The sequence below is a fragment of the Camellia sinensis genome, chromosome 8 (genome assembly GCF_055761805.1).
Source record: "Camellia sinensis isolate YWXY chromosome 8, ASM5576180v1, whole genome shotgun sequence".
NCBI classification, from domain to species: Eukaryota; Viridiplantae; Streptophyta; class Magnoliopsida; order Ericales; family Theaceae; genus Camellia; species Camellia sinensis.
The window spans coordinates 171,965,566-172,082,200 of record NC_138968.1 but is presented as its reverse complement, the minus strand read 5'-3'; the positions used below and the strand labels follow the sequence as shown (position 1 = coordinate 172,082,200).

Sequence of the window (116,635 nt, the reverse complement as noted above, 5' to 3'; positions counted from 1 at the left end):
CTTCCCCCCTTATATTTGAATTTGAAATGTGAGCAACCGTTGAAGCCACGTCACTGTACGTCTCTTTGTTGATCTGCTACTACTCAGATCTTATAACAACCAATATTAATTGCCACGTGTATGGTCAGGATCGAAGACCTACCTGGTCTCCCCATATTACCCTCACGTTGCCACGCGTTGGATTGTTACTGGCTTAGTACAAAATGTGTAGCCAACATTACCCCCCGCACTAATATACCCAAGACTTGGTGATATTAGTGGATCAGAGTCCCTTTTCCCACGTCTTAGAACGTGCATGGGTTTTGTATCTTCCCAGAAATGCAACTGTCACACACCATCTGTATTAATACTCTCATCTTGATCCTTAAGCACTTTCACTGTCTTATTATTCGAACAGACTGATACATTTCATGGCCAAATTAATTCTTTCTTCCAATGATGAGGCATACGAAGAGTCATATGTCGATGCTATTCCTCGTCGAAAGCATGCATTTATTAGCCACCTTTACCCACCTTTCTATATTCAGGTCATGGATGCCTTTACAGATTACCGACCTTTGGATTACGAACACATTGCTCTTAATCCTTTGATTCAGAAGGCTAAAATCAAAGACATAAGAATTTTCCCTTCTGACCTACCTTTACAGTTCGAACAATCTGCTCTCAAACCTCTGATTCGTAAAATTACAAATATGGATTTGAACAACTCTTCTTCGCAAATTTCTATATGGGATAAAGTTGCAGCTGCTTCCTCTTCTGGCTCTACTGGAAGTTTTGACTGGACAAACTGGTCAGTACCTGAGACTCCTGATTTAAGGGAGCGAATCAACCATCATTTTGTTGAGTTCACTGACCCTTTAGAGTTTCCCTCCTATGCTCGAAGTTCAGTTGTTTATCCTTACGTGCCTATTGACCATCGGCGTAGTCTGGAGGAGAATCTTCTTGTAGCATGGTATACATCTTCCATGCCTACAAAGATAGTGCACACTGCCCCACGCCCAGAAGAAGCACAAGGGTATAACCCATCATTCTTAGCCCAGAAGGCAAAGCTCCGTTCTTCTGACTGGCTTGATTATATTAATGCCTTTGTTCCTTCTGCCCCCGTATCATCCCCGGAAACAAAAGCGTCCACATCTTCTTCTTCGTCCCCCGAAGTTAAAGTATGCACACCTTCTCCCCCACCAATTCCTTCCTGGACAGAGAAACTAAAGATTGCCCTATTCATGGAGAAAGTCTTTCCCCCTTATAAACCTCCACCCCCTCCTACCTCAGCTGAGCGGAAACAAGCTCTACTCCTGCTTGCAGCCTTTTCTCACTTGCCTTTCAATGTACTCGAGGATGAAGTCCCTCTCACAAACCTTCAATGGGCTTGTGATATTCTGACTAGGGGTCATGTCCTTAATCCCCTTGCTCAGGCAGAACTTCACATGTTTCTAGACCAACTTCCATTACTCCTTCACTGGCATCGTAATTCTATGGCTACTACACAATCGTTGGACCAGCTTTCGTCCCTTCGAATTCATACTCAATACGAAGCAGAGAACTTTATGGAAGAATTCAATGATTTCAAGAATAAAGACTCTGCCTATTGGGATGAATTAGACATTGATGAATTGGAACAAGGGTTAAGAGAAGTGGCCTTCGAAATAAAGGCTGAAGAGCTCTATTATGAAGTGAGAGCACATCAACTCATGCAGCCGATGGTAGAAAATTTAGAAGATAGAATAAGGAAAGAACAAAAGTTCATTGACCATTGTTGGACCAAATTTCATGATCTTGTTATTTATTCCATTCCTTATTTTTATGAACTCGAGTTCATACCGAGATAGGGTCAGCTGATGTAATCACTCTGATCTTAATATGAACAAAATTTGTCTTTGTTTGACTCTGTCTTCATTTGTATTTTTACTTGTGTTTTAAAAGTCAACTCTGAACTTCGAACAATTTCATCCTTTAAATTTGGACTTAATTGTTTTAAATAAAACACTAAATAAGCCAATCGTAACCTTTCCAATTTGTGGAGTTGAGTTTTGGCTGATTTTCAATTGGAAACAGTGCTTCGAATCTAACAATCTTACATTCAAACCCTGTTTCGACCACAGCCAATATCTAGTCATTGTCATCGTTGCTTTTGATGTTTCGAACACCAAATCCCATCCTTAAAGAAACTCAAGTTTTGCTTCGAAGGACATTACCTTTGTAAAAAAACTCAGGTTTTGCTTCGAATGACATTACCTGTGTTAAAGAAACTCAAGTTTTGCTTCGAAGGACATTATCTTTGTTAAAAAAAAAACTCCAAAAACAGATCTTTAAGCCTTTTTTAAAATACTCGAGTATTTTTATTTCCTGGGTAGGGCAACCTACTTCGAAGCTGGCTTCTCTGTTTTCGAAGCCGTTTGACTCGGCTTCGAAGCAAAATATCTTATTTCGAAGCTAGTCTTAATCAGCCGGGCTTTGTTTTCCCTCCAAAAGCATCAATGTTGAAGGAAGCTTTTGTACTCGTACTTTTAATACTTAACAGCTCATGTAATATATTTTCAAATACGAGGGCTTTAAAAACCCTTTTGTTTTGCGTTCTGAAATCACTTGCTCTTCTAATCGCACAAACCCCTTTTATTACCAATCGTCGACTTCTCTCCACTTCCTTTCCTGAAGAAAAACATTCCGTCAATGGCTTCTCCTTCAGTATCAATCGTAGAGCGTATGAGCCCATCTGTGGCCCTGAAGAGAATTATTGACGCGGAATGCGAAAAGTACAAAGCTGGGGAGAAGAGCGCTATTGATGGACGCATCTTTGTCCCTCGTCGTCATGTGCAGTCAGACTATGTGCTCGGGCCCATATTCAAAGAAGTCCTCGCTGAACTCCCAGCCCTGTATCCCCGACTGGAAAACCAATGTCTTCTTTATGAAGGTGGTCTTGACTGGAGGAACTGGAAGACGAATCGCCCCCACCGATGCTGGCCAACGGTGAGACCAGAGTGGCAAGAGTGGTATGATCGGGTTATTCCTGCTAGGACCCTGGACCTTCAAGAACTCTGCCTTCTCGATGCTCTCAGACTGTCTAGGGTAACTATTTCAGAAGACCCTTTCCTTGTTCCCGCTGCTCTATGTTTTTGGAACCCTGTCTTTAACTTTTTCCAATTTAGATGTGGGATGATGGCCCCTACTGTTCTTGATATTTGCCATTTATTGGGGCTATCTCCTATTGGCACTCCTTTTGGACCAGATTATCCTGATTTAGCAGTCCCTTTCTCTCTCCCCTCCCTTAACTCATCTTATAGTGATTTTGCTAGGGCTGAGAATAAAAGACAGGGCCCTGTGACTGATAGGGAATTTTTTCCTTTCTTATTGTATTGGCTTTGTAAATTCCTTTTTTGCACTTCCTCTCAGAGAATTATGCCTGAATTTGCCCCTCTTGCCAAAGCCTTTGTTTTACAGAAAAATGTGGCCTTAGCCCCACATGTTCTAGGGCATGTATATAGAGTCTGCTCCCTTTTTTGTGAGAAACCCTTAGATGCTAATCAAGGGGGGCCATTCTGGATCCTTCAGTTTTGGCTTTTCGCCTATTTTACCGAATTACAATCCAAATGCCTTAAATTTTTCAAGCCAAACCCTCTTACCCATGGCATGAGGATAGCCAATGCTTCACTTTACCCTTCTACCTTTGCTTTTTACTTCTCTTTCTTCCATCAGCTTCCAGCCTCCCTTCCTACTTACCGCTTTCGTCCCTTCGAACCTTCCATAGGTCCATCTTGGTTGAGGAATTTTCTAAGTAACCAGTCCTGTACTTCACTTGCTCACCAGGATATATGGGCTTCCATTCTGATTCCCAGAGAGCTGTTTATTGGGACTTTAAACCCAAAGGCATATAAATGTATTGCTGAACCTTACTGTCCAGCGCAGTTTGCTAGACAATTTGGCCTTTCACAAGGGTCCCAATACCCCTTTGTAGCAACACAAACCTCAGCCTCACCAGAAGGGACTTGAAAGTTCGGAAATCAAGGCTAGAAGAGGCAACTTTGAAATTTATAGATGACTTGGCCAACTTTGAATTCACCCCTTTCATTCCTCAAGGTACCGTGTTGAAGAGGTACCAAAACTGGTGGGTGAGTAACATGGAGATTTATCTGGCCATTCCACCTCTAAGCCTACTAACAGTGTTAGATGTGACCAAGCCCAAAGAAACCGGGGAGGTCACTTCTTCCACTGTTTCAGAATTGGCACATGCTGCTCCTGCTGCTTCAATTCCTCCCAGAGTCACTCGAGCTGCCTCGAAGAAAGGTATAGCCATCAAGACAATAGAGGAAGAACATCCTAAAGCCATGATTGTCTTTGAAAGAGCTGAGAAGAGGCGGCAGCAACAGTTTCTGAGAGATGAACCTGCTGCTGCTGACACACTACAAAGGGAAACTGTAAGACGACAACAGACTGCCAGAGCTTACACCCTTCACAGTTCCCCCATTATCGCCGATACTTCTGGAGCAGGTAATTTTATGCTTTTTGCGATTTTTTCCTTTGTTAGCCTTTGGTATCAAGGTTTGACATTGCTTTATATTTCTTCCTCATGCAGCAGCAACTTCTGAGCTCATCTTTCCGATACCTCTCTCAGTTTCATTCGAAGCAGATCAGACGCAGGATGTAGGGACTACTCAGACCATACTTCCATTTTCGGGGTTTAGATTTTCTACACTTTTCCTGAGACCAAGCATTCCTATACCTTTTCCTCTTGGTTTAGCTCCCTATCTTTCTCGCTTGACTCTTGACTTTCCCCAATCTACTTCTTTACGGAGTCTTGCTCCTCTCTCCCTTTCCAAGGAGGCTCCAAGTGCTACCTTGTCTTTGATGAGTGCTGACAGCTCTCCAATTCGTGACTCACCATCTTTACCTAGCTCCAGCCCTCCTTCTCTTGATTCATTGGTGACCAGGACCATAGAGACCATCAAAGATGTTCCATCCATTTCTCCTGTTGCTATGCAATCTTCTGTGTCTCCCAAGGCAACTCTTTCTGCTCCCCTCATGTCTACTGATGAAATTGATATTTTTGAAGCAAGATTAGCTAGCCTTTTTGACATCACTTCTACTTCTCCGTCATTCGATGAGGAGACTGAGCCATTAGTTTTAGCTGATTCTTTGCTGGAAATCTTTGAGAGCTCTCCTTCCTCCAGCAGCCAACCTTCTGTGCCTTCGATAGACTTGGACACCTGTCTAGACCTGCTAATTTCTTTTTCGAGGATTCCCTTCGAGGCTCTACAAAGGCCTATAATAAAAAACGGGTTTCTTCAATGCTGCAAACTTGCTGAGCAGTCTGGTATGGATGTCTCTAACCATCTATCTCAGGCAGCAGCTACCATTGAGTTTTACATCAGCATTTGTCACGCTGCTAAGGCCGCAGATGAGAAATTGGTCAGAGATCAAAGTTTTGTTTCTCAAGTGCATACTGAAGTATCAATGCTTAAGGAACAACACTCCTCTGCCTCTCACTTCCGAACTCAATTGCTGGAGAGGAAAGCTCAACTTGAAGAAGAGCTTTCTGCAGTGAATCAAGCCTTACTCCGAACTGACCTCAAACTGCAAATCACCAATCAAGGACTGGCTGATCACAAAAAAGATATGACTGCAGCTATTCAACTGTTTGCATCATTTACTCACAGGAAATCTGTTGTACAAAAACAGCTAAAACATTGTAATGATTTTTTGGCCAACTTATGGCACAATGTACTTGACTCTTTATAAAGCATTTCCTTGTTTATGTTCTTGTACTTACTGTTTATTTTATTCCCTGTGTTTCCCAAATAGTTGGAAAATAAGGTTTTAAATATCTACCATTAATCTTTTTGGGATGCACAAGACCACTCAGATCTTTCAAATGGTATGCCCCAAAAGGCAAAACTCTATGAATTTCATATGGTCCTTCCCAGTTAGGTGACCATTTGCCAAATCTATGGCTTGTAATCCCTACTGGGAGTATTGTCTTCCACACCAAATCACCTTCATCAAAGCCAATGTGTTTGACTTTCTTGTTATAATTTTTGGCTGCTTTCTTCTTCTGAAAGAGAATGCTGTTTAATGCCAAAATTCTAGCTTCATCTATATCTTCTATTTCCAAGCACATACTTTGATAGTACTGCTCAGGATCCAACAGGTCTTGGCATCTTACCCTTAAGGATTTAACATTAATCTCCACTGGTAATACTGCATCATGCCCATAAACTAAAGCATAAGGAGTGACTCCTGTGCTTGACCTTGGAGAAGTTCTATAAGCCCACAATACATCTAACAATAAGTTGTGCCAATCTCTTGGATTATCTTCCACAACTTTTTGTATTCCCTTTTTTAAGGACTTGTTAGATGACTCAGCTTGACCATTGGCTTGTGCGTAGTATGGAGTGGAATTCACAAGGCTAATCCCGAACTCAGCCACAAAAGACTTCACCATTTTCCCATCAAAAACAGTCCCATTATCGACCGTTATCGTTTGTGGGATGCCAAACCTATGGATCAAATCTTTAATGAACCCAATAACCTCCGTCTGATCTACAGCTTTATATGGTTTGGCCTCGACCCATTTGGTGAAATAATCAGTTGCCACCAAAATAAAACAATGATGCTTCGAAGAAGGGGGGTGTATTTTCCCCATCATATCCATGGCCCATCCTCTAAATGGCCAAGGCTTTACTACTGCGTGTAGATCAGTTATGGACACATGCCTTATTATACCATGCTTTTACATGCCTGGCAGCCCGTTGCATATTCTATGCAATCTTTAAGGATAGTCGGCCAATAATAGGAATGTCTTCGAAGCAGCCACCTCATTTTTACACCAGGCTGATGTGCACCACAGATACCTTCGTGAACTTCAGCCATAGCTATTAATGCTTCTTTTGGCCCTAAACATTCTAACAATAGACCATCTCCCCCTCTTTTGTAGAGGTCATTGTTGTATATGATATATTGCATAGATTGCAATTTAATTCTTCTACTGGCTTTCGAAGATGGGCCAGCCAAGTATTGTATTATTGGATGTCTCCAATCCTGTTCCTGCAAATCATTATAATTGATTTCTAGAACCATGTTCCTCTTACTTAGAGGTGGTATAGGTTTTTGGTATGTCATTTGGCTTACATCCCAATGGGTACCATCTTTACTCTTGAAAATTGAGAGAGCAAATGTAATGCGACAACATAATATGGCAGCATACTTATACTTTGACACTTGAAAATCCCTTTTACTTGATTAACAACCAATTGGGAATCTCCAAATATATCCACTGCATGTACTTGTAATCCAATAAGAATTTCCAATCCTACTATCAAAGCTTCATACTCAGCTTGATTATTAGAACAAGCAATTTCATCTATTCTGAAACCATGTGTGGTCTCTATTCCTTGTGGTGACTTAATTACTATACCAATTCCAATTAGGCCATTGGCTTTCGACCCATCAAACCACATTCGCCATGGCTCGACACTAGCTATACTGAGTTCCATTATTTCTTGATTCTCTGTTTGAGATGGATGGTCTGCCAAAAAATTGGCTAACACTTGTCCTTTCACTGCTCTTTGGGGCACGTATTCTAAGTGAAATTCTGACAGAGCTAATACCCATTTGTCAATTCTTCCCCTCAACATAGGTCTAGATAACATGTATTTAACCAAATCTGTGGTTGCAATTACCAAGACAGTTGTAGGCAAAAGGTAATATCTTAATTTCATTACAGCAAAGTACAGTGCAAGGCAAAGCTTTTCTACAGCTGAATATTTACATTCGCAAGAATTTAAAAACCTACTAAGGTAATAAACAGCTTGCTCCTTGCCTTCCTCATTGTCTTGGACCAAGAAAGCTCCCAATGAGTCTTCTGCTGCGGCTATGTACAGCTTTAAAGGCTTAACGCCATTTGGTGGCATCAGTACTGGAGGATTGGCCAAGTAGGCTTTGATTCCATCGAAAGCACTTTGATGCTCCGTTGTCCATACAAATTCCTCTTCATCTTTCAGCCTTAATAAAGAAGAAAAAATTTTAGTTTTCCCTGCAGTGTTAGAAATGAATCTTCGAAGAAAATTAACCTGACCAAGGAACTTTTGTAATTCTTTCTTACTTGATGGAGGTCTGGCTTCAATGATGGCTTTGGCTTTATTCTGGTCGATCTGTATTCCTTTCTTGTGTACTACATAGCCTAGGAAGTTTCCAGATGATACGCCAAAAGCACACTTAAGAGGATTAAGCTTCAATTTGAACCTTCTCATTCTTTCAAAGGCTGCCTCTAGGTGAAACAAATGCTCCTCCATAGATTGGGATTTAACCACAATGTCATCAATATAACATTCCAAATACCTACCAATAAGGTCATGAAAGATAGTGTTCATAGCCCTCTAATATGTGGCCCCAGCATTCTTCAGGCCAAACGGCATTTTAACCCATTCGAAGGTCCCAATATTCCCAGGGCACCTAAATGCTGTCTTGTGAACATCTTCCTCCGCAATGCAGATTTGGTTATAGCCTGAGTGTCCATCCATCATTGATAAAATGTGATGTCCTGCCGAGCTATCTACCAACAAATCTACTATAGGCATAGGATATTCATCTTTTGGAGTTGCCAGATTTAAGTTTCTAAAATCAATGCATACTCTCATTTTGCCATTTTTCTTGACTACAGGTACAATATTAGATAGCCACTCAACATACCTGGCTGTTCTGATAAAGCCTGCCTTAAGTAGTCTAAGAATTTCTTCCTTGACTTTCTGGATCACCTCTGAACCCATTCTTCTTGGTTTTTGTTTGTATGGCTTGAAGTTAGGCTTCATGGGAAGCCTATGTTCCACTAATGTCCTATCCAATCCTGGTAGTTCATTGTATGACCATGCAAAACAATCTTTATATCTTCTTAGAATAACCAACAACTGGTCCTTATCGGGAGAACTCAACCGAGCACTTATATAAATGGGTTGTTGTACAGAATCTTCCCCCAAATTTATTTCTTCTAAGGGGTCTTGTATCTGAGTACCTACTGGAACCCCTTCTTTGATCTTCTCTGACTCCGCAGGAATCTCCTTGCTGTGTTTTGCTTCCAGGCTCTTTGATTCCTCCTCTTTATTTTCCTCCTCATGGACAAAATCTGTCCAAAAGGATTCTTTTTCCTGTATCTCTTGGACCTTTGTTTCTATGTCCAATGCACAGTATTTATCAAGAGTTAAAACTCTGGCTTGTTGCTTCTCCCGCTTGCAGCCAATCATCATGACCTCTTTCTCCTGCTCTCGAACTTTCTGGACTATTGACTTTATATCCAATATTGAAAATTTGATTAAAGCTAAAGGCCTGGCTTCTGGTGCTTCATCTTGCTGCCTATAACCAGGCATCATTGTCATCTTTAACCTCTAATTCTTCACCAGCACTCTCCTGGACTAAATGCTTCAGGCGTGCTACTTCCTCATCAGCCGTTTCTTCGGCTGAACCATCGAATTCCATCAGTATACTGAGCGGTGCCACACCGTCAATATACAACTTGGCTTCTGCGAAATCAGCACAGGCTACAAAAGGTTGAGGATCTGCATTAATTTCCTCCGTCCTCCCATTGCCTAGAGCTATTATCATTTTTTGATGCAGAGAGGAAGGCACGCATTTATTAGTGTAGATCCAATCTCTACCAAGTAAGGCATTGTACTTTGCATTGCTATCGATGACGAAAAACGCCGTCATGCAATCCTTGGTTCCCACACTGAGATTGATGGGTAGAATCCCCTGGGCCATCTGCTTGTCTCCAGCAAAACCAGCGATGGTTGTACTGGTTGGGATCAACCTGGGATTCCTCTTCCCTAATTTCTTCAAAGAAGATTTTGGTAATAAGTTCACCGCCGCTCCATTATCCACCAAGACTTGGTTTAACTGAACTCCATCGAAGAAGGCCTTAATGTACAAAGGCTTAACATGCTGCGTCATGGAATTCGAGGGATATTCAAATGGATACGAGAGGTTAATGCTTACCACTTCCTCGCTCTCATATTCAGCTTTCATCGGGGTAACCATTTCGAAATTATCTTGCACCATACTTGCTTGTGAATCTTCACTACAAATCTGAATTGGATCAGCTTCCTGCCCCTCTTGATTCTCATCTCCAGCTTGGAATTCCTGTGGTAGTATGTGTACCATGTTCACTGATACTGGGGGAAATGAGCCAAACTAGATGGTTGGCTGTACCTGTTTCCCCTCTTGGTCACTTTGGTCGACTTCCTCAGAAACATCCTGCATGATGCATTCTGGTATCTCATTACTAACGGGTCCCTTCGAATGGTTTTCCTCAGCTGGCTTTTCAACCAGAAATGTTTGCTCAGCCATAAAGGCTTCGAACATTTCTTCTTCCACCATTTCTTTCTTCTGGCTTACGCCAACATCTTCTTCCATTTCGCTACCACTCTCCATCAAAGCTTTCTCTAACCCTGTTAGACTTTCCTTCTCTCTGGCCTTGAGTTCAGAATGAACCTTGACCAACTGTTCTCTGCTGCGATCCACCTCGTTTTGTGTAACTGGCTTTGAACTATGGTCTGACTTTCGATTCTTCTTTTCTCCAGTCTGGATCATCGAAGAACTCTCTCCACTTTCTTTCAGGTCTCTCTGGTATTGGGTGTACCTGCGCTGAATTTTTCTCCTTTGTGATCTGGAAATAACGGGGACCATATCTGGTTCCCTCGTTCTTGGGTGTTTCAGCAATACCCAGTTGTTGGGAGCCACCAAAGGAGGCTTAACCATCCTACTTTGATTTCCAAAATTCCTTTGGGAAAGCATTTCCCTGGGTTTGTTTTGCATCACAAACCAATCTGGGACTCCAGGTACCCACGAACTTACTGACCCAGACGTTGAACCACCTCTTTCTTCTTTCGAGGTCACCTTCGAAGCTGGTTGTGAAGACAATTGTTTGGTCCTGTCTCCAAGCTTTAAGCCTGATTCAGGTTCTTGGTGATGGTGATCATTTTCTGTCCTTCGTGAAGCTGGTCCAAGGGGCCAATTCCTAGCTTTGATACCAAAACCTGACCTCTTTTCCAACCTTCTTTCAAAATGACCACTCTCCAACCTGTAATAGTTAGGACATCTGGACTCATAGAAAGGCCTCTTACCTTTAGCATACATTCTATCAACTGCAGGTTCAACCACTAATGGCTGCTGTCTGACATTAGCCGGATACGGCCTTTTGTTATAAGCATTGGTTGGTTTGGGACGCCTCTGCACATCCCTGTAATACTGCTTCCCATCGATTGGAAGGCCCTTCAACCACTTATAACTCAGTCTACACCTGGGACACATTCGTTGCATCACGGCTGCTTCTAGGGAATCATCATCCAGTGCTTCTTCATCAGAGTCTTCCTTCTAACGTGGGAACTCTCGTCCCATGGCTGGTGGACTTCTAAGGTCTTTTTTGGTTGCTGTCTGGTTGGCCACATGCATCTGTACATTGACTTCCTCCAATTCTTTTAGAGACAAGTTCTGAAAGTCTGACATAATGACATTGGCTGCCACCTCTCCAATTTCTGGAAATGGATTGCTATCGATCCCCATGGCTTTTTCAGCTTTGGCTGGGAACTTCAAACTCCCCTTCCAAATTTGTTCTTGGATCCTGTCTCGAAAAACAACACAGTTTTTAGTCGAGTGAGACCAAGAATTATGCCATTTGCAATATATTTTTCCTTTAAGTTCATCAAGAGATGGAATTTTAACACCCTTTGGTAACTTAAGGAAGTTGGCCGCAAGCAAATGATCAAAAATGTCATCTGCCTTAGTTAAGTCGAAAGAATATTTCCTGTGGAGATCTTTCTTTTTAAACTGCTGGTCAATTGTTGTATCTTTATGGATTAATGCTTCACAGATCATAGGCTCTTTTCCCACAATCTCTGCTGCATCAATCTCATAATTAGGATCTTTGTAGTATGTCCTATATGATGCATTATTTCGATCCTGTTCCTCTTCTAGTAATGCTTCATATCTAGATACTTTATAAGTCAGTTCCACTAAATCTCTGAACTCTGTTGAATCAAACTTCTTTCGAAGCTTGAACTCTAGGCCATTTTGGGCCAATCTTACAAATTTAGTTTCTGGCAAGATTACTCTACATTTATTTCGAGCCCTCTTAAATCTGGAAATAAACTGAGTGGCCTTCTCTTTAGGCCTTTGACTTAATCTGGCCAAGTCTGCCATGGAAACTTCTGGCTCCGATTGGAAAAACTGGGCATGAAATGCCTCTTCCATTTGCTGCCAAGTCTGGATGGAGCCAGGTGGAAGGTTAATATACCATACGAATGCTCCTCCGGTTAGAGAATTTGGGAATAGTCTCAACTTTATATAGTCATGATTGGTAAATTCACCACATTGAGCGGCAAACCTAGCAATATGTTCTACTGTGGATTGGTTTCCGTTCCCATGAAAGAGGACAAAATCTGGTATCCTGAAACCTCTTGGATATTCATGTACCCTATCGACCCATTCTAGGTATGGTTTTCTATACACAGGGGTCTGGACCCCCCGAGCCATTGGTCCACACAACTCCCTAACTATCTCAGTGATCTGGTCCCTAGGGACCATATTTTGCGCTTGCTGAACCACCATTGGGGGAACGAACATAGGATTTGGTGGACAACCTTGTGCTTGTGGTCCTCTTGGTCCATAAGGTGGTACATTTGGGACTGGCTGTCCCTGTGGTAGAGGATGCTGTTGGGGGTGTAGGTAACCTCTTTGAGTCTGTCCTGCGAAAGGTCCCACGAAAGGTGCTGGAACGGGTGTTGTATCCCTTCCACTTGTGGGAAAACCTTCCAACCCCCCGGGTATAAATTCGAATACAGGATTATTGTACCCCCTGGTACCAGGTATGGCTTCGAATGTGGGATTTGGAATCATTCTTATGCCATTTTCTTGTACCGGGCCAGATCCACCAATCTGCATGGCTTCACTATTGAACATTGAGGCATTCTGGCCTGCTACAGGCCTCGAAATGGGTTCGTACCAAGACTGAGGTGGTAATCTTTCATGAACCTGATTACTAGTTTGACCATTAGAATGTCCATTAGCTTGCATAGGCTTTTTATCTCTAGCCAATCTTTGCTGAGGGATATTCACCTCCTCTATGTGTCTTACATTCATTGGTTGGTGGTTATTCATTCGATCCAAAAAGGATACTGCCCACCTTTCCATTGTGTTTATTAATTGCTGTCCCATGGCATCTACCAAGCCGCCCCACGGATTGACTGGCTGAGTATATGGGACACTGGATGGTCCAATTCCTTGGTCTCGTCCACTATTACGAACAAATGGTATTTGCTCTGAGGTATTGGTCTGTTCGACCATGGGTTCCAATAGGATAGGAGTTTCCACAGGATGTGTTATCACATTATCCTCTGGATTGGATGTCTCCACTTCTCCTTCCACGCCTTCTTTCAAACGTTCATTTTCTCCTTGTCTCCTACGTCTAGCCATTTTTTTTTAAAAAGGTCCCACTAGGCGTGCCAAAAATATATGTTGGCTTTTTTGGCTTTCGAAGGTTACTCTCGTAATTATGAGCGTGCCAACAAGGATCAATCAGTCCTTACAGAATTGCCAAACAATTATTCAGACGATTGTGTTATGGTTCTTTCGGCCTCAATAAAGAAGACTTTTACTGATGGCTTACTGGTAATTAAACTTCAGAAAATCTGAACATAAGAACAGTTAACTAAACTGGAGTATTTCATTAGTATAAAAGAACTTACAATGATCTCAGTTCCGTAGAGAATTACAGCGGCAATATACTTGACAACTACTCCTACAAATGAAGTGCAGCGCAGAAACTAAAAATACAGGAATATAAAGGACAGGAAATAACACTGGAATATGTAAAGTGATTCTTTAGATTTTTCTCTCTCTTTTCTCTGAAGTCCTTCCTGCTATTTATACTCTCCGAAGATAACCATCGAATTGTACTTCAAACCGTCGAACTGCTCCTCCGTAGTTGCTGATCATGCTACCTTATAAGTAGTCCCACTACGCCTTCACTTGCAGTTAGGCTTCCCCCCTTATATTTGAATTTGAAATGTGAGCAACCGTTGAAGCCACGTCACTGTACGTCTCTCTGTTGATCTGCTACTACTCAGATCTTATAACAACCAATATTAATTGTCACGTGTATGGTCAGGATCGAAGACCTACCTGGTCTCCCCATATTACCCTCACTTTGCCACGCGTTGGATTGTTACTGGCTTAGTACAAAATGTGTAGCCAACAATTTTATTTTATTTTTATTTATTTGAATTACACACGCATAACATGTGACAACCACTAGTATATATATATTGTTGGAGAATATATATATTGTTGGAGAAGTAATCATCATGATCAAGATTTGTGCTGATTGCATCTTTAAAATGGACGCTTTATTCCTTTACAGAGGTCTTGGAAAAAATATGTATTTGAAGCATTATAATGAAAGTGTCCCTATTGTTCATGATTATTACCTGTAAAGGGTCCATTTTAAGGTCTAGAAATATATTATTTTAGTAATTTTTTTGATTTTTATAAAAAAATAAAAAAATAATCTGATAATTTATAATAATTTATTAACTTTTTGATTAAAATATTTAGTCCCAAAATAAGCCCTAAATATGTATTAATAACTCCAACAAGTAATATATACATATATATATATATATATTAATTTCTATCAAAATAAAATATGTAAGTCAACTATGGATTGATACCAAAATGAATATCTGTTTTCACATGATTCATGTTATCATGAGTAAAAGAAGCTTTTGCTGCCTAATTGTGTGTTCCATAGCTACTATCTTTTTTCCAGAAAAATATAAGTCCTGCTGGTGCTATAAATTCTCAACCTCCACACAAATGGGAAGTAATAGCAGGACAGGTGGTGGAGAATATATGGAGACAGCTAAGACTCTTTCACATTCAAATTCACACTTTCTGTCTTGGCTTTTTGATTGGTTTTTATCTACTTCAAACCTGGCTTTCCCGCTGGCATTTTTATACTAACAAACACGTCACTATTCATAAGCCAAAAACTCGGAGCTCCAACTCTGCTACTCAGTGGGTTGACTCCGAATTCATCTGGGTAGAAACATGTCAAAGATCTAAAACTTTATCAACACTTTACATGTGGATAAGATGAGATAGTGTTGTTTAGTTATTCCTTTAAGGCCATGTTTGTTTGGGCGGACTGGATTAGTATTCCCATGACTAATAGTCTTAGGACTACGAATTCGTTGGATTATGTATCCTATCTTAACTAATAGTCAAGTTTAAAATAATTATTCAATTGTTTAACCAAACATCGGATTAACAATTTTATTAGACTATTAGTCTAATCCCAACCTCATGTCCACCCAAACAAACATGGCCTAAATGTTTTTCCCTTATGTTCATATTAGAGGGGAGACAACAATTTCAGAGATGTTTTATCTTATTAGTCGGCTATTGTGTTTGGTTTTGTTTCTCTAATTTTAAAAACAAAATTAGCATAAATTAGTTTGATGAAAATAAGTATCATAAAAGGAGAGTGACGCACTATTATCTCAGATTTGTAGGGATTTATTGTGTATTTCTTTAAATCTCAATAGTGGTTAATATAATTTACCCAAAAAAAAAACTGCCAAAACAAAAGCAATAAAAAAGAAATTTAAAAAAAAAATTCAAAAGAATTTTTTAAAAAAAATCAAACAAACATTAATTTGATAAGCTAATGAATGAATCTGCTAGAACAGTCTCCAATTATTGGGTTGTCACCTGCTTCTGCGTCAAAATATTGGATAATTATTGGTACTTTCACAGCATTATGTAATATTACTTATATAATGATCTAAATTAATAATATAATAAAAAAATTTACAGACAAAATATGATAACTCACTTTGTGTGTTAAATAGTTAAAAGACCAAGGATGACCCATTTAATGTGATTTGAGATTTTCTCATTCAGTGAAACACCACTTATGCTATGTTTGATAGGGGATTTGGGAAGGGATGGGAAAAACGAAAGAGAAAAAAATATGTGAAACTAGATAAAATATAGATATATTTTATTCACATTTTACCTATATTTTTCATTTATCTTTCCAAATCTTTCCTCCAACCCCCAATCAAAAACAGCATTAAGGAATAATTTTTCCAAAAAATAAGCCTATTGACAAAATGAAAAAATGTTTGAGACACTAAAAAATACAATTTCATTCACAATGATATAACGGGATATGTGTCAACTTTTAATTTGTTACACACTTAATGATGGTGGATCCACCTCTCATACCACATCAATAAATTTATAAATATAATATGTGAGTCTCTAATATTCCTCGAACTAATTAAAAAAAAAAAAACCATTACTCGAATATAACGAGTCAACTCAGACCACCAAGAGTTGCATGAGATGTTGTTCCTTTCATACTATCCCGAGTGATTTCAACATGTGCCTATAAAATATGAGCTCTCACTTTCATCATGCTAAATCTGAGAAGGGTACGCGTGTGACATGAGAAGGTAGGTACTTTTTCCCGAGTCAGAACATAAGGGGTGACTCAAATGTCAACAAATGTGTGCGTATGACAGACAGACACACAGACAAACAGTTAGCTATTATTACTACGTTCATTTAACAACAATAATTCATACGACAATGCTACGTAGTTCAAATTTTATGACTCAGAAGTAGCTTAAATAGTCAAAACAACGTCGTTTTGAGCACAGAACAACATAAAAATGGCCAAAACGACGTCGTTTTGATCATTTGAGCCACTTTTAAGCTACAAAATTTGAGCTACGAGACATTTTCCTAATTCATATTACTTAAAAAAATAAAAAATAAAAAATCACTAATAACATTAATGTATTAAAAAAAAAAAAAAAAACACGACATAAGCAGTAGACGCTCACCGTCACATCATTAATTATGCTATTAGAACATCACTTTTAGTACTCTTAACAATTTTTGTTCATTTAAAATATATAATCAAATCATCAATGATGAAAAGCGCACACTCATTCTCTCTCTCTCTCTCTCTCTCTCTCTCTCTTTCTCACTTGGAACATGCCGTCTTCTTCGCCTACCACCCTCCTCTTTTTCATTCATATCTTCTTCTTACTTTCTTACTTTCACATTTCAGATCAGTTCAAGATCCACAGTTCTGAATGATTTGGCCCTGTTTTCCCATTCTGTGAAGCTCAGAATGATTTGATTTTCTTGGGTTGTTTTGGGTTTTGATGGGTGTGGTTGAGGACAGCGTCAAAGAATGGTAACTTGGGTGATGAAGTTTTAAGTGTCTGGACCTCACACACTGAATAATCTAGCAATCTTTCAAGCAATCCTCCCACATTAAGTGATTCTTGAATCAGGTATTATATTCGTTGTTTTAATCAGAAATTTCACTGTTAATTGTTCAACTACGAAATTTCAAGCATTTCATTGAATTTATCACTTGAATTTAACTGCTAATGGTGAAAATTTTCCATTAACAAAGAAATTTATGGTGTTCATGTACTTCAATTGACCATAAATTTGCAGACTTTTCATGCAAAGTGATTAACGTGGTGGTTTACATAAGCGCACCGACAATCTGTTTCTTTTCATTTATTTCTAAAATCTATTTGTTGAATCTCTCTTGACGGATAATTATTTATGTTTCACAATTAATTAGTACTTCAACTTGTGTTATGAAAAAAGGGAAGTTCAAACTGAATTGAGGTCTCTGGTTCTCTGCTCCAAACAACAGAGCCAGGGTTTTGAATATCTACTGATGCTTATACATATTGGAATTTTGAACTTTCGACGACCCATACTGTCTGATATTGATAGATATATGATTATCACCGATACCTATACATATCCATCAATACTACTATTTCCAACTATGAGCATAACTAAACTCACCCTCAATTTACTTATTACCACTTGCAGAATTTAAATGGGCAATGCTCGGGTTCTGCCATTCTACATCACAGTATGTGTGGTCGCGTTCGTTATCTCCAAAATAATTATAGCAGTGCTTCTCTATCGCCGATGGCAAAGAAAGCACATGATTGTTCAAGACAGTTTAACTGGTACAGTTTCACGTCTAATTCAAAATTTTCTGTGTTTAAGCAATAAAAGGGAAGAACATGCTAATTGTGCTTTAATGGAAAAACACAGGAGGAAAGCTAGTCATGTTTAGATCATCAACAATGAAGTCTCTAAAATACGATACATTCTTAAAGAAGATCATGAAACTGAGCAACAAGGACATTATTGGATCAGGAGGCTACGGTACAGTTTATCAAATGTCGATAAATGACTCCACAGCCTTCGCAGTGAAGAGACTTAACAGGGGAAGCGCAGAGAGGGACAAGGGTTTCGAGAGAGAGTTGGAGGCAATGGGAGATATTAAGCATCGGAATATTGTTACTCTTCATGGATATTACACTGCCCCTCACTATAATCTTCTAATCTATGAGCTAATGCCTAAAGGAAATTTAGCCACATTGCTCCATGGTAAGCTTCATATCTTAAATCCTTGGCATGTGATGTGAGTTTTAGTTTTCGTCGCCATTGACTGGCTAAAAAAAATCACTTTCCTATGAGGGTGAGTTTTAAGAGAGATACTGATGCAGGGAAGTCAATGGACAAGAAGGCTCTAGATTGGCCTACGAGATACAAAATATCATTAGGTGTGGCAAGGGGAATATCATACCTTCATCATGATTGCATCCCTCACATAATCCATAGAGATATTAAGTCGAGCAACATACTGCTAGATAAAGGCATGGAGGCTCGGGTGTCTGATTTCGGATTAGCCACACTGATGGCACCGGATAAGACACATGTTTCGACACTAATTGCAGGGACTTTTGGATACTTAGCTCCTGGTATGGTCTACTGAGCTTATAAACAGCTAGCGTTGTCAACATTGTGTTTGGTTGTTCATAGATTCGTGTTATCCTTTTTTCTGCAGAGTATTTTGATACAGGAAAAGCTACAGCAAAAGGGGATGTTTATAGCTTTGGTGTTGTTTTACTTGAACTACTAACAGGAAAGAAACCAACAGATGAGGCATTTACTGAGGAGGGTACTAAGCTTGTCACATGGGTAAGCTTTAAACTTTGTCTCCATTTGAATAATTAAAAAAAAAAAAAAATTTATTGGCACTAAGAGGTTTTTTAATTTTTTGTATTTTGTGGTTCTTTATGTTTTAACAGGTGAAAGCTGTAGTTGAAGAGAAGAGGGAAGAGCTTGTAGTTGACAGTAGCTTAGAGTGTTGTCCAGCTGATGAAATTAAGCATGTATTCAACATTGCTATGATGTGCCTTGAGTCAGAGCCATCCAAAAGACCTACCATGACTGAGGCTGTTAAGTTGCTTGAGCAGATAAAATCAGACAAAGTTGTAACAGACTCTTGATCTTTACTAAATACAACTTCCATTTTCCAAGCCAAACATGGTTATTTCATTCATTGATACATTTGTCCTTTCAAGCGTAAGTTATTACAAATAAGGGTAATTTAATTATGTATATCGTCAATAGATGCAACATAACATGCAGCAACTCGCATAATGAAGAAAATCTCACAATGACTAACAGATTAGCGCATGGTAGAGGAGGACGTGTATGAAGGAGAAAATTGAGAAGTAATGTGTAATCACATTTACTTGAGCATTGTTGCCAAGCCATTTGAAACTGAAGTTTTCAAGGAAGGAGACACTGGATCACTTCCAAAAAACACATCAAACAGAGCCATCATGACGTTCATTGACTCAATTGTGGCATCCACAGCAGAAGGCAAACCATCAGATGAAACAGAAACCTAGAGGAACACAACTGCGACTTAGTTAGGTTCCAAAACTCAAAATAAGAGCAAAAAAAATTCCCCTTGCTCCCTCCCTCCTCCCCCATCAAACGGATACTTACAAGCATTTTGGTTGGGTCCAGCCAAGTCAAAAACATGATAGTTCCTTTCTTGAGAGGCCGCCCTAGGAAGATGCTACGAAATGTGGAGAGAGCCGATTCATCAACAGGAGTGGGTGACTTGATTCTTGGTGAGATGGCATCATCCAAGGCATCCCAGAAGGTTTTACCATCAACAGCTCTTACCAGAACAATTTGTAGTGATTTCTCCAGTGGAGCTGCAATTCATAAAACTTTCAATTAGCATCCTCAAATTCACTCTTTATCCAGCAAGTGGACATGTAAACCTTGTCATGGTTAATTACACTGAAAAATTGCACCAAACAAATATGAATCATCTTGTATCTCTTGAGCTGACTGTCCTTTCCAAGCATCTAATGTGCTTAAAATAGATTGGTTCACATATAGTCCTGCAGCATAGACCTTAACACCGATAATTGCAAAAACTTTCTCCCTGTATCCTGAAAATATTGCATACCAATTACCAAGTCTTAAAAGCAACAGGAAGCAGTACAAGTGATATAGTTTGAAAAATATGGCAGTAAGGTTAATTTTTCTTGAACTTTTTTTTTCCCCACCCTGAAATTAAAGCAACTGACCCGTTCCAAGTAATGATAATGGGCTTGAGCAACCTGGGAGTCTTAATAATGTCTGAAATTTCACATTGGTGGAAGGTTCTTCTCTGTAGTCTGGACTTCCAACTACTGCCATGATTCCGAAAGAGAAGATGTTAGATATTCTATACAAGTGCATCAAATGAAAGCATGTGATTATACATGCTTTCACTGCTTTGCTACTTTCTTTGTTTTAAGTTCAAATCTCTTGTCAGTTTGCAAAACTTGCAGAGGTTGCCATAAGTGGCCTTGTGGGATTGTAGTGAAATTTTAGTTTGCATTGGCTATAACATTTGTGCTATGTTCTATCCAAATTTAAAATAGCCAAATTGATAAAATTAACACCACCCACTACGAAGAAGATAATGTAATAAGCTGTCATATGGCTCAACTGTGTAAAAGTGATCCTTCCTTTCTAATGAACTCATCTAGAATTGTGGTTTCTATCTTCAAGTTTCCAGTTTTTTTTTTTCTTCCCCTGGGTTGTTCTTGTCGTAATTGCCTAACATACTTCTGAAGTCCCTGTATTCTGAATTTCTTTATTTCTTTTACCAATTTTTTAGAATTTCACTAGCTTTCCCGAAAATTCTAATCCCAATTTTTAGCAGACCTAAAAGAAATTTTACTAAAATATGAAATTTTCTTATCTGTCTTTGCAAGGCTGTGATTTCATCTCACAATTAAGCATAAATTTGGTGAACACAAATCATCAAGGTTCGGACAATTTCATACATCACACTATGAAGGCCAAATCCAATGGTTAAGGGTCTAACACTCCCATCAGAAATATTAATATGCCAAACTGGGAAAGCTAAGCTGCAAATTCCCAACCACTCGTAAGTCATAAGCCTATATACCCTAAACCTAACTGAGCTAAACTGTACATTCCTCAACAATTCAATGAATTGTGTACAAAATTTCTCAGATGAATAAAAAAATGAAAAAAAAAAAAAAACCCCTAGATGGAAGTGATTTTTTCCATCAACATTTTCACAGCCTTGAATTTGAATTTCAGCATGAACCCTTTCCAGTAAGATGCAATTAGATGAAAAGATATATATACACAAGCGATAATGTGGACAGTTGCAAAGAATTGAAACAATTTTACCTGAAGAAGAAGAAGAAGAAGCTTTGGGTGAGAAGTGGGTGTGGAAACTCAAGTCCTGGGGAGAGAAGTGATGGGAAAATGTGGATAAGAGAGGGAAAGTGGGAGACTTGTGCAGTAGTGGTAGAAGGTCTTGTGGAATTCCTCTAGGAAAACAGGGTCTGGGGTTGGAATTCCAGGAAGTAGAGGTGGAAATGGAAATGGTGTATGATGATGGGAGCCAAATTAGTGTGGAAGTAGCCACAGACCAAAGCATTTTTTTTGAATTTCTAATGCTATAAGTTTTCACAAAATGAATTTCAAAACACAGTGGAATGGATGATTGAAACACTGAGCAAAATGGGTAAATAAATGGGTGGGTCCAAACCTCAGCTACTCATCAACATATTGTTAATCCATGGGATGGGTTTGATATCAGAGTTATGAGAGTAGCTAGGGTGTTGGTGGGTGGCGCTGGTTTAGATTGTGTGTGAGTGTTGATTTTGTTTACCCATTTTAAAAATAAATAAAGACTTTTTTTTCTTCAAAAATCTACTTAAATTCATGATTTAAATATCAGAAAGTTTATATATATGTACTTTATAATTACAGAAGAAAATTACATAATTTCATACTTTCTGAGTCTCAATTAAAAAAGATACAAAAAAGTCATAACCCAAATTTTAAAATAATGTCATAATTAAAAAAGAAATTAGCCATAATTGAAAAAAAAAATGAAAGACTTTTATGCACAACCCACATTCATAACCAAAACATATATACATACGTCATATACACATGACATCCGGGCTAGAGACCAAATCCCTTCAACATAATTGTACAGTCGGAAAATCTTATTCATCTATTACAAAACAGAGACAAAAGGGTGAATCTGAAACACCCTAAAACAGCCTTTACTTGAACTGACTTGGAACCTCAAAGTGAGGCACAATGGTTAGCTTGACAAAACAAGAGCTTAACTTGACGCTCCTAGCTCCGGTCCGGTGCTTGGACACCAACAAACATATATAAACAGTGAGCTAAAACCTAGTGAATAATAAATGCGTAAAGGGGTTAAGAATGAATGTCCTTTCACTAATTAAAACAGTCATTTGCATTAGTAAATCAGTTCTTCAATCAGTGGCTCATATTTCATGCCATATCAGTCATTTAGAATTCATAACAGTCATACGTGGTACGTCCAATAGTAAAACAGTACAGTAGATCTTAATAGACCGAACAGTCGGTTGATGGCCATCAAAACAGTAAATAGTAGTAGTTCCAAACATTGGAACTGACAGAGATCTCTGTAACAGTAGTAGTAACAGTAACAGTAAGTTGCTATGGGTGCCACGAGTACAGTTTATAAATAGGACAAACATTCATTCCATAAACAATATCATTTCAGAAAGCAGTACAGTCAATTGTTCAGAAATAATTATAATTGAACGTATCTTTACAACATTATTACTCACAGAGTACTGGGCTACAAACAGGCTAGTCAGCATCCTCGGGTGCCAACCCTACACAGTTGCAGAACGAACAAACATTAAGTTACACACTTGGGCTTAACGACTTAGCCCCTAATTGGCTTGGTGTGGTTCTACAACAATATCCTTATTAAGATGCCTTAAACATGGCCTAGGAATGCCTAGGATGGAATGGGGATACAAAAATGTACTTTAAAACACTTTTCAAATTTTGCTAAAAACAGGGGTCTCGCTTGAGCGTGGCTTTCTACGCTCGAGTGGATTGCTTGCACGTTTTTCACGCTCGATGTACGCTCGACCCACGATCGAGCGTGAGACTCAAACCCTCGGTCGAGCACAGATTACCTCGCTCGAGCAGACTGCAAATCACATGAACTTCTGGGCATATGCGTTTCACGTTAGAGCGTGACTATCTACGCTCGAACGGAAGTGCATGTACTCAGAGTGTACGCTCGAGCGTGAAGTCCTCCGCTCTAGCGTGGATCAAAAATCTGGAATTTCCAGATTAATCTACAAGCACAAAACTCAACATTTAAAGCTTCAAACTCGATTCTTTTGGGCTAATTTTCTGGAAAACACTTAGAAACCCATAATACAACATGTTTCAAAGATCATTTTATAAAATCAAGCCCAAAGGTTTGCCAATTGAACACTAATTTCAAAGAAACTTTCATAAACTATGTAAGAACATAACATGCATGAGTTCTTATGAATTCCAATGCTCCAAAACATGGTCAAATGCAAGATTGAGCTCAAAATCATGGTGGATTCATGGACCACAACTAAAATGTGAACATGCATGTGAGGATTTCATGAAAACAACCTCAAAATTCTATGATTTGGACATGCATGCGCGAAGTCACTCTCAAAACAACACTTTAAATTAATTATTGACTCAAATCACTAATTTACCATGAACCATGCATGTGACAACTCAAATTCATAATTAAGAGGGTGAATTTCCTACCTTAGGTCTTGAATTCCAAGTATGTTGGCTCAATTTTGCAAATCCTCTTCAATTCCTCTAATTCTCCAAGTTAATCTCTAGATGAAACAATTTTCTCCTACTCTCCCTCTCTATCACGGTTTGACCTAGAAAGTGGCTGAAGAATGGTGTATCAAAATGTATGAATTAAGCCTCAAAGATGCTATTGAAAGTGGCCCACTAATGGCAATCATGTAAATAACCCTAGTTAAAGTAATTTAACATTATTTATTCTAATTCAATCATTCCAAATCAAATTTTAATTAAACCTATCATAAAATCATGTAAATCCTAATTAGCATATAACACTAACCAATTTCTGGTTCGGTCGCCGATAAGGCTTTCAATTTGCAATTCGAAGTCAAAACATGAACAGATCATTAAATGACAAACAAATAGAAATGCAATTAAAGCAACACACTCATACAAACAGGTTAGGATTTCATTCTAATCAATTACTTATCATGCTCAATCACAGTTTAACACTAATCAGAGGTGAGGGTTGTCACAGTCTTCCCTCCTTAAAAGAGTTTGGTCCTCCAAACTCGGATTACCTTCATTTTGGAAGAACACTGGGTTCAGGGGGAACAATTCAAGATATCTTTTCATCATATCGTCTTCTCTTTCCCAAGTGGTATAAATGCCACCATGGTTTTGCCAATCCACTTTCACTAATGGAATTTCTTTATTTCTCAACTTCTTAATTCGTCGGTTTACGATCTAGATAGGCTGCTCTTTATAAGTGTAGTCATCACTTGGCACTACACGGGTAAGCTTAATAACATGGAAGGCATCCCGAAGATAATCCCTCAACATTGAAATATGAAAGACATTATACATATGCTCCATTTCAGGAGGAAGCGCTACTTGGTACGCCACTGGATTAATCTTTTCAATGATTTCATACGGCCCAACATATCTCGATGCTAGCTTGCCTTTAGCCCCAAAACGAGTCTATCCTTTCATTGGTGTTACTTTAACAAAAACATGATCACCCACTTCATATTCCATGTCTCGCCTTCGTACATCCGCATAATTTTTCTATCGGCTTTGTGCGGTTTTCAATCTTTGTTGAATCAGTTTCACCTTTTATGTAGTTTCATGTACAATCTCGGGCCCAAGCAAAGGCCCGTCTCCAACTTCTGCCCAGTAAATAGGAGATCGGCATTTTCTGCCAAATAAAGCCTCGAAAGGCGCCATACCAATGCTCGAGTGAAAACTGTTGTTGTAGGCGAATTCAGCTAAAGGTAAATGACTTTCCCAATTTCCTTGGAAATCCAGAACACACATACGCAATAAGTCTTCAAGAGTCTGGATGGTTCTTTTAGATTGGCCATCTGTTTGAGGATGGTATTCAATACTCAGTCTCAATTCGGTACCCAATGCTGTTTGCAGACTTTGCCAAAATCTCGATGTAAACTTCAAGTCCTTATCAGAAACAATGGATACAAGCACTCCATGTAATCTGAAAATCTCATCAATATAAATTGTAGCCAATTTGTCCGCATTATAAATTGTTTTGATAGGTAAGAAGTGAGCAAATTTAGTCAATCGATCAACAATAACCCAAATTGAATCCATACCTTTACTCGAGTGAGGTAATCCAATGATGAAATCCATAGTAATATGTTCTCATTTCCACTCCAGTATTGGTAAGGGCTGAAGTAGGCCTGTGGGTCGTTGATGTTCAGCTTTGACTTGTTGGCAATGTAGGCATTTCGATACAAACTCGGTGATTTCTTTCTTCATCCCCGGCCACCAGAAGTTAAGTTTCAAGTCTTGGTACATTTTTGTATTTCCTGGATGGATGAAAAGTTTTGAATTGTGGCCTTCTTGCAAAATTCGTCTTTTCAGTTAGGAATCATTCGGTACACACAACCTTTCCTGAAATTTCAATACCTTGTTTTCAAATTTAAAGTCCGGCCTTAGTTTGGATTCCCGTTCATCAATGACCTTCTTCAAAAAGTCATCTAGGTGTTGTTTGTCTTTAATCTCTTTAATAAGTGCCGGTTGAGCAGAAATAGCAGCCAATGTCCCACCTTGTTCTCGTAGAACAATCTCAACTTCGAATTTCTCAAGATCACACAACAGTTCTTTCTGTCCGGTGAGTAAACAGGCCAAATTCCCAATTGATTTCCGACTAAGCACATCAGCAACGGTGTTAGCTTTCTCTGGGTGGTACAAAATTTGCAAGTCATAGTCTTTTATCAGTTTTAACCATCTCCGCTGTTTCATGTTCAACTATTTCTGTGTAAAGAAGTATTTCAAACTCTTGTGGTTTGTGTACACCTCACATGTTGCCCCATATAGGTAGTGACGCCAAATTTTCAACGCGAATACTACTGCAGCAAGTTCTAAGTCATGTGTTGGGTAATTCTTTTCGTGTGGTCTCAGTTGTCGGGAAGCATACGCAATAACTTTACCATTCTGTATTAACACACATCCCAAATCCTTATAGGAAGCATCACTAAAAATAGTAAATCCATTCGTACTTGAGGGTAGGGTAAGAATCGGTGCAGTCACAAGTCGAGTCTTTAATTCTTGGAAAGTTGATTCTCTCTGATCGGTCCAGTCAAATGATATCCCCTTTTTGAGTCAATTGAGTCAATGGTAGAGCAATTTTGGAGAAATCTTTCACAAACCTTCTATAGTACCCGGCTAAACCCAAGAAACTTCGAACTTCAGTAACATTAGTTAGTCTGGACCAATTCACCACTGCTTCAATCTTCTATGGGTCAACTAAGATGTCATCCTTACTAATCACATGCCCCAAAAACATCACACTTTGCTAGTTTTGCATACAGTTTCTGTTCTCTTAAGGTCTGTAAAGCAATTCTCAAATGACGTTCATGTTCTTCCTTACTCTTGGAATAAATCAAAATGTTATCTATAAAAACAACCACAAATTCATCGAGGAGTGGTTTGAAAATTCTGTTAATAAGGTTCATAAATGCATCAGGCGCATTAGTAACTCCGAAAGGCATAACAAGAAATTCATAATATCCATACCTCGTTCGAAAGGCAGTCTTTTCAATATCCCCTGTTTTGACTTTTAGCTGGTGATATCCGGATCTAAGGTCAATTTTGGAGAAAACCTGAGCGCCTTGCAACTAGTCAAATAAATCATCAATACAAGGCAATGGGCATTTGTTTTTCACGATTACATTGTTCAATTCACAGTAGTCAATACAAAGTCTTAATGAGCCGTTTTTTTTTTCACAAATAAAACTGGCATGCCCCATGGTGAAGTACTGGTATAGACACCCCATTTTTTACCGACCTTAAGACTCAGACGTCATCGATTGAGCGCTCAGTGATAGTGCATGTTGCGCTCGTTTCGAGGTTTCGGAGTTTTGTCTAAGAGCCTTGCCTCCGGGCCTCTGAACTCTTTGTGCTTTGGCTCAGTTTGTCAACCGCATCTTGTTTTCTCTTCCCGGAGGGAGGGAGAGGTCTTGTAGACCATCTCTTTGTGGTCGTAGACCATTTTTCGTGGTCGTAGGCCACTTTTTCCGTTTGGAGACTAATTTCTGATTTTTGGAGCCTTCGGTCGCGCACCTTGTCTCGAGACCGCTTAACATTCTCTGTTTGGCATGATTTTTGAACCATGCCTTGTTGCCTCTGCCTAGAGGAATACTGTGGTCCGGGAGACCACTTTTGTGGTCGTATACTACTTTTGATGCCCGTAGACTAGTTTTCGAGGCTTTCGGCCGCGTTCTTTGCCTCCCGATCTCTCGTCTTGCATCCGTTTTGGTTTGTTTTTTGTACAAACCTTGTTTTCCTTGTTTGGAAGGTGGTACAAGGGTGGGAGACCAGTTTTTCCCCTTGGAGACCAATTTTCCTCCTGCCAGCCAGTTTTCTAGTGTGATAATTGGCTTTCTTGGTCTTTGGGCCACCTTTTCTGGTTGGCAACCATACCACCACCTTGCTTTCAATGTGTAGACTTCTCCCACCTATGGCCAACCAGTTTTTGTTTTGGAAGACCACTTCAAGTGATCGCCCAACCACTTTAAGTAGCTGGCCGACCACTTCAAGTAGTCGGCTGCTTTTTGTCACCTTTTTGGAGATATTTTCCTCCAACTGGAGGGCACTGAAGCCATCCTCCATACACGTGTATGGAGGGATGGCCTTGAACCTTAGCTTCCTTGAGAAGCTTTAGCTTTTGTTCTCTATAAGAGGGAGGCTCCTCCTCCCTCCTCTAGGTTCAGAAAATTGGCTTGAGAGTTATACATATAGCTTTGTCTCTATATTGCTCTTATTCTTTATTTTTGTGCCTTAAAGTGTCATTTTGTCTTACTTTAACACACAAACACACACTCCGACACCATCTTTTTGTTGCTGAGGTGCTTAGGAGCTGGTTTTAATGTTCTTAGGTTGGTTTGAGCTTGAAAAACCTGCTGGAGTTGAAGCTTTAAAGGTGGTCTTCAAGGGTGAGTTTCTAACCCTTAAATCTCCCATTTTTGCTTAAGCTTTTAGCCTTATTTGCATGCTAATTTAAGCTTAACTTTCTACTACAAAGAGTTCTGTTTTTCAGTCTTTGTGAAGTTTGTTTAAGGTCACTTTTGCATTAGGGGTTGTCTACCCCCTCTTAGGCCTTGTTAGGCCTTGTTTTGAGCCATTCATCTAGGCTCTTGTTATAGCCTTTGCATGACCTTTCTACCACTGAAATCCAAAGAATTTTCAGTGGTGGAAAGGTGGTTTTGAGGTCCCTAATAGGAGAGGGTCATCCCCTCTCCTTGTGTTTTGTATACTTGTTTTATATGCCTCATGTTTGAGCATGCTTATTAAACTTGTGTTGGCTTGTTCTTAGCATGTATTTGGGGTTATTTCAGCATGCCTCAGATCTGTTTTGACTTGGTTTGGTCATTCCATGCATGCCTTATACACTTGTAGTGTAAATCTTACAAACTAGTTTTGTGTGCCTCATGTTTGAGCATGTCTTTCTAGCTTGTTTTGGAGCCATCTCAGTAGATTTTTGGTGTTTTTTTAACATACCTTAGATCTTTTTTGGGTTGGTTTAGTTGGCTCTTGCATGCCTTTTACACTTGTAATGTAAATTTCATAAACTAGTCTTGTATGCTTCATGAAGTAGCATGTCTTTCTAGCTTATGTTGAGTCCATTTCAGCATGTTTTTGGTGTTGTTTTACCATGTCATACATTGTTAAGGTTTGGTTTGGTTGGCCTTTGCCTGCTCCATACACTTGTAGTGCATTTCCATGATTTAGCCTAACATGCATCATGTTTTAACATGTCATTTTAGCATGATTTTGGCTTAACTTCAAGAAGTTTTTATCCATGTTTTAGCATGTTCTAGCTCTGATTCAGGTTGTTTTGGCCATGCATGACTTTCTTTGTATAGTCATAGCTCAATCTAGCTTATTAGCTTTGTGCACCAAGTCCACTAGCATGCTTTACTTGGACTATTTGAATGATTTGGCATCATTTATTATGTGATTTCAGTCCATGTTTCATGCTCATGTACTTGCATTTATCACTCATTCAATGCGTTGGAGGGTTTGCCCCTTTATGCCTTAACATGAGTCATTGCGTATGCCTTCATGCCTTAGCTTGCGAGCCATCATTTCAATGTGTTTTTGGGGTTATTTTTCCGTGATATAACTTTGATTTTTGTTAGTTAAGTCATTCCATGCTTGGTCTTAATAGGTGTAGTGTAAACTAGCTTATTTGCCTTGCATTCATCATGTCTTATGCCCTTCATGCTAGCTTATTTTAGCTTCCTTTCTTGCATGTTTTAAACTCATTTTGACATGTTCTAGGACTGTTTTGGGTTGCCTTAATCACATGCTTCATGTTTTGCATAGTTGTAGTACAAGTGCTCTTGCTAGCTTCAAGCTTTGAGCGCCATAGCATGCTTCATTTGTGTTGTGTATATGATTTGGCATCACTTAACATGTTATTTCAGAGTCTTTAGCATTGCCATGTTCCCACTTCATTCACCCTTTGAGTGCCTCTAAGGGTTGTGCATTTGTTGCTTTGTTTATGGCTTAGCTTGTATGCTTGCATGCCTAGGTCTTTGGGCCTTTATCTCAGCATGTTTTGGTCTTTGTTTTGACCAACTTGAGCTCTGTCCATGATTGGTTCAATCATTTGTGCCATGTATTGCATGCCCCTTTGTGTAGTCCATTTAATGACTTTGTGCCTTAGGACCTCTTGCATGCTTTACTTGTGTTGTTTAAATGATTTGGTATCATTTCACACTTGATTTCAGAGCCTTTAGTGTTGTCACACTTCCATGTTTATCGCTTCTTTATCATGCTTGAGAGTTGTGTTCTTAGGCCTAGTTGATAGGCCATTGCATGGAGTATGCTTGCCTTGCCTTTTTGTGCCTTTGTTTTGGTGTTATGGCCACTGATTTGGGCATGACTGAGGTCTATCCATTTTGGTTTAAGTCCATTGAGCATTGTGTATGTCATGTTACATCGCATCGTGCATGTTATATTATTGTTTGCATTGTGCATGCCATGTTCTTGATTCGCATTGTGTATGCCATAATCATGTTACATTGAGTATGCCATGTTAGTCATTACATTGTGTATGCCATGTAGCTCATTCGCATTGTGTATGCTAGTATGTCAATTGTATATTGTTGTATGCTTGTCCCTTGCATGTTTGCATTCTTAAGTCATATTGCATATTTGCATGCTTGTGTTGCATTACATTTTGCATGCTCCATGTTTCATAGCATTGTGCATGCCATGCTTGTTTTGCATTTGTGTTTGGAATAGGTGATAGTCCAAACACGGGAAGCGAGGGACGTTTCATACTTGAAGTGATGAAACGTGCCTCAATTCTTGGTCGCCGACGCTCTTGATCATACATGATAGAGTTTTAGGCCTTATGTGTTTACTTGTGCATTCATTTTCATATTGAATTGTGCGACTTCGCCTCTCGACCATCATGCATTGAAATGCGCGATTGATGGCCCGAGGGTCGAGAACCACACTCCCTTGAGCTTATGAAATGATAGGGAGGATGGTTGTGCATACATATCTTGCAAATACATAGTCATGCCCTTTCTTGCTCTCTGTTGCAGAAAACTGGAGTTTAACAGCAACAACTGGTCGGCCAGCCAAAAAAACTAACTAGCCAACCACTTTTTCTGGTTTACAGTAGCAAAAGTGGTCCGCCAGTGGCTGGAGAGAGCAACAACTGGTCGGCCACCCTCCCACAGGCCCCCAGGATGTGTTTGAAGCTTTCTGGAGCTTGGTGCAAGTTTCTGAGAACAGTTGCAAACAGAGGCAAGTCGGGGAATCGCGTTGGATTTCCTAACGAAGCGACCGGGCATGCATAAACTCCTCGCCTCGAGGCTCTTGCTTTATTGTTTTCCTTAGCTGCCATGCTTAGATAGTTAGATTATGCTTTGTTTTGTACTTAGATAGTTAATGCGTTTAACTATTCAATCTGTTTTGTAATAGTTAGTTAACTACGATTAGTTAATTAGCTTCGTTGTGATGTAATAATTAGTTTAATTAGCTTAGATTAGCTAGTTAGCTATTCGGTCCCTCCGTCGAGGGGACCAATTATTGTTATAAGCGTGCGTGTGTGTGATGCATGTCTTCCAACCCCCATTTCTTTCTCTCTTTTACTTAACCGCTTACGATGGTTAGTTTTAGGGCATATTTCATTTAGCATACCTTATGCTTGCATGCGTGGATCTATTCATCTGTTTTGCATGCACCAAGCTTAGCGCATCATACAAATCAGTATTGTATTTCAATACATTTACTTAAATACATGTTCAACAACATGTTAACAAATCGCATTTCACATGACATTCTAGAATAGCCGAGCCTATTTTAGCTGCATTTTCGCATGTGTTGCATTAGCCATCTTAACATGAACTAGGATCATGCATGATTTCTAACTAGTTCTTTGTTTTGGCTTGAAGTACACTGTGAGTGTTTACGCTTTAGCATACTACATGTGTGTTATTGTTGCCATGCAAGCATGCTTGCCATGAGGCTAACTGCTTATTTGATATAACTGCATGAATACCTGTGGGTGAAGGTTGGATTGCTTGAATTGGAATAATTCATCAAATACCCGATTTAGCCTACTTGCGAGTAGCAAATTTCGAATCATTTTAACAAACGAACGTGCAATGTTTTGTTCCAAATTAGGCGATCTAGTCTATACTTGTATGTTGTGCGCATCACGTAGTAAGATTAGCTAATTAATCGGAATAAGAACACATGTGTTTTCAAAAACAAGATATCATGCTTCGTAAAGGCCGATCTTTTGATCGGGCGAGCGGGGGTGCTCATTGCATGACCTTCCCTTCTCGTACCCAAGTTCCCGAGCCGAGGCAACTTTAGTGATGACGGACACGTGGCCTTAGGCACGAGTCAGGATTTCCTAAATTCTCCAAAAATAAAATATTTAGGTAGCGACTCTGTATTTGGTAAAGCAGTCCATGTTTGACACTTCTTTATAAAAATTAGTTTTTCAAAATGATTTGCCGAATTTGGACTCTTTGGTGATTTATCAATCTCACATTGCACTTTGTGAGATCAGATTAAGAACCGTAACATTGAGTCCGAACTGTAGTAGCTAGAGAGCAAACGAATTCCGCGCCTTTCGCAAGCACATAGAGCTCGGGAGCCCTCGGGCGGGTCTACAACTGGGCCTAATGAACTTCTTATCCAATAATTCTTGAAGTTGAATTTTCAATTCTTTCAATTCAGTAGGTGTCATTCTGTATGGAGCTTTAGAAACTGACTGTGTACCCGATAACACTTCAATAGTGAACTCGATCTCCCTATCAATCAAATTCCCTGGCAAGTCATCTAGAAAAGCATCTGGGAATTCTCTAACTATAGGAATACTGTCCACATTAGTTTTAGTATCAACCGGTACAGTCAATATGCAACATAAATACCCTTTACAACCCTTTTTAATTAATTTAAAAGCCTTCATGGACGAAATCAGATATGGGGGGGTACTACACCAACTCCGTTAAATACAACTTCAGGCAATCCAGGTGGAAAAAAAATAACTTGTTTCGTTACACAATCTATGGAAGCATGATATTTCGTTAACCAGTCCATTCCCAAAATCACATCGAAATGATCAATATTCAAATGTAGTAAATCAATATACAAAAGTGCATCCCCAATAACAATCTCACATGCAGGATACACATAAGCAGAAGCCATGGATCCCCCAGTAGGTGAAGATACAGCTAACAAAGAGTTCATGGGTTCTAGTGGTCTATTTAATTTTCGTGAAAAAGCATGCGAGACAAATGAATGTGTAGACCTCGAATCAATCAGAATATAAGCATTTTGGGCACAGATTGAGAGTATACCTGACACAACTGTCTCGGTGTTCTGCACGTCTCCCAATACAAGTGCAAACACCCGGCCTTGCCTTAAAGGCTCCTTTCCAATGGCTTTGGGATTGGGTTTCGGTGTAACAGTAGATGCTATGGCACTAGCTGTAGCCTTACTATTGCCATGAGACATGGAAGGGCAATCTTTGACCATGTGGCCTACCTTGCCACACCTGTAACAAGCACCAGAAATTTTGTAGCAAACCCCCTTATGTCTTTTTCTGCATTCGGAGCATGGTGGTATGGAACCATTTCCCTGACTAAAGCTGCTTGTTGACCCTGTATTCTGCTTTTTATTTAATGAGTGATTTCGGCCCTTTTTGAAATTGAAGCCTCGTCTCTTACCCTGCCATTCGGTTATTAGTGTCTTAGCTTGTTGCAATGCAGTAACATTTGCCTCGGCCATAATTGTTCGGTCAAGGACATCCATATATTTAAGTAATTTCATAACATTGATTCGATCAAGTATTTCTACATTAAGCCCGCCTTCAAATTTTTTGGCCTTTTTGTAATCAGTATCAACCATGTGTGGTGCATATCGGGCGAGTTTAGTGAACTTAGATTCATATTCTGCTACTGACATGGTACCTTGTTTCAACTGTTCAAATTCAATTACCTTGCGGTCTCGGACTCACTGGGAAAAGTATTTTTCAAAGAAGGATTCTTTAAATTGAGCCCAAGTCATAGCATTGTTGGTGTCACGGACGAGCATCCACCACCGTCTGGCCTCTTCTTGTAAAGTAAAGGTAGCCAGTAATACCTTGTGTGCCTCCGAACAAGGAAACACTTCGAACAATTTTTCAGTTTCTAGAACCCATGCTTCGACGTTTAATGGTTCAATGCCTCCTTAGAATGATGGTGGTTTCATTTTGATGAACTTCTGTGTCAAAGCAATTACATCATCATGAACATTCGGTTCGGGTTATACTAGAGGAGGTGGGGGCTATTGATTCTGTTGTTGTCTTAGGGCCTCAGTTAACAGTTCAACCGTTCTTTCTAACCTTGCCATTCTTGCCTCAGATGATTCAGATTCATCGGCATTTCTTGCATTCTCCATTTCACTATATGCAATACAGTAATAATAAACATAGGAAGTTGCTTACTTAAGCACATTAGCACACATATTCGTATCATGGCCACACACACTTTCCCATGCTCATGCAATGCCCTAATTACTTTTCCAGGACATCCTATAGCTCATTTGGACACGTGTGTGCGGTATAACTCGTGCTCTGATACCACTCTGTCATGACTCAAACCCGCCTCTATGGGTTTAGTATCGTAACCGGCCAGTAATCCGTGATTACCGAAGGCCTGTTTAACAGTAACAACAATAGTACAGAGTAAGGGGATGGCGGAAGCCAAACAGTAAATAAAAGATGTCCAATGAGCTGTGAAAACCTGAATGCAAAAAAAACTTTTATGCACAAGCCACATTCATAACCAAAACATATATACATACGTCATATACACATGACATCCGGGCTAGGGACCAAATCCCTTCAACATAACTGTACAGTCGGAAAGTCTTATTCATCTATTACAAAATAGAGATAAAAGGGTGAATCTGAAACACCCTAAAACAGCCTTGGCTTGAACGGACTTGGAACCTCGAAGTGAGGCACAATGGTTGGCTTGACAAAACAAGAGCTTAACTTGACGCTCCTAGCTCCGATCTGGTGCCTGGACACCTACATACATATATAAACAATGAGCTAAAGCCCAGTGAATAACGAATGCGTAAAGGGGTTAAGAATGAATGTCCTTTCATTAATTAAAACAGTCATTTGCATCAGTAAATCAGTTATTCAAAAAGTGGCTCATATTTCATGCCATATCAGTCATTTAGAATTCATAACAGTCATACGTGGTACATCCAATAGCAAAACAGTACAGTAGGTCTTAATAGACCGAACAGTCGGTTGATGGCCATCAAAACAGTAAACAGTAGTAGTTCCAAACATTGAAACTAACAGAGATCTCTGTAACAGTAGCAGTAACAGTAACAGTAACAGTAACAATAAGTTACTATGGGTGCCACGAGTACAGTTTACAAATAGGACAAACATTCATTCCGCAAACAATATCATTTCAGAAAGTAATACAGTCAATTGTTTAGAAATAATTATAATTGAACGTATCTTTACAACATTGTTACTCACAGAGTACTAGGTTACAGACAGGCTAGTCAGCGTCCTCGGGTGCCAACCTTACACAGTTGCAGAACGAACACACACTAAGTTACACGCTTGGGATTAACGACTTAGCCCCTAATTGGCTTGGTGTGGTTCTACAACAATATCCTCATTAAGATGCCTTAAACATGGCCTAGGAATGCCTAGGATGGAATGAGGATGCAAAAATGAATTTTAAAACACTTTTCAAATTTTGCTGAAAACAGGGGTCTTGCTTGAGCGTGGCTTTCTACGCTCGAGCGGACATGCAGACAAAGAAGCTCCGCTCGAGCGTGACTTCCCTCGCTCGAGCGGACTGCAAACTCATGAAAAAGTGCTGGTTGCACGTTTTTCACGCTCGATGGACGCTCGACCCACGATTGAGCGTGAGACTCAGACCCTCGCTCGAGCGCAGATTACCTCGCTCGAGCGGACTGCAAATCACATGAACTTCTGGGCATATGCATTTCACGCTCGAGCGTGACTATCTACGCTCGAGCGGAAGTGCATGTACTCAGAGTGTACGCTCGAGCGTGAAGTCCTCTGCTCGAGCGTAGATCAAAAATCTAGAATTTCTAGATTGATCTACAAGTACAAAACTCAACCTTTAAAGCTTTAAACTCGATTCTTTTGGGCTAATTTTCTGAAAAACACTTAGAAACCCATAATACAACATGTTTCAAAGATCATTTTATAAAATTAAGCCCAAAGGTTTGCCAATTGAACACTAATTTCAAAGAAACTTTCATGAACTATGTAAGAACATAACATACATGAGTTCTTATGAACTCCAATGCTCCAAAACATGGTCAAATGCAAGATTGAGCTCAAAATCATGGTGGATTCATGGACCACAACTAAAATGTGAACATGCATGTGAGGATTTCATGAAAACAACCTCAAAATTTTATGATATGGGCATGCATGCGTGAAATCACTTTCAAAACAACACTTTAAATTAATTCTTGACTCAAATCACTAATTTATCATGAACCATGCATGTGACAACTCAAATTCATAATTAAGAGGGTGAATTTCCTACCTTAGGTCTTGAATTCCAAGTATGTTGGCTCAATTTTGCAAATCCTCTTCAATTCCTCTAATTCTCCAAGTTAATCTCTAGATTAAACAATTTTCTCCTACTCTCCCTCTCTCTCACGGTTTGGCCTAGAAAGTGGCTGAAGAATGGTGTATCAAAATGTATGAATTAAGCCTCAAAGATGCTATTGAAAGTGGCCCACTAATGGCAATCATGTAAATAACCCTAGTTAAAGTAATTTAACATTATTTATTCTAATTCAATCATTCCAAATCAAATTTTAATTAAACCTATCATAAAATCATGTAAATCCTAATTAGCATATAATACTAATCAATTTCTGGTTCGGTCGATAAGGCCTTCAATTTGCAATTCGAAGTCAAAACATGAACATATCATTAAATGACAAACGGATAGAAATACAATTAAAGCACCACACTCATACAAACATATTAGAATTTCATTCTAATTAATTACTTATCATGCTCAATCACAGTTTAACACTAATCAAAGGTGAGGGTTGTCACACCTCCAGCACTCTCAGTGGGTGCTGATTGGCTGAATTTTTTTTTTTTTTTTCACCAATGACCAACCTCCACATGTGTGTGGGGGGGTGAAATGGGGGTCTCAATCAGATTTCATCACATAATAAATACCACAGCCAATATGCAAAAATTACTATTTTATTATATTTCTTACTTCAATTTTTGTTTACTTTAATTTTAATTTTGTTCACTTAATAAATAAATTTTGCATTGCTCTCCCAGTATGTCAATATCAACTACACTACAATCACAACTATTGTTGTTGTTATTTGTTGCAATTTATTATAAATTAAAAGCACCTCTCACATAATTTTTAAAAATTAATTTTTTTCAACTTATTAAAATTATTTTTGCTTATAAGAAACAAATAGAAGTTGTGTCAATAATCTATCACATACTCTCACAATACAAAAATCATAAACAACTTAGATAAATTTCGCCAAACAGACACACGGTAGGGGAGTAATACTCTATAGTGTTACTATATTTTTTATCAATGGGGAAATAATATTTTGTAACTTTTGCTTTGAATTTTGTAGCCATTGTTTTATAATTTTACAAATCAAAGTTTATCAAAAGATACATTACATAACAGATCTCAAGTATGTGTGTGGCCTCATTTCCATAGCAAGTTCGGAGCCCATTAGTGTGCTTTGTTGATAGAGCAATGTGCTGATGATATTGGGAGAAATAAATGGAAGTCCTTTACTGAGATGTGCAAAAGGGCAAAAAAAAAAGTACCACCACTTTTACTTTACACCAATCTACTTAGATCAATTCACATGGGCCTCACTCTTTTATTTTCTGCAAAAAAATAAAAAAATAAAAAAAACCTGTTAAGCATGGTGTGTTTACTTTGTATACTCCAATAAATTTACAATGCGAAAGTGCTTGATAGATAATTAACAATATAAAAGTCCAATAATAATACAATAATCACAACCTCAACCCACATAAAATAAATATTAAAAAAAATATCACAATAAAAAGGAAAGAATGAAATCAAGAAAAAACCTATTAGAAGAAATATAATTAATATGTATCGGTAATAAAAAAAAAAATCTTACTTAAAAGTTTCTTTAGGACACGAAAAAACATTTCTCACTAATTTTAAAATATTTTTTATTTTTAAAATATTTATTATATTTTCAAAAGCACTTTTTATATAAATTATAATACTAAACAATACCCAATAACAATTATTATTATCATTTGCCTAATAAAAATCAACTTTTGTAACCTCTTAATTACGATTACTTGGGCTTGGTTAAATAGTTGTATTTACTTTTGTTGAAGAAAAAATAAATAAAGTGAAATAATGAGACAATAAAAGTTGAACAATGAAAAGGTTCACAACTGCCAAGGACAGCCAGTTAAAGAGCAGATAGAGAAAGTCAAGAGAGAGAGTCACATCAGTTTGATGAAATCTTAATCAGCTCCTTTACCTTTTTCCCCAATCGAGTCCACACATAACGGCTCAGCAGTAAATATAGCCGTTATCCCCTTAGCTATACCCTGCCCTTTCCTCTCACTGACTTCAAAATCCACCAACCTTTCCTCTCATATAAAAACGACCCAAACTCCAAACCCAAACCCAAAAACAATCACTTCTCTCACTCCTTTTCCCCCAAAGCACACAGTACTTCACAGATATTCACCACAATGGTTAAATCAACAGCAACAGTAGCAGCAGCTTTCCCTCTTTTTCTCCTCCTCTTGTCCTCCATTTCAGGTACCCATTTCAGTACCTGAAAAAAGGTGCTTCTGTAATTACTGCATTTGCACTGTTGTTTTTTCATGTACTTTGATTGGTTAATTACCAATGTAATTTTCTTGTTCAACTATCATTGTCATGCTTTTTGATCTTTAGTTCTGAACTGGGTTTTCTGAAATTCACTTTTTCTAAACATCCAATTAGTGTAATTTGCTTTCAATCTAAAATAAAAAATTAGTGTAATTTGCTTTAAAAGGGTCTGGTTTTCTTACTTCTTAATTGGGCTCCCTTTCCTTCAATTGCTAACTTTCATAGTTTCCACGAGTTCGAGAAGGGCCCCCGGGCCCATATAGGCCCAACAGCAATCTTCAATCTATTTTTGAACTGAGGGAAACTCTTCCCGTCCTTTAGACTATACTTGAATAGCAATCCTGATTTTCTATCAGTTTGTTTAATCTTGAACTATAATTTTGTATGTTTTTTATGTTTAGATATCATTGATCAGTTTTTTTATATATGTATTTTTTCTCATTTCTTTTCCAACACAACTAATTGACCGCCTTACAATTTTTTGCAGTTGGAACTCTAAAATTGGTGAATGGACAGGTACTTTTTCAAATTCCTCAAATTAGACTCCCCTGCTCTAGCAAAAAGTATAAAGAATGTGATTAGATCTAAATGATTTTGCCTAAATTTTTCAAATTGAATTGCAGAAAACTTGGTGTGTAGCGAAGCCATCTTCCGGCGACTCAACTCTTTTGGAGAACATCAATTATGCGTGCTCGCAAGTCGACTGCAGAATTCTGCAAAAAGGTTGCCCCTGCTTCTCCCCAGACAATCTGATCAACCATGCTTCCATAGTAATGAATCTCTACTATCAGTGTAAGGGAAGGAACAAATGGAACTGTGATTTCAAGAACTCTGCTCTCATCACCATGACTGATCCAAGTAAGTCACGCACAGTAATTTTACAACTCAGATTATTGTGCTATTATTTGCAGTTTGTAGTACTTTCTATGTACTAAAATAACTTCTCTTCTTTTTTTTTTTTCTTTTTTTCCTTTTTTTTTTTTTTCAGGTTATGGAAACTGTGTGTATGAGTAGTGATTTGTGAAAGATTTATGTGTGATTCCAAAGGCCTGTGGTGCATTTTTGGTTTTTTTTCCTAATATATAGCTTGTAATTTTGGACCTCATGCCAATTTTTGTGGGTTATAAGTTTATTGCTGCAGCGCGACAGAGCAAAATTGCAATTTATCCAAATTCTTAGTTGTGTTTGGATAAATAATTTGAGTCGGAATTTGTGGAGACAAATGAAGAAGATAGGGAAAACTGACTGCAATACTAGCTAAATTTTGTACACTTTTTTTCCTTTCCTTTTATTTTTCTTTCACAATTCCCTCATCAATTCCAAGTATGTCCTTAAATTCTTCTCCTTTTTATATATATATTTATAGCAATCAAACAGATAGAATGCCACTGAAGTATTATTTTTTTGGCAGATCAAATTTTTATGATTGAGCATATTGGTTAAATAGGTTGTGACATTCCTTTCCAAAGTACCAAAAGAAAAAAAAAAAAAAAAAACAGTTGTCACATATAATTTTTTTTTTTTTTTTGGTGCAAATATCTAAGATGTCCTACAAAATTATAATTAGGGCAAAAAGATGAGACTCCTTTGTCCGTATTTATTTAAGCATTTCAAATAAGCTAAAAAAAATTATAATAAAATTTCACTTTTTTTGGCCAAATAACTGAAAAAATTAAATAAATTATAATCTAAAACTATAACCAAACACCATTAATTAATTTTTTTTGGCCAAATAACTAAAAAAATTAAATAAATTATAATCTAAAACTATAACCAAACACCATTAATTAATTTTTTTAATCAAATAAATTAACTTACAAAGTAAGACCAACTTACAAAGCAAGACCATAATCAAGACAGTCATCTTATGATGGATAATCCTACGTTTTAAAATAAAATGAAATAAAAGGTTGTCTAAGTATAGAGCGAGAGAGCAAAACTTCTCTTTTTAGGAGATTTTCAGCGGTGATCTAGCAATATTCCAATGGCACTCCGATAATTCCCTTTACACTTCTAAAGTATATATTTTACACTATAGATTTTCGACACCAACAATGATTTCATTCTCTCTCAAGCCTTCTCTCATATGATCATATCATTGAGGGTGTATTTCCTTCTCATTTATGACATCTAGCAGTGCCTGAAATTCAATGGCGACAGGCTTTCCAAATCACGTCTTTGAAAAGATCGGTGATCTTCCTTGGATCATAGCTATTTTTTTTTTTTTTTTGGTTAGAATGACCTTTTGGGGTCTTATTTGAATAAGTTGTTGTTTCTTAATATAAATATTTCTCATATTCTAAAATAAAAATAAAAAAGGTTATATTTTGTTTTGCTCTCTACATGGTATGGCACCCTACATTGCAATTGTACTTTTGTGAATGATTAAGGTTTGGTTTCGAAATAGGTTATTTTAGTAATTTTTTAAATTCTTTTAGTTAAAATATAAGATGAAAAAAGTAATTTTTAATTTAAGATTGAAAAATTTACCCATAAATCCTATTTTGTGAAAAATTGAACCCTTTAGTCCTAAGTTTTTTTATGCACCATTTAGTCCCCTTTTATTTGGTAATGTTGCTTAGTTAATTTTGGGCATTTTGTAGTTTACAATAATACCCTTTGTGGGATTCTTTTTTCCTAATTTTTTTTTTGGGGGGGGGGGGGGGTTCGGTGTGTTGGTTGGGGGATTTGGTAATGTTAACGTGTGCAAGGGTTTTGTTTCACGTTCGGAGGGGAGTGGTGGATGTTCATTGGGTTGTTCCATTGGTTCAAAGTTTCAACTAATTTTTTCAGTCACCCTCATTGTACTGTAACAGGTGAGTAGTTTTTTGGTGTGTTTTTGCATGTGTATATGTCATTGCCCATGTGTATATGTCGTTTTCTGGTTGTCTCGTTGTATTTTTGATTGGTGTGTTTGTGTGGTTATTTTCTGCATTGTTCAACTGATCACATGGCTTCATTGTGGGTAATGGTAACATCCACGTATGCACTGTTGCGTTGATTTGGTTAGTTTCGTGCAATGTTGTTGATGTTATTTGATTTTCAATTTTTTTATTTGGGTGCTTTCACTACCAATGTTTGTTGTTTTTTGGATTTTTGAATTGTTTCAATGTGTATGGTATTTTTTAGGGGGGTGAAGTATGGGTGTGTTGTATATCTCATGGATGTTACGGGCTAATTTAGTACACTATTTTGCAAAATCAACAGCGAATCACTACTGTGTAATGTCAAATGTCATTTTTTTATTCATTCATTGTCGTGTATGTGTTATCGGCCTAATGGTTCAATTATGGGTTGCATGACAAGTATGGATGATGTGTTGTTGTTGTTGTACACTTTTAGGCAAACAAATGTTGTTGTTTGGTTGCATCATGCGATGACATTCGCACAATTGGTCGATGATATTTGTGGGAAGCTCAACAACTTGGTATGGGATGCGGTGTATATGTTGTGGGATGTCCCCGGGTATAAGAAGGTTGACAGTGATGACGATATCTGAAACTTGTTGTGCCTTGCGAAGTCATTTGGGCTGAACCATTTCGATGTTTTTATTCAGATCCGGGAAGCTTCGGTGTGTGGTAATTACAGGGGTGCATATTGCAATGAAGATGAGAATTCGAATATTGGTAATCGGACGTTCGAGATGGACGATTAGATGGATCTGTTACCAAATATTGCCCTAATAAATCAAAGACGTTCTTGTCTGCTCAATGGGCATTCGGGATTACCCATGTTGGACAATGTTTCGTCGGTGGTGCTAATGAATTTCGGGAAATATTATGCAAGTATGCCGTGGAACACGGGTTTCAATTCAAGTATGTGAAAAATGATTCAATTCGCATTACAGTAGTGTGTAAGTTTGCAGAGTCCACAACATGCACATGGTCGGTGCATGCGAGGGTGTTGCCATCGAATGGGATTTTATGCATTAAGAAGTTGGATAGTCTACACAATTGTGGAGCTGCTGTACAAACACATAGAAACCCATGTACGGGGTCCGATTTGGTTTCAAGTGTTGTCGCAGATCAAGTGCATGATCAGCCATTGACGCGTCCTACGGACATTGTGTTTGATTTGAAATATGACTATGGGTTAGATATTAGTTACGGGGTTACATGGTTAGGGGTTGAGAAAGCGATGGATGAAGTCTATAGAGATCACGCTATGTCGTTCGACCAACTGAGGTGGTATAGTGATTCCGTTTTGGAAAAGAACCCAAACAGTTACATTAACCTTGAATTTCACCAACAAACTAGGAGATTTGTTCGGTATTTTATATCATTCTGTGCATGTATAGATGGGTTCAATCATTGTCGGCCGTTACTTTTTTTTGGATGAGACGTTTTTGAAAGGCAGATTCAAGGGGAATTTGCTAGCTGTTACCGCAAAGGACGGCAATAAAGGTGACGTATCAAAATTTTTTCCTTATTTTGTAATCGAAAAATAATTTAACATTTCCGTTCCGATTCTATTTTATGAATCCTTTATACATATATGTACTGCACGTAGGATTTCAAATGCGCTAACATTTTGCATTCCCATGATGTGTACTCCAAATATGGTTGGTCCACTGTTTTTTACAAGGTTGTTTCCGGTGGCCTTCGCAATTGTTGACTCTGAAAATCAACAAAATTGGGAGTGATTTTTACGGAATCTTAAAGAAGTCGTGGGTGACAGGCGTACGTTAACATTCGTATCTGATCGTCAAGCGGGTCTTTTGTAATCTATGCCAATTATTTTCCCTTCGGCACATTACGCATTTTGCTTGCTACATCTTCAAATGAATTTGAGAGACCGAATGAAATATGTTAACGTATCGCACAAAGTTAGGTTGATGCGCAAGCTTCGAGAATGTGCTTATGTGCCTACTATACCATATTTTAATCAGAAAATAGAGGTGTTAAAAGAGTCTAGCCCGGCTGTGATTGAAACTTTTTGAAAGACTTGCATCCATCCCACTGGGCTAACGTGTACTTCATGTAAGTTTGATTGTACCCGGTCCGCGTAGTAGTTTAATGGGTTCATTTTTTTCGATTCATTTTATACATTAAAATGCTAGCAGTTGGATTTTTTTTTTGGGAATTTGGGGTGAATTTTCCTATACCTTTTCGGGGGCAACGTTACGGTGAGATGTGGTTGAGAGCAGCTGAATCATTTAATAACTGGATACGGGAGGCCCGTCATCTTCCAATTACTAGGTTGGTCGATATGGTTAGGGGTCAAATAATGGAACAAATGGCAGAGCGTAGAGTCAAGTCAAGGAAATGGACCGGCGTATTATACCTGAAAATGGAGAAAAAATTGGTCACGGCGTATAATGACAGTAGGGCTTGGAGTGTTAGCCAAGCTAATGACAATGTTTACGAGGTGCACTCTCAACCATCTATTTTGGTTAATGTGACAAGGCGATCATATTCACGTTTCCAGTGGCAGCTGAATGGGTTCCCGTGTTCCCATGCTGTTGTCACTTTTTGTAATAGTGGACAGAATATATACGATTTTATTGAAAGGTACTATCATATTAACGAATTCCAACCTTCATATAGCGGAACAATATATCCAATTTCAACTGTTGAGAAGTCGGCATTTTTGCCCAATGATTTTATGATTGAACCGCTAAAGGTGAAGCGTCCGCCTGGCAAGCCCAAACGTAAGCGAATTCTATCGAAGGATGAGGTTATGCAACGGATTCGTTGTGGTCAATGTGGAAAAATTGGCAACCACAATAGGAAGACATGTAAGGAACCGATTTAGTCATGTTATAACATGCTTATTTTCTGTTCAGATTGTGGGTTCGTTCCCAATTCATTGCAACTTCGTACAGTTTTTCTTTCACAACATTTTTTACCATCAATTTAAACGCAGACATCATAATGCTTTTATGACGTGATAAATAAATATGATGTGGAATGTGAGTTTGTTTTCACATTTTATCATATTGTCTCAAATGCATGGTGCCCTACCACCTCTCATTATATTTAACGGTTGCATTAACCCTTTCACAAAAACATTGCTCAGTTTCACAAATACAAGTGCTCGTAATTTTGTCACCCCACGCCGATTGAAGTAACATAACCCACATTAGCCACACCATTTTTGTTGCTTACTAATAGTTTGGATGTGTGATGTGTATGTGATGTTATATGCAATTTTAATGCATTAATATCAAGTACAAATTTTTTTGGTTGTTTGTGGTGCATTTGAGATCACATGGTATGTACATGTATTATATAGTGTAATACTCCCACAACCGATAACACCATCATCAAAGTAACAATTTCAATGTTTTTGAAATAAATTTTGCCAACACAGATTTCTACACATTTGAAAACACAAACTTGACAATTTCAGATTAACATCCTACATTATAATTTCAGAGTTCACCACCATCCCCTTTCTAACCACAATGCCCACAATGCGAAACTCATGAACACAATAATACGTATGCTTGAATGATCATACATTACGTTATGCACATATACAATTAAGAAACACAATATGAACGATGTTACTTCCAAGAACGACCCTGTTCACGTCGTCCACTTCAAACACTCAAATAGATTCAACTATATATTAAAACCTAACCACTCTACGAATGCATTAATTACTACACAATCAATAAACTGTTTCCAACAGCAACATAGTCAAATTAATATTGTCCCCTAACACCATACCCATATGTCCAAATCACATGAATCCTGAATGTGTATTCGACTAATGCACGTTTAAAATACCCAACAACTATTTTTCCCATTTCAAACCATTATGTGCCCTGCACAAAACCTCAACGATACGCATTGCATATCAACAATTCAACCCCACGAAGGCTACCAAAAACACTAAACAACCAACTTATTCTAATAAAAGCAACATTAACAACAAAAACAACACAGTCAAATAAACATTGTCACCCAACACCATACACAAATGTTCAAATCATAAGCATCCTCAATACGTAGTCGACTAATGCACGTTTGAAATACACACCAACTATTTTCCTATTCAAAACCATTATCTGCTATAGGCATATAATTAACGATACATATTAAACATCAATGATGCAACCGCACAAACGCAAACAAACAAATCAACCAACAATGTTATCCAAATAAAAAGGCCCTAACATGGCTTTCAAAACATTATCAAAAAACAAATTTACATATGATAATCATTCCCCATATCGTACCCAATATCGTCATAAAACCAAACTTAACATTCCACAAACACACGCACACTATCACTTTCAAACAAAAACAACAAATCCAAACACTAATCAGTTGCCCACTCAGACACAGTAACATCATTCCCATTATACGAAAACACTCTTCTTTTCAACATTCAGAACAACAACAACAACATTACATCCGCACACTATTGTAATCATTATCAAACAAAACAACTTTACAAATCAAAAATTGACAATAACGCATTTCATACCTCCATTCCTTACTGTCATTTTCAGACGTCCCCCCCACGTAACACCGACTTCTAATTCGCAGTAAACCTTATTGCAATCGCAGTCCGACGTCAACGTTTACGAGGCCTTTTCGCTTCAACCACAATGTCTTCACAATGAACGTCACTGTGACAACATTGACGAACATTCAAATTAGGGTTCCCATAATGTATGGTTACCTTGCCCCAAATATATCCGCCCTTTCCACTTTCGGATGTAGGTTTTCTTTTTAAAACCCCAAATCTTTCATTCAATTCAACCTCACCACCGCCCAAGAAGGAACTAGTAATGCAACACCATAGGGAACTAATGTCTTATTTCCGTAATTTGACAGAGTGTTAAATGACGAAGCTTGCGCATTAATGTTACCACTCACGAGTGCAATGTATATGCCCTCAATGGTCAATTTTCTTATAATAGGACCTTTCGGTCTACTAAAAAATTTTTAGGACTAAATAGTGTATAAGTTCATAATTTGGGATTTATTGATGCATCACTCTTTAAGATTCTTGATATTAAGGTTTTATAAGATAAATGATATGTAATATTTTCATAGTAGTTGGGGTCTCTCAACATTTTCATAGAGAAATTTCAGCACAGAGAAATTTCACAAAGTAATGAGTTGAAATTTCTCTAATAATAATATTATTGAGGGACCTTAACTAATAATAAAAAATATATTGGATGTTTTACTAATTTTTTAATAAAAGAAATTAGCATGTTTAGGATGATTTTTTTAACTTTTTACAAAAAAAAAAAAGGTATAAAAAGTAAGAAAGATATGGAATTTTTAACTTTTGGGCTCCGTTTGGGACGAAAAAAGTTGGGTTTTTTTGGCTAAAATAGTCACAAAAAATAAAATAGATTTGTTAGTCCAATAAAACAAAATATCACATCCAACCCATAATAATTACATTATTTCTCTCACAAAAAGTCAAAAAAAAAAAAAAGAAGCCAAAAGCCAAAAGCCCTTCACAAACTAGACTTTTGAATCCTAGATTAAAATAACTTAAAAAAAAAAAAAAATTCAACCCACTTTCCAAACAAACCCTTAGTATAGTTTTAAATTTTTTAATTTTTGAGTGACTTTTTAAATAAAAAATTATTATTCTATTCAAATAAATGATAATTGTTATTACATTCTGCGACGAGCTTATCACCATACGATCATTGATCGTCATCCCATGAATTGAATTTTTTTTTTTTTCATTGATTGCAGTTATTAGAGCTCAATTTTTGTTTATTTATTTTTATCAAACTAGTTTTTAGTTTTTCTTTTTTGGATAGTTTATAGTTGTTGTTGTTGTTTTTTTGTTTTGTTTTGTTTTTTTTTTTTTTAGGGGGGGGGGGGAAGCCGGTTTTATTTTTTTGGCCTGTAATAAAAAAAAGCAGTTAGCTTATTAGTTAAAAAATTATTTTACTACAAAAATCTTAATACATTTGGCAAATATATTTTTTAAAAGGAAAAAAAAATGTTAAGCCATCGTTTGGCAAAATAGATTTTTTGCCTCAATAAAATAAAACATTACATCCAACCCATAATCATTACATTTTTTCTCTCACAAAAATAAAAAAATCAAAAAACTCATTATAAATGAAACTTTTTAATCACATATTAAAATAATCAAAAAGCTCTAAATCCCACTAATATAACACTCCTACTATATCTTAATGACGTGGAAGAGAGAGAAAATAGAGAGATAAAGAGAAAAGTGTGGGTCTGTTACTTTACATGGTTCATTCCATATCATTAGGCGTGAATTGGTGGTGCCAAACTAGTACTTCCAAACATTTTTTTTAAAAAAAACAGTCACTTTTGTTACTCTAAAAATGATTTAAAAAGTTAAAAAATTAGAAATCTATTAAACAAACTAATATTTCTAACATTAGTTTTTTTTTTTAAAAAAACTTATTTTTAACTAATACAATAACCTTTTAGCTAATTTATCAAAGAAGGTACAATTGGAAATGAATGTTGTAATTTGTAGTTGAAAGTTCCCAGTGCTTGATTGGATTGGAGAAAGAACACAAATAATGTCGGTTGGCTGGTTCATTTGCGGTCCCGTTAGCATTATGGTTAACAAGATAAAATAATTATTTTATACATTTTTTAAAAATTTTAAATAATAATTATTCCATAAATTTATGGAAATAACATTAATGTATTCCATCAATTTTCCAAAAAAATAAATGATAATCATTCATGTTCTATCAATGACATTCACGTCAAATATGTAAAGATATGAAATTTTAGTTTTTTTTTTTAGTTAAATATAGTCAAAATGTCTACAAAAAGAGAAAATTATTTATATGGTCGAAAAATTTAAAAATTGTTTATAAAGAAAAGTCAAATGTCTTTATAATTTAGGATTTTCGATACAATTAAAAAAAAAATGTTTTTAAACACATTAAATTTTTTTCATGTCACAAAAGTTTTAAAAAATCAAGAATAATCAAATGATAACATCGCTGTAATTTGATTTACAATATAAAAATTGATAATCACAATTAAAGGTTGTTTTGGACACTAACTATTTTAGTTATTTTTTAATTTTTTACGAAAATATATACAAATTAGCAAAGAAAAGTGCTAACCCTTTAATAGTGATTTTTTTTTTTTTTTTTTGACTAAAAAAACTTGGATATGAGGTGGATGGTATCCTAGCATTTCATTGTGACGTCATGATTAAAGTTTGTTTCAATTTTATTTTAATGATTTGAACCGTTCATGTTATAGAATTCGTCGAGTGTATCATCTATATAAAAAATGAGATTAATTGGACATGCATAATCCCATAATTAAACCATTATTGTTTTTAAAAAAATATTAAAATATGAGATTAATTGGACATGCATAATCCCATAATTAGACCATTATTGTTTTTAAAAAAATATTAAAATTATGCTAAATGTGATCTTATTATGAGATACAGATGTGTAATTGACTTTTTTTTTTTTATATATATATAATCTACTTAACAAATTTTATAATATAAATCGTTTAATTTATCAAAATAAATTTAAAAAATGACCCCACAAACTCACATGTGCTCTAACTAGTTCATGAAATAAATTCGGAGCGTTAGATACAGCACCTGAGTTTCAGTTCCGAAAAAACTAGTTCGCAAACTTGTCCTACAAGTAGATTTATCCAAAAATAAAATTTAGAAGAAGGCCATTTCTTTGAAAGAATTATTATCACGTCACTATATTTTTAATTAATCATAAATTAATAAATATTTTTATATTTTTTAATTATTTAATATAAAATTATAGTATATCTTCTATCAATACCAATGCATAAAAAAAATCACGTCACATTGCCTGACCAACCAGTAACTCCTCATTTCTTTGCCCTTTCTTTGAATTTTTTTGTCCTTATCACCAGGGAGACCCTTTACAGTCCTTTGGCCTAATTTGAAAATTTGCTTAAAATTTTAATTTTGACTTCTAATTTATTTTAAATTACATTATCTTTTCATATATATATATATATATATATTTAAAAAAAATAAAAAAATTAACTTTTAGCCAACCCTTTAAAAGCAACTTTTCTCTCAACAACCTGACTGTCCTTGTTTTTGAAAAAACAAAAACTGTGATTATTATATTATATAAAGACAATTGAAACATATGTATGTGGTCTTCTTGGAACCACTCAATACCCATGTACTTGTTATTAACTACACCCATTGAAATTCAACTTCTCTTTCTCTCTCTGAAGACAACAGCTTCTCAGATTAGAACCCAGATCAAATATTCATTGTTATTTGAAGTTTACTTTGTTACTCTCTCACTTCTCAATCTCTGTTTGATTATTTTCTTGGCGGGTTTTTACTGAAATGGGAAATTAAGCAAATTTCTGAGTTGGGTTTTTTCATTTGAGAGAAAAAAATTTGGGTTTTTTTTATACCTGGGATTACTTAAGATGATGCTAATGACACGCTATAATCTCGAGTTTGGTCGAACTGGGTTGGATTTGGTTTCTTGTGGGTGCTCTTCCAATGCTTCGTTTGAACAATTGACGGTGAAAACCTATGCAAAGGGGGTTCACAGGGGTTTTAAAAGAGGCTATGTGGCTCGGAAATTGGCCTGTTGTCGGAGCGGCATTGCTCGGTGTCGTGTTTTCTCTACAATGACTCCGGAGACTATGCTGAATGGTACTTTATTTTTCTTTTTTTAGTTATGCATAATTTGATTTTGTTTTTTATTTCAAAATCTCTGTTTATATGTAGTTTTATCTTACTCTTTCTTTTTGAAATTCTACTTTTTGGAATTTAACTTTTTTTTGGTAGTATAGTTATTACATTTTAACATATTAGTTTTTCAAAATTATTATTTGGTAGTACATTTTTTTAAAAATATCAATTTTCTGAATTGTATTTTTTTTGTATTGTTAATAAATTTAAAAGAATGACAAAATAGAAAATTTATATTATTTTAATCATTGATTCTTGAATAGGAGCTAATATTTTGAGATAATGAAAATTGAAATAAGAGACTAATATTTTAAGATAGGGAAATATCAAATTTGAGTCTAAGCCATTGAAATTGTAGTACTAATTTGTTATGGACCCAAAATAGGGGTTGTATCAGGTCCTCCACCAGTGTTGGACGTGAAGAGAGTTTCTAGAAGCCCTATTTCATTGACAAATATGTTTCAACTGGTTGCTGATGACCTCCAAACATTGAACAAAAATCTACAATCAGTGAGTACCTCTCTGAAAATTTTGATATTGGATTGTATGCTATAAGATGTTCTTATATTCTTTCCTTCAGAAAATCATCATGGTGAAGATTTGTACTTTTAGACTTATTGCTTGAAAACCTATTAAGATTGTTTGGCCATGTGTGCTGAAGAGAATAAGTGCTCGAGAGAGGAAGAGTGGCGTGGTCCACATTGAGTATGTTGTAAGAGGGAGGGGAGAACCAAAATTGACATAGCTCGAGGTAGTGAGGGAAGACATTTTAGAGTCATATTTAGTTAATGGATGCATAGCTCGAGTTGGTGAGGAAAGACATTTTAGAATAATATTTAAGGGATATTCTTCTGAGTGGAATGGAAAAAGAAGATTATTATTCCCGCCCCAATAGTTCAGAAAATGCTTTGTCCAATTCATGGGGTTGTCTTTAACTTTGATATGTTTTTATTAGTTACTTAGTTTGTTAGGCACCATTGGTTGTGGTTTCTGAAGCTACTTTTAGTAGCAAGAAGAGAATTTTATTTGCCATATGTTTTTTTTTTGTTTTGTTTTTTTTTTTTGGTGCAATGGAAAAAATTAAAGCAACAGCTAACTAGGAAATCTCCAGTCAGGAGCATCTAGAGCCAATAATGGCCTAATTTGAGCCAGCGGTTCCATAAAAATCTGAAGCTCCATGGATACTTTATGAGCCTCATGAGCAAGAAAATCTGCACATTGATTTGCCTCACGAGGTCCATGGGATATATGACACATCCAGTTCCACCCCAGAATTTGACAGATTTGAGCCACTAAGTTGTATTCTGCATGTCCCTCAGTTGGATGTTGTATCAGCGACACCGCCCCAAGAGAGTCTATTTCCAAAATAATCAATCGAAAACCCCATTCCCAAGCTAACAACAGCCCTTGCCATATGGCCCACAGCTCCATAGCTATAGCACTCGCCCATCCCATTCTTCTGGAAAATCCTCTAATCCAAAGCCCATGACTGTCTCGAATTAATCCACCAATGCCCGCACAACCTGGATTGCCAGCTGAAGACCCATCAGTATTTATCTTCACGAAATGGCCCATCGGTGGTGCCATATTTTGGGATGAAAATTTGCTGAAATTCTATGTAATTATGATGTCCACTGAAGCTTGATAAAGTATGTGTATAGTAGTCTTAACAGTTTGTGCCCTCAGCTGTGGTGGTAATTATAGAAGCGGTGGAACAATTTTGGCTATTGGGGTGCGTTGTTATTTAGTATTAGAGTGACAATTGTAAGATGGTTGTGGTGACTTGCCAGTTGCTATCAGACAGCAAGGAAGAGGTAACTGAAACTAGACAGCAGTAGGAGCAGAAATGTTCATATTTATTATTTTATTTTATTTTTAATTCCTATCATGGTGGCCGACTATTATATATGATAATGGTGTGTTCTAATGATTTTATAATTCCTTGCTGAACTCTTATTCAAGCGTTAACATTGTCCAAAATAAAGGTTCGTAATTTTTGTTCATGACATAACAGATTTGGAAACATCTACATTCAGAATGAAATAAGTAGAAAAGTCCAATTTGCGTTATCTTTCACAGTTGATCAGACTATTTTCATTGATTTGATTACCATTTTTCATTGATTTGATCAGACCTCTGATTGAAATATAATGCGTGTTTGTTGCCTTCAAAGCTTTGTGTTAATGAAAATTGATATGCAATTGCTCCATATGTTGCATCACTGATTAGAATTATCTTGGCATCTAGAGATGTGATTCAACCAAAATATATTTTCGTAGATGCGCATCAATTCAGATAATGGGAGTAGTTGATTCTTATTAGCTTAGCTAAGCTAAACAAGCTGCCTTTGAGTTAAATATCTCCTCTTTGATTCAAAATCAATCATAAGATTTCTTTTTTGTTTGGTTGCCATTATCATTGTAGTTGAGGTCCTATATGTGCATGAAATTCGAAGAAATGTCTTAATGTCAATTTCAGTTGCTTTACTACTATAAATTGAATTTCATCACCAATATCTTATTCTTCTGCACACAACCACTTACCTTTTATCAACTTCAGATACTTGGATTGACATGTTATCTGAAATACAAGTCTGGCTTCCCATTGTCTATCTATATGCTTCTCTTCTGATGAAAAATTTCTGCTAGATTGTTGGTGCAGAAAACCCAGTTTTGATGTCTGCCGCTGAACAGATCTTTTCTGCCGGTGGGAAGAGGATGAGGCCGGCTTTGGTGTTCCTAGTGTCTAGAGCCACTGCAGAAATTGTAGGCTTGAAGTGAGAGTGTGCAATTTTCTTTGTTAAAATATTCTCTCTGAGATGTTAGATAATATATAAATTTTTTATTCAACACTATTTGTTACCAGGGAACTTACTAAAGAACATAGACGCTTGGCAGAGATTATTGAGATGATCCATACTGCAAGCTTAATTCATGATGATGTATTAGACGAGAGTGACTTGCGAAGAGGTAGGCCTTTAATATTCTGGTGCTCGCTGATTAATAAAAAATGAAGAGTACAGTGATTGGCAATTGCATAGATGCTTTGTTACTTTTTTTCAAAAAAATTGAGCAGCTTCATATATTAGGATGTCTCTTTCAACCATTAAAATGAATAAACTACCTAGATGCTTCAAACACACCTTGGAATGCACTCTCTTCATCTCTTACATGTTGCTGCCTATTTGCAGGAAAGGAAACTGTTCACCAACTCTATGGTACTAGAGTGGCAGTCCTTGCTGGCGACTTCATGTTTGCTCAGTCATCATGGTACCTAGCCAATCTTGAAAACCTTGAAGTCATAAAGCTCATCAGCCAGGTATGCATCATAAGCTTTTGGAACACCTTTTTGTTCATAAATTATAAACTTTGGAAAACAGAAACAAAAACGAAGGTTATCAAAATTTGCTATACTGGCATATTATGGCAGGTTATCAAAGATTTTGCTAGTGGTGAAATAAAGCAGGCATCAAGTTTGTTCGACTGCAACGTTGAACTTGACGAGTATTTGATCAAGAGCTACTACAAAACAGCTTCCTTAATTGCCGCTAGTGCCAAAGGAGCTGCCATTTTTAGTGGGGTTGATAGAGGTGTTACTGAGCAAATGTATCAATATGGTAAGAATCTTGGTCTATCTTTCCAAGTTGTTGATGACATATTGGATTTCACACAATCAGCGGAGCAGCTGGGGAAGCCAGCTGGCAGTGACCTGGCAAAAGGGAACCTGACTGCACCGGTAATTTTTGCACTAGAGAAAGGACTGAAACTGAGAGAACTCATCGATTCCGAATTCTCTGAGACTGGTTCGCTTGGTGAGGCCATTGAATTAGTTAAGAGTTGTGGGGGGATCGAGAGAGCCCAAGATCTAGCAAGAGAGAAAGCTGATCTTGCAATCCAAAACCTTCAGTGTCTTCCTCAGAGCACGTTTCGATTTGCACTTGAGGGAATGGTGAAGTATAATCTAGAGCGGATTGCTTAGATATGGAAAACATCTAAAGTAGAAGATAATTATGTTTGAAGTCGAAGCCATTCTTGACAAGAATTTGTTTAAGCATTCAAGGTGAGGAGCTTAAAGCTGCTTGTGATTCGGCACATATACAACCTTCTCAAAATAACATTATTCAATGATTGTTGTACACTAGCGATGTCTGAGTTAACAAATAATATCGAGCAATACTATTTTCTCGGGCTTATAGATCAATAAATTTTGAGTTCCATATTGGCAGCTTATGAATTTGTTTATCATTTGTGGATGTTTCAGTTTATATGCTGCTTCTTGTTAGTTTTCAGGATAACAGTTGGTTTTTTTTGTACATGGAAGAGGCCTGATGATGAATTTATTCATATATATGTTGTGTGTTAAATTTTATTGTTAGGCAATGGTTAAATTGTCAAGAGTAACATATTGTTCTTTTAGTGCATGAGCATGAAGACGCTAGATGAGCTTGACACATTGTCTGGAATTCAAAAAGCTATGTTCTCAGATATAAGACGGCGAACTGCAGATCTTTCAATTTCAGTCTTGTGGACTGGGTGGTCTGCTAATCAAGTGGCTCACAGGGTGGTTTCAGCATTGCAGAAGTGTTCCCTACTTCCCGTCTGCTCTGGTGCCGTTCCTCCTAGCTGCTGATGCTTTGATTTCTGTCTTGAAGTCTTCTACTCTTTCCTGTGGTTAAAAAAAGGATCAGATGAATGTATGCTGGCGTAAAATTTCACTTGTCAGGAGATTAGTAAGATGTCACTGATGTCACTGTTTGGAGCTTTTTTGTTTGTTTGTTTGTTTTTAAAAGAGATAAAATCAACTAAAAAAAAAAAAAAATGTTGGCGGAAGTGCTTCGACAAATTTCTTTTTTTTAAAAAAAAAAAAAAGATTTATAACAAAATGAAGTATTGTGAAAGTGATTGAGTTCCCCCTGAGAGATCAGACCACCTCTCCTCCCTCTTCCTTTCCTCTGCCCACCACCCCACTACAATAAACTATAACCTCCCTTCCTTCAAACACATGGAATAGGAACACTTTACAAAGCCAATCCCCAAAAAAAAAGAAAAGAAAACAACGTAGTTGATCCTTTATGTCAGGTAGGTACTTCCACAATTATGGTTGTGTGAATATATATAGAGATTCAACTCAAATATTCGTTTAGGTGAAAAAAATTCAAACTCAACTTTATGTTTAAGTTTAATTTATTTATATTAAGTTAATTTTAACTAACTGGACATGAATCAAACTCTAATAAATTTTTTTATGTACACCTATATTAAATTTAATAGGTAAAATATGATTTTAATAAAATTAAAAATTATTTTTTTACAAGAGTAAAACTCTATCCCTTTAAAAGTTTATTTAAATTTTTTCCTATTTTGTTTTATTTTATTTTTTAGGGTGTGTGTTCATGTTTGTGTTCAATATAAGCTCCCTCACAGGCAACCAAACCGCCAGAGAGTCGCAGCCTTGGCATCAAACCATACACATTCACAGAGAGAGACAGAGAGAGAGATGAGATTGCTAGGTTACTTAGGGCAATGGAGGAACGTAGCGAAAGAGGCAGTGGATCGATCCATGATCGTGGCAAAGTTCCTCTGCTTGCTTCACGTCACCAACAACTACCTCTGTTCCCCAACCCTCGTATGTATTCTAATTCCCCCTGATTTTCCCACCTATTTTCTCGTTAAAATCTTATCAATCAATCGGGACAAACTGAAATTATTCTCTGTGTCTCAGGTTTACGGTCCTAGTATGCTCCCGACCCTGAATCTGACCGGCGACGTGGTTTTAGCCGAATATTTGTCGACCCGGTTCGGCAAGGTGGGACTCGGAGATGTCATCCTTGTTCGGTCCCCTGAAAACCCTACGAGGATTGTCACCAAGCGCATTGTGGGCATGGAAGGCGATACAGTTACTTTCTTGGTGGACCCCATGAACAGTGATCGTTCTCACATCCTGGTGGTATGCAAATTGTTCTTTTTCGCTAAACCTCAATTGGGTTTTTCCATTTTATATTGTATACTAATTGCTAGTTTGTTTGTTTTGTTCAAATTTATGTTACTTTTAGTATGTTATAAGCAATTGTCGTTGTTGTTACTTGGTATACAATCAAATTAATTAGTTTTGCTATTTTTGCAACCTCTTTTGGATAAAGTTCTATCCTCTGTTCAGTTGTAAATTTAAATTTTCAAGCATCTGAGAGAATTTACCAAAACAAATGTGGTGTGCTAGTGTTTATCCAAACAGTGTTGTGTTCAGTTGGAGTGTTGGTGAAAGTGGGATACTCCAAATTCGGGGGTCAAAAAAGGGTTGTATGAAGGAAATTGAGGTTGTCAGCCAAAAAGACAGGGTTTTGACAAGGTATGACTTTTGCCATTGTTTCTGGTAATGGTTTTCTCTTTTGTTCCTCAACTGTCAACCTTCCAACCCAAATGTCCACCATTTTCTCTCCATTAAACTGACCTACCACAAACTATATCTTTTGGAAAACTTACTCCTTTCGTAATTATATATATATATATATATATTTTAACGCCGCGGAGGTTGTTAACAACTCCGCCGGTCCAAAGTCTGGGTTAAGAAAGAGGGTTGTGTGTTAGGTAGCCGACAACTAATAAGAGAAGAAACTATTAAATAAGGAACATGGAAGTACGGTAATACCAAGACTATAGATTCTAGCGCAGGATTAGGAACATTGGAGTAAAGATTGCACTTGAGAAGATGAAAGCAAATAAGATTTTAGGACCCAATGATATTCCTATTGAAGTTTGGAAGTATTTGGGTAAAAAGGGGTTGCTTGGTTGACTAGATTGTTTAGTAAAATTTTGTTGATTAGAAACATGTAAGATGAGTGGAGGAAGAGTATTTAGTGCCAATCTATAAGAATAAAGGAGATGTTCAGAATTGCAATAATTATAGAGGAATCAAGTTAATCTGTCATATAATGAAAGTGTGGGAGGGGGTGATGGAACGCTGATTGCGAGATATAATAGAGGTGTCAGAGAATCAATTTGGGTTTATGCTTGGCAGGTCAATAATGGAGGTGATTTATCTTTTGAGGAGAGTAATAGAAAAGTATAGAGAAAATAAAAGAGACATTCATATAGTGTTTATCAATCTTGAGAAAACATATGATAGAGTGCTCTGGGATATAATATGGTGGGTGTTAAAGAAGAAAGGGGTGACAAAAGGTTACATTGATGTGATTAAGGACATGTATGAAGGGGTGGTGACCACTATTAGAGCGCCTGCTAGAGAGACAAATGATTTTCTATTACTGTAGGGTTACACCAAGGATCTACCTTACGTCCTTATCTTTTTGCTTTAGTTATGGATGAGTTGACGAGAAATATTCAGCATGACGCGCCATGGTGTATGCTTTTTGCAGATGATATTGTGCTAGTGGATGAGACAAGAGAAGGAATTAATACAAAGTTGAAGATTTAGAGAAAAGCTCTTGAATCTAAAGGATTCCGGATAAGCAGAACTAAGACAGAGTACATGAAATGTAAATTTAGTAGCAGTAACAATGAAAGTAGAAGAGAAGTGAAGATTGAGAACCAAAAACTGCCTAAGAGTGAACATTTTCATTATTTAGGATCATTTATCACAACAGTGGGGGAGATTGATGCGGATGTGGCCCATAGGATTAAGGCGGGATGGTGTAAGTGGAAAAGTGCGTCTGGGGTACTGTGCGATAAACGAATACCCACTAGACTAAAAGATAAGTTCTATAGAATGGTTATTAGACTAGCGATGTTGTATGGGACGGAGTGTTGAGCAATTAAGAAATAACATGTAGATAAGATGAGTGTGACTGGGATGAGGATGCTAAGGTGGATGTGTGGCCAGACTAGACAAGACAAGACAGAACTAGGAATGATTGTATTCGGGAATGAATAGGAGTAGCACCAATAGAAGATAAGTTGAGAGAGAATCGATTGAGATGGTTTGATCACATTCAACGCAGACCAACAACAGAGGCAATAGTAAAGAGATGCGATACTGTAATGGTAGATGGAGTATTAGGGGACGGGGTAGGCTTAGATTAACGTTGGCTAGCGTTGTAAATAGATATATGGATCTACTTAATTTGATTAACGAAATGGCCTTTGATAGGGCCGCGTGGAGAAGAAAGATTCATGTAGCCGATCCCATTTTATGAGACTTAAGGCTTGGTTTTGGTTTGGTTATATTAATTTTTTTTGTAACTTCTACAATTCCAACCTTAGATTTTTTGTGGCCTAGGTATCAATTTCAATTTGGGCACAATTCCCTAACATAGATGCCTTCTTGAGTTCCTTCTAGGAAGCACAATATTTTGTGGATTGTTGATAATGTTTTTGGTTGATGGTTTTGTGTTTTATTTATGAATAAAACCATACTTATGAACTTGTATTTTGTGATAGAAAAGAACTGTGAATGGGTTTCTAATGTAAAGGACGAGCTTTACGGTTTATGAACTGCCCCATCTACAATGAACAATCTGACCAAGAAATAACTATTTCTAACTATTTCTCAAAATACTAATCAAACATCTACTGATAACATTACTCGAAAGAATGCAATGAGTTTCTTCTTGAGTATTTACGATTATATATACTTTAGTTTTTACAACCCTGATTATTGTAAAATGTTCGTCTCTTTGGGACCTTATTGTTGAAATGATTCATCTTTTCAATTTTTTGTTATGGATGTATAGGTGCCAAAGGGGCATGTTTGGATTCAGGGTGATAATATTTATGCATCGAAGGATTCACGGCATTTTGGTCCTGTTCCTTACGGCCTTATTCAAGGCAAAGTATGTTGCCGGGTAAGTATCTCTCCTTATCATTGGTTCTTAGATTTTTTTCTTCTTTGTTGCAATTTTTTTTTCTTCGTGAATTTAAATTGTAATAATTATCAATTACCTCTTTATTTCCAGTGTATTTCAGGGATACAAAATTTATAACTGTTATGCAGTCAGTTTTTCAACTTTTTAGTACTCGTAGGGTTAAAGGATGTTAACATGGAGCTGAGGTTATGTAGTTTATACTATCTATCTTTACATGAATAAGTTATCTTCAACATTCCTTGTGTTCACATGCTAACTCTTAAATTGTGCAGTCAACTAGATTAATTTTAGAATACTTTGATCATATCTACTTTGGTCACTGTAACAAGATTAATTAATGGATAGGTTGATTTTATGAGTTACACTCAAAATGACTTGGCAGATACCTGTACTTGCATTTCATGATTTCCATCCCACAAATTTCACAATCTACTACAATTTTACATGTTAGTATTTTCTTTACTTTTGGTGGTTTTGCATCGCATCTGATACGCATTCTGCAGAATGGCTTATCATAAGAAGCATGGTCACTTCTAAGATGGTGGCCTGTCCTTGTCTGACATGTGTTGGACACCACCACTTGTTAGACACTTCCAACAAGTGTTGGATATATGTCCATGCTGGAAATTTGTGTTAATGTATATAATATGATAGTGGTGTTGGTGAAGGATAGTGGCATGTATAGAATATGATAGTGGTGTTGGTGGTAGATAGTGGCATGTATATAATATGATAGTGGTAGATAGTGGTAATATATAATATGTAAGTGGCGTATAATGGGTTATAATGATGTTTGTAATATCTCCTATATAAGGAGTGTCATTTGGTCTTGTAAGATAAGAAGTTTTGAATATAACAGAAATATATTCCTTCTTCCTCATATTTTCGGAGTTCTTCTTCCTCATATTTTCTAAGTTGGTATCAGAGCAACAAAAAACACAGCAGCCCTAAAACCGTCATAGCCATGTCGGAAGTCACGTCCGAAACCACTTCAACCCCTGCCGCTGCCATTCCGGTGAAAACGTCCAACTCTCACTCTGTCCAAATCACCACCATCCGCCTAAATGGTGATAATTTTCTCCGCTGGTCACAATCTGTCCGGATGTATATCCGTGAGCAAGGAAAGATCGGTTACATCACTGGTGACAAGAAGGCTCCTGCTGTTAATGATCCGCTATTCGACAGTTGGGACGCTGAAAACTCCATGGTTATGACATGGTTGGTCAATTCCATGGAGGAGGATATAAGCTCTAATTACATGTGCTATACTACTGCACAAGAATTGTGGGATAATGTTAGTCAGATGTATTCTGACCTAGAAAATCAATCTCAAGTTTTCGAATTAACTTTGAAGTTGGGAGAGATTCGTCAAGGAAATGATTCCGTCACCAAATATTTCAATTCGTTGAAAAGGTTGTGGCAGGATCTTGACATCTTCAACACATACGAATGAAAATCGGTTGACGACTGCAACCACCACAAGAAAACTGTGGAAGACAACCATATTTACAAGTTTCTTGCCGGCCTCAACATTGAGTTCGATGAAGTGCGAGGAAGAATTATTGGCAGACCTCCTCTCCCATCCATTGGCGAAGTATTTGCCGAAGTCAGAAGGGAAGAGAGCCGAAGGAGCGTCATGCTTAAGAAAAAAGGTACTGGTGAATCAATTGAAATTTCTGCTTTAATTAGCGATGTTGCGGCCAACAAGGCTGCAAATTACCAGCGCAGGTTTGATGATAAGCCACGGGTCTGGTGTGATTTTTGCAACAAGCCTCGCCATACACGCGAAACGTGTTGGAAGATCCATGGCAAACCTGTCAACTGGAAAAGCAGCAAACAAGGAGAGAAAAATCGTGGCTTTCCTACCGCTAATGAAGCCGATTCAGGTCCCTTCAACAAAGAGCAGATTGATCAACTCTTAAAGCTGATAAAATCCAACTCCTCATCCGGTACTCCTAGTGTTTTGTTGGCACAAACAGGTAGAAATCCTAAAGCCTTCTCTTGCCTAAACTTCTCTCCGTGGATCATAGATTCCGGTGCCTCCGATCACATGACTAGTTTTTCTCATTTATTTAGTACCTATTTCCCTTGTTCTGGTCATGAAAAAATCAGAATAGCCGATGGTAGTTTTTCACCTATTGCAGGAAAAGGATTTATTAAACTAACTGAGAAAATTAATCTCAATGCTGTTCTTCACGTCCCCAACTTAGCCTGTAACCTTTTGTCTGTCAGTAAACTATCTAAGGATTCTAATTGTCGTGTTACATTTTTTGAATCCCATTGTGAATTTCAGGACCAGAACTCGGGGATGATGATTGGGCGTGCTAGGATGCTTGAAGGTCTTTACTACTTTGATGAAGTACCTGCTAGTAATAAAAAAGCTCAGAGCTTTAATAGTACTAGTTCAATCTCTGTTCAAGAAAAAATAATGCTATGGCACTATAGGCTAGGACATCCTAGTTTTCTTTATCTGAAACATTTATTTCCAGAATTATTTAAAGGGATTGATTGTTCTTCTTTTCATTGTGAAAGTTGCATTTTTGCAAAATTTCATCGCTCTACTTATTTGCCAAAACCTTACCAGGCTTCCAAACCTTTTTATTTGATTCATAATGATGTTTGGGGCCCTTCTAAAATCACTACTCTTTCTGGTAAAAAATGGTTTGTTACATTTATTGATGACCATACCCGCTTATGTTGGATTTATTTGATGAATAAAAAATCTGACGTGAAAAATTTATTCACAAATTTTTACAATATGATTGAAAACCAATTTCAAAACAAAATTGGTATTTTACATTCTGATAATGGAACAGAATATTTCAATGAGCAGTTGGGTGAGTTTTTGGAAAAAAAGGGGATTTTTCATCAATCTACATGTCGGGATACCCCTCAACAAAATGGCATTGCAGAACGAAAAAATAAACATCTACTTGAAGTAGCACGTGCTATAATGTTTTACATGCATGTTCCTAAATATTTATGGGGTGAAGCAATTTTAACAGCCTCTTATTTGATAAACAGAATGCCTACAAAGGTGTTAACATACAAAACACCTTTTCATTGTCTCAAAATTTTTTTTCCTGACACGAGGTTGTTTTCTGATTTACCCACCAAAGTTTTTGGATGTACTGCCTATGTTCATGTTCCCAGTCAATTTCGTTCAAAACTTGACCCTCGTGCTATAAAATGTGTTTTTTTGGGTTATTCCTCAAACAAAAAAGGGTATAAGTGTTTCGATCCTCAAACCAAGAAATTTCATGTGAGTATGGATGTGTCATTTGTGGAAACAAAATCCTATTTCCCCAGCACTTCTCTTCAGGGGGAGACAAGTGGAGTAGAAGACCGTTTTTGGGATATTTCTATCCTGCTCCCCAATGTCATTTATCCTACACAAAAACCACATCTGTCTGATAATGATCACTTAGGAGAACCAAGTTCTATGGTGCCTAGTCAAGAAGATTCTTATTTAGGGGGAGAAGTACTACAAAATGATCTAAATCCTGAGCTTCAGGTTTATACTAGGAAGCGATTTCATCTGAGGAATAATGACCCGAATGTCCACCCAAGTTCTGGCATCGAAATTTTAGGTAATCCTATTCCTTCTATTTCCGACCTTGATGTTCTTATAGCAATTAGGAAAGGTGTCCAAAATTGCATTAAACATCCTATTGCAAATTACCTCTCCTATCAAAGACTGTCTAAAAACCATAGGGCTTTCACATCTAGGATTTCACACTTGTTTGTTCCAAGGAATATACAGGAAGCATTGGATGATCCGAATTGGAAATTAGCAGTCATGGAGGAGATTAATGCTTTAAGGAGAAGTGGTACTTGGGAGATAGTTGATCTACCCAAAGACAAGAAAACAGTTGGGTGTAAATGGGTGTTTACGATAAAATGTAACGCAGATGGAAGCGTTGAGAGATACAAGGCGAGACTGGTGGCTAAAGGCTTCACTCAAACTTATGGGATCGACTATCAGGAGACGTTTGCTCCTGTTGCTAAAATAAATTCCATCAAAGTACTGTTATCTCTTGCAGTAAATTCAGATTGGCCTCTACATCAACTTGACATTAAAAATGCATTTTTCAATGGTGATCTTGAAGAGGAGGTGTTCATGAGCCTACCGCCGGGATTTGAGCAGAGACTTGGAAGCGACAGAGTATGCAGATTGAATAAGTCATTATACGGACTCAAACAATCACCAAGAGCGTGGTTTGAACGCTTTGGGAAGGCAGTTATCAGTTGTGGCTTCTCGCAGAGTCAAGCAGATCACACAATATTTTATAAACATTCAAAAAACAGTAAAATTGCAATTTTGATTGTTTATGTTGATGACATCATTTTAACTGGTAATGATGAAGCAGAGTTAGCAGCCCTCAAAGAGAAACTCGCAAAAGAATTTCACATTAAGGATCTGGGAGCCCTCAAGTATTTCCTCGGAATGAAATTTGCAAGATCCAAGGAAGGTATATTCGTTAATCAGAGAAAATATGTTCTTGATCTCCTTGGAGAAACAGGTATGCTTGGTTGTAAGATGGTGGAGACTCCAATCGAGCCTAACTTGAAGTTACAAGCTGCTAAGGCTGAAGAAGTCAAAGAGAGGGAACAATATCAGCGACTTGTAGGGAAATTGATTTACTTGTCTCATACGCGGCCTGATATTGCCTTTGCAGTCAGCATGGTAAGTCAGTTCATGCACTCACCAGAGGCAGAGCACTTTGAGGCCGTTTATAAGATCTTAAGATATTTGAAAGGAACTCCAGGGAGAGGCTTACTGTTCAAGAAACATGGACATCTTCAAGTTGAAGTATACACAGATGCAGACTGGGCAGGAAGTGTTACAGACAGGAGATCAACATTCGGATACTGCTCCTTTGTAGGTGGGAACCCAGTTACATGGTGGAGTAAAAAACAGAATGTGGTAGCTAGAAGTAGTGCAGAAGCAGAGTTCAGAGCTGTTGCCCATGGAATCTGTGAAGTAATGTGGATTAAAAGAATTCTTGAAGAATTAAAGCTTTCTCACCCGACACCTATGAAGGTCTATTGTGACAACAAAGCAGCTATATCTATAGCTCATAATCCAGTTCTAAATGATCGCACAAAACATATAGAAGTGGATAAACATTTCATCAAGGAGAAAATCAATGCTGGCATAATCTGTATGACCTACCTTCCAACAGGTGAACAATTAGCTGATGTGCTAACGAAGGGACTACACAAGAAGCAATTTGATAAGCTGACTAGCAAGCTGGCTATGGAAGATATCTTCAAACCAGCTTGAGGGGGAGTGCTGGAAATTTGTGTTAATGTATATAATATGATAGTGGTGTTGGTGAAGGATAGTGGCATGTATAGAATATGATAGTGGTGTTGGTGGTAGATAGTGGCATGTATATAATATGATAGTGGTGTTGGTGAAAGATAGTGGCATGTATAGAATATGATAGTGGTGTTGGTGGTAGATAGTGGCATGTATATAATATGATAGTGGTAGATAGTGGTAATATATAATATGTAAGTGGCATATAATGGGTTATAATGATGTTTGTAATATCTCCTATATAAGGAGTGTCATTTGGTCTTGTAAGATAAGAAGTTTTGAATATAACAGAAATATATTCCTTCTTCCTCATATTTTCGGAGTTCTTCTTCCTCATATTTTCTAAGTGTCCAAAATGTCCTATTATTTCAAATTCAGACCCACTTAAGACACTTGGAGGACACATGCGTGTTCATCGCTTAGACACACATGAAGTAGATTACAAGTTTGAATAAAACAACTTGGGATCTAATGATTAAAAAAATAATAGAGATTTATACTTACAAATCCATTGTCCTTCAAATTTTAGAAATTCGTGTTATGTTGTTTGTTTTTATTAAATTTGAATGAAATGATTATACACATGACATTTAATAAATATATAAAATTATAGATATTTTGAATGTCCCCCACTTGTCATGTATTGTATTTTTTGAAAATTATTGTGTTAGCGTATCCGTGTTGTGTCACATGTCCGTGTCCGTGTCTGTGTTTGTGTTTGTGCTTGTGTTTGTGCCTGCCTGTGCTTCTTAGGGCTTAGGTTTTTTGTTATAACATGAATTTTTTATTTTGTCTGCAGGTATGGCCCCCTGATGGCTTCGGGTTGTTGGCATAACAAGTGTAACATCTGTTTTATCTATCTAAAGGTATTCTTGGTTGTTGGCATAATTTTTTTGTTTTTATTTTTTTTTGCTTATTTCGGCCTACGTTAATACTTTGAGAGTAACCAGAATGGCCTCCATTTCCAGTCCAAACATTACTCATCTTTGTTCATAACTACTGTTTTAATCCCTGGTTCAGCGAGAGACTTCTAAGCATATGAATTACAACCAATTGGCTCCGACCAATAATGCCATCCCTTTTTTAATCTTTGTTTCAAGTGATTTTTGGCTTGAAACATAATCAATCTGGACTTATACATTCCCTTGCCATCGCAACCCTTCCAAATGAGTCACAAAATTGCTATTATTAGTTCCACTTCTTGCTTACCTTGGCAGTTCACTCATTTAATCTTCTCACTAGGCACGCCCTTGACCACTCAGTGAGGAAATAGGGCTCCTCCCCTAAGAGATACCTAACTTTCATTCCAAACTATACCCTTTGTATGAGTACAATGAAGCACAGACACTTCTAAGAATGTGGCATATCCATGTCGGACACCAACACTTAGTGGATACTTTCCAACATGTGGCAATAGTCATCCAAATGTGTCCTTTTATTTTTTAAATTTTTTTAGACTCGGACGCTCTTTGGACAATTGGGGGACATACGTGTCCATCACTTGAACACATATGAAACTAATTATAAGTTTGAACAAAATAACTTAGGGTGCAACGATAAAAGAGAAATAATGTAAATTTGTAAAAATTGGTATTTTGTTGCGTTTTTTAATTGTCTTTGAATAATATATTTATATATATATGATCTATTATATATATTTTATGTGTTCCCTATGTGTCGTGTCTTGCATTTTTTGAAAATTACGGTGTCAGCATGTCTGTGTCCATGCTTCTTATATGAGTAAATAGTCAAGGATTAAATGTCTGAAGGTTTACAAGAAATATTCGACAAGACTTTTGTCTGCAAACTATTAAGCATAAATGTTCATCTTGCTTGTTTATAAAGAAAAATTATTAAACATAAATGTAATATACCTTAGCATTGAGTTTCTAAATGCTTAGAGGCATTTGAAGTCTGATTCGATATCCACAACTACTAAGATGCTAAGTTGTTATCAATGTGTTTGGTTTCAGTTTTTTAGATTCAATTTTCTGAAAATTGAGTTTTTTATTTTTTGTTTTTTTTTTTTTTGTTTTTAGTGAATATTTTTAAAATTTAAAGTAATTTTTTTTTAAAACTTTTTTAGATGTACCTTATTTAGATGTATCTAAAAAGTAAAATATTTGTAAAAAAATATTTTTTAAAATCAATAAATAAATACTCAAGAATACGAAAAATGTATTGAATTCTAGTCTCTTTTTTAAATTTTTTTTTTTTGGGTGGTATTTTTGGTATTTAGTGAATTTTCTGAAGTTTTTTTTCACAAATATTATACTTTTTAAGTGTAATTATGTTAGGTGTATCTAAAAATTAAAAAAATTCAAAACAAAAAATTTTAATTTTTTGAAAAGTGAATCCTGAAGATCTAAACTAAACAAACTGAATACTTGTTATTGGGAAGATTCAACCCTATGCCTTGTGTAAGATTTAAGTGAGCACCATATTGGGTTTGGATTAATGCTAAGGTATGGGTAGGTGCATGTACTTAAGAAGGAGAAAGCTGAAACCAAAGTGTTGTAAGATCATTGTCATCGCCATTTTTGCTTCCAGTATTACAAATTTCTCTCCAACACATACTTGGGGACCATTGCCAAAAGGAAGAATGTGCCTTGACTATCAGTTATCTTTGAAATTCCTTCAGAAAATCTCTTTGGCTTGAACTCTGCTGCATCTTCACCCCATATCTCATGATCATGATGAAGCACAACAATTGGCACAAAAAGTTCTAGGTATTTCAAAGGCTGAGACTTTATTAGCTGAGTGATATTCCAAATGTATTGTGCCAGTATACTGTTTGTACCATGATAGAGTGATGTGCCTGTGTACATGCATGGACACACACTCATGAAACATAATGTGTGTGTATATATATGGAACACACAAATATGTGGATAATTATACTTGGATACATACATATACAACTAACTATACATAAGCTAAGAAACATGGACACAGACACCTAACACGACACGGACACTCAAATTTTCAAAAACTGTAGAACACGACATGCTGAGGACACGTGCAAAACATATAATTTTATATGTTTATTATATGCCATGTTTTTAAATATTTAATAGAGACAAGAAAATTACAAAAAATAAATAAATAACTCAGGGTTTGAGCCTTCTAACAAAATAACTCTGAGTTTTTAATTTTATCAATTTAAATCCTAATTTGTTGATTTGTTTTCAATTTAAACCATTCACTTATTTTCGTTAAGTAAAGCCAACCGAAAAAGAGTATTTTAGTTATTAAACTCAATGTAGATATACATAAAATGTCTAAAATACACATTTTCATTGAGTTTAATGACTAAAATACTCATTTTTTCATCGATTTGACTGAATAAAAATAGGCAAATGGTTTAGATTGAAAACAAATCAAAAGCTTAGAATTTAAATTGATAAAATTAAACTCCCAGGGTTTATTTTGTTACAATGGCCAAATTTTGGAATTTTTTTGGTCACATATTTAATTTTATCAAATTTATCAACCTTAGGTATGCTATTTTAGTAAAAAAAAATTAATTTTTTAAAAAAAAAAAAAAAGTCCTCAATGTGTCCCAACGTGTTCAACACGTGTCCATGTCCGACACATGTCGGACACCTATACGTGACCTCCGAAGAGGTGTCCATGCTTCATAGTATATAGGTATACATGTATTTATATGTATACATACAAATATCTATATATCAAGAGAGGTAGCTCGCCATTTTACTTTAAATTTTGGTGCAAGCATATGTTCACAAGTGGTAGTTTGATATGTTCAATAACAACTGAAAATGAAGGTTTTTTTTACTCTTATTTTTCTTTCTTCAGATGCAATTGTGGTAGGTACATAAATTTTTATTCAACTCGTCCGTAGAAAGTGTTAGTTTACCTTTTTGGTGTCATGAATTTTACTAATTATTTTGTGCATTACATGTTTTTTCTATTAAAACAAGTGTATACGTGGAAATCTTACTCAGTTTCATTAATTTGAGACCAAAATCAAAATAAAATCTATGAATATAGAAAATGCTCACAACTTTCAAGTGATTTAACCCATTAAAATCTGGTTTCTTGTCCCTAAACATAATCAAAACCTCTTCTCTAGCAAGAGCTTGCTACGCTTGATGCTTGCTCAGCAAAACTATTGTCCACACAAGCAAAATTGAGGTGGTCTCTTGCCCACACTCCTCCATTACTTCTTCAGTGCTCATTGCCACGTTCTTTTGTTTCCTTTTTTTTGAAGTGCTTTATTTTGTTTGAGTAGTATTTCCATCATCACCATCTTCTCCATCCTTGATTGCTCTCTCTTTTATTGATGATATCTCGTAGTAAAGATCCCATTTCATGATGCATTTCTTTTATCCTCTTGTTTGTTTTCGTTGGCAGAAACCTACATGTGAACAACTTTCGAAAGGATGAAGGCATGAAACGAAGGGGTGGGGGAGGAAAGAAAATATGTTGCTTTTCATTTGTTACTTGTGCTCTTTATTTCAGTTTTCTTTTCCTCAAGTCTAGTTGCTCCGGAGACAAAGGAGAGGAAAAATTAGGAATGTTAGAACTGTTTGAGCTTGGGAATGATTGTCAAAAGATTTGATGTATTATAGACAAATCGAAAATAAATTACCTGGGCTTCATTCATTAGGATTTTAGTAAACTCAGACGAGATCAATCATCTTCTAATTTTGATTTACATGTGATATTGAAAGATGTTAAACCCTCTAATCTCTGAAGACTTTTATCTCAATTCCTACCACAAACTTTTTAACTAAACAAAACTACTCATTGCAGACTAAATAGAAAGTATATGAGCTGGATCTGAAGATATTTTAAGCTTACCTCCAACCTGGGATGTAAACTGAGTGCAAAAGTTGGATTATAAGTTTAGTTTGTTATCTTTGGAGTTGGAATATTCTTTTCCCTCCTTCATAACTACTATCAAATGCTGTCCGAGATATCAGATCAGCAGACAGTTGTGTAAGATCAGGCCATACGTCTAGTTCACATGACACTGTTGTTGAGACTAACTCCTTCCATTTGTTTATCATCTTGCAGCAACTTGAGTACATTGCCAGTACCATATTCTGTAACACCAAAGGAAGAGCCACACAATATCATACTGCTGTGGAAGTTATTTCTTTGGAGGTTGATGCGCCTAGAGGCAATTCAAGGAAAACACATTGTTAAAATTGATGTATTATTGATTGATGTGTTAATTGATATATTTTACAAATGGTGAGTGGCTCATTATATAGGAGAGGGTGAGTGTAGTAGGTGAGGAGTAGGTGGTGGTAGGTGATGGTAAATTGGTGGTAGGTGATGGTAAATTCTAACAGCCCCCCGCAAACTCAAGGAGGATAGAAACTAACCAACTTGAGTTTGAAGAGAGGAACAAAACAAGAAAATACATAAAAATAAAAAAGGATAGGTGACACTGTATGGTCGTGTCAGACCATTGGTGAAGACACTGGATGGTGGTGTCATAACGTTGTAGAGGACACTGTATGGGGGTGTCATAACGTTGTAGAGGACACTGTATGGTGATGTCATAATGGTATAGAGGACACTGGATGGCGGTGTCAGACCGATGTAGAAGACAGTTTATGGGGTCATGTCGGACCGTTGTAGAAAACAGTTTATGGGGTCATGTCGGACCGTTGTAGCAGATAATGTTGTGACAGTTGTTTTGACAGTTTACAGAGTCTTGCTGGACCCTTGTAGAAACTAACCGGAATCAATGTCGGGACAGTTTACAGAGTCTTGTCGGACCCTTGTAGAAACTAACCGGAATCTATGTCGGGACAGTTTACAGAGTCTTGTCGGACCCATTTAAAAGTCGCACCCTCAAAAGGTGTGCCCAATTTTTCAAAAAGGCGTGCCATCAAAAGGCGTGCCCAATTCATAAAAAGGCGTGCCATCAAAAGGCGCGCCCACTTCATCAAAAGACGTGCCGGACATGATGGCGAGGCACGTGAGTGTCTTGGTTGGCGTGCCCGTTTGTCGTCTGGCGTCAAGTGGCGCGCGATACGCGTGGCTGCCTTGGCTATTTAACCAAGACGAAGGCTGAGGCTGAGGCATACCATTCTGAAACCTCTGTGTAAAAATATATTGATGTATATTATTGATTGATGTATTACAAGATTGATAAATTACAATTCCTATACAATCTATATATAGAAGAAAATGTGGTAGTAGGTGTAGTGGAGGTGATAGTGGGTTAGGTGAAGTGGAGTGTGTGGTGAAGTGGAGGTAGGTGAAGTGGAGTGTGTAGTGGAGTAGGTGAAGATAAAGATGGGAAATTCTAACAAGTAGGTGTAGTGGAGGTGATAGTGGGTTAGGTGAAGTGGAGTGTGTGGTGAAGTGGAGGTAGGTGAAGTGGAGTGTGTAGTGGAGTAGGTGAAGGTAAAGATGGGAAATTCTAACAGCCCCCCGCAAACTCAAGGAGGAGAGAAACTAACCAACTTGAGTTTGGAGAGAGTAACAAAACAAGAAAATACATAAAAATAAAAAAGGATAGGAGACACTGTATGGTCGTGTCAGACCGTTGGTGAAGACACTGTATGGGGTGTCATAACGTTGTAGAGGACACTGTATGGTGGTGTCAGACCGATGTAGAAGACAGTTTATGGGGTCATGTCGGACCGTTGTAGAAGACAGTTTATGGGGTCATGTCGGACCGTTGTAGAAGACAATTTGGTGACAGTTTACGGAGTCTTGCTGGACCCTTGTAGAAACTAACCGGAATCAATGTCGGGACAGTTTACAGAGTCTTGTCGGACCCTTGTAGAAACTAACCGGAATCTATGTCGGGACAGGTTACAGAGTCTTGTCGGACCCATAAAGGAGCTAACCGGAATCAATGTCGGGACAGTTTACAGAGTCTTGTCGGACCCTTGTAGAAACTAACCGGAATCTATGTCGGGACAGTTTACAGAGTCTTGTCGGACCCATAAAGGAGCTAACCGGAATCAATGTCGGGACAGTTTACAGAGTCTTGTCGGACCCATGTAAAAGTTGCACCCTCAAAAGGTGTGCCCAATTTGTCAAAAGGCGTGCCATCAAAAGGCGTGCCCACTTTATCAAAAGATGTGCCATGAAAAGGCGTGCCAGGTTGTCGGCGGCAAAAGGCGTGCGATGCGCGTGGCTGCCTCTGTGTCATGGTCTTTATAAACCGAAGCGGAGGAGGCAGAAACTGAGACAGAAAAAAACTGAGAGAAACCTCTGAAAAATTCTTCGTTTTGCTGAGAAAGAGAGGTTTTGCTGAGAAGATACTCTGTAACACTCTCTATAACACTCTGTTGCCCAGAAAAAATGGCTTCGTCTTCCCGCGGGCTGCTCACCCTCTTTCCCGACCTCAACGAGTCCACAGGAGAGAGAACTGGTGCGGTGGCCAGTGAACCTCAACCAAACACCGCAGGGTATACTCCGTTGAACTTTCCGATGCGGTCTGTGGAGCAAAGAATGGCAGTGCTGTCGGATGTGGAGGCCAATCAGTATACTTTGAAGGCATGTGTGGAAAGCATGACGGCGGTCACAAATTTGTCGAACCGGCTGCAGAGTAGGACAAATGAGGTGCAGCATTTAAACTCCCAGCTGGCTCTGCTCCAACGCATGTATAAGGATGCGCGAGCAGAGATCAGTGTGCTAAAGGCAGAAAACAAGGAGCTGAAGCGGAAGGCCACCGTGATGTTCCGATTTGGAGGTCCTCCATATGCTGCAGTGGAGGAGTATGGGGGAGTGAACTTGCTCGGCGGCGTGGAAAACACGGAGGCAGCACCGTCAAGGGCTGCTCAGGACGGAGGCAAGAAGAAGAGACCGGCGGCAGAGTAGAGAAGAAAATCCTGCATGTGGATGTGGTTGTTGTTTTTTTTTTTGTTTTTTTTTTTTTGTTTTTTTTGTGTAAAATGGTGATCGGGGTGAGCCCCTGATATGAATAAAATAGGAGTGTTGGGCAAATATGTAAATTTCGTGGGTTTTTTTTTTTTTTTTTTTTTTTTGTTTTTTATTTTATTTTATTTTTTTGTTTTTTTTTTTAATAAAAAAGAGATATATATATATATATATAAAATAAAGAAAGTGGGAAAGTGGCGGTGGATGCAAAGTGGGTTGGAAAGTGAAAAGATGAGAGAGAGGAGGCATGTGGGTGGAGAATAAAGAAAAGAAAAGAAAAGAAAGGAAAGGGGATCATTGTGTGTTGATCATTACCGAGAGAGAGAGTTTGTGCATGTGGACCTCATTTGAACAGCATGTGTAATGGGTCTTCTTTTGTCAAAAGGCTGACACTGCAGGCCAAGTGGCCTAAGCTCCAATGGAAAAGAACAGGTTGGCTTGATTTTCCCCAAAGACCTTATAGAAGGAACAAACAAGAAAATCGGGGCGTATAAGAGAGAGGCCAAAGCTATTCATGTCTTGTGGTCCCAAAGCACAAGCATCGAGCAAGACATGCCACCCATTTTCCTATGCCATGCTCATCCATTGATAAGAGTAACTAGTTCCTGTAACTCTGGATTGAAGAGGGAACACAAACAGTCCCCTGTTTTTCTGCTTCTTCCTCTTCCTCACAACCATCGTTTTCAATTTTTTTTTTTTTTTCCGAGTGAATTCTCAGTCTAGGCCACGTGAATTCCGCTGACCTGACTCGAGCTCCTCTCTTCTCTGCAACAATAGTCATGGCTTCAACCGCTTCACTCTCGTAGTCATAAACGGTCAAAAGCTTCCGACTAGATTGGAATGGGTATGATTCTGCAAGAAGCTTAAAAGCCGATGACCTGTTTACGGTAAAAAACCATGCAGTAATCGTTTTCAGAGATATTGAGAAAATTCATGATCTTTTTTTTTTTTTTTTTTTTTTTTTTTTTTTTTTTTTTTCATGGAGGATTCCAATTCAGATCCTTCCCCACCATGAAGTAGCTGCGACTTGAGATTCACAGACTTGTAGGACACACCGAAGAATGGAAAATCCGAAGATTGAGGCGGGGGAGAAGAAAAGGAGGATGCAAGACTACGGCAGCCACGAGATCGAAGCCTAAGCTGGAATCTGCGTCTTCGGACTCTTTGGCGGCTGCGTAAGCGTTCCAATCGGCGAGCAAAGACGACGACGATTTCTGCAGATCGTTGCTGCTACTGGGGCCTCCGGCGAACCATGCTTGGACAGTTTTCTGCATAAGCTGGAATCTGCTTCTTCGAGATCTCAGGTAATGAGGTTGAGGTTTGTGCACTGGTATGTGGGTGAGAGTATGGAGGAAGGAGAGAGAGAATTTGAAAATTTGGGTTTGTCCGGCGGACGGCCAAGGTGAGGCTGCCGCCCGCCGGTGAAGCGGAATCACTAATTTCTTAACCTTGCTCTGATACCATGTAAAAATATATTGATGTATATTATTGATTGATGTATTACAAGATTGATAAATTACAATTCCTATACAATCTATATATAGAAGAAAATGTGGTAGTAGGTGTAGTGGAGGTGATAGTGGGTTAGGTGAAGTGGAGTGTGTGGTGAAGTGGAGGTAGGTGAAGTGGAGTGTGTAGTGGAGTAGGTGAAGGTAAAGATGGGAAATTCTAACAAGTAGGTGTAGTGGAGGTGATAGTGGGTTAGGTGAAGTGGAGTGTGTGGTGAAGTGGAGGTAGGTGAAGTGGAGTGTGTAGTGGAGTAGGTGAAGGTAAAGATGGGAAATTCTAACACTCTGAAACCAACCCTTCTCTGAAAAACTCTGCCTCTTCGAAGAGAGAAACTGTGGAACACTTTGTAGCCCAGAAAAATGGCTTCGTCTTCCCGCGGGCTGCTCACCCTCTTTCCCGACCTCAACGAGTCAACGAGAGAGAGAACTGGTGCGGTGGCACTGGAACCTCAACCAAGCGCCCCGGAGTTTGCTCCGTTGAACTTTCCGATGCGGTCTGTGGAGCAAAGAATGGCAGTGCAGTCGGATGTGGAAGCCAATCAGTATACATTGAAGTCATGTGTGGAAACCATGACTGCGGTGACAAACTTGTCGAACCGGCTGCAGAGTAGGGCAAATGAGGTGCAGCAATTAAACTCCCAGCTGGCTCTGCTCCAACGCATGTATAAGGATGCGCGAGCAGAGATAAGCGTGCTACGGGCAGAAAACAAGGAGTTGAAGCGGAAGGCCACCGTGATGTTCCGATTTGGAGGGCCGCCATATGCTGCAGTGGAGGAGCAGGGAGTAGTGATCGTGCCCAGTGGAGTGGGTGACACGGAGGCAACACCGGCAAGGGCCGCCCAGGACGGAGGCAAGAAGAAAAGACCGGCGGCAGAGTAGGTCGGTGGGTGGCCGTCTGCAGAAAAGAAAACAAATATTTTGGTGTTGTGTTTTGGTTTGTTGGTGTTTTTTTGTTTTTTTTTTGTTTTTTTGTTTTTTTTTGTGTAAAATTGTGATCGGGGTTGATCCCGGATATGAATAAAACAAGTGTGTTGTGCAAACTCGAATGGGAGGTGTGGTAATGCAGAAAAAACCACTGAAATGAATGTTGTTTTGTTTTGTTTTGTTTTTTTTTTTTTTTTTTTTTTTTTTTTGTGGTGAAAATAATAATAATAATAATAATAAAAATAAATAAATAAATAAAATATTTCTTTTGCAGGGCACTAATCCATATAGGAGGGGAGAGTGGACAAACCCATGTGAGGGATGGGCCACGTCTTAAGGAAAGTGAGGGATGGGGCGGTGGAGATACATAAAATAAGCTAAAAATTTAAATTGGGTAGTGGGGAGCCGAGTGGGGTGTGGTCAGAGTATTGGAAAAAGGGTGTTTTCCGTGAATAGCTGAACTTTCTTTTCTCTGTGATTGATGTCCCTATTTGAAGCAAGTTGCAACCTACCTTGCCATCAATCCAAGTAGAGGGCATAACAGCGCAAGAACACGGCTTTCTTGCTGGTCTGGTCCCGAAGCACATGAGCAGCCCTCCGGTACTCGCGGTAGTCCAAATAGGACTTGGCCAGAAGGTAAAAGTCACGGTCTACGGCATCGTTATCGTCCTCCAGCACCGGAGTGGACACATACGATACTCCGGCAATCGGCGTCGAAGCGCTCTCATTGGTGCGAAATCGCCGGCGAATACTGGAACTTCCTCGCTGGAATTGAGTGTGAGAGGAGGTGAACTTCGCTGGATCTTGCTCGATTCCCACCAACTGTTCGGATGCCCATTTGGAGTGTGAAATGAGTTTGAAAAGAGAGAGAGAGAGAGTGTGTGTGGAAAACCCTCAGAAAACCCTCGCTTTCCGGTGATCAACAGTCTCACCACCAACACCTGGCAAACCAAGGGAGATCTTCCGTGTACCCCATCTTCAGTCGGGATCCTAAAGCCATGATGATGCAGATCTGCGGTCAAGAGCTTTCTTGGACCTCATCTTCCATGGGTTTTGATTCGAAATAGAAGTGGGAATGGGTCTCACTGTTTGCGAGTGCCAGTAGCATGGCTCGGTCAGCATCAAAGAGCCTGAGGTGACGAATATTCGGAGCCTTGAGGAGGGCCACAACCTGAGTTGGGCTGGGCATGTCAGAGAGGTCTGTGCCTATGTTCACACCAATAAAAGCATCTTCACCAGAAGAAGCAGTAAAGACTGATAAAAGAAGAAGCAGCAGCAATAGACCCATGGATTTTTAGACGTTTTGTATTAGCTCCAAACCTGCAATTTTACTTTTCTCTCTACAACTTGCAGAAAGAGAGAGAGCTATTATTGGAGGAGCTTCACATGTATTTGAGCCATACGTCTTCTCAGAAAGAGAGAGCTGGGTGAACTTGGTGAGACAAGGACTGCGACTCGAAGGAGTTGGGCGTGAAGGTGGTGGATTCGAATAAATTTCAAGGTATGTGTTGAAAAACTCCAGCGGGCAGCGAAGGCAAGGTTGCCGGCCGGCTGCCCGCCGGAAAGAAAGGAGTATAGGCCTAAATCTTATAGCTCTGATACCATGTTAAAATTGATGTATTATTGATTGATGTGTTAATTGATATATTTTACAAATGGTGAGTGGCTCATTATATAGGAGAGGGTGAGTGTAGTAGGTGAGGAGTAGGTGAGGAGTAGGTGGTGGTAGGTGATGGTAAATTGGTGGTAGGTGATGGTAAATTCTAACACACATGAATGCCAAACACAAATAAAAACACTTGCAAATACGTTTTTAATCTTTCTTTCTTTCTACCATTTCTTCCCCTTGTTTATCTTTTTCTTAATTAACCTTTTGATGGGAAACAAAAAAAAGGCATTGGATAAAGGAAAATTGAAGTTTAGTGATTTACTAATTTCTTGGCATTATATTATATTTACTAGGTTTTATTGTTTTATTAGTATTTAATTATTGTAGTTGTTTTGGTAACTTTTATTTGGGTTTCCTAGAACCACCCCACCCCCCCGCCCCGCGTTCTTCTCTTTCTACCTCTTGTCTGTCCAAATGATGGGTAGTGAAAAGGCATTGGTGGAAGAGAAATTGAAGATTAGGGATTTAATGATTTATCCTGGCATTATTTTATGTTTATCAGTCTTTTTGTTGTTGTTGTTGTGGTTTAATTAGTAGTTAATATAAGTTTTTCTTAATTTTTGGCATCTTTAATTAGGATTTTTTGGATACCCATAGATAGGCCTCTATGTAATAGGCTTTGCAGACTTGAATTGGATATTGACTAATCGAAATATTTGATTTGGGACTGTATTCCCTGTTTTACTCCTCCCCTCCTCTTCTCTTTCGACCTATTTTATCTCTCTCTTTCTTTCTCTTCTTCTCCTCTACTGCCTACTGGTGCAGCACCACCTTCGGGCAGTTTCAGTGGAGTGTATTTTGAAAGAAGTGCTAAAAAACTGGTTATAAATTGAGCATTGATGAAACAAAGATTTTAAGATGGATGAGCTGATAGCTTGGAAAGGATAGACAGATCCCATCTAAAGTTATATACTGTATGTTCTAATGATATTTTTCCTAAAAACTGGAGTGAGTTTATTCTTTTTGTAGTGTTGCATCAGTCAATTCAGTTCCAAGCTCCAAGCTTGAGCTTCTTTTGAAAAATCTTTCCAAATAAATGCTGTCAGGATCAAGTGCATTGTTACATGGATGACAACGTGGATCGACTATGATACTCTTGCCCCTCAGTCTATTTGTCATAGGTAATCTTTCTCTGCATAACATCTTTACATCCGTAGTATAAAGGCACATTTGGAAATAGTTTGAGGAAACTGTACATATTTTCCCACAACACTTTTGGATGATGAATTCTATTCTCTTCTTAGGTCACCTAGTTCATCTAGTAGAGATGGCGGATCACAGGCCAATTTGCATATTGACAAATTGGCAAGGAAAACTGGTCAAACTCAGGCAAATCTGCAGACTTCTTTAGAAATTCAGCTGCAACCAACTGTGAGCTGCCTCATGTGTGAAACTCATGGTACGAAGTCGCACCATGACACTCCTACTCGTGCTCATGAATGAGCCTCCCAGGTATTTAAACTGTGATCTCTCATCAATAGGCGAAAAGCCATACCACTAGGCTGATGTTGAACACCTTGCTATGAATTGTGCCTTCGTTTTATTTATCATAAGGAAAGCATATGTAAATTGTAATTTAATATTGCATACAGTATATATTAATTACTTTTATTAAAATACTAATATATAAAAAAGTTGTGAAACCATTAATAATATGTATAATATCAACATATATGAATTTATATATATTGATCCTCTGGAGGCACTCACGCTCTCAAGATATTTTTGGAAAAGTTGCTCTCGCCTCTGCCCCTGCTCCTGCTTCTGTAGTTGCTCTGTGATTTGGTGATTCAGTGCTTTCCCATTTAGCGTGTACTTTCTAGTTTTTGAAGGCAACCAAAAGACTTCGTCTTGGGATGCTGGTAGAGGTTGTAGTGAAGATGAGGTAAGAGTTTTAGTTGTAATCTCTCTCATCTCTCTCATGTTCTTTGTCCTGGCCAGTGTTAGCATAATGCTTAGAAAGGGAAGATACATAGTATTATAGGTTTAATTCTGGTACATAAAAAAGAGGTAGTAGTAAGAAAAATGACTTAACTATTGGGAATCAATGGGTAGCTTTAAAAAAAAAAAAAAAAAAAAGAAAGAAAAAAACTCTTCCATTCCTTGAAAGTGTAGAACATTAAAAAGACCACAAATTACCTTCAATTTTTCTAAACGGAAAGCTGGGTTGAGAAGGGTTCTGTGCTTAGCCCACTTCTCACCTTCACGCCCTAGAAGTCCCGTCTGTAGCAGCTGCCCAAGTGGATTCAACTTTGGCTTTTGAAAGACATCATTTTGAAACAAGATTTCCTTTATCAGATTAGGTTCCATAATGTTCACTCTTGGTGTTGTGCCCATCCATATAAAATAACCCTTACATGAAAGTATTTTGGCCAATTGTTTGCCGGCTGAGAAATTAGTGAGAACATACTGAGAAAACTTACTCCGATCTCATTGTTTACATGAAAACATTTTTTTTTATCGGCAAAAGTCAGTTGTTATTAGTTAAACTAGCATCTACGGGAGGTAGTCTCCCCACCCTAGCAAAATACAAAATGCTTGCCTTCTAATTTAACCCCCTTTAAGGAGAGTTAAATCCATGACTTCCCTGACTGAGTCCTTAAGAGAGTCATGCTAGGCCTGGTTGGTTTATTTGCATGAAAACATACCATGAAGTTTGCAAATGTTGGTGGAACAGTAGGACACAAGGCATAATATCTTTAGAGGACTTGTCCATGGGTTTGGATTGTGCTTCTTTTATCATTGACATCATTTCTTTGGCATCTCCATACAACAGTTTATAGGGATTTCCCTTGAAACCTTGCTGTCTCAGACACTTCTCTAGCTGCTTTGGCCTCAACATACCTTCTTTTGTCATTGACATCAATTCTTTGGCATCTCCGTACAACAGTTTGTTGGGATTTTCCTTGAAACCTTGCTCTCTCAGACACTTCTCTAGCTGCTTTGGCCTCAACCATACCCAGTTCACTACCCTCCATAGGCATGTAAGCAAAGCAACCAAAACCAAGGTGATAATAATGGAGGTTACCATGACTTCCATCATCATTGGGAAGAGAGAGAGAGAGAGAGAGAGAGTTGGTTAGTTGGTCCTTATAGAGAGAGGGCACAATGAAGAGTTCAGATATTCTAAAGTTAAGTAGTTGAGTAATTTGCGAAGTATACATACACACGAGCCTCTTCTCCAACAGAAAATTTGGTCTATAAACCCATTTTGCTTTGTTTTATTTGTAGTAATAAACGACCACAGCGTTTGTTTACTTTGTCAAAACTGAAAATTCTTGAAGAAGCCGCGATTGATTGCACAACATATATTTATATATCTTTAATTTATCAAAAAGAAAAAAATATATATATTTAAGTGGGAGAATCAAAATCACTACGGAAATATAGTGTTAGAGACTTGTTTTACATCGCTCAGATGTCAATTGATTTAAAGTTAATGCTTTCAAAGTTTCTTGCAGCATAGTTGGGTTTTGAGTAGTGTGCATTCCGGGTATGTTATTCTCTTGTTTCACACAATTGTAACCCCCCCCCCCCCCCGGGCAAAACCCAAAAAAAAAAAAAGCGCTTGTAAAAAGATCAAAATTTGAGTAATAAAAAAGTATGTGTCACAAATATTGTCTTAATGCATGACATTCAACATCTTGTTGCCCCTCTTTGTGAACAATTATTACCTGCCACTTAATGTAATACCCCAAACAAATGTATAATGCGTCACTCCACTAATTTATTAGGTGCTCATGGTATGAGAAAATGCCGCATTCTATGAAAGGGAAATGGTAACTACCGTCCAATGAAAAGTGATTAATGTTAGTATATCGTAAAAAGTGTACTGCGATATATGAAAATGGATCATAATATATATAGGGATTAGTTTCTTTCCAATAGGGGTCGGCAACGGTTTATCCGATCCTCAAAAGCCGTCCAACCTGTCCAATCCGCACACAAATGGACGGTTTCGCAAATACAATGCGAGCGGATGTGGTTTGAAATATGACATCTTTGCGGGTTGCAGGCGGGTTGCGGGTTTAACCCGTACCCACAAGAAACTATCCACACTTTATTTATTTATTTATTTTTATCTTAACTATTGTTTTCATTTTTATATCCCACCTAAATATTTTTGTCTAAAACAAAACACCCTTTATTTTTTAAACTTACTCTAACATTACATTTGCTAATAGTATTATATCAACTGAAACTGAATGAATACTAATCATATTATTAATGTTACGTAACTGAACTTGTCCCGGATGAAGTGTGATTTGGAATTTTAAATTCCTTAATGAATATGGAGTTATAGTTTAGGATTTTGAAATATATGCTTGTGTTAGTTTATGAATTGATTTAAGATTTTGAATGATTTGTTTGTATTACGAATTGATTTTATTGTATTTTTAATTTTATAAGTTTTAATTCATTAATTATTAATGTTGGAGCATTTTAGAAAATGGGGAGAAAATGACCCAAAATAAATATTTACAAAATGGGAAAAAAATAAGGCTCAAAAATAATTTTTTGAAGAAAAAAGTCCAATCTGCAAACCGCCCGCAACCGCCCGCACATCCGCGAACCCTACCTGCACAAACCGCACTGCAGGCGGTTGTGGGTTGTCTTTTTCCCAAACCGCATAGATGCGGACGGGTCCAAACCGATCTGCAAACCGTCCAAATCCGAACCGCAAACACCCCTACTTTCCAATCCTCATCTAGAGTAGAGAGGTGTAGTGTGAGCTTATAGAGTTCACTACAAGTTCTGTTTCGATAATCTAGTTATTCATTTTTTAAAACTCTTCGTCTATATCATTTATTAAAAAAAAATTAAGTCGATTCAATAATCACAATATTTTTATTTTATTATATTTAGTTTAAAAAAAATAAATGGTTTATTTTTAAAAATATACTTGTCATTTATTTTTTTTATTGTCAAACATGATGAAATGAAGATGTTATCATTATTGAATTAATTTAATTTTTTTTAATGATATATATTAAAAATTAAAAAATAAATAATTTAAATTATTAAAATAAAATTAGGGATAAACTCTTTGGAGAGCGGGAGAGAAGCCTGTCTAATATATATAATATTCTATGCGCATTCAGCGCCAAGTCTCGCGTTTCACGCGAGGTCTGTTCCAATAACTCATGACATGACTCTGGTGCAAAAGTGCAAATATTTAAATTAACACTCCGTTTGCTAACAAAATGTTGAAAATTAGTCCTTCTCTTAATGTTGTTTTTGGTTAGTAAATTTGAAAAAGAATTTAAAAAGAGAAAGAAAAGAGATTGGTAAAATATAAATAAAATATATTTATATTTAATTTAATTTTTTTAAAATTCTTTTTGGGAAGTGATTGAGACTCCTCTAATCACCACTCTCACCATCCCATACGTACGTGGGGACTGATGATTAGAGAAAAAAAAAATAAATAAATAAAAATTATTGATCAATAAAACAGAGAAGGGGTCAGGGGTCATGGGAGTGTCCCTTATGGGTCGAAGTCATTTTTCATTCCTTTTTAAGTCTTCTAATCAATCAGGGAAAGGCTCCATCCACTCTTTTCTGTCCCTGTACTTGTCTAGCTAGTTGGCCCCACTTATAATGAAACACACCATAATACTCTTTTTAACTTTTCTTTGGTCATGAGTTATCATCAACCCTACAATAATTCACTCAGTGGTGGTCACCACTTAGTAGGTGACAGAGAATAGAAAAATATAAATAAATGATTGCGGTATGAATCATGATTCATAGTGATGATACATTTTGGAAAAGTCAACATAAGACATCATTCTTTATCAATTTTAATAATGATACATTTTGGAAAAGTCAACATAAGACATCATTCTTTATCAATTTTAATAATGCAAACTTTATTCGTATAATACTAGTCACCTTGCTTATTTTTATTTTTTAAAAAGTACTTTTCAAATAATTTTATTTTCTTATTTTTTATATTTTTTTATTTTTATTAAATTTTTTTAATATTTTAAGCAATTTTTTTACTTTTCAGACACACCTAATATAAATACACCTAAAAAGTAAAAAAATTATAAAAAAAATCTTTTAAAAATTCACTAAATACCAAAAATATAAAAAAAAATACAAAAATTCAGTACATTTTTTGTATTTTTATGTATTTATTAATTTTTTAAAATATTTTTTCACAATTTTTTATTTTTTAGATAAGGTGCATCTAAAAAAGTAAAAAAAAATGTTTAAAATTTAAAAAATATTCACTAAAAACAAAAAAATACGAAAACTAAAAAAGTTAATTTTTAAAAAACTTAATCCAGAAAACTCAAATCAAACATACTGATTTTTTTTTTTTTTTTGTCCTCTCAACCTTTTGCTTTCTTAAAAAAAAAAAATTATAAGGGTAGTAGATGAGGAAGCCCCCTATGGATATTTGTACTTCTCTAATTATTAATAAAAGTTAGTTTTTGCTGATAATAAAAAAAATCTTTCAAATAATGCTAGGCTTTTGGGAAAGGTTGTCTAGAGGAGAGAGATTTTAGAGAGAGGGACTAGATGGTGGTGGTTTGCATATTGTTGTCGGCAGCCAATGGTTGTTAGAACAAATTAGCACTGGTTTCAGTGACGGAAGTGATTATGGGTTGTCACGGACTTAGAAATCGTACTTATGTCACTAGCCCCATTGGATGTTTAGGGTTGTAATTGAGTCTTGTGCCTAAAATCCAGAATCAAACTAATCTTGGTCATCAACTTCATATGAGCATTGGTATGAAACAGTCTCATTTGATTTTGATTGCTAAGATTTCGACACCAGAAACTATACAAAACATTTAGCAAGACTTTGTTCTATATTCCATAAGCTAGTCACTGTAAATGTTACATAGTAAATACCTTCGTATTGAATTTCCAAATGCTTGTAAGCATATTAAATTTTATTCTAGTACAATATTAACCACAAAGGTATGATCCTCATTTTCACAAATTGTTGTTGCAAAGATTTAGATCCTAGATTTTCTGTAAGATCAAGTGAGCACCATGTTGGGGTTGGAGTGTCAAGATTTGGAAAGGAGCGTGCACATACGATGGAGAAAGCTGAAATGAGAAGTGTTGCAAAATCATTGCTAAGGCTATTTTTGCTTCCACCATTGCGAAGTTTTGTCCAATGCATATACGAGGACCCCCACCAAACGGAAAGAATGTGCCTGGGCCCTTTGTTGCCTTTGTAATTCCTTCAGAAAATCTCTCTGGCTTAAACTTCGTTGCATCTTTACCCCAAATTTCAGAGTCATGATGGATTGCAATCATTGGCACAAAAAGATCCACTCCAGGGGGTAGAACAACTTCTCCTAGTCTTGTCTTGTTTCGTATAGTTCGAATCATGAAGGCTAGTGGGGAGTATAACCTAAGAGCTTCATAGAGAATCATGGTAATCTGCATATGAAAGGTTACCCGAATTTTAAAGATTGAAACTTCATTAATTAATGAAGTGGTATTCTGTATATAATGCACAAGTATAATTAAATTGACCATGTACTCTTACAATAATGACGTGATACCCGTGTGCATATGCGTGTATTCCTTGCACACTCGTGTGAAAATACATAGACCTAAAATATATAATACATAAATTCGCAAAGCACAAATATAATACATGCATATATATATATATATAGATCATAAGGGGTATTTTGCGGTGCAAATTTAGAGTTTAGTAAAGAGAAGTCCCGCCATTCATGAAATTTTCACCTTCTTTTAATGCAATTGTATTGAACATTTAAATTTCTTCTTCACAAGATGATAGCTTTTCCTTTTTGATTGTATACTATTTGTGAACTATCAAATAATATTTGTCTATTAAATTTTTGTCCAATTGAAAAGATGATGTATGACTGGTAAAAAGTGTGGTAGTTAGTTCTACTAATTTGAGAAAAATTCCAAAAATTGATTTATGTGAAGAATACTCACAGTTTTAAGTTTATTTAACCCATCAGAGTCTGGTTTGTTGTCTCCAAATACTGCCAAAACCTCTTCTCTCGCTTGAGCTTGCCACTTTTGATGCTTACTCAACAAGACCATCGTCCACACAAGCAAAGATGAGGTGGTCTCTTGCCCAGCGATATAGAATAGCTTGCACTCATCAATCACCTCTTCTATTGTTAATGTGATGTTTTTCTCATTTCCTTGTTCTTGACTTGCTTTCAAATTTGTTTTCAATAGTATTCCCAATAAATCATCATTTCCATCGTCTCCTTTCATAGCTTGCTCTCTTTTGTTGATGATGATATTTTTCAGTAGAGTTCCCACTTCATTATAGATTGCTTTCATCCTCTTGTTTGTCTTCGTTGGTAGAAACCTACAAGCAAGTAAATCTTGAACAAATCTAGACATGAAGAAAGTAACCAAAATAGAAGGCTTCAAAATTATTTTCACCACTTGTTGGCTTGTTTAAGATATATATATATATATATATTTCAGATACCTCCATCCTGGAATGTAAAATGACCGCAAGAGTTGGATTATAAGGTCGGTTTGTTCTTTTTGAAGTTGGAATATCTTTTTTCCTTCTTCATAGTTACTACCAAATGCTGTCCGAGAAATCACATCGCCTGTGAGATTATCAAGATAAGGCCATACATCAACCTCACATGACCCTTTTGTTGATGAGACTAACACTTCCCATTTGCTTATCATCTCACTACAACTTGAGCACATTGCTGGTACCATATGCTATATAGCAAACACCAAACACATTGTTAAGCACTGACTGTAAGCACAATAGTGAAGAAAAGAAGTCGAGATTAGAGATTACCTTCAACTTTTCTAGATGAAAGGCTGGGTTGATAAGGTTTCTGTGCTTAGCCCATTTCTCACCTTCATACGACCCAAGCCCTCGTACTAGTAATTTTCCAAGTGGGTTATTGGTTGGTTTTTGAAAGACTTCATGGTTAAACAAAATCTCCTTTATATGTTTAGGATCTGCAATGGTCACTCTTGGTGTTGGGCCCATCCATTGAAAGTAATTTTTACCTGAAAGTTTCTTAGTAAAACAATTAGCTCTAGCAGAATAAGATATCAAGTAAAACGAGCTGTTTTATTTTTATTTTTATTGGAACAAGTGAAATAAACTTAAGAATCTTGATATTGATGATATAAATATTTGTATCACGTCTTCTTTCAAGCATATATAAGTTTTTAAATTAGATAATTGCTAAAATAGTATTGTAAATTAAAATTCAGAATACTTGCTTATTGCTATATGTAGTCAAGACATGTTTATGCACTTTTTAGAGAATGTGTTGCTTAATCTATTTATCTCACCACCACCACTAAAGAAGCCAATGGTAATGGAAGACAATATCAACCTAGAATTTTATGAGTATGATGCATCTTCAAGCTTGGCCCAAATTTAATTTGAATTTCTAAATTGTTGCCTAAGACTGCACGTAGCTAAAAAATATGTTGTCCAAGCCTAAAATGTTTTGAACTGGGATCTGGTTATTAGGATTGGCCCGCTCAAATTGCACCCCTGTTTTTCCATTTGTTTCATTCCCTTCCATTCAAATAGGTGATGTTTGATTGCCAGATTTAGTTATACTATGAGATTAGATGAGATGGAGATTGGATAGATGATAGGATTATAGATAGTATTATGTAAATAAGTATTTTTGAACAGATAATTATAATTATAGGATTATAATTTTAAATGATAGTAATTATTTTTGAACATGGGATGAAGGTGAAAAATAATCTGGAGAGATCTAATCCCGTAATTCCATAATTTTCATGGTATCACTTAATTTCCCATTTTCCCGATGTAATTCCCCATATCAATATTAAAATTATCAGAAGTTTAAATAGCTAAACATATAACTGATTAAAAATTCAGTGGGCTCAGATGCTCCCTATACTTTGACATCTATTTCTTATCCCACAATCAAACATCGAATTAAAAATTCAATGGTCCCATAAATTCCCTCCATGTTCAATCCGCCTTTTGTAATGCAAACAATCATGCACCCTTTACTCTCTTGCTATCTATATATTCTAATTGGTCAAACCTAATTTAGGAAAAGGAAAATTGAAGAAAAATAACATAAAATGTGACATTCAGCTAATTGGATACTTTAGTTATCCTTGGGATAAACAAGGCCACAAAAAAATCCCAGCAAAATGTTGTAGATGAAAATTTTGGAATTTTGAAAATTTTGAGTAGTAATCACAGAAAACCCAGTTGATGATCAAGAAAACACAGATTGGATTTTTATAAAGTAAATATTTTCGAGGTTATTATCAACATGGAGATCTTAATTTTACAAGAAAAACTCAAAATATCACAAATCTCATGGTGGTTTTGAGGAGACATACACATACCATGAAGGTTGACATAGTTAGGGTGGGATGGTAGGAGATGTGGGACAATATCGTCTGAGGACGTGTCCATGGATTTCGATTTTGATTCTCTCATCATTGATATCATCTCTTTTGTGTCTCCATACAACACTTTGTATGGATTTCCTTTGAAACCTTGCTCTCTCAAGCATTTCTCTATCTGCTTCGGCCTCAACCATACCCAGTTCACCACCTTCCATGCATATGTTACCAAAGTTACCAAAGCAATGGAGGCAATAATAGAGCTCACTGTTACTTCCATATTGGAGTGGAGAGAAAGAGAGAGAGACAGAGATCCTACCACTAGGTACAAGCTTTATATCATGATGTCAAACAATAGATATGTATTTTAATTATGTAAGCATGACTTTAGTGTCCCAAAACTATTGACCAGTGCTCTGCATTCAACATTTGAAATGATTGTTCATTTATAATGTAAGTAGGTGAGTTTGGTTTATAAAAGTAGAGTTTGTACAGTATAATTTTAGTTTTGTCAAAGCTCTGAATCAAAATTTTAGTTTTGTCAAAGTTTTGAATCAAAATTTATTAAGTTAAATTCGGGGGACATGAGTCTTAACAATCCGAATTTTATTATTAATATATATAATTATAAGACTTATTAGATTAAATTATTCTGCAATCCTGAGGAGAGGATGAAAACCCTATAAATATCTACGCTCTAATATATATTAAAGCTTATAAATATATATGTTCTAGAAGCATGTCTCTATATATAGTTTTATGAGTAATATATATATATATATATGTTTACGTACCAAGGCTTTGACCCAAAATCCAAAAGATTTAAAAAATCAATGGCTCCAGAGACTCAGAGAGCATGAGACAGAATCAATATTGGCTGGCTGGAATTAAAAAGACAATTTTTCGAACTCAAAATTTTACTCAGAAGTATGATATGTGGCTAACATTCAATCTAACTATGGGTTCCACAATACATTAATTTAATCTTAGCCACACAATACATTAATTTAATCTTAGCCACACACTACATTTCTTGGTTGTTTTCGTGGTTCTGAATTCTTGGACAGTAGAATTTTTTGAATTAAAAATTGAAGTATGAAAATCAAAACCTATATATACATATAAAACTTAAAAATTATGAAAATCAGATTTGATTGATATTGAATCAAATAGGATTATTCGTATCCGATTGCACAATAATCGTATCAATCAGATTTAGCATAATCCTAAGCTTATTCAGAACTCATTGAGTTCAACTCGGGATTAAGCTTGGATGAACTCTCTACTCAATCGAACCCATTTGAATTGTAACCTATTTGAGATTTTCCTAAGTCTAACAATGGAATAACTAAAATTGTGTATTAACTGACAAAAAAATGATAAAAGTAGCACCTAATTTTGTGTGTTAAGTACTTATTAATTTAAAGATTAAATGAGTATTTCAATGGTGTAACTAAACTATGTGCTTTGGTCAGATTAGTTTTTTGAGATGTGAATGCAAACTCTCAAATAATATATCTATGCATTGAGTATCGTTTGATTGTGAGAAACCGTACCAATGCATCTAACTAAACTTCGAAGTCCATTCAATATAAATGTTATACATATGGCTTTGCATTGAATTCCAAAGGCCTAGAAGCATATTAAATTTTACAATAATGTCAGAAATCAAGAATTCAGACAAAAAAGAAAAAATAATATGTGATTCACATTCATTTTAAATGTGGATCTCACCATATTAGAGTTGAATTTAAAGCACACTATTTTTCTTGGCACATTTTAGTGTCTGATAATGATAATGGAAAAAAACATCTTTCAAATGTGAAATGCTAGGCTTTTGGGATAGGTTTACAGAGGAGAGACAGATTTTAGAGAGAGGAACTAGATGGTGGCATTTTTTGGATGGTTGTGAGCAGCCACCAATAGCTGCTAGAACAAACTAGCTCTTGCTTCAGTGATGGTTAGTGGTTGTAGTTGTCGCCAACATAGAAATCATACTTATGGCACCAACCTCATTGGATGTCTAGGGTGTAAATGAGTCGCGTACAGAATCAAACTAATCTTGATCGTGAACATCATATGAGCTTTGGTATGAAATGAAGTCTCATTCGATCATGATTGCCACGATTTTGACAATACCAAAACATTTAACTATAGACTTTGTTCTATAAGCCAACGTAAATGTTACACAGTACATACCTTTGCATTGAGTTTCCAAGTGCTTAGAAGTATATTAAGTTTTATTCTAGTAGAATATTATACATAGTACATACCTTTTCACATTTTCACATATTGTCATTGTGGAGATTTAGATCTTAGATTTTCTGTAAGACCAAGTGAGCACCATGTTGGGGTTGGAGTGTGAAAACATGGAAAGGAGCGTGCACATATGATGGAGAAAGCTGAAATGAGAAGTGTTGTAAAATCATTGCTAAGGCTATTTTTGCTTCCACCATTGCGAAGTTTTGTCCAATGCATATACGGGGACCCCCACTGAAAGGAAAGAATGTGCCTGGCTCCTTCGTTGCTTTTGTAATTCCTTCAGAAAATCTGTCCGGCTTAAACTCTGTTGCATCTTCACCCCAAATTTCAGAGTCATGATGGAGTGCAATCATTGGCACAAAAAGTTCCACACCAGGGGGTAGAACAAGTTCTCCTACCCTTGCCTTCTTGAGTATGGTCCGAACAATGTAGGCTACTGGGGGGTATAACCTAAGAACCTCGTAGAGAATCATGGTTATCTACATATAAAAAGTTACAAGAATTTTGAAGATTGAAACTTTTTTAAATTGAAGAAAACTCATCTATGTACATACTTTCATATATGTAGGTATACCTAGCAATAAACATACACACATGTAAGCGGTATTTTGCCATGTAAATTTGGAATTTAGTAAAGAAAACTCCCTCCATTCATGACATTTTCGATAAAAAATTTTAGGAAACAAAAGAGAAGAAATGATATATAATTTCCTACTCCAATGCAATTATAGTAGGTATTTAAATCTCATCTTCAGAATATGATTGCTTTTCCTTTTTGGTTGTATACTAATTGTGAACTTCCAAATTATTGGATTTTTTGTCCTCCTGAAAAGATGTAGTATGATAGGCAAGTAGTGTGGTAGTCAGTTCTATTAATTTGAGAACAATTTCGAAAATTGATTTAGTTGGAAAATACTCACAGTTTTGAGTTGATTTAACCCATCATAGTCTGGTTTTTTGGCCCCAAATACTGCCAAAACCTCTTCTCTAGCTAGCGCTTGCCACTTTTGATGCTTACTCAACAAGACCATTGTCCACACAAGCAAAGCAGAGGTGGTCTCTTGCCCAGCAAAGTAGAATAGCTTGCACTCCTCGATCACCTCGTCTGTTGTCAATGTGATGTTCTTCTTTTTTCCTTGTTCTTGACTTGCTTTCAAATTTGTTTCCAATAGTATTCCCAATAAGTCATTATCTCCATCTCCTCCTTCAATAGTTTGCTCTCTTTTATTGATGATGATATTCCTCATTAGAGCTCTGACTTCTTCACAGTTTGTTTTTATCTTCCTGTTTGTCTTTGTTGGTAGAAACCTACAAACAAGTGAATCTCAAACAAATGAAGACATAAAGAAAATACCAAAATAGAAGGCTTTGAATTTATTTTCTCCACTTATTGGTGGTTTGAGATATATATATATATATATATATTTTTGACTTCACCTCCATCCCGGAATATAAAATGACCGCACGAGTTTGATTATAAGGTCAATTTGTTTTTTCTGGAGTTGGAATATCCTTTTTCCTTCTTCATAGTTACTACCAAATGCTGTTCGAGAAATCACGTCAGCTGTGAGATTATCGAGATAAGGCCATACATCAACCTCACATGACCCCTTTGTTGATGAGACTAACACTTCCCAGTTGCTTATCATCTCATTACAACTTGAGCACATTGCTGGTACCATATGCTACATAACAAACACTAAAGACACTGTTAGATGCATTTGCTGATGTGATATTGGTTCCAAATCTGCTTTAGTTAATACCTTTAGGCTGTGTTTGGATCATTGATTTGAGGAGTGATTTGGAAAGAGAAAGGTTACCTTTTATCTACTCAAATCCATGATCCAAACACAACATTAGACATTTTCAGTAGACTGTAATTTGAAATGGGAAATCAATGGTTTGGTATCAAAAAGTATTATCCTTTTCAAAAAATTTAAAATTCATCCAAGAATACTGTAACATACTCTATGCATCCAAATATTTTTAAAAAGAATCTCACATTTTGAGATGATTACCTTCAACTTTTCTAGATGAAAGGCTGGGTTGATAAGGTTTCTGTGTTTAGCCCATTTCTCACCCTCATATGTCCCTAGCCCTCTGACTAGGTATCTTAAAACTAGGTTTTGCTTTGGTTTTTGAAAGACTTCATGGTTAAACAAGATCTCCTTTATATGTTTAGGATTTGCAATGGTTACTCTTGGTGTTGTGCCCATCCATTGAAAGTAATCTTTACCTGAAAGTTGTGGCCATTATTTGTCAGGGTGAGAAGAAAATGAAAGACTAGGTCTAATAAATAAAAAATTAGCAGAATACGATAACAAGTAAAAAAAGCTTTTTGTGTGTGTGTGAGTGTGTGTGTGTTTTGTTTTGTTTTGATTGGAACAAGTGAAATAAGCTTAAGAATCTTAATATTGATGATACAAATATTTGTCTTATATCCTCCCATAAGAATATGTAAACTTTTAAATTGGCTAATTGCTAAAATAGCTATATAATTTATTTATTTTTTTGGTTAATAGATAGGAGAGTGATAATAAATATGAGAAATATTTACATTATCAAACAAACCGCCCACAATAACTGAAAAGTCAACAAAACCTAACAACCAATAAATCAACTAGCCCTGGCTTAACACAACCACCACTAAGTACATAAGCCCCCATAATAGGGGAGAGATAAACCACCACAAAGAGTATCAAACTCCTTTCCATAGGAGTTGAACTCGAGACCACACATCATAAAAGATGTTACACAACCACTAGGCCAAATGCCTTACGGGATATAAATTAAACATTCAAGAATAGTTGGTTATTGCTAACATTTAGTCAAGACATGTTTATGCCCTTTTTAGAGAAGGGTGTTGCTTAAAGTATTTTATGTAGCCAAGGGTTTTAGTCTCTGTTTTCCTTGTTTATGAGCTGGTTGCTTTTTATGGGTCTTGTGTTTTGGTTTGCATCTGGCTAACTAGCTGCCTAATGTTTTTGGGATGCTCTATGTTTTTTTTGGGGATAAATAAGTAAATTTTATTAAAAAAGTACCAAGGCGATACAAGGAATACAAAAAACAAACAACCCACAGAAGGGCCAACAAAACTAAGTAAGCAAATCCTCTACAAAATTTATAAAAACAAAAACATCAGGATCAACCCAACTCATGACCCAACTGTTCAATACCAACAAAAGCCTATTCTCTAACATCCGGATGCTCTGTGCTTGCTATAGCTCTTATTTCGCTTCGGATCTTTCGTGTGAACTCTTGTTTTTCTTTATGGTTGAAACATTAATACATTTTCTTTTGTAGTATTTGTGTTACTGCCACTAAAGAAGCCAGTGGTAGTGGTAGTGGAAGAGTAAAGCAACCTAGGTAATTTGCCCAAGCACGGTCTAAGTCCGCACCAAATTAAAAAATATATTGTTGAATCCTAAACAATTTTGAACTGGGCTGTGGTTTTCCAGATTGGCCAGCTCAAATTGCACTCTTTTTTATTTCTATTCATTTCATTCCCTTCCATTCAAACATAGATTTTTTTTTTTTTTTTTTATACCCAGAACACTCCCAAGGGAGGACCTTAGGATCCACCCTTACAAGCCAAATTGGGGAAGCTAGCCGATCGCAAACATAGTTTTGAATCTCCTCTTATCCAAAATCTTTTTTATTTATTTATTTTTATCAAACTAATTTCCATATTTTTTTATAAAAAGAAAAATTCACAAAACAAAATCTGAACCTCATATGGTTTTGAGGAGATAGATATGGATATACATACCATGAAGGTTGAGACAGTGATGGTAAGATGGTATGACGTGCGGGACAATATCGTCTGAGGACGCGTCCATGGGTTTGGATCTTGCTTCTTTCATCACCGATATCATCTCTTTCATGTCTCCGTACAACAACTTGTACGGATTTCCCTTGAATCCTTGCTCTCTCAACCTCTTCTCTATCTGCTTTGGCCTCCACCACACCCACTTCACCACCCTCCATGCGCATGTTAGCAAACTTACCAAAGCTACGGAGCCAACAATTGAGCTCACTGTCACTTCCATATTGAAGGGGGGAGAGAGAGAGAGAGAGACAGAGAGAGAGAGAGTAACCACTACCACAAGACACCTTTATAATTTTGATGTCGCACAACAGGTATTTTAAATCATTGGATAAATCTATATAATAATGGGAGAATTGTTTTTGAATTTGTTCCAAAATGTATGAGAAATACATTTTAAATCAATGGGGTAAATCTTTTCAAACAAAAAATTAATGGATCAGATCATTTGTTTTTTTGCCCATAAACTCTACTATTCTCTCTTCTTCCTAAAATCTTTTTTCTATCATACATTACTCTTTCTCAAGGCATTTTCAATGGTTCAACAAAAATTTCATCAAATCCTAATAAAAATATGGCCAATTCCTCTATCTGATATTAGCCACTCTAATGGTGAACTACTGTAACTTTCATCAAAACACAAGATGTTCGGAGAGACGACTGGCCGGTTGACTGGCAAGAGCAAAATAAATTTTTTTTCCTTTCATTTCTGTTTCCCTCAATTCCTTTGCCATTTTTTTCCTCCTCCATTAAATCTTTTCCATTTCTTTTTGCCTCCATTAATTATGGACTTCAAAAAACAAATATAAACAGATTAACCTATGACTAGCTTAACTTCTTATTTGTTCACTTCATTTTCATCCTTTTCTTCTTCCTCATCCTCTGATGATGAATGTGATGATGAAAAAATTGTGAAACTTTTGGGTTTTTATGAGATATACTGAGATGTGATTCAGACAAACCAATAGGCATGCTCGCAACCTTTTACAAGAGCAGTTTCTTGAAGCACTATCTTATTCAAACAAATGGCAAAATTCCATGATGATTCTCACAACCCACTTGTTGACCCTTCCCCTCTGTACTCTACATTTTCCACTGAAAATCACAATCACTATATACGTAACAAATCTTATCAACAAACAATAATAACCTTTAGGCTCTGTTTGATTGCTGAGAAAATGGATAAATTAAAGCAAGAGGAAAGAAAAGCTTCAAAACCCTAATCTTTCTCCTTAAAATTCCACTAAATTGAACCTAACCCAAGTATTTGACTCGATTGTTTTTTTCAAACCCAATTCTAGTTTATTAAAGAAAACTAGAAAAGAACATAAGAGATTCAAAGTTTTCATTTTCTCCCTTAATTTTTCTCAAGAACCAAACAAGATCTATGAGAAAGCAAACTTGTTCTTGGACCGACAGATTGTCGAGGTCATTGGTAAGCAGTTGACCCTTAATCTCAACGACGACTGCACTCATGTTGATATATATATATATATATATAGCTCAAATGACAAAACAAAGAATCAGAGAGAAAAAGCAAAGGTTATACAACTGAGAGCTTTTTAGAGAGAAATGAAGAAGTTGGTAAAGACAAAGAGAGGTTTGGAGAGAGAATCTATCGAATAATGCTTTGAGAGTGCTATGCCTACTTGTTCTGGGAATTATACAGTTAACTAGATGACCGGGGGGGTAACTGGCTGGATATCTAACCGATCGTCCGGTGGGTCCCACTCCCAATGTTCACGCACAATAAATTGGTGAAAGCTGGCCCAAGTCCTCCGTTTGGTAAAAGATTTGGGATGTCCTCAATGAAAAGTTTTATGAAACCATTGGAGACCAAAAAAGTATACTTTTTCATCAAATTTGAATTTGGTGATGGATTTGGTTAAACGTTGAAGATGGCCTCAGTCAGTGTCCTCTACCTCTCCTCTAGCCCTTCTCTTTCGTCTATCTCCTCTTGCGACTATCGCCATCGCAACGCCATTGACCACCTCTTCTCTTGTCGTCATCTTCTCTCGACAACACGACTGACCACATTTTCTCTCTTCTCACCTTCCTCGTTCGTTTCTCTCCTCTTCCAAGGTAAATTACAACTTCCAACTTTTGCAAGTCATGAAATTTTTGTGGGTTTGTAAAGTTCAATCTAGGTTGTACAAAGAAGTGATAGACAAAGAAGCCATGGATCTTCATAGGAGAAAAAGCTTAAGTGGAGGCTGGGTCCGCCAGGTGAACAAGAAAAAGAGCAAGCTTCCTTGACCCACAACAATGGTGGAAACAGAGTACAGAATGGTTGGATAAACAACCAGAAAGTATCGTTCTCAGATAACCCAATTGGAAATACCTTAAAAGCTCCATGGTCATCTTTTCCATTTATTCATCAGATCCAAAGCTCACAGACCTATGGTGGCACTAAAGGAGGGGTGGATTCTGCAAAGGTACTCTTAGCTTTTTAATTTTTTATTTTTACATAGTCGTATTATTTGCTTTTTTTTTTTTTTTTTTGAACAGAGGATATTTACTCTCTTCAGTTACATTGCTAGATGGATGTTGTTGTGGTTCTTGCTTTATTGTTTTACCTTTTCTTATGTTTCTGATATATTAGATGTAATGGATTTTATTTTATTTATTTTTCTTTGTTTTCATTGGGTTAAATTTGTATTTTTTTTTGACCATTAATTGTGTTTTCAAAAAATATTTAATGATCATGATTACTCCATTCAAGTTGCTTTTTTTTTTTTAATTTTTTTATTTTATAAATTCCAATCCCTTGATCCAATTTCAGGTGTGTATTCATCTGAGCAAACCAAATGGATAACTGGAGCTATTTGAATTTTTTTTTATCAATTGTTGTTCATAGCATTTTAGTGCGAGTTCATATCATCTCCAGCCTCTCTCTTCAGTTGTTCTTGCAAAGGACAGCTCAAATAGAGCCACGTCGCGCGCGGATCCTCTAGAGTTAATTCTCTAGAGTGATCTCCTAAAGTACTTGATCGAACGGTTCAGAATAAAACTCACCAAAACGACTGTTTTGGTGAGTATTTTGAAAAAAAATAAAAAATAAAAAAAAACCAAATTTTTTGAAGCTTTTTTTACAGATCAACAATGGCTTCAATTTATCATCATCATCACAACCCAACAACCCAAATCAAATTAACTCTCTCTCTCAAATCCATTCTCTCCATCACCCTCCTCATTCTCTCTCTCTCCTCCCGTACTCTCTCTCTCCATAAACGACTTCACCAAATCCGACAGATCCACCGCCGTCTCCGGTGGCGAGTACTCGCTTCCGCTACTCTCGCAGAGCCTAGCGCGCCACTTCATCAAACGCCTCCGCCACCCTCTTGAACCTTGCTGCCATTGTTGATCTGCAAAAAAAGCTTCAAAAAATTTGAATTTTTTTTTTTTTTTTTCAAAATACTCACCAGTAGGGGAGGAGAGAGAGAGAGAATGAGGAGGGTGATAGAGAGAATGGATTTGAGAGAGAGTTATTGCTGTGATACGGAGTTGAAAGAGAGTTTGATTGGGTTGTTGGAATCGAAGCCATTGTTGATCTGCAAACAGAGCTTCAAAAAATTTGATTTTTTTTTTCTTTTCAAAATGCTCACCAAAATGACGGCGTTTTGGTGAGTTTTATTCTGAGCCATTCGATCAACTATTTTAGGAGATCACTCTAGAGAATTAACTCTAGAGGATCCGCTCGCAGCCACGTCACCTCCACAAAAAAATGAATAGTTATTTGTTTCTTTAAAAAAAAAATTCAAAACATTCCCACACTGATTTTCATTTTCATTTTCATTTTCTTTTTCTTTTGACACTCCTTCTCTATCTCCCTCACTGACACACGTAGGCGTTTCACATCCCACCACACACTCTCTCTCTCTCCTCATAAAAAATTAAAAATATATATTTTAATCTTTTTCATTTTATTTTCATAATATATATAAAATTTTAATTTTATAAAATTAATATCATTAAAAATATACCTTTAAAATGAGACTAATATTAAATATATTTAATAAAAATTTAAAATAAATAAAAAGTAATTATGATGTTTAGTATATTGTCAAATTATTATTTTTTAAATATAAAAATTAATTTGATGAAATAAACACACAAAAATCATATATTTTTGAAATTCTCAAAAGCAATCTTCATTCCAAAAAAAATCATATGAAAATAATGACTTTTAATTTAATTTTATTAACCAAACAAGTTTATAATTTTTTTTAAAGGAAATTAAAAAAATTCTCTATTTGATTTACAACTATGCATAGATTGAATTTGTGTTTTAAAGAAAATAAAAAATTTACACATATGCATATATTGGATTTGTGTGTGTTTTTATTTCCTTCAAAAAAAATTATAAACTCGTTTGGTTAATAAAATTAAATTAAAATTCATTATTTTCATATATATATATATATATATATATTTTGAAAATAAAATAAAAAAGATTAAAATAATTTTTTTTAAAATTTTTTATTAGAAATGTGATAGAGAGAACAGAGTGTGTGTGCTGTGAGTGTGTTAGTGAGAAAGGGGCAGAGAGGGTGTGTCTGTCAGTGGGTGTGTATTTTTTTAGTTTGTTTAAAGAAACAAATCTAAACCGTTAATTTCTTTGCGGATGACGCAGCTCTATCTGAGTTATCCCTTGTACAAATAGCCAGAGAGGGAGACTAGAGAGGATCTAGATTCTTTCACTGCACCATGTTAGCTCGTTAATATTCTTTAATATGATGCTTGGTTTCTATTGGGAATTATTTTAAATTTAATATTATCTTCTCTAACTTCAGGAGAGGGAGAAAGCCTTCGTTTGAGAAGAGAGAGGGATGGGGGATACTAGTTGGTGAGAGAGATAGCGGGATGGGGAATACTAGTTGGTGAGAGAGAGGTAGCTGAGAAGATTAATGTTTTACAATCTTTTGGGGGAGAGAGACAGAGGTAATGGAGAAGAGGAGAGAGTGGGTGATAAAATTGAAGAGGGAGACAAAGTGGTAGGTGAGATGTGCAATTTGAGAGAAGCACAATTTATCTTGGGAAGATTTTTTTTTATTAAAAAAATATTTCGAGTAGTAGGGACTGAGTTAAGATAAAGGTTACCCAGTTTAAGTTATTAATGTTTTGAAAATAAAATATATTTCAAGTGTATATATATTTGTATATAATGGTTATAATGATTTATTGTAGCTATAAAATAAAATATTTTTTTTGTGTGGTGTTTTGCGGAGTGGTCGGCGTGCGTGGCACAGAGCCAGTTTTGTGTGTGCATGGATGAGTAGATATGTGTGTGGGGTTTTGAGTAATTGATAGAAAAATTATTTTTTTGACTTTTTAGTTTATTTTATTCTTTTGTAAATAAAAATGTGAGAGGTGATAGTGACTTAAAATAAGTAAAAAGTTAAAAACTAATTTTTTTTTTTTTACTTCTCAAAAGACCCTGTATGGGGATGTATATTTTACGTTCAACTTTAAGCGTGGGGAGTATAATTTTTTTAATTCTCAAGAAGAATGGTTAGTTTAATATTGTTTTTTTTTTTTTTTGATGTGATGAAGCTTGGATTTGCTTAATGTGAGATTGAAGTGAGAATCAGACTCATTTGTCTAAGTGCAATATGCTTTGATTTTAGAGCATGTGAGGGGGAGAGAAATTTGAAAATAAGATAAATTACAAATACATTTTTGAGATTTATTTAAATTATAAATTACCTCATGTAATTTTAAAAATTATATTATGCTTCTTAACGTTTTTAATTTCATAACAAATAAGTCATTTTATTAATAAATTATCAAGTTAATTAACAGTTTTTAATAATGTTAAAATTTTATTTCAATTAATAATTTAAATAATTTTATTATTGTATAGGTGAATAGTTAGAAATTTCACTTTTTCAATTAATTTTGTTAAATAAAAAATTCTGACAGAGAGGTATTTGTAATTTTCTAAACTATAAGGAATAATTCGAATTTTAAGCAAATTTTAGAGAGTGTATTTGTAATTTACCCATGAAAATATATCAAATCTATAACCTATATAAAAAGAATGTAAGAGTGGTGTAACACTGTTGCTTCTTGGTGTAACGTTGCTGCTTGTTTGGTTTGTAATAACTATTTCTTTGCAAATGTAGGCTGGGTAATATTATGGATACTAAATTTTTTACCAAACAAATGACCAAATATTTCACATGGATATGTGGTTCACAATTGCCGACCCCAGAGATTTGGTCATTTATTTAGTAAAAAAATTAGGCCTATAACATTTTCCTATGTAGGCTGGACACGTGGACTGCAAATCACCCGCATGCATAGTAGTGGAAGAAGACAAATTTCATCATTCCTTCTAGAAATTTCAAACTCCTTCCTACTGCTTGCCTATTTTCCAAAGGTTTTCCCGCAGATTTTTTGATGTTGCTGTTTCCTTCATTTCCAGCTCTTTCCTTGCAAATTTGGGATTGGACATGTGGGCTTCAAATCATCCGCATACGCAATAGAAGAAGAAAACAAATACCACCATTCCTCCTAGAATATTCCCCGATCGGTGCTCCTGTTGCCTCGCTATTTTCCAAAGCTTCTCCCTGCAAAATTTTCTTGCAGATTTTGGGTTACTCATGTGGGATTCAAATCATCCATGTAGACAATGAAGAAAAAAACAAATTTCACCACTTTGAGACCCTTACATATCACATGCCCACGTAAACAATCACTACAAGAATTAACACTTTTGCCGATCAAAAAATTGGTCGCTAAAAGTCCATTTTTGGTCAGCAAAAGTTATCCGCGACTAATTTTTTTGGTCGCTACTTTGGTCGCCAATTGAGGGTCGGCAAAAGTAATTCGCGACCAAAATTTTGATTGGTCGGGAAAAGTCGGATTTGCCGACTAAATTTTTGGTCGCTAAATATATCATTACCGCGACTAATTCATTTAGTCGCTAAAACACTTTGGTCGTGAAAAGTGATATTTTCCCGACCAAATATCTTAGTCGTCAATTGACACATTTCGCGACCAAAAAGTTTGTTCGCCAATTATCACATTCAACGACCAAAAAATTTTGGTCGCCAATTATGACATTCCACGACCAAAAATTTTGGTCGCTAATTGTCACATTCCGCGACCAAACATGTTTTGCGCAACTAAAACTTTAGTCGACAATAGACCTATTCGCGACCAAATCCTTTGGTTGCCAAAATTAACAATTTTAACGACTAATTATTTAGTCACCAAATGTGCTTGGTGATACACCCACTACTTTATTTAGTCGGCAAAAGTATAACTTATATTTTTGACGACTAATCAATTGGTCGCCAAAACTAGAAAAACAAAACCAAATTTTGGTCGCCAACATCCAACAAAATAAACCTGTAATTTATAATAATCCATCCAATTTATTCAATATAATCTGTAATTTGCAAAAATCATTCAAACCAACAAATAAATTGAATCATCAAAATTCAACAAAATATATATATCAACTATTTCTGAACCTGTTTAATTAAAGTCAGCAACTATTATAAGCTTACATCCACAAATAATTCCAAACTACATATTTCATCTAGCATAAAAATTTAAAACATAACAAGTACTTGTTATTATGTTTTAAATTTTTATCCATGTACATCAACCCAAAAATATAACTAGTAGTCTACCAAATATTTTCTATACACACTCATCCAAAAACATAACAGTAGTGTATCCAAAAATATAGAAACTAGTCTACCCTAATATTTTCCATATACATCTATACAAAAATATATAATCCTTCCAAAAATGCAAAGAGTGCCAATTTGTCTTGTACAATTTAGCTTTGTGCACGAGTTCATCCATCTGTACTAAAGAAAAAGAAAAATAATGTCAGGTAAAATTGGACAAATAATGAAAAATGTCCATGACTATCATTATCATATTGTTAATAACTCCTATCTTCCTCAATGAACCTTTCATGTGATGTTGTGATGAAACGAGTGTTACACTGCTGCCACAGTTCATAAGTACTCTCTTATTTATCCCAAGCTCAAACTTAAATAAACAAAAACTGAAGAAAAAGGCATCTAGAAATAATAAAAACAGTGACCCCATAATCAAAACACAACAAAGAGTGGAGAGTTTTAGAAAATAACAAATCATACATGATAATACAGAAACTGTGAGTTAGCTAACAACTTATTTCTAGGTAATTATGATGGGCAAAGGTCAACTTCCTACTGATTATCTGACTTTTCTGCATAAAATCTATTTAAATTATGCAGAAATCGCATTTACATGATAATAATTTAAGAAAAAGAGCAACTCTATACGTAGAAATAATGAAATTGAATACATACAAAATAAACAAGCTCTGTAATGGGTAATAAATCATACAATCTACAATTTTCAAGCAATACAAAAAGATCAATCTGCATCTCAATATGAAAGGAATTATAAAGTAAACACCTGACTAGTAAGTTCCAATCAAAATTATGAGAATAAACAAGAGAAACTTAAAGACTTGAAAACTACATCAATTTATGAAGTCAATTATGGAGTTTGAATTTGAAGTTTCTAAAGACATGAACATACAACCCAGAATTTGAACTTTTGTACATACAATTGCCATCACCACAGCAAACTGATATATGGGTTCAACAGATTGTTAGGAAATACTATAGTAGCCAGATCATCCCCATTGATTGGATGTAAAACAACCATATGGAATATATATATATATATATATATATATATGGGTTTAACATATTTTCACAGGATTTTAGTTCAGTGAAAAAATCAAAAAATCATCCAACAGCTATTCCAGCCACTAAAAATGAAAATCACAAAAGGCACAAAAAAAGGTCAAGGCAAAGAATCACAATATTACACTGACTCCCCTGTTAGAGTTGTTGGCTGACCAAGATTAAAGGGAAACGTGAAGTTAACCTTTTGCCCTTTAACAATACCAAAATTCCATCACAATATTTCTAACCAAACAAATCCTTTCCTTTAGTATCTGTTACCAAACAAACACATATTTCAAAACCATCCATTTTGCTGTCTAACCAAACACTATCACCACCCACAACCTCCCCTATTTCATTAGCCAAACAAAATCCAATGCCATCCCCCATCCCATTGTTCCCACCTGTGCCTCCACCTTCGCTACTCCACCCTCTCTGTCCCACTCATTCTCCCATTCTGTCTATTGATTGCATCACCTAAAACCCACAACACAGTTGGTGAATCAATTATAGGATTATGGGGCTACCACCACCACTGTAGCATACAAATCCAGCAAATTCCCTTTCTGTCTATTTGGTTGACTAACATTGATTGAAATAAGGCTTTTATGTTAGGGAAGGGTTTTAGCCATGGAAGTCGTGCATTGATCACACAATTTCAATGAAATCGTGAAATCAATACACATATTAACTCTCCATTGCTTTTAAAATCATATTTTCAAAAAACGTTTTTATCTTAAAGTCATGTTTTGAAAACATGATTTCAAAAACAAACTTGGTTCGGTATATAATTTCACAACGGCTCGAGTTTGGGAAATTTGTTTCGAAATGACGTGTGTTTGGTACAAAAAAAAAAAAAAAACTATCTATTCAGGTTACACAGCCAGCGTGGTCTCATATTTTAAAATTTCATTAGGGCTTAGATATTCACACTCTGCAACGGATCCCCCCTAAACATACAGTACGCATATAGGCTTGAACACACAGAGCAGGGAGGGAAGAAACAAACCAAACAGACTTCATCTCCAGTGGCATATTTCCCAGCATAATCTTTTAATAGCTTCTCAAGAGCTGCAATGTGTGTACATAGAAATCAGCTCAAATTCAACACTCAATTTTCAAAGCAACCTTAATCATATCATAGCAAACTTGATTTTTGGTCACTGTTTGCCCAGAAATTACCAAACTCTAATGGAAAATTTCCCAACTTAAAAGTTAAAATAGGTTAGGATTTTTTCAGAGGAATTCTACAAAAAGAAACTCCTATCGATGATGGATTTAAATCAGCAGTGATTTTTTTCCTAATGCTTAGTACAAGATCAAATTCTCACCTAACTTCATGGTAATTGAAACTTAAACCAATAGGAAGCCATGATGCATTTTCAATCCACTCCCACATTCATGGAGATGATTACTTATTGAATATGCTAATCCTAATTATGTATGTTCAATCAGATAAATTGATGCATTCTTATTGAATGCGTTGATTAATCCTTTTAAAGCACTAGAACTTCTGTGCAAAGTCCTATATTTGATACAATACTAAGATCATTTGAATGGTTTGTAGATCCTCATGGCATAAAATATAAAGTTGCCTCAAATTTAACTTGCATTGCACATAAGTTGTCTGGCTTGAAAAAAAGGAAAAAGAAAAAAGGATAGAACATGTTTCCATTGGACTGAACCATAGGTTGTATTAAAAAAGTTCCATCTTTTCAATATAAGGCATACTAAAACAAGGTATATTAATGACATGCCCATTTTCATTTGTTGGACTCCAACACTCGTCTTTAGACACTTCTGACACGTGTCAAACACGTCCAGTTATTATTATTATGATGATTATTATTATCAACTAAAATTTAAACTCAGACACACTTTGGAAATTTGAGGGACACATAACATTACAAATTTGAACAAAATAAATTAGGAACTAATAATTATAAAAAAAAATGTAAATTTATACCCATTAATCCATTCTCATTTGAACTTTGGAAATGCGTGTTATGTTGTGTATTTTTATTAACTTTGACTGAAATATTTATATATATAACATATGATAAATATAAAAAAATTATATTTTACTCATGTCCCCACGTAATGTCCTGCATTTTTTTTGAAAACTGTTGTATCGGTGTCCATGTCCATGCTTACTAGATTATAGGGTTTTTGGTAGAGGACAAAGTGAAGATTTGAATAGATAACAAGATAATATCTTCTACTTTTTATGTATTTATTTGATGATCCTAACACAAGACATGTTTTAAAAGTAAGCTAACATCAATTACTAATAAATTAATTAAATAATTGGCATGAGGAAAAAGGTTCCAGTCACTTCATAAAGTCTTCTTCTTAACAATGATCTAGCTATTATCTGGTTGATACTAGCAAAACAATTAAAATACATTATTAAAACAAAATTATCATAAAGGAGTTTGGATCAAACTGTGATGTCCATGGGTTGCACACACTTGCTCTTTGATAGGAACAAGGAAACAAAGTATTGCTTGGATGATTGGAGGCAACAGGTTAAGAAGGTGAAACGTCAAGTAGTCAGCACTAGCAGGCTACACACAACCAACTTGTGTATTCAAACTGGTATGACAGATTTCTTTAAATGAAAAAATAAAATAAAAATCCATAATCTGTAGTTCATTAGGTAAAGCTTACCTGCAAAGCCTTTGCCAATATGACACTGAACCCAAACAAGCTTCTCATCAGGATGAACTTTTTCCCCAATATACTTCTGTACATTAAAAAGCAGGGAAATACCCATCACTATGCTAAAAAAAATGTTGTGATAGCATTATATGAATTTTAGCAATGAAACAGAAATTTTAAAGCAGTGATCTCACTCCAATACTCACCAGTACACCTATATTCTGAATCGGCTGTATGCTTGAGGAAACAATACTTGCAGCCTATAAATCAAATAATAAATACATCGAGGATTAGTTTAAGTAATCAGAACAGAACAGGATGAAAAAAAAAAAAAAACAAAAAAATTGAGAAAGTAGAAGGAATGAATGAATAGTTCTGCTAACCTAAAGTTTTATTACTTTAACATGTTATTCCCTTAAAGCCGGATAAAGCACTTCAACTAGAGCAAGGGTGTTCTAATGATATAATTTTCCATGTAAAATGACAGTTGCATGTACGTGTTGGACCCACTAAGGTCCATTTTCAGACTTTCAGTAGCATTGCTATAACCTATACTCCATCCTCCCAAGAATTCCCTTATCTTTCAATAAGATCCTTATCTTATCTAAGAAATGAAAATACCACTGAAGGTGATCACAAAAGATCACATATATACCAACAAGTGGATTTGAGCACCGAACATCAAAGATGAGAGGTCAAACAGATACCACTAAGCTTAGATCACCGATTTTCTGTTGCCAAGCAGTCCAAAGAATTCCTGTGTTCATTATTTTGTGATTGAGAACCATTTGATCTCATTGTACTCCTCACATGAATATAATCAAGTCGTTTGAAAGTTTAACTTTGACGATAGTTATATTGGTATGGTTGTTAGAATCGTACAATTCATGATTTGATTCGCAATTTGACAACAATGGGTAACCCATTCAAAACAATACAGGCGAACTTGGTATGAGGAATATCCATGAGGAATATCCTTGTGATTTGGCCAATAACTTCTCATAGTGTCCGTGGAGGCAACCACACCCATGCATGAGGTGTCGGATTCTGTCGAAAGAAGAGATTTCTACCCTTATTATGATTTATATAAAGAGAGGCTATTAGCATTTGAAGCAACTAACATGCGTACATGCTGGTTAGCCCAATTCAACCAAATTTGCTAAAAAATGAGTGGACTTGTGAAGAGAACATTTGAGCTTATGATGTGTATATGACTCTTTAGGCATGTCATTAACCAATACCAAGATAGTAATCACCTCCATATAATTGACAAGACCTTCATCAATTATGATAGCAACCCAACATTTGTAGGATATTTTAATTAAATTTTCCTGGTTTAAACACCTTCAACTGTGAGAGTAATAAGATGCATATAGTACAACTCCATAACAATATAATGTTAACGCTGTTGTTACATAATGAATTTTAAGCCAACTAGCGTTTCTTCACCAGGCCTGAATTTTCTAACTTATTCCTCATAAAAATTGATTTGTTACTATATTCGGTTTGAATAAAGTTTGCTAATATTAGTTGTAACTATATTTGGTTTAAATAAAGTGTGCTAATTTTAGTGTGAACTCGTAGAAAATATGACAACATAAAAATTATGCAAGCAGTGAAATTCTAGCCTTTCCAGAGCCTCACATGGGTGCTTAGGTTCAAACACATTGAATCAAATAAATATCATACTAGTGAATGGAAAAGAGCTAAAAAATGTTGTTGTAAATAATAAACGACTCATATCAATTGATCAAGAAAATAAGAGATTACATGCATTATACCTGGTAGTTGATGCCTCTTCTTTGAAGATCACGAGGCAACAATGGATGTTGAGGATACTTCTCTTCCAAATACTGCAAATTACTAAGCACATGTTAGAAACATTGAAAATTTTTAATAAAATCAAATCCAATGGGGTGAAGACAATAAAGGTCCAACCACTCATCATTAAGATTGCAAAAGAGTCAGAAAGCACAATGTCCTCATCCACCAACACCGGCACATAACCAATAGGTTCCATTGCATTCCATCAGCCACATCAGCATTGAACTACACCACAATCTCCTTAAAACAAGGGATTGTGAACGTGTAACAAAGCATGCAAATGGGACAAATTTATCTCAATTGAAATTTTAGTTCAAGATCTTCTCAGAAAATGTACCGGATGGTCATGTAGGGACTTCAATTAACAATTAAGAAGTACAATAAATATGCATAGTCCTAAAATTAGTTGCTTCACTCTAATTTCTTGATTTAAATGAAGTGCCAGGAAGAATGAAACTATGCTATGTTACAAATGGAAGCAAATATGGGGGTTCATCTAATCAATGTATCGGTTCTTTTGTACTATAGAACTTGATCAATGTTGTTGTAAAACTTCATTGATATCGTTTAATAACAAAAGAAAAATTGTAGCTTTTTTCTCCCGCCCTAGTCTCTATCAAACTTATCCTCTCTTGCAACTTTTAATTAATAGCATAAATATATACGTATATATATATATATATAAACAAATCAATCTCTGCAAAAAAAAATTGCAAAAATGCAAAACATATAATTCCACCTTATAAGCTTTACTTCTTATCACAAATGGAAAAAGGTTTTGACCATTGTACTAATTGATAATATCAACAACGAAGAGTTGCTACCTGGTGGTACGTGTTCCGTCTTGAGCATGGCGAGCAATCTTTCCTTCAACACTCTAAAACATACTAAGGACTTCAAATACCATCTATGAGGGATAAAAAAAAAAAAGTTCTGGACAGAAAATCATGAGATTGAGTCTCACCTCACGGCGCTGAACAGTACCCCCATATCCAGTAGCTTGGCAGAATCTCTTGACATCATTTTTGAAATAAAAAGAAAACTTGTTTTTGGTTAGTGAGAGTGTATTTTGAAATAAAATAAACAAATAAATAAAATCAAGATAGGAGAAAATGAGAGCAGAGAGCTTTCCATTTTTGTAAAAAAACACTAATAGATGCAATCACTATCCCTTTGCTCTGTTTCTCGGCAACCAGACAAATGTTAAATAAGCAAGATCGACATAAAACACCAATTAAAGTTTAAGGACCAGAGCTTCGACGGGCAGCTTTCAAGCTGAATGATGAAACCCAAATTTTCCAAATTTCCCAAGAGCTTCAACGGGCAGCTTTCAAGAACAAATCACAAAGTCCCCAAATTTCAGAATAAATTTAGAACAAATCAAACCCAAATTTCAGTCAAGAAAAAATCAACCCAAATTTCACAAATTTAAATCAATTTCTGAAATGAATTTAGAAAATAAAGACCTGGATTCCAGTATGATTGATGAACTTCTTCTTTGGGATTGATTTGCAGATGAGCTTTTTCATTGGGATCGATTTGCAACCGTAGTTAATCCCAGTAGACTTCTCTGCTGCAATACAAAGCATATATATATATACATAAACCCTAAAACCATTGTAAAATCCCAAATCAATGACACTGAACAAAACAGTCATACAAAATCAACTCACATGTCGTCGATGTAGATGTGGCCTAGAAGATGAATCGAGTAGGGCCATTCGTCCTGGAATGTAATCCCCTGCATTGAAACCTAGAGCGAGAGAGAGAGAGAGAGAAAGAGAGAGAGAGTAAATTAGGGTTTGATAAGAAGAGAGATCAATAATAGAATAGAAGGATGGGTAGTGTATGTGCCTGGAGGATGAGGTCGTCGCAGATATTGGCGATCTTGTCGTAGGATTTGGAAGCCATTGCGTTGCTGTGGATCGCTCACGACGGTTAGATCTCAGCCTAGGATTCAAATCTGATTTAGATTTCGACGATCTTCTCGGATCTGACAGGGGCACCAGTGGAGGAGGAGGAGGAGAAGGAGGGGGATCATCGACGGCGGTGGGTGTTTAGGAGAGAGAGAGAGAGGCACCAGAGGAGGACGGAGGAGGATCATCGATGGCAGTGCTCATCTGCGGCGGTGGCCGTGGCGATCTGTGCTGGTGGTGGTGGTCTGCGGTGAGGTGAGGCTTGGTGGTGAAGGAGAATCTGTGTGAGAGGTTTGAACAAATGGTTGTAAACAGAGAATAGGGGCGGTGATAAATATCCCACGAAAAAAACATTTCATCTTTAGCGACTAAATTTATTTTTTGTCGCAGAATCTTAACATATAACGACCAAAATTTGGTCGGCCATGGTCCACCAGTGCATTTAGGTATCAAAATGACGTCGTTTTGATATCTGCGACTAAATTGTGTTGGTCGCTAAAAGATTTTACTGTTCCCGCCCAATCTTTCACCTCCTGACATCATTTTTAGCGACCAATATTTTAAATTGGTCACAGAAAATCACCTTTTTGCAACAAAATTACTTTAGTCGGTAATAATATCAACTTTTAGCTACGAAATATTTTTTGGTCGGCAAATGTCATTTTTTTGCGACCAAAATTTTTTTGGTCGGCAAAAGTGGTCGGCAAATATGTAAATTCTTGTAGTGAATGGAAATTTTTAGTACCTCGTCGTTAATTTTTATGAAATAAAAACCCTTATATATCAGATGCCCTTATCCTTAGAAACCACAATAATGGATAAAACTCTAAACTCGCAAATTCAAATATGCCCATTCAATTAAAAAAAAGAAAGCCACAAAATTTTACTACACAAAATTAAAAATATTGTCCATTAAGAAAGACGAGATACATCTATACACATTACACATAATTACTTTAACACATAGTATTTCTTTTTTTTCTTACCTTTTGTAAACAAATTCTTGCTGTACATATCTACTAAAATGTATGAATTTCATTCATTTCAATTGTTAAAAAAAATTGATTACTATAAATTTTAATATAGAAATTCTTTACAGCTTATTTTATATCATACAAAAACAACTTAATTTTTTCTTCAAACAATTAACATTTTGCTCCAAGTTCCATGTCGCCATGCGCGAAACGCATGGGGAACCAACTAGTCCTATATTAAAAAAGAAGAGAATATGAGAGATAGACATGCACAAAAGCTGCCACTATTCAACATTTCTGTCGGCGAGCAGACAAAGAGGTAAGTTCTCAAATTAATGTATGGATGGATGTATTTTTAATAATCAAGAGTGAGAGAGAGAGGGAAAGAGAGAGGGGATGGGAGATATCAGTCGTGCATAAAAGATAACTTTTGATCTAGAATTGCTGATTTAGTTGAATTGGCCCACGAGACATAGCATTTTACTTTCTTTTGTTTTTAAACATAATTTTTTTATTCACCTCATTGACAAAGTTCACGAGACATATTCTTATAATAAATTTTTTTTAAAAATTTTTACTATAATTTTATTGGGTGCATTTTTATATGGACAATTTTACAAAATTCATTTGAAAGTCAAAACCTGATATGTATTTATATTTTGATCTCAAATTTTTAGCAGCAAATTTCATAAATTACATTTTAATTTAATAATTTTATTTTTATTTATATTTTAATTTCATCATTAATTGCACCATGTCACGAGTATACACTAGGGCACAGGGATCTCAAAAAGTGTTTTTTTTAAAAGAACTTTTTTACCCGCCTCAGCAACAAAGCTCACAAGATATATTCTAATAATAAATTACTTTTTTTAATTTTTACTATAATTTTATTGGGTGCATTTTTATATGGATAATTTTACAAAATTCATTTGAAAGTCGAAACCTGATCTGTATTTATATTTTGATTTCAAATTTTTAGCAACGAATTTGATAAATTACATTTTAATTTAATAATTTTGTTTTTATTTATTAATCTCATCATTAGTTGCATAAGCCTTCAAATACGAGTATACACTAATCTATATAATATGGCAGGACGGTTTTTGAAAATGTCCATAATGTATCAGAGATATATTTGATTTTAATGGCCTAGATTAATTCTAAGTCTATATCAATGGTTCATATCAATCATTTCAAATGTATGAAACACTTGATTCCCGCCCAAATACTCGTCTCTCTCTCCTACGTCTCAGAAAGGCCGCCCACCTACCCCTCTCTCTCTTTCTCTCTCTCATTCTTCTTGATTTTAAACTCTCTTCCTCAAACTGTCACACAAATCTTCTCCATCTCTTTTTCTCTTTAGCTCCATTTTACTCTAGCTCTTTAGTTTCGGTTCTGGAGAGTTTTGATTTCTATTGAATATATTGTTTACAATTAGAAATTAACGGTTGATCTCCATCTTTGAAAAATGATGTTGCAATGCGGACACCAAAAGTTTTGGTTCTCTGTCGAGGTTGAAGAGCTCACCGAAGTGGTGGCGGCAGAGGAGGAAAGAGATGAAGAAAGGAGAAGGGGAGGAACCCTCTAGAACACCGGTAATGGAGATTTTTCTCTCTCCTCCTATTAGTCCAGCACCACCTCTTACTAGCTCTTGAATCAATTTTTTTTCGGTTTTTTTTTTTTTTTTTAATCTGCAACAATCGAAAAACAACGAAAGCAAAGAAAGTGTAAAAACCACCTCCGCAATTAATTGCTAAATATGTGATTTGTCATGATTATGTGTGTATATGCTAATTATGTGTCATGTGCTATTTGAATTGTGTTATGATTAACAAATATGGTTATAAAGTAAACTAAACCTGTCTAAATCGGTAATTTATACAAGGTTAAATTAAATATTTGGAGTAGGTAATTAGAGTCTAATTTGCATTAGTGTGACTAAATTTAGTTTAATTTGAATTAGATTACGACAAGACTTGATTTAATTTAAGTGAATTTGATGTAAATAGAGCCAATGTAATTTATTCATTTAAACTTATAATTAATCAAGGCTTAGGAAAGTAGAGATTAATTATACTTCTTAAGCCACTCATCAACTAAAGAAAAGAAAGAAAAGAGTTTGAGAGAGTGAGGTAGTGCATTTTGCAAAGAAGAGAGAGAGAGAGAAGAAGAAGAAAAGAAGAGGAAGAAGAAGAACTAAGCTTAATCTCAACAATCCAACCATCTAAGGTAGGTATTCCTCTCTAATTTCATGAATTTGAGTTGTCATAATTATAAGATTATGGAATTCAAGTTTATTTAGGAAGAATTCAAGCTTAAATTAGAAGTTTTGTTCATGTAATTAGAAGTTTGGAACATGCATGCCTGAATATGAAATAATTGAATGAATTAGTTCTCAAACCTAACATGTATGGCATAATTCCATGGAAATCTTGATCATACACTTGTTTTCTTGCATGATTCTTCAAAATTGAAGAAAAAACTCCATGGATTTTGAGAATTGGAACTCAAATATGCATGATTTATGATTTTATACTTCAATTTTAGAGTTTGATCTTTTAAATGGAAATTGAATTTTGATGTGAAGTAATGATTTTTGCTTAAAGTTAGAAATGTTGAATTCAATATGTTTTTAAGAGTTTTGAGCCTTGAAATGCATGGAATTGAACATAGATTTTGAAAAGGATGAGTTTCAAAGCATGAACAATTTTCGGATTCATATTGGCCCAAAACCGCATGTGCAGCTTGGGGCCCCGCACGTGCAGAAAAAAAAACACAGCGAGATGAACATATTGCTTTAATTGCACATGCGGTGGTGGTTCCGCACTTGCGGCCAGCCGCACGTACAACCAATGCTCTCGCACGTGCGGTTTTCAAGGCAGTCTCGGTTTCGTTTTCTCTCCATTTTTTAGACTTCCGGGCCTCCATTCGCATGGTTTTCACATGTATTTCAAAGTCATATGCATGTCGTGAACATGAAAGAAATTAAAGAATGAATAGAAATGAAGTAATGAATAAACCTAATAGGTTTAAGAATCGACTGAATGAATGAAACGTGTTTTGAGACGTTATGCTTGAATTTGTTAGGTTGTTTGCACGAGGAGTATCATCCGGCCAAGTACTGTGAGTAATGTCTTTGTAAAGATATTTTCGTATTAATGGTGTTGAAAATGTTGTATTGTGTAATCAATGTTGTGTTTACAAAATGTCCGATATGATAAGTATGTTCTGAAATGTTAAGTTGTGCTATGAAACTTTGAAATCATCATGATATGACAAGTTTTCTGAAAAATTACATTTGATAAGAATGAATGAGATTTCCTGTTTGATTATTAAATGTAACACCATGAACATGTGCTTTGATTTTCAGAAACTTTCGTTATGTTAAAGTCGATACATAGTGGTGATTATGTCTATGTCGATTCATCGCGATCGTTATGTATATGTCGATCCGTTGCGATCGTTATGTATATGTCGATCCATAGTGGTCGCTATGCCTAAGTCCTCAATCCTTTTGTAGTCGTTTTGCTAATAGTCTGTTTAGTATTGTTGCACCCTGGAATGTGAGTAACTCTAAATGATTAATGAACTCTATGAATTCGAAATGTGGATATATGCTAAATGCTTCGTTTCGGCGCAAAAGTTTTGTATGGAATTTTGTTAAGGGTTTAACAAAGCTTTTGGAATGGTGTCGTGTTATGTCTTAAACTATGAAAGGGGTTAAAGGTTTTGAGGAACTTCATTTCTGATTACAAATATTCGAAAAATACTTTTATTATGTTAAGAGCATTGTTTTTTATTGTATAAGTTGTGGACCTCATTTATTTAACCTCTTTAGATTAACGTTATTCAGTGGACTCTATCTCATTGTTTATGTATATATATCTAGGTGATCAAGGACTTAGCAGCGTTGATCTGAACCCAGTTTTGTCAAGCCAACTATTGTGCCTTACCACGAGATTCCGAACCGTCAAGTGTTAAGGCTTTTTGGGTGATTCTAAGTTCCCTCTTTTGGCATTGTCTTTAAATAATGTGAATGTTGTATGACTTTTCTTCCTATTGTTTTGGTAATGGGATTTAATTCCCTAACTTATGATTTTATTTTCTACATAAATGTGACACGGACGTATATGAATATCTGAATATATCATATAAAGTTTGTTTGTTCATGTAAATCCGCACAACTCATTGGACAATATATTATGTTATTTATTGGCTTCCGCTAGCCTATATTATTGTATTACTGTTAAGTAGGCCTTTCGTAATTATGGATTATTAGCTAGTTATGACATTAAATCTATCGGGACAGGTTTGGATCGTGAGAGAGAGTTAGCCTTCTTTGGTAGTGGAAAAGCTATAAAGAAAGTAGGTTTTGTTGCATATTATTCTGTCATGATCCGAGAGAGGGAAAGGTGAAAACATGACTTGCCCTTGTAAGATCTCTCAACTTTTTTTTTTTTTTTTGAACTGAATCTCTCGACTGAATATGGCTTTTCTTGGACCAGTCTTTGTTGGTGTAAACGAATAGAGGACTGGAGGGTAGTAGGCCGAGCTTTTTCTTATAATTGCAAAACAATATTTCTCTTACATGTTTTTTTGATTTCACTATTTTATTGGTGAAGTAAAATAGAGGATTGTTTTTTTTATTAGTGAATATTACAAATTTTATATGTTTATTTCTTAATTTGTATTAAGGTTAGGTGGAGTTGTTATTTTTAATTGAGTTTTGTATAGATATTCTCATTATAAATGTACATTTTGTTTGGTGGTACACACTATAAATATTTGTAATCCTCTTATGATTACAATATTAGGTAATTACGGATGAAACATAATTTAATCAATTGAGTTTAAAATGAATGAAATTTAATAAAAATATTAGGTGATTACGGATGGAACATAATTTAATCAATTGAGATTAAAGTACATAATCTTTTAGATGGACTTAAGATAATTCCCACCACTTATATAGTTAAGGGCAAATTACACAAATAGTCCCCATAGTTTGGGACTTGTGTCACTTTGGTCCCTGACTTTTCAATTGTGGCACATTTGACCCTGAATTTTAAACCTTGTTCCAAATAAGAACAATTGAATATATAATTAGATTTTTCAAGGGTAAAGTTGTCAATTTGATAAAATATAAACTAATTTGAAAAAAATAAATGTCAAACAAATATTTTTATATTTTAAAAATTATTTTTACTTACCAAAAATAAAATTATGTAAAATTGATAAATCTTTTAGACATTTTTTTTTACCAAATTAATTTTTATTATGTGTTTAGATGATGATCATGTAAAATTAATTTTAAAAAATTAATCATGTAATTTTTATTAATTTTACATGATTTTATCATTGGTGGATAAAAATAATTTTTAAAAAATGAAAAATATTTTTTTGACATTTATTTTTGTCAAATTAGTTTATAATTTATCAAATTAACAATTTTACCCTTGAAAAATCTAATAATATTTTCAATTGTTCTTATTCGGAACAAGATTCAAAATTTAGGGTCAAATATGTCACAATTGAAAAGTCAGGGACCAAAGTGACACAAGTTCCAAACTATAGGGATTATTAGTGTAATTAACCCTATAGTTAAAAATGACCAAACAATTACATAAATCTAAGGGCAAATTACACTAACGGTCCCTATATTTTGGGATTTGTATCACTTTGGTCCCTGACTTTTCAATTGACTTTTCAATTGTGACACAATTGACCCAGAATTTTAAATCTTATTTTAAATAAGGACAATTGAATATACTATTGCTTAATTTTAAGGACAAAATCGTCAATTTGATAAAATATAAACTAATTTGATAAAAATAAATATCAAAAAAATATTTTTGAATATTTAAAAATTATTTCTACCCACTAAAGATAAAATTATGTAAAATTGATAAATCTTTTAGATGTTTATATATTTATATATTTATTTATTTATATCAAATTAATTTTTACTATGTGTTTGGATGATGATCATGTAATGGGTAGTTTTTATTTTTATTAAATAAGGTTCTATTTTTTCAAAAGTCAAATATGGCGACAACTTTAATATCATTATTAAACTAATCCATTAAATCAAAAATCCAAAACTAAAAACAATTCATATATTAAATATATCGATTACACATTATAATCCTAACAACCACCCATTATATGGTCATCATCCAAATACATAATAAAAATTAATTTTGTAAAACAAATAATTAAATAAATGTGTAAAAAATTTCTTAATTTTACATGATTTTATCTCTGATGGGTAGAAATAATTTTTAAAAATTTAAAAATATTTTTTTGACATTTATTTTTGTCAAATTAGTTTATATTTTATTAAATTAAAGATTTTACCCTTGAAATTAAACAATGGTATCTTCAATTGTCCTTATGTGGCATAAGATTCAAAATTCAAGATCAAATGTGCCATAATTGAAAAGTCAGGGACCAAAATGACATGAACTCCAAACTATAGGGACTGTTAGTATAATTCGCCTTAAATCCAAATTATAATGTTATAAGTTTTAATACCCAAAATTTAACATAAAAATTTTATTATTAAACTAAACGGTTGGTAAGAATTTTTTATTTTATTTTATTGGCCCTTTATAGATTTGCCCTTCTCTCCTTGCGGTAGCAAAGTGTGTTTTTTAAGAATAGAGAGGGAGAGAGAGTGTGTTTTAAAATTTGAATAAGTGAAATCTCATAAAGTGAGGTGAAGTGAGCTCTCAAAAAGTGAGGTGAGCGAGACAGGAAGGTGGGTGGGACAGTGGGTGGGACAGTGGGTGGGTCGGTAGGTTGGGGTTAGGAATGGCAACGGGGCAAGGCGGGGCCGGGGATCACCCTCCCCGTCCCCGATCCCCGATGATAAGAATGTCCCCGACCCGGCCCCGATCCCCGATGGGGAACCTATTACCATCCCCATCCCCGTCCCCTAACGGGGATTGGGTTTCCCTGACCTAGAAAATTTCCCGAATCAAAAAAAAAAAAAAAAAACAACAACAACAACAACTATTCAAACAACATCATCAACAACAATATCATCAAACAACACACAAATCTGAGTAAAGAGAGGTAGATCTAAGTAGAGAGAGAGATAGATCTAGCTGCAATCTAATATATATATATATATATGTATGTGTGTATATATAACACAGAGAAAGAGAGGCGGAAAGGTCGGGCAGCGGAGGAGATTGCGGAGGAAGGCAGGGAAAGAGATCGGCATGACGGCAGAGGAGGGCGGTGGAGAAGCGGCGCTGTGAGATCGGCGGTGGAGGAGCGGCGCTGTCAGATCGGCGGAGGAGGGGCGCTGTGAGATCGGCGCTGTCAGATCGACTCTTCTCTCTCTCTCCTCATTT

General features: G+C 36.2%; 8 protein-coding genes and 3 long non-coding RNA genes across 20 annotated transcripts; 6 read left to right on the top strand and 5 right to left on the bottom strand.

Moving 5' to 3' along the window:
• The first annotated feature begins 16,987 nt into the window (after window positions 1-16,987).
• On the top strand, window positions 16,988-19,424 carry LOC114274490 (Protein kinase superfamily protein). The gene is made up of 6 exons (XM_028216435.2): window positions 16,988-17,351; window positions 17,914-18,056; window positions 18,145-18,483; window positions 18,603-18,857; window positions 18,944-19,077; window positions 19,188-19,424. Exons 2-6 carry the CDS (start codon window positions 17,921-17,923, stop codon window positions 19,386-19,388), a joined length of 1,065 nt encoding a protein of 354 aa, XP_028072236.2. The 5' UTR covers window positions 16,988-17,351; window positions 17,914-17,920; the 3' UTR covers window positions 19,389-19,424.
• FAP3 (Chalcone-flavanone isomerase family protein) lies at window positions 19,411-22,100 on the bottom strand. 2 transcript variants are annotated; one of them, XM_028216436.2, is made up of 5 exons: window positions 21,616-22,100; window positions 20,493-20,597; window positions 20,199-20,354; window positions 19,897-20,111; window positions 19,411-19,792 (listed from the first exon to the last, which is right to left on the bottom strand). In XM_028216436.2, exons 1-5 carry the CDS (start codon window positions 21,866-21,868, stop codon window positions 19,634-19,636), a joined length of 888 nt encoding a protein of 295 aa, XP_028072237.2. In that variant the 5' UTR covers window positions 21,869-22,100; the 3' UTR covers window positions 19,411-19,633. The 2 variants fall into 2 exon arrangements, with proteins under 2 accessions (XP_028072237.2, XP_028072238.2); XM_028216437.2 differs by having other exon boundaries at window positions 20,493-20,594; window positions 21,616-22,014.
• Window positions 22,101-38,746: 16,646 nt separating this feature from the next.
• On the top strand, window positions 38,747-40,395 carry LOC114274511 (Carbohydrate-binding X8 domain superfamily protein). The gene is made up of 4 exons (XM_028216453.2): window positions 38,747-38,906; window positions 39,466-39,494; window positions 39,602-39,836; window positions 39,967-40,395. Exons 1-4 carry the CDS (start codon window positions 38,837-38,839, stop codon window positions 39,990-39,992), a joined length of 360 nt encoding a protein of 119 aa, XP_028072254.2. The 5' UTR covers window positions 38,747-38,836; the 3' UTR covers window positions 39,993-40,395.
• Window positions 40,396-44,108: 3,713 nt separating this feature from the next.
• Window positions 44,109-44,732, top strand: LOC145798293 (uncharacterized). The gene has a single exon (XM_082885802.1). It carries the CDS (start codon window positions 44,109-44,111, stop codon window positions 44,730-44,732), a length of 624 nt encoding a protein of 207 aa, XP_082741928.1.
• A 5,273-nt stretch (window positions 44,733-50,005) lies between these two features.
• On the top strand, window positions 50,006-54,862 carry LOC114274488 (solanesyl diphosphate synthase 1, chloroplastic). The gene is made up of 6 exons (XM_028216432.2): window positions 50,006-50,594; window positions 51,019-51,143; window positions 53,282-53,409; window positions 53,499-53,602; window positions 53,824-53,951; window positions 54,063-54,862. The coding sequence occupies exons 1-6, from the start codon at window positions 50,363-50,365 to the stop codon at window positions 54,609-54,611; spliced, it is 1,266 nt and encodes a 421-aa protein (XP_028072233.2). The 5' UTR covers window positions 50,006-50,362; the 3' UTR covers window positions 54,612-54,862.
• Window positions 54,863-56,014: 1,152 nt separating this feature from the next.
• LOC114274489 (Peptidase S24/S26A/S26B/S26C family protein) lies at window positions 56,015-78,406 on the top strand. 3 transcript variants are annotated; one of them, XR_014338707.1, is made up of 7 exons: window positions 56,015-56,258; window positions 56,355-56,579; window positions 59,320-59,430; window positions 65,577-65,643; window positions 67,419-67,506; window positions 77,803-77,877; window positions 78,001-78,406. XR_014338707.1 is itself a non-coding variant. In XM_028216433.2 (5 exons), exons 1-4 carry the CDS (start codon window positions 56,130-56,132, stop codon window positions 65,610-65,612), a joined length of 501 nt encoding a protein of 166 aa, XP_028072234.1. In that variant the 5' UTR covers window positions 56,015-56,129; the 3' UTR covers window positions 65,613-65,643; window positions 69,155-69,490. The 3 variants fall into 3 exon arrangements, 1 of the variants encoding a protein (XP_028072234.1); XR_014338706.1 differs by lacking the exon at window positions 67,419-67,506; XM_028216433.2 differs by lacking the exons at window positions 67,419-67,506; window positions 77,803-77,877; window positions 78,001-78,406 and adding an exon at window positions 69,155-69,490.
• Window positions 68,990-79,890, bottom strand: LOC145797321 (uncharacterized). 2 transcript variants are annotated; one of them, XR_014338709.1, is made up of 3 exons: window positions 78,896-79,863; window positions 78,467-78,689; window positions 68,990-69,849 (listed from the first exon to the last, which is right to left on the bottom strand). It is a non-coding gene; the product is annotated as an uncharacterized LOC145797321 (long non-coding RNA). The 2 variants fall into 2 exon arrangements; XR_014338708.1 differs by lacking the exon at window positions 68,990-69,849 and having other exon boundaries at window positions 78,380-78,689; window positions 78,896-79,890.
• Window positions 79,891-83,561: 3,671 nt separating this feature from the next.
• On the bottom strand, window positions 83,562-89,523 carry LOC114274487 (cytochrome P450 CYP72A219). 4 transcript variants are annotated; one of them, XM_028216430.2, is made up of 5 exons: window positions 89,385-89,523; window positions 85,542-85,759; window positions 85,212-85,459; window positions 84,698-85,085; window positions 83,562-84,163 (listed from the first exon to the last, which is right to left on the bottom strand). In XM_028216430.2, exons 2-5 carry the CDS (start codon window positions 85,737-85,739, stop codon window positions 83,738-83,740), a joined length of 1,260 nt encoding a protein of 419 aa, XP_028072231.1. In that variant the 5' UTR covers window positions 85,740-85,759; window positions 89,385-89,523; the 3' UTR covers window positions 83,562-83,737. The 4 variants fall into 4 exon arrangements, with proteins under 4 accessions (XP_028072231.1, XP_028072229.1, XP_028072232.1 ...); XM_028216428.2 differs by having other exon boundaries at window positions 89,377-89,510; XM_028216431.2 differs by lacking the exon at window positions 89,385-89,523 and adding an exon at window positions 89,303-89,322.
• Window positions 89,231-95,535, bottom strand: LOC114274486 (cytochrome P450 CYP72A219). 3 transcript variants are annotated; one of them, XM_028216421.2, is made up of 5 exons: window positions 93,135-95,535; window positions 91,384-91,601; window positions 90,803-91,050; window positions 90,286-90,673; window positions 89,231-89,844 (listed from the first exon to the last, which is right to left on the bottom strand). In XM_028216421.2, exons 1-5 carry the CDS (start codon window positions 93,412-93,414, stop codon window positions 89,419-89,421), a joined length of 1,560 nt encoding a protein of 519 aa, XP_028072222.2. In that variant the 5' UTR covers window positions 93,415-95,535; the 3' UTR covers window positions 89,231-89,418. The 3 variants fall into 3 exon arrangements, with proteins under 3 accessions (XP_028072222.2, XP_082740252.1, XP_028072223.2); XM_028216422.2 differs by having other exon boundaries at window positions 89,644-89,815; XM_082884126.1 differs by lacking the exons at window positions 90,803-91,050; window positions 91,384-91,601 and having other exon boundaries at window positions 93,135-93,655.
• A 7,366-nt stretch (window positions 95,536-102,901) lies between these two features.
• On the bottom strand, window positions 102,902-106,416 carry LOC114300877 (uncharacterized). Its single transcript, XR_003642848.2, has 4 exons — window positions 106,339-106,416; window positions 104,764-104,817; window positions 104,567-104,642; window positions 102,902-102,967 (listed from the first exon to the last, which is right to left on the bottom strand). It is a non-coding gene; the product is annotated as an uncharacterized LOC114300877 (long non-coding RNA).
• Window positions 106,417-110,520: 4,104 nt separating this feature from the next.
• LOC145796750 (uncharacterized) lies at window positions 110,521-113,449 on the top strand. Its single transcript, XR_014337258.1, has 2 exons — window positions 110,521-110,869; window positions 113,164-113,449. It is a non-coding gene; the product is annotated as an uncharacterized LOC145796750 (long non-coding RNA).
• The last annotated feature ends 3,186 nt before the right edge of the window (window positions 113,450-116,635 follow it).

Coding starts and splice junctions, on each gene's coding strand:
- FAP3 (XM_028216436.2), bottom strand. CDS start 21,868: ATGCTTTGGTCTGTGGCTACTTCCACACTAATTTGGCTCCCATCATCA. Junction 20,355..20,492: donor ATTATCATTACTTGGAACGG/GTCAGTTGCTTT, acceptor CAATATTTTCAG/GATACAGGGAGAAAGTTTTT. Junction 19,793..19,896: donor TGGACCCAACCAAAATGCTT/GTAAGTATCCGT, acceptor GTGTTCCTCTAG/GTTTCTGTTTCATCTGATGG.
- LOC114274511 (XM_028216453.2), top strand. CDS start 38,837: ATGGTTAAATCAACAGCAACAGTAGCAGCAGCTTTCCCTCTTTTTCTC. Junction 38,907..39,465: donor CCTCTTGTCCTCCATTTCAG/GTACCCATTTCA, acceptor AATTTTTTGCAG/TTGGAACTCTAAAATTGGTG. Junction 39,495..39,601: donor TAAAATTGGTGAATGGACAG/GTACTTTTTCAA, acceptor ATTGAATTGCAG/AAAACTTGGTGTGTAGCGAA.
- LOC114274487 (XM_028216427.2), bottom strand. CDS start 87,383: ATGGAAGTAACAGTGAGCTCTATTATTGCCTCCATTGCTTTGGTAACT. Junction 85,760..87,103: donor TAACTATGTCAACCTTCATG/GTATGTGTATGT, acceptor AGAAACTTTCAG/GTAAAAATTACTTTCAATGG. Junction 85,086..85,211: donor TTTTACATTCCAGGATGGAG/GTATCTGAAATA, acceptor ACTTGCTTGTAG/GTTTCTACCAACGAAGACAA.
- LOC145798293 (XM_082885802.1), top strand. CDS start 44,109: ATGTGGTTGAGAGCAGCTGAATCATTTAATAACTGGATACGGGAGGCC.
- LOC114274486 (XM_028216421.2), bottom strand. CDS start 93,414: ATGGAAGTGACAGTGAGCTCAATTGTTGGCTCCGTAGCTTTGGTAAGT. Junction 90,674..90,802: donor TTTTATATTCCGGGATGGAG/GTGAAGTCAAAA, acceptor ACTTGTTTGTAG/GTTTCTACCAACAAAGACAA. Junction 89,845..90,285: donor GGTTAAATCAACTCAAAACT/GTGAGTATTTTC, acceptor TTTTATATGTAG/ATAACCATGATTCTCTACGA.
- LOC114274488 (XM_028216432.2), top strand. CDS start 50,363: ATGATGCTAATGACACGCTATAATCTCGAGTTTGGTCGAACTGGGTTG. Junction 50,595..51,018: donor TCCGGAGACTATGCTGAATG/GTACTTTATTTT, acceptor GACCCAAAATAG/GGGTTGTATCAGGTCCTCCA. Junction 53,603..53,823: donor CGAGAGTGACTTGCGAAGAG/GTAGGCCTTTAA, acceptor GCCTATTTGCAG/GAAAGGAAACTGTTCACCAA.
- LOC114274490 (XM_028216435.2), top strand. CDS start 17,921: ATGGGCAATGCTCGGGTTCTGCCATTCTACATCACAGTATGTGTGGTC. Junction 18,484..18,602: donor TTTAGCCACATTGCTCCATG/GTAAGCTTCATA, acceptor ATACTGATGCAG/GGAAGTCAATGGACAAGAAG. Junction 19,078..19,187: donor GTACTAAGCTTGTCACATGG/GTAAGCTTTAAA, acceptor ATGTTTTAACAG/GTGAAAGCTGTAGTTGAAGA.
- LOC114274489 (XM_028216433.2), top strand. CDS start 56,130: ATGAGATTGCTAGGTTACTTAGGGCAATGGAGGAACGTAGCGAAAGAG. Junction 56,580..59,319: donor ATCGTTCTCACATCCTGGTG/GTATGCAAATTG, acceptor ATGGATGTATAG/GTGCCAAAGGGGCATGTTTG. Junction 59,431..65,576: donor AAGGCAAAGTATGTTGCCGG/GTAAGTATCTCT, acceptor TTTTGTCTGCAG/GTATGGCCCCCTGATGGCTT.